This window comes from Gossypium hirsutum, chromosome D13, assembly GCF_007990345.1.
Source record: "Gossypium hirsutum isolate 1008001.06 chromosome D13, Gossypium_hirsutum_v2.1, whole genome shotgun sequence".
NCBI lineage: Eukaryota > Viridiplantae > Streptophyta > Magnoliopsida > Malvales > Malvaceae > Gossypium > Gossypium hirsutum.
The window spans coordinates 1,576,163-1,717,117 of record NC_053449.1 but is presented as its reverse complement, the minus strand read 5'-3'; the positions used below and the strand labels follow the sequence as shown (position 1 = coordinate 1,717,117).

At 32.9% G+C, this 140,955-nt stretch overlaps 18 protein-coding genes, 2 long non-coding RNA genes, 1 other non-coding gene and 1 pseudogene across 31 annotated transcripts; 9 read left to right on the top strand and 13 right to left on the bottom strand.

Moving 5' to 3' along the window:
• The first annotated feature begins 5,197 nt into the window (after positions 1–5,197).
• On the top strand, positions 5,198–8,064 carry LOC107919718 (uncharacterized). The gene is made up of 2 exons (XR_001690436.2): positions 5,198–5,507; positions 7,450–8,064. It is a non-coding gene; the product is annotated as an uncharacterized lncRNA (long non-coding RNA).
• A 23,185-nt stretch (positions 8,065–31,249) lies between these two features.
• Positions 31,250–32,329, top strand: LOC107919800 (L-type lectin-domain containing receptor kinase VIII.1). The gene has a single exon (XM_041109781.1). The coding sequence runs from the start codon at positions 31,250–31,252 to the stop codon at positions 32,327–32,329; it is 1,080 nt and encodes a 359-aa protein (XP_040965715.1).
• A 1,448-nt stretch (positions 32,330–33,777) lies between these two features.
• Positions 33,778–35,668, bottom strand: LOC107919798 (immediate early response 3-interacting protein 1). Of its 9 annotated transcripts, none has more exons than XR_005923413.1 (3): positions 35,513–35,667; positions 34,312–35,188; positions 33,778–34,165 (listed from the first exon to the last, which is right to left on the bottom strand). XR_005923413.1 is itself a non-coding variant. In XM_041109886.1 (3 exons), exons 1-2 carry the CDS (start codon positions 35,564–35,566, stop codon positions 34,952–34,954), a joined length of 291 nt encoding a protein of 96 aa, XP_040965820.1. In that variant the 5' UTR covers positions 35,567–35,668; the 3' UTR covers positions 33,778–34,165; positions 34,931–34,951. The 9 variants fall into 9 exon arrangements, 5 of the variants coding, with proteins under 5 accessions (XP_040965820.1, XP_040965821.1, XP_016704654.1 ...); XR_005923412.1 differs by having other exon boundaries at positions 33,778–34,122; XM_041109886.1 differs by having other exon boundaries at positions 34,931–35,188; positions 35,513–35,668.
• Positions 35,669–39,352: 3,684 nt separating this feature from the next.
• On the bottom strand, positions 39,353–42,605 carry LOC107919476 (O-fucosyltransferase 19). The gene is made up of 8 exons (XM_016848928.2): positions 42,071–42,605; positions 41,893–41,965; positions 41,714–41,784; positions 41,545–41,633; positions 41,337–41,469; positions 41,030–41,262; positions 39,987–40,463; positions 39,353–39,894 (listed from the first exon to the last, which is right to left on the bottom strand). The coding sequence occupies exons 1-8, from the start codon at positions 42,491–42,493 to the stop codon at positions 39,705–39,707; spliced, it is 1,689 nt and encodes a 562-aa protein (XP_016704417.1). The 5' UTR covers positions 42,494–42,605; the 3' UTR covers positions 39,353–39,704.
• A 1,933-nt stretch (positions 42,606–44,538) lies between these two features.
• On the top strand, positions 44,539–45,937 carry LOC107919797 (60S ribosomal protein L35a-1). Its single transcript, XM_016849162.2, has 5 exons — positions 44,539–44,692; positions 44,841–44,876; positions 45,320–45,548; positions 45,634–45,676; positions 45,762–45,937. The coding sequence occupies exons 1-4, from the start codon at positions 44,661–44,663 to the stop codon at positions 45,673–45,675; spliced, it is 339 nt and encodes a 112-aa protein (XP_016704651.1). The 5' UTR covers positions 44,539–44,660; the 3' UTR covers position 45,676; positions 45,762–45,937.
• A 2,396-nt stretch (positions 45,938–48,333) lies between these two features.
• On the top strand, positions 48,334–50,989 carry LOC107919795 (probable sugar phosphate/phosphate translocator At3g11320). The gene is made up of 4 exons (XM_016849160.2): positions 48,334–49,149; positions 49,820–49,923; positions 50,007–50,235; positions 50,522–50,989. Exons 1-4 carry the CDS (start codon positions 48,709–48,711, stop codon positions 50,666–50,668), a joined length of 921 nt encoding a protein of 306 aa, XP_016704649.1. The 5' UTR covers positions 48,334–48,708; the 3' UTR covers positions 50,669–50,989.
• Positions 50,990–51,090: 101 nt separating this feature from the next.
• On the bottom strand, positions 51,091–53,945 carry LOC107919796 (LIM domain-containing protein WLIM2b). The gene is made up of 6 exons (XM_016849161.2): positions 53,712–53,945; positions 52,966–53,155; positions 52,606–52,705; positions 52,465–52,499; positions 52,261–52,350; positions 51,091–51,562 (listed from the first exon to the last, which is right to left on the bottom strand). Exons 2-6 carry the CDS (start codon positions 53,098–53,100, stop codon positions 51,353–51,355), a joined length of 570 nt encoding a protein of 189 aa, XP_016704650.1. The 5' UTR covers positions 53,101–53,155; positions 53,712–53,945; the 3' UTR covers positions 51,091–51,352.
• Positions 53,946–55,884: 1,939 nt separating this feature from the next.
• On the top strand, positions 55,885–58,002 carry LOC107919696 (glucan endo-1,3-beta-glucosidase 12). Its single transcript, XM_016849091.2, has one exon. The coding sequence runs from the start codon at positions 56,178–56,180 to the stop codon at positions 57,174–57,176; it is 999 nt and encodes a 332-aa protein (XP_016704580.2). The 5' UTR covers positions 55,885–56,177; the 3' UTR covers positions 57,177–58,002.
• A 15-nt stretch (positions 58,003–58,017) lies between these two features.
• On the bottom strand, positions 58,018–60,658 carry LOC107918515 (probable signal peptidase complex subunit 2). The gene is made up of 5 exons (XM_016848086.2): positions 60,441–60,658; positions 60,170–60,321; positions 59,336–59,417; positions 58,504–58,646; positions 58,018–58,248 (listed from the first exon to the last, which is right to left on the bottom strand). Exons 1-5 carry the CDS (start codon positions 60,540–60,542, stop codon positions 58,152–58,154), a joined length of 576 nt encoding a protein of 191 aa, XP_016703575.1. The 5' UTR covers positions 60,543–60,658; the 3' UTR covers positions 58,018–58,151.
• Positions 60,659–62,517: 1,859 nt separating this feature from the next.
• On the top strand, positions 62,518–64,152 carry LOC107919985 (leucine-rich repeat extensin-like protein 2). The gene has a single exon (XM_016849451.2). It carries the CDS (start codon positions 62,668–62,670, stop codon positions 63,550–63,552), a length of 885 nt encoding a protein of 294 aa, XP_016704940.2. The 5' UTR covers positions 62,518–62,667; the 3' UTR covers positions 63,553–64,152.
• Positions 64,153–64,440: 288 nt separating this feature from the next.
• On the bottom strand, positions 64,441–66,828 carry LOC107919986 (eukaryotic translation initiation factor 3 subunit F). The gene is made up of 6 exons (XM_016849452.2): positions 66,415–66,828; positions 65,852–65,931; positions 65,395–65,624; positions 65,047–65,168; positions 64,849–64,962; positions 64,441–64,743 (listed from the first exon to the last, which is right to left on the bottom strand). Exons 1-6 carry the CDS (start codon positions 66,637–66,639, stop codon positions 64,654–64,656), a joined length of 861 nt encoding a protein of 286 aa, XP_016704941.1. The 5' UTR covers positions 66,640–66,828; the 3' UTR covers positions 64,441–64,653.
• Positions 66,829–72,299: 5,471 nt separating this feature from the next.
• Positions 72,300–74,073, bottom strand: LOC107918697 (probable aquaporin PIP-type 7a). Of its 2 annotated transcripts, none has more exons than XM_016848284.2 (4): positions 73,612–74,073; positions 72,949–73,247; positions 72,719–72,859; positions 72,300–72,532 (listed from the first exon to the last, which is right to left on the bottom strand). In XM_016848284.2, the coding sequence occupies exons 1-4, from the start codon at positions 73,946–73,948 to the stop codon at positions 72,440–72,442; spliced, it is 870 nt and encodes a 289-aa protein (XP_016703773.1). In that variant the 5' UTR covers positions 73,949–74,073; the 3' UTR covers positions 72,300–72,439.
• Positions 74,074–80,742: 6,669 nt separating this feature from the next.
• Positions 80,743–82,444, bottom strand: LOC107920236 (nematode resistance protein-like HSPRO2). The gene has a single exon (XM_016849837.2). It carries the CDS (start codon positions 82,328–82,330, stop codon positions 80,930–80,932), a length of 1,401 nt encoding a protein of 466 aa, XP_016705326.1. The 5' UTR covers positions 82,331–82,444; the 3' UTR covers positions 80,743–80,929.
• A 10,123-nt stretch (positions 82,445–92,567) lies between these two features.
• Positions 92,568–95,644, bottom strand: LOC107918708 (NAD(P)H-quinone oxidoreductase subunit N, chloroplastic). Its single transcript, XM_016848292.2, has 4 exons — positions 95,035–95,644; positions 94,833–94,949; positions 93,780–93,865; positions 92,568–92,786 (listed from the first exon to the last, which is right to left on the bottom strand). The coding sequence occupies exons 1-4, from the start codon at positions 95,446–95,448 to the stop codon at positions 92,723–92,725; spliced, it is 681 nt and encodes a 226-aa protein (XP_016703781.1). The 5' UTR covers positions 95,449–95,644; the 3' UTR covers positions 92,568–92,722.
• A 4,852-nt stretch (positions 95,645–100,496) lies between these two features.
• Positions 100,497–103,735, bottom strand: LOC107920373 (60S acidic ribosomal protein P0). Its single transcript, XM_016850063.2, has 5 exons — positions 102,371–103,735; positions 102,202–102,270; positions 101,360–101,458; positions 100,882–101,274; positions 100,497–100,795 (listed from the first exon to the last, which is right to left on the bottom strand). Exons 1-5 carry the CDS (start codon positions 102,626–102,628, stop codon positions 100,649–100,651), a joined length of 966 nt encoding a protein of 321 aa, XP_016705552.1. The 5' UTR covers positions 102,629–103,735; the 3' UTR covers positions 100,497–100,648.
• Positions 103,736–105,764: 2,029 nt separating this feature from the next.
• TRNAE-CUC (transfer RNA glutamic acid (anticodon CUC)) lies at positions 105,765–105,837 on the top strand. Its single transcript has one exon. It is a non-coding gene; the product is annotated as a tRNA-Glu (tRNA).
• Positions 105,838–108,590: 2,753 nt separating this feature from the next.
• On the bottom strand, positions 108,591–110,649 carry LOC121225543 (uncharacterized). Its single transcript, XR_005923407.1, has 3 exons — positions 110,599–110,649; positions 110,087–110,161; positions 108,591–108,784 (listed from the first exon to the last, which is right to left on the bottom strand). It is a non-coding gene; the product is annotated as an uncharacterized lncRNA (long non-coding RNA).
• A 3,982-nt stretch (positions 110,650–114,631) lies between these two features.
• Positions 114,632–117,869, top strand: LOC107918785 (auxin transporter-like protein 2). Its single transcript, XM_016848372.2, has 8 exons — positions 114,632–115,548; positions 115,627–115,812; positions 115,889–116,001; positions 116,081–116,264; positions 116,357–116,454; positions 116,708–116,915; positions 117,006–117,263; positions 117,391–117,869. The coding sequence occupies exons 1-8, from the start codon at positions 115,384–115,386 to the stop codon at positions 117,595–117,597; spliced, it is 1,419 nt and encodes a 472-aa protein (XP_016703861.2). The 5' UTR covers positions 114,632–115,383; the 3' UTR covers positions 117,598–117,869.
• A 3,287-nt stretch (positions 117,870–121,156) lies between these two features.
• LOC107920417 (protein yippee-like) lies at positions 121,157–123,785 on the bottom strand. The gene is made up of 6 exons (XM_016850126.2): positions 123,693–123,785; positions 123,217–123,332; positions 122,201–122,244; positions 121,681–121,789; positions 121,539–121,594; positions 121,157–121,448 (listed from the first exon to the last, which is right to left on the bottom strand). Exons 2-6 carry the CDS (start codon positions 123,310–123,312, stop codon positions 121,364–121,366), a joined length of 390 nt encoding a protein of 129 aa, XP_016705615.1. The 5' UTR covers positions 123,313–123,332; positions 123,693–123,785; the 3' UTR covers positions 121,157–121,363.
• A 5,691-nt stretch (positions 123,786–129,476) lies between these two features.
• Positions 129,477–131,409, top strand: LOC107920412 (high mobility group B protein 1). Of its 2 annotated transcripts, XM_041109884.1 has the most exons (7): positions 129,477–129,734; positions 130,073–130,163; positions 130,242–130,373; positions 130,454–130,511; positions 130,595–130,639; positions 130,999–131,079; positions 131,165–131,409. In XM_041109884.1, exons 2-7 carry the CDS (start codon positions 130,090–130,092, stop codon positions 131,237–131,239), a joined length of 465 nt encoding a protein of 154 aa, XP_040965818.1. In that variant the 5' UTR covers positions 129,477–129,734; positions 130,073–130,089; the 3' UTR covers positions 131,240–131,409. The 2 variants fall into 2 exon arrangements, with proteins under 2 accessions (XP_040965818.1, XP_040965819.1); XM_041109885.1 differs by lacking the exons at positions 130,999–131,079; positions 131,165–131,409 and adding an exon at positions 130,740–130,872.
• LOC107919475 (pyruvate decarboxylase 3-like) lies at positions 131,382–132,769 on the bottom strand (annotated as a pseudogene).
• A 1,962-nt stretch (positions 132,770–134,731) lies between these two features.
• LOC107918958 (uncharacterized) lies at positions 134,732–137,552 on the bottom strand. Its single transcript, XM_016848519.2, has 4 exons — positions 137,101–137,552; positions 136,736–137,010; positions 135,140–135,300; positions 134,732–134,965 (listed from the first exon to the last, which is right to left on the bottom strand). Exons 1-3 carry the CDS (start codon positions 137,333–137,335, stop codon positions 135,217–135,219), a joined length of 594 nt encoding a protein of 197 aa, XP_016704008.2. The 5' UTR covers positions 137,336–137,552; the 3' UTR covers positions 134,732–134,965; positions 135,140–135,216.
• Between the last annotated feature and the right edge of the window lie 3,403 nt (positions 137,553–140,955).

The following is a 140,955-nucleotide window of genomic DNA, read 5'->3' as shown; positions in this document are numbered from 1 at the left end:
GGTCCCGTCGTCCCATTGATCCCATATTTCCTTCATTTCTCGAAGATCATTTTGGATTACGCTGATACGAGTGAAGTCCCATAACTCTGATACGTACCCTTCTGCAAGACTATCGCCTTTCTCTCTCCACATCGTCTCAGCCCATAATCGTACAGCTGCATTGTCTTCTACTTTATCAAGAAACCTCTTTTCCATGATAAGCTTTCTATCTATACTGAACGTGAATCGACACCTCTTTTGAAATGAAAATGCCATGCAATCACAAACAAAGCAAATTAGATCTAGGATTTAAAGTAAACAATAACAAATAAAGCATCTATTCGGTAAGCCCTAGGGTCTGGAATAGCTCTATCTCGGTGGGTTCTTATGGTTCGCTATGTGTGGTTTGGTTCTAAAGTAAGGGTACCTGAACCAGCAGATTCCTCGATCCTCACCCATTATAGGCTCATATGGACCGAGTTCAGTTCAGGGGAATACATTTCCCTATGGCCATGCGGAGATGAAAATCTCACGAAGACATAGGTACGGATGTATCCCGGAAGCGATTCACTATCCCATGCGGAGGTGAAAACCTCACGAAGGCGTAGCTTCTCACTCCCACTTAAAAGGGTATGACCAGCGGTCATGCAATGCAATGTGCGGAGGTATAAAATAAAATACAGAACACGATAAAAAATATAACTCAAAACAAAAGAGATGCAATGAGAGGATCGTAAATTTAAATCGAATTTTCAACTTTCGACAAAAAGACAAGAAATAATCAACACGTGGCTTGACTCTCTTATTGTCCCCAGTGGAGTCGCCAAGCTGTTGACACCATTTTTTGATGAAACGGGGTCGACTTGGATTTAAAAAAAAAGAATGAAAACGGAGTCGCCACCAATCCTTTTTTGACGAGGTGTGATCGGGTCACCTCAAAAAGTGGTTGTTTTTAATAAATGATTTAATTTTATTAAAACAACAATTTTGGTCTACGAAATTCAGAAAAATGAGTTCGGGAGCCGGTTACGCACGAGGAAGGATTAGCACCCTCGATACGCCCAAAATTGGTACCTAGTTGATTAATTAGTGTTTTAGTGTCGAAAATTGAAAATTTGAAGAGTTTTAAAAAATGCGATCCTTAAAAGAAAATCTGATATCGTGAATTGAAACATAAGATTCTCTTGTTCCGAAGGAATATCACATCCAGCACGTTAGGACACGATACTCTAAACCATCGAAACCAAGATCACCTTATAGTTTAATGAAACCATAATTTGAAGCTTTAAGAGGATATTTGGCTATTTAGTCAAACGAGAAATCGAAACCCAGCACGTTAGGGCACGTTTTCTCGAGTTTCCAAACGCGAAATATTGCCTTATTTAGAAAAATTTTCCTTTTGGTGTTTAGTGTCAATGCTTGACAAAACAATAACGAATGCGACAAGGTGAGCAAAGTAAAGTGAGTAACAACAATGCAATAGGCAAAATGAAATGACGAGGCGATTACATAAACAAAGCATACAAATAAATAAATAAAACTAACATTTAAAAAAAAGCACAAGCGTACACGAATAAATAAACAAACACCAAATAACAATGATGACAAATAAATACAATTATGTAAAAATGTATATGCATATATAATTTTAAGCCATAAAATAAGAAATGCATATAAATTATAGAATACGAAAACATAGGTAAATATATACATAAGATGGTATAAAAATATGTACATGGAAATGTATAAGAACTATATATAAATACTATATGTAAAATATATTAAAATAGAGACATAATATACGTAGATAAATATATATATAAAACAAATATGTGTAATATAATTTTAGGATATATGCGTAAATGTATATATATTTAAAGAATGCATAGGTGATATACAAATATACTAACAAAATAATGATATTAAACCCTTAATAATACTACATAACATATACAGGTTAGTATTAAGTAGAATAACAACAATAAAATACTAAAAATATAATAATAGTAACGTTAATAGAATATATTAGTATAAATAATATTGAAATTAAAATAAAATAATGATGAGAAGTAAAAAAGGGATGAAAATCGAAATAAAAAAGGTTAGGGGCAATTTTAAAAAGAAATATATAAAAGAGAAGGACCAATTGGAACACGCTAAAACACGGGAAGGATTAAAAGTGAAAATATCCTGTCCTCTCGAAACGCAGCGTTTAGTGGGGGATCAAAATAAAAAACGCGCTTGAATTTTAAGCCAATTTAAAAGGAATGAAAATCTAATCGCAAAAGTTTAGAAAAGCGGAAGGGTCATTCGCGCAATTAGACCCTTCCGCAAAAACACGCGGATCCTCCTCGTGGGTCGGGTCGGGTCGGTCCGACCCAGGGCAAAACGACGTCGTTTTATCCCCTGGGTCATTTTCGCAAAACGTCGCCGTTTTATTAACAGTATAAAAGTTAAATTTCCTTTCTTATTTTCATTTCAGCTGAGTCTTAGGAAAAAAAAAAGAGAAAGGGATTTTTCTCTCTGGGGAAGCCCAGAAACCGGCCAGGAGAGCCACTGCACGCCGTCACAGCTCCACCGCGCCGGCCACCGTACACGGTGGCCGGAAATCGCCTTAGGTAAAAATTTCTCTCTTTCTTTTGTATTTTATTATATGCATATATAGGTGAGTGTAAATCTGAAAATAAAAAGAAATGAGAAAATATTAGAAACCTTGACTTGTCTTTGCCGTTGGTCTCTTCTTCTTTCTCTTTTTTGCTAGTAGCGTTTCCGATTTTAGGGCGTTTAAATCTCCCCTTTTTGATGTTTGATCTATGCTACTTATGATGTTTTAGCTTTTGTATATTTGTTGTTGAAATCCTTTTTTTGAGATTTTTCGAATTTTACACTGCTCAGTAAAGAGAAAGAAAGGCCCCCCTCCCCTCTACATTCGGATCTGGCCTTTATAGCCATTTCTATACAACATTTTTTAAAATTCTGGCCATTGCTCCTTGTCGTCTGCTCTGTCTTGGTGTTTGTTTCATTTTGCAGGGTATGGAGGGCCAGACGCGTGCGTGGAGAGTGGTGGTGGTAGTGCGCAAGGTGGCCAATGGTTGGCCGTTGGTGGGAAGCGGCGGCTGACAAGATGGGAGCTAGGGTTTGCTGCTGAAATCTTTTAAGCAAATGGGCTATTAGGGTTTTAAAATTTGGGCTCAGGTAGTTTTAGGATTGGGCTAGGTTGGTTTAGGGTATTGGGCTAGGTTGGTTTAGGCTTGGTTTAGGATGAGATGGGTATGGGGTTTAAGTAGCTTTGGTTATTGGGTTTTTGGGGGTGGCCTAAAATTGGCCTGTACAGTGTTGATCCAGGCGAATGCTCCAACAAATCAATGATGATCAAGACTGATAAAAAGGCAACCACTAATCATAAAGTGATTTGTTATTATTGCTATCAATTAAACAAATTAAGCTAAACTTTTTTTCCTATTGTTTTAAACACTACAAATAATATAATGATGGTGAATTGATTAATCGATTTGGTTAAATTAATAACTTATCCTGATTATATTGTTTGCCGCTCCTAAGTCCTAACTAAGAATCTTCTCTCGATCTAATCCTAATTTGGAATTACCAACTAAGTTCTTCTCTCGATCTCACTACCCGGTACAAGTATATCTAACTATAGAGGACAAACTCTACTCTCTATCTCGTTTATCTAGATTTTTCACTAAAGGCATCAATTCTAGCGTATTAAGTATTTTGATATAATTGAACAATTAATTAATCAAGAAAACACATTAACTTAAACTAACAAATAACTAATCAACCAACCATCACCAAATTTAGCACATAATCAAACTTAAATTTCAAACAAACATTTTATCAAATACATGGTAGGCATAAAATAAAAGTTAGAAAGAAATCAAAAAATTGAATATAATAAATCACAAAATTGAAAAATCTAAGAAAATATAATGAGTTAAAATTACAAGTAGGAATTAAAATTAAACAAAAAAATAAAGCTAATATCAAAATTGAAACCAGAATCAAACTAAAACTAAAAATTAAATGAAAATAATCTAAATATAAAATAATAAAAGAAGATGGGATTAAAAATGCAATTAAATCCCATGTTAAAATAATAGCTTATTATGGACTAAATTAAAATAAAATATGAAGACAATTTGTTAGTCTTGTGTGCCTCAAAATCCTGTTCAATAAAATAAGATATTGCTTGCAAGTCAAGTTAAACATAATATATTTTATTTCCTAAAAGATTTAGTATTTATTAGTTTAATATATTTAGCATTTATTAGCATAATTTATTTAACGTACGAATTTAGCCTATAAATAGGATTTTTTACAAAATTAGAAAACACACCCATTAAAACACTTGTATTTACGTTTTGAGGGTTTTTTATTTTTGGGTTTCAGAGTTTAGTTTTTATCTTCATCTTTTGTACTTTTCGTTCTTTTGTCATTATAGTAAAATTATCTTTATCCATGAGTTTTTATCCTCTTTAGAGATGTTTTTCCACGTTAAATTTGTGTGTTTAATTTCTCAAATTCTTCCGTTATTTTTTACTTGTTTGTTACTTAATCGGGTCGATCTCCAACACAAAGGACTTAAAACAAATAACCCACAATACTTTTTGCACAACCCATATAATTATACAAAATAATAAATTGTTTACATTTTTAATAAAATTAAAAATATTCCTAATAATTAATTTGTTATATATCTAATACTTAGTATTTTACTGAGTTAGCATCATCCTTAATCGGGTTACCAACTCTGTTATGAAATTATAAAAGTGTTCATTCTTTTAAATTATAATTAATATTATTATGATTTAACACATGTTCAATAGCATTAAAATATAAGTTCATTACTTTTGTCGACTATTTCTTAGTTTAGTTGGTGTCAACATTCTTACTAGTGCAGGAGGACATTGATTTAATATTACAATGTTTAATAAATTCTTAAATAATTTGGTAATTATATTACAATATTTTAATAATAAAATAGTAAAATAATTTGATATTTAATATAATTACTCAGCACTAATTGATTAAAGAATATAAATAATTATTAGATAAAAAAGGGTTTTCATTAACATTATGAGTATTACTTATTAAATACAATTAATTGAGATTAGTTAAGAAAAACCAATATTTAATACAAGACTGATTTATTTAGAGGGTTTGAGCCTCTTTTATATTGGAGTCTTCCTCAAACCACTTTCCTCTATAAAAAAGAAAGAGAAGAGAGAGGTGTTTGAGAGAGAAAAGAGTAGCTCTATGGCTAACACCGCAGGTACTAGAGGAGGGATCCAAAGGGATCGCATTGATCCTTTATTTTTATTTTTAAAAAAATTTTACCCTAATTTTGGATCATGCTATCCCTTTGGATTCCTCCTTTGGTTGCTTCAAATATATATATGAAAAATGATTCTCTCTTTCCCTTGGATCAAGATATCACTCCACCGCAAAAACTCATCGGAAAATATCCAGCCGGCTGCCGCCGATGACCTTAACATCCTCCAAATCAAGTAAGTGTTGGTTTCATAGTGTTTAAAATCTTTTGCATGTGTTTGTTTTTTTCCTCACTTGGGTCTGGTAGGGTTTCTTTTCTGGTTTCTTCCTTTGTTTTGTAATGAAACCCAATGAACACATGGGATCTTGTTTCATGAAAATTTTGTAGCTCAGCCCTAGATAATGGAGATCGGTCCCCCAAGAAAATTATACAAGTTATAAAAGTTTTTTTTTTAATTATTCTTTTTAGAAAATATGAAATTGATATTTTTTTATAAAAAAAAGGAAAGTTTGATGTATTTTTTCTATTATTTTTAAGCAAACCATATTTTTATTGTACTAATTTTTTTTTTTGAGATTTTTAGAGGAATAAATGTTTCTATAATTTATTGAATGAAAATATTGTCTCTAGGAATAAGTGATGGTCCTGTCCTTGAATTAATGATTTCATAACCATTATGAATAAAACAGTGCCTGAAATTAAAAGTCAAATAGTTGTTTTTTCTTACATGCCTTGCACTAAATTTTTTACCTCATTTTAAGATAAATTATGTTAGAAACAGAGTAGCATGGCTACACCACACCCAGTGGCCCTAAGTTAATACCCCAAATCACATGTTTAAAGGACTTGAATTAGAATCCAAGGCAGTGGAAGTTTGGTTTTTTAAGGACTTCTTTTTTCCCCTTTCCACTTTGGGGCCTCACAGTGAGTGTCCTAAAGGCAAAGGAATCACACACATGTGATGAGAGACCTTAAAAATAAAATAAAATTTTGCTCTAATTTTAAAGGGAAAAAAAGGTCTTTAATTTTCTTTTATTTATGCTCTTTATCCCTCCAAGCACATGACCCCCAGCATCCCTTTTGTCACATGGTGTTAAATAAAATTAAATTTTCGTATGTGGAATGAAATTAAAAATGGGGTGTTTGGGTTCATAGAGAAGAAATGACTCATGACATTTAGAGTGTACAAATTGTCCTTGTGAATGTGAAATGTGTCTCCTCCTTTGACTACACAATCTTTATCAAACGACACATAAACTGCCAAAATCAAACCATTTTTATTTAATTTTTTTATATAAAAACAAAATTCCATACAATCAAGAAGAGAAAAAGCTTGGATGCTCCTTGCCAAGTGACCCCATCACCTTGACTTGCCTTCATTTTCTGAGAAATGCCGACAACCCAAAATTTCTTTCTTATTCTCCCTTTAGTTTATCTGCTAATTTGCCAAAACACACATTCCTCTTTTTTCTTCTTTTTTAAAAGTTATACAATAAATGAGTTTTTATATTCTTAGTATGAATAGACAGTTGAAGAGAGAAGATAAGATTTTAAGAATATAAAAGATATGTGGCTTGATTATGCATTGTTTAGTTTGGTGATTCGTTTTATTATTCATATATCTATAAAATATTAGAAAATATATTTCTATTTTTTTAAATTTATAATTGAACGACTAGCGCAACTTGAATTCAAGTCACACCTGAAGCGGTGAACACCCTTGATCATAAGGCCATCACAAATTTTTTTTCACCTTAAGACTCTATTATTGTAGAGAGAAAATTTAATTATTCCATAAATCTGTGGACCTTTAAGAGATGTGTAAGTCTTTGAGGTGTTGTTGTTAAAGTCTTAAGGGGACAATTGCATCAAATCTTATGCACCAATTGACGAGCAATTTTACCTTAAAGATAAAAGGTTTAACTCTTGGCAACAATGTTAAATACCGATTTTTCAATTTTATTTTGAACAAGTGTGTGGTTCACAATAAGTTGTTGTTGTTGCTTCTAGTTTTAACAAAGTTTACAAATAAATGAATTATATATTTTTTCCTAACATTTTTAAGTTAAAAACTTTAATTATTTTTTGTTTATTTTGTTTACTTTGTTGGATTGCCATAAGTTCGATACTAGTGTTTATTTTTTTAATCAAAAATAATTTTTTATATTGATTTTTAGATAACATGACATCTACTCAAAATTATGAAACCAATGAGGTAAGACTTTTCCGAAAGGGAAGATTCCACTATCACCCTTACTTGTGCATGGTGAGAAACCTAAAAAATTTGATGGAACAAACTTTAAGTGGTGGCAACTGTGAAGTGTGTCTAGCATTTTTGGACACTTCTAGGCCCTTATCATAGCTCGTATTGCGACATGAGGACTTCAGTATCGCGACATCTCCAACAGACGACAACGTCACGACAAGAAGCATACGACGTTGCGATGACGCCAGGAATTCTAACTTAAAGCAGTTACGTAATTACACTTTCAGTAGGGTTACTTTTCCCAGTTAAACTATGATTATACAATACATATTTTAGTATAATTAGAACTCTAATCTTAGCCTATGAAAAGGGCCTTAGTAACTTTAGAATAGACATCTCCATACGATCTTCATAACATCAAATTTTGGGAGAAGATCAAGAGAGTTTCGAGAGAGCTTTAAGGGAATTTTGTGTTTTAGCTAGAAAGTTTTGTTTTTCAGGGTTTAGGGTTTGTTTTGAATTTCTACATCTTGTACTCTTCGTTTTTTTGCTCATTAATGAAGTCTCCTTTGCCTGTGGTTTTTTATCCCCTTGATTGTTTCCACGTAAATTTGTGTGCCCAACTTTCTCTATTCTTTCTTTCTCGTTGCTTATATGGGTCGATCCCCAATGATGTTTTATTTGACCTCCTTGAATTTGGCTAGGTTCTCAACTAAGGATGAGCAAAACTCTCAAAAATAGAATTTGATTCCAGAACAGTTGTTATTGTGGATGTATGCAAGCATAATGGCTTCGTATGAAAAATTACATCCTCAATGGCTTGGACAATAAACTTTATGATGTTTATAGTTTCATTAATAGTTCAAACACACTATGGGAAGCTTTGGATTGAAAGTGCAAAGTCAAAGATGTGAGCTTGAAAAAATTTCATAGTAAAAATAAATTCTTGGTTTCAAGATGTTTGATTCAAAGTATGTGATAAACCAAGTTGAAGAATTTCAACTAATCTTGCATGAAATTCTTGTTGAAGGTATGGTTTCATGTGAATTTTTCCAAGTGGCTACAATTATTGAAAATTTTTCTTCTTGGAATGATTTCAAAAACTACCTTAAGCACAAGCACAAGGAAATAAGAGTTAGAGATCTCATTCTAGTTTGAGGATAGAGGAGGACAATAAATTGTCCATGAAGAATGAAAGTTATTCTTCAATGGCTTCAAAGGGAATTTCGATTGAATATGTGACTGTTAAGAAATGGCTTAAAATTGGTAGTGGATTGTTGTTGTTGGTAGTGGGTTGTTGGTGGTAGTGGATTAGTGGATGGTTGTTGGTGTCCATTTTCAACCACAAATCTTTGCCAAAGTTTTGGACAATTATGTCCTTGAACTCTCTTATAAATAGAGAGGTTCATTAGCCATATTGATCATCCCAAACCAAGAGAGAGCAAAGCTTGTTCTTTGAAAGCTAGGATTTTAGCTTTCGGGTTTTCTATAGGGGTTGAGAGTTGTGAGGTTCTCGGGTTGTGTCTTGAGTGTAAAACACTTGTAATCTTCATCTTGTTATAGTGAAATTTCTTTTCGCCTCTGCCCGTGGACGTAGGCATTAAAGCCGAACCACGTAAATCCTTGTGTTCACTTTATTTTTTCGTTCCGGTCAATTTACTTGTAGTCATATCGGAGTTCTCGAATCGATCCTTTCCGCAACAAATTGGTACCAGAGCGTAGTTGAAGGAGTGATAATATTTTCTGAATTGCCCTGTGACTGCAGCTTTGTCTGATCTTTCACATCAGGAAGAAAATATTATCATTCATTCAAAGGTTCCAAATTATGGCTACAAGTGTTTCATCGACTAAGTATGATGTCGAGAAATTTACCGGGAAAAATAGTTTCAGTTTATGGCGCATCAAGATGCGGGCAGTGCTGGTTCAACAAGGATTGCTAAAAGCATTGTCTGGTAAAGATAAATTACCAAGCACGCTTTCGGAAGAGCAAAAGGATGACATGCTAGAAAGAGCACATAGTGCTATTCTGCTATGTCTAGGAGATGAAGTGCTACGAGAAGTAGCGGATGAGAAAACCGCGTCCGGTTTGTGGCTCCGGTTAGAGAGCAAGTACATGACGAAGTCATTGACGAACCGGCTCTACCTCAAGCAAAGACTCTATGCCCTGAAGATGGAGGAAGGTACACCTGTTTCCCAGCACCTGGATAAATTCAATTCCATTATCATGGATTTGAATAATATCGATAACAAAATCGATGATGAGGACCAAGCAATAATTGTTTTGTGTTCTTTGCCTCCCTCGTATGAGAATTTTGTTGATACAATGATGTACGGTCGTGATGACCTGACTCTAGAGGAGGTGAAAAATGCCTTAAGTTCCAGTGAGTTGAGGAAGAAAATCACTGGTAAGGTGGTCGAAAACAATGAAGGCGAAGGCTTGGTTGCTCGAGGAAGATCCAAGGCAAAGGGTGGAAGTTCAAGTAAAAGCCATCCTAGATCGCAGTCCAAGAAGAGAATACAGTGCTACTACTGTAAGAAGTACGGGCACATGAAGGTAGATTGTCCGAAAAGGAAGGAGAAATCAGAATCACAGGAGCAACAAAATGATCGTGCGAATGTAGCTGATGCAGATTCTTCAAGTGATGCCGAGATCGTTCTTGCAGTATCCGACTCTTACGCTGGTGGGAGATGGATTCTTGATACGGGAGCTACATTTCATATAAGTACTTCGAAAGATGCATTCTCAACATACGAGAAGCATTCTGGTTCAGTACTAATGGGAAATGACCACGCATGTCAAGTCATGGGGATTGGCACAGTTCGTATAAAGATGTTTGACGGTATTGTTAGAACTCTAACTGATGTTCGGCACATTCCAGAAATGAAGAAAAATTTGATCTCTTTGAGTACGTTGGACAAGAAAGGCTTTCGGTACTCTGCTGAAGGTGGAGTTCTCAAGGTATTCTCGGGTGCTTTGACTGTGATACGTGGTAATTTGGAGCGGGGCCTTTACTTCCTCGATGGTTCCTCGGTTACAGGTGTTGCGGGAGTGTCATCATCAGATGATCTAGATTCTGACACCACGAAGTTATGGCATATGCGGCTCGGGCATATGAGCGAGAGAGGCTTATCGGTGCTAAGCAAACGAGGATTATTGTCTGGGCAGTGTACAGGAAAGTTGAATTTCTGTGAGCACTGCGTCTTCGGTAAGCAGACTCGGGTAAAGTTCAGCACTGGGATTCACAAGACAAAAGGCACAGTGGATTACTTCCATTCTGACCTTTGGGGGCCTTCTCCGACAATTTCTAAAGGTGGTTACAGATATCTGCTTACCTTTATCGATGATTACTCGAGAAAGGTTTGGGTGTATTTTCTGAAGAGCAAGTATGAGGTTCTCATCAACTTCAAGCAATTTAAAGCTTTGATCGAAAATCAAACAGGAAAGAAGATCAAGCGATTCCGGACGGATAATGGCTTGGAGTTTTGCTCAGGTGAATTCAATGAGTTCTGCAAAAATGAAGGAATAGTGAGACACCGCACTGTTCGTCGAACACCACAACAAAATGGAGTTGCAGAACGCATGAATAGAACTCTCTTGGAGCGAGCTCGTTGCATGCGATCAAATGCTGGGCTCGGTGAAGAATTTTGGGCTGAAGCTGTTAATACTGCTTGTTATTTGGTTAACAGATCTCCGTCAACAGCTATTGAGCTGAAGACTCCTGAGGAAGTATGGTCTGGTTCTCCTGCTGATTACTCTGGTTTAAGAGTGTTTGGCTGCCCTGCGTATGCTCATGTAAATGAGGGAAAACTCAAACCGAGGGCGAAGAAATGCATATTTCTTGGATACGGCCAAGGGGTGAAAGGATACAGGTTGTGGTGTCCTGATCCGGTTTCGTCCAAGTTCATCATCAGCAGAGATGTGACTTTTGATGAGTCATCCATGCTTCGATCCACCACAAATTCCCGGGAAAAGGAGGAGTCAGATAGAATGGGAGATCACGGTGTTGAGAAGCAGGTGGAGTGTCAGGTGGACGCTCCAATTCCTACGGAAGGTACTTCAGTCCAGGATGATCAAGTTGAGGTGCAAGATTCCGATGAAGATGAGTCACCTCAAGAAAAACCATATAGCATTGCCACTGGAAGAACGAAGAGACAAATCAAACCAAATCCGCGTTACGCTAATCTGGTGTCTTTCGCGCTCAGTGTGGCGGAGTCCATTAGTATAGAACCTTCCAGTTATAATGAGGCTGTCACGTGTGATGAGTCGGCACAGTGGGCAATTGCTATGAGTGAGAAGATAGAATCTCTTCACAAGAACCATACTTGGGAGTTGGTTAAGCCGCCAAGTAACCAGAAGATAGTTGGTTGCAAATGGGTCTTCAAGAAAAAGGAAGGCATCCTAGGGGTTGAAGCAACTAGATTCAAGGCACGATTGGTTGCTAAAGGCTTCACTCAGAAAGAGGGGATTGACTACAATGAAGTTTTCTCCCCAGTCGTAAAGCATTCTTCCATTCGTGTATTACTTGCCATGGTGGCCAAGTCTGATCTAGAACTTGAGCAGCTTGACGTAAAAACGGCGTTCTTGCATGGTGAGCTCGAGGAAACAATCTACATGCGTCAACCAGAGGGTTTTACAGTTCCTGGTAAAGAAGACCATGTCTGTCTATTAAAGAAGTCTTTATATGGATTGAAACAATCCCCAAGGCAGTGGTACAAGCGGTTTGATAGCTTCATGATTCAGCATGGTTACACAAGATGTGACTATGATGCTTGTGTCTATCATCGGAAGCTCTCAGATGGTTCGCACATTTATTTGTTGCTGTATGTTGATGACATGTTAATTGCTTCCAAAAACATGTCGGAAATCAACAAGTTAAAGTCGCAGTTGAGTGGTGAGTTCGAGATGAAGGATCTGGGTGCTGCCAAGAAAATTTTGGGCATGGATATTCACAGAGATCGCAAGGCGGGCAAGCTTCGTGTGTCGCAGAAGAACTACATTGAAAAGGTTCTTCAACGCTTCGGCATGGATAAAGCGAAAACTGTGAGTACTCCGTTGGCACCACATTTCAAACTCTCTGCAGAGTTGTCACCACAATCTGATGAAGAAAAGCAGCAAATGTCTCACATTCCATACTCGAGTGCAGTTGGAAGCGTGATGTATGCAATGGTTTGCACTCGTCCAGACATTTCACATGCAGTTAGTGTGGTCAGCAGATACATGAGTTGTCCTGGCAAGGAACACTGGCAGGCCGTGAAATGGATTCTCAGGTACTTGAGAGGTTCTGCAGATTTATGCTTGGTATATGATCAGAGTGACTGCACTAGCAGTGTCACGGGCTATGTGGACTCTGATTATGCTGGAGATCTGGACAAAAGAAGATCTCTGACGGGTTATGTTTTCACTTATTCTGGAGGAGCCATTAGTTGGAAAGCTGTGTTACAGTCTACCGTAGCCTTATCTACGACTGAGGCGGAATATATGGCGTTAGCAGAAGCAGTGAAAGAAGCATTGTGGATGAAAGGTCTAGTAAGCAGTTTGGGTTTACAACAGGATTTCACTGTTGTATTTTGCGATAGCCAGAGTGCCATACATCTGACTAAAAATCAGATGTTTCATGAACGGACCAAACACATTGATGTCAGATATCATTTTTTTCGGGAACATGTTACGCAAGGTGACATTGTTATCAGCAAGGTTGCTACCGAGAAGAATCCTGCAGATATGTTAACTAAGGTGATCCCTGCATATAAGTTCAAGCATTGCTTGGACTTGATAGGTATTCGGGATTGATTAGCGCCAGAGAGGCGTTTGGAAGAGGTGATCCAGTTCGAGGAATTCACTATGATGTTCAGCTTGGTAAATTTCAAGCCAAGGTGGAGATTTGTTAAGAAATGGCTTAAAATTGGTAGTGGATTGTTGTTGTTGGTAGTGGGTTGTTGGTGGTAGTGGATTAGTGGATGGTTGTTGGTGTCCATTTTCAACCACAAATCTTTGCCAAAGTTTTGGACAATTATGTCCTTGAACTCTCTTATAAATAGAGAGGTTCATTAGCCATATTGATCATCCCAAACCAAGAGAGAGCAAAGCTTGTTCTTTGAAAGCTAGGATTTTAGCTTTCGGGTTTTCTATAGGGGTTGAGAGTTGTGAGGTTCTCGGGTTGTGTCTTGAGTGTAAAACACTTGTAATCTTCATCTTGTTATAGTGAAATTTCTTTTCGCCTCTGCCCGTGGACGTAGGCATTAAAGCCGAACCACGTAAATCCTTGTGTTCACTTTATTTTTTCGTTCCGGTCAATTTACTTGTAGTCATATCGGAGTTCTCGAATCGATCCTTTCCGCAACAGTGACTAAAACCCTTAATAAGAACCAATAGAAAAGGCTTTCCGTGAAAGGAAAAATGCATTGTTAAGAAATTTCATGGCAAATGCTTTGTATGCAACAAAATTAATCATCAAGTCAAAGATTGCAAAAATAAGGCTCCTTTTAGAAAAGGAAATATTCCTCAAGCCCATGTCATAGAGGTGAATGAACTTTCAAAGGAAGTTTCATAAATGAATTTGTCAACAATTCTCTTCGAGGTCAACTTGGTCAATAACCTTGGGCAATGATGGATTGACACTAGTTCCCCAAGACATTCTTGTGCTGAAAAGAAGATGTTCTCCACTTATAAAGAAGTGGATGGAGAACAACTTTACATGGGGAATGCATCTACTTTAAAAGTACGTGGCATTGGAAAAGTCATTTTAAAAATGACCTTAGTGAAACTTCTTACCCTTAACAATATACTTTATGCAGAAGATATTAGCAATATACTCCATGTAGAAGATATTAGGAAGAATCTAGTGCCTGACTCATTGTTTATAAAAAATGGTTTTAAAATGGTCTTTGAAAATGGAAATTTTGTACTTAATAAGAGTGGTATTGTTACACCTATTTGCTTAGAAGTAAAGTTGAGGCATTTGAAGCGTTTAAACATTACAAGATTGAAGTTGAAAGCCAACTAATGCACCTTATTCATCTAAATAGAATGGCATTGCTAAGCCAAAAAAAAAACCAAACTTTAAAACAAGTGGTGAATACCATGTTTAAGTTTGGAAGCACATCAAGACTTGGGGTGAGGGGAGAGACTACTAATCACATACCTAACAAAGTATGACATAAAAAGTTAGAGAAAATTTCATATTACCCCGTGGAAAGAATGCTAGAACTAAGAAATCCGCCATGCTAAAATCTGTAATTAACTTAAAACCTAACATACTTAAAACAAAGAAGAACAATATTGTAGCACCCTATACTTGACCTAAAGACGATCGGACATAGCGCACCACATTCGTCATCAAAGTGACTCAAACAAACAAATTTTTTTTTAAGATTATACAATAATAAAATTTCAATATTTATATTATGTTTAGTTTGTGATTTAATCTCTATACTTTAATCTCTACGCTCTATAAAAGGAATGTTTGACATTCCTTATGTGACGTGTCACAAATTTTTTTCCTGAGATTATACAATGATAATAATTTTTTAGACATTATATCATGCTCAAATTTGTGATTTAATCTGTACTTTAATTTTTGACGTAACTATACTCTCTTTATATAAAAAATTTCAGGCATTCCTTATGTGGCACATGCCACAACATTTTGTTTTTTTTAGATTATATTATAATGGTGAAATTTTAGTTTTGATCCTTGGACTATTCAAATTTGTGATGTAGTCATTTTTTATGTGACACATGTTACAACCTTTCAGTCTTTTTCTAAATTATATAATAATGGTGAAATTGCAATTTAATCTTTATACTATAGTTAAATTTATCATTTAATTTATATACTTTAATTTTGATAAGTTGATACATTAGCTTTTATAATATCATTGGTTAGACTAAATATTTTATTTTGATTAAAATATTGATGTGGTTTTTTAAAAAAAATGTTAACACCTTTAAATTTTCTACTAAATTAAAATCATTACAATGTTATCTTTTTGTTACATAGTTATCAAGATATTTTTTAATTTCATAATATAAAACCCATGAATTTAATAAAAGAATTTAATGGTATTAACAATTGGATATGAATTTTTAAATTCCAAAAATAAAGGGCTAATTATTGAAAATAAAAATGTGAAAATTAAATTTCAAATGTATGAAATGTACATAGACTAACGGAGAATTTGAAGATATTTTTTTCATATTTTTTTAGGTGTTGGGTAGGATTTGAAGAAAGGTGTAATCAAAATTTCAATATTGGTCCATCAAGGTCATTTTTGTTGGAAAAATAAAACATGTGTTTCTGGCTGTAATTTCAAGATATCACAGTCAAACCAGGCAAGCATGCACCCACCACTTGACAACATTGGCAAAACTGGCAATGCCTGTTGTCTATGGCTATATTATGGGTTTCGCCTGCTAAATTAACCACTTCCCAAAATATAGTTTTTACTATCATCTTATGGTTGCTGTTTTATAGGATTTTACAAAGTCAGTTTCAACAAGACTAGTCTTTTTCTTGCTGCAGCAACTCAATTGCCTGTTTTTGTACCACTGCATTATACCTTAAATTGTATTTTTATTTTTCTACTTTGAAAAAATTGAATAAATTTATACCTGAATACTATAATAGGAGCAAAATGAACTCTCATCAATTATTTCCAGTGCCAAAGAGGAAAGGAAATCACTACCATTGTTGATATTATCAATTGCTTCTTTACTATCACTCTCTAGAATTATTTTCCTGAAACCTCGATCCCAAGCAAGATTCAACCCATCAAGAATGGCCCAGAGCTCAGAATGAAGAACAGTAGCGACCCCAAGGCTTCGTGAGAAACCCGAAATCCAATCTCCTTTGTCATCGCGTACAACTTCCCCTGCGGAAGCCATGGCACTCGATTTAATCGGTGCTCCGTCGGTATTAATCTTCAGCACTCCATGGGGAGGTCTCGACCAAGTAACAGTCTGATAGGAAGGCCGATAGGAAATATCCGGGTCATTAGCGACGTTGTTGTACCATTTAGCCCTGCATGTACTTCTCTGAACCACCCCTCAATAGTCCAAAGATTTACCCTGAAAAATAAACCCATTCCTTTGGTTTCCCACACACACTCGGTCGACTGAATGTTCCAGCAATTGTTAATTCCGCCTAATAACCAAGCATCAAAATCAACACCAAAGAAGATGTTTCTTACTGTGTTGGGAACAAGATAACCCCAAACCTCACTACCACTAATACAATCCCGAAAAACATGAAGAGAGGTTTTAAAAAACAAGAGCAAACTAGGCATATATCTGAATTTGTAAGCCCTGGTCGCAATCGTTCACACTTAGTCAACAGTCGGCCTTTCAAAACCAACCAAATAAGCTGTCGTACTCTCTGAGGACCCCGAATTTTCCAAACATTCTTCCACTTCTTGTCCTTTGGTTCCCAAGATCCGCCCGTGATTCTGTCATAAGCTAAAGCCGCCGAGCAAATGCCATTCGCCTTGTCACGCCATAAGCAGATATCCGGGTTGGAACCCGCAGAAGGAGGAGAAGCGGACGCTATATTGATCATCGTTTGGTGATCGATGTAAGGCACAATCCGACCCCACTCCCAATCACCTTTGCAATTCACATAATCAGTCACATAAGTAGAACAGCAATCCCCTCCTGGAATCGCAAACTTATGCGTTGACGGTCCCATACCCGGTATCCAACCGTCTTCCCAAAACTTTACTGTTCGACTATCTCCAACCGCCCAATGTATGCTTTCTCGTAAAACATCCCAAAACTTGTACAAAGATCTCCAAAGGAACAGCAGGGTCTAGCGATAGACATAGGACATCCCCCATCGAGTTTATACTTGCTTCTTAAACCCGCAGAGCATCAATCTTAGTAATAAGATGGAAGCCAAGTTTTAGGAGAAAAGCTTTATTCTGATCCGCTAGTTTCCGTAAGCTGAGACCGCCATTACTTAACTGTTGACAGCATGAATCCCAACTTCCAAGTGGCACCTTCCATGTCCCTCTAGTAGTGTTGATAAGTTAAATTAAAAAGGGGTTGAAAAGTCAAAAATGGTGGGAGGTGCAATTGGCACCGAAAGAAAAAAAAATAGTTGGCAAGTTGTTTAAAGTTGAAAGGGATAATTTCAATTTTGGTCCCTAATTTTTTAGGCCATTTGCAAGTTAGTCCCTGAACTTCAACTATAAATAGGCCTAACCATTTCTCATTTCAACCATCCCAACCAATCTTTCTCTCTTAGTTTTCTCTCTTCTCCCATTTGAGAATTCTTAAGGAATTCTATTTGTTTGTAATACTTTGAAGATAGTAAAGTTATCATCTGGTGTTAGTGCCCGAGGACGTAGGTATAATTTACCGAACCTCGTTAAAACTCTTGTGTTCTTTCTTGTCCTATTTTTCTTTCAATATTTGAGGGTATAATAGTAGTATTTAATTGTGCTATTAAATTACTATAGAAGGGATATTCTGTCTAAGGAAAGACTTGGTATTTAAGAGATCCATGTGATCCACCTCTCTTTCCTGGGAATTGAACTTTGTGTGATTTTTTAGTACAATAATTTACACGCTTCCGACCCTATTGGAACAACAAGTGGTATCAGAGCCGAAGGTTATTCGTAGTATGCTCTGTGGTTGCAGTTTAAACTGATCTTCCACATCAGAAAAGATTTCCTTAGGTATATTGAAAGATTATGGAGAAAACGGTCGGTGTAGGAGCTTCAACATCGTCCATGTGGACAAGACCGACAATTGCAAATGCAAGATTGGCCGTGGAGATCTTTGATGGCACAGGCCATTTTGGTATGTGGCAAAGTGAGGTTCTAGATGCCCTTTTTCAGCAGGGTCTAGACATTGCCATTGATGAAGAGAAACCAGATGATGTACAGGAGAAAGATTGGAAGGTGATCAATCGGTTGGCATGTGGCACAATTCGATCATGCCTTTCTCGAGAGCAGAGGTATGCTTTTTCAAAGGAGACTTCTACAAATAAGTTGTGGGTGGCACTTGAAGAAAATTTTTTGAAGAAAAACAGTCAAAATAAGCTCCACTTAAAGAAAAGACTGTTTCACTTCACATACGTCCCAAGTACCACAATGAATGATCACATCACCAAATTTAATCAGTTAGTCACTGATTTGCTGAATATGGATGAGACATTCAAAGATGAAGATTTGGCTTTGATGCTGTTGGGGTCACTTCCTGAGGAGTTTGAGTTCCTAGAAACTACTCTACTTCATGGCAGGAGTGATATATCTCTGAGCGAAGTCTGTGCGGCCTTATACAGTTATGAACAGAGAAAGAAGGACAAACAGAAAAACTCAATCAGAGATACAGAAGCTTTAGTAGTCCGAGGTCGTTCATACACTCGGAAGAAAACTCAAAAGGGGAGATCAAAGTCAAAGTCCAGACTCGGGAAAGATGAATGTGCTTTTTGTCATGAGAAAGGCCACTGGAAGAAAAATTGTCCAAAGCTGAAGAATAAGGGAAAAGCTGCTGTAGATGCTTGTGTTGCAAAGCATGATACTAGTGACTCTGAACTATCACTAGTTGCATCATCATCGTCGTTCCATTCAGATGAGTGGATATTGGATTCGGGTTGTACCTATCATATGTCCCCTAACCGGGAGTGGTTCTCTGATTTAGTAGAACTAAATGGAGGAGTTGTTTATATGGGCAATGGCAATGCCTGTAAAACTGTTGGGATAGGTTCAATCCAATTAAAGAATCAAGATGGATCAACCAGAGTTCTGACTGATGTTCGGTACGTGCCCAGTTTGAAGAAAAATCTCATCTCATTGGGAGCCTTGGAATCCAATGGTTCAGTTGTTACTATGAGAGATGGGATTTTGAAAGTGACATCTGGCGCACTTGTGATATTGAAGGGCATCAGGAAAAATAACTTGTATTACTACCAAGGTAGTACAGTTATTGGAGCAGTCGCTGCAGCTTCCGGTAACAAAGACTTGGACTCAATGCAGTTGTGGCATATGAAGTTGGGACATGCCAGCGAAAAATCCTTGCAAATTCTGGCAAAGCAAGGATTGTTGAAAGGTGCAAAGGCTTGTAAATTAAAATTTTGTGAGCACTGTGTTCTGGGAAAGCAAAAGAGAGTGAAATTCGGCACTGCTATCCATAATACAAAAGGTATTTTGAAATATATTCACTCAGATGTGTGGGGGCCTTCCAAAACCCTTCGTTGGGAGGAAAACACTACTTTGTTACTTTTGTTGATGACTTTTCCAGAAGAGTTTGGGTGTATACCATGAAAACTAAAGATGAAGTGCTTGGAGTTTTTCTTAAATGGAAAACTATGATAGAAAACCAGACTGGCAAGAAAATCAAGCGGCTTAGGACGGACAATGGAGGGGAATATAAAAGTGATCCGTTCTTCGATGTGTGCCAAGAGTATGGTATTGTTCGACACTTCACAGTTAGGGATACACCACAACAGAATGGAGTGGCAGAGCGTATGAATCGAACATTGCTGGAGAAAGTTCGATGTATGTTGTCCAATGCTGGGTTGGGCAAGTAATTTTGGGCTGAGGCTGTGACATACGCTGGCCATCTTGTTAATCGTTTGCCATCATCTGCATTAGAAAGAAAAACTCCTATGGAGGTATGGTCTGGAAAACCGGCTACAGATTATGATTCTTTACATGTGTTTGGATCCACTGCATATTACCATGTGAAGGAGTCAAAGTTAGATCCGAGGGCAAAGAAAGCTCTCTTTATGGGAATCACTTCTGGAGTGAAGGGATTTCGTCTTTGGTGCTTAAGCACAAAGAAAATGATCTGTAGCAGAGATGTTACCTTTGATGAATCTGCCACATTGAAAAAGATAGCAGATAAAGATATTCAGATGAGCAATACTCCACAGCAGGTGGAGTGTACTCCAAAACAGGTGGAGTTTGAGCAGATGGGGATTTGCCCAGTTAATAAGTCTAATTCTCCAGCCATAATGGAGGAATTAGAGGTTGAAGAGGTTCTGACCCAAGAACCACTAAGTACACCAGAACCAGTTGCAGTTGCAAGGCCACGGAGAGAAATTCGTAAACCTGCTCGATTTACTGATATGGTGGCCTACGCCCTTCCCGTTGTTGATGATATTCCTATCACTTATCAAGAAGCAATGCAAAGCTTAGAAAGTGATAAATGGAAAAGTGCCTTGGATGAAGAAATGCAGTCTCTCCGGAAGAACAATACTTGGGAGTTGGCGCAATTACCGAAAGGTAAAAGGGCAATCGGATGCAAGTGGGTATTCGCAAAGAAAGATGGATCTCCTAGCAAGAAGGATATTCGCTACAAGGCAAGATTGGTAGCTAAAGGCTACGCTCAGAAGGAGGGAATTGACTACAATGATGTATTTTCCCCTGTTGTGAAGCATTCCTCCATTAGAATTTTGTTGGCCTTGGTAGCACAGTTGAATTTGGAGCTAGCTCAACTTGATGTTAAGACGGCTTTCTTGCATGGTGAGTTAGAAGAGGAGATCTATATGACTCAGCCAGAAGGATACACAGATGCTGGTGGTAGAAATTGGGTTTGTAAGCTTAACAAATCGCTATATGGATTGAAGCAATCCCCGAGGCAGTGGTACAAGCGATTTGATAGCTTTATGAGAAGGCAGAAGTACACAAGAAGCAAATATGACAATTGTGTGTATTTACAGAAGCTGCATGACGGATCTTTCATTTATCTACTCTTGTATGTTGATGATATGTTAATCGCTTCGAAGAGCCAAAATGAGATAGATAAGCTGAAGGCTCAGTTGAATCAAGAGTTCGAGATGAAAGATCTAGGTGAGGCCAAGAAGATTCTCGGCATGGAGATAAGTAGAGATAGACAGAGAGGCAAGCTTTGTTTGAATCAGAAGCAATATCTGAAAAAGGTATTACAATGTTTTGGTGTAAATGAAAACACAAAACATGTAAGTACCCCACTTGCTTCTCATTTGAAACTTAGTGCTCAATTATCTCCGAAAACTGAAGAAGAAAGAGAATATATGGCGAAAGTCCCATATGCTAATGCAGTTGGGAGTTTGATGTATGCGATGGTGTGTACGAGGCCTGACATTTCACAAGCTGTTGGAGTTGTGAGCAGGTATATGCATGATCCTGGAAAAGGACATTGGCAAGCTGTGAAATGGATTCTACGGTATCTTCGAAAAACCGTAGATGTTGGTTTAATTTTTGAACAGGATGAAGCACTTGGTCAGTTTGTAGTTGGATATGTTGATTCTGACTTTGCTGGTGATTTAGATAAACGTCGTTCAACTACGGGGTATCTGTTTACTCTTGCGAAAGCCCCAGTGAGTTGGAAGTCTACCTTACAGTCTACAGTAGCTGTGTCTACTACAGAGGCAGAATATATGGCAGTTACAGAAGCTGTTAAGGAGGCTATTTGGCTTAATGGATTATTGAAAGACTTGGGAGTTGTTCAAAGTCACATTAGTCTATATTGTGACAGTCAAAGCGCTATTCATTTAGCGAAAAATAAAGTATATCATTCAAGAACCAAGCATATCGACGTAAGATATCACTTTGTGCGGGAAGTCTTTGAAAAAGGAAAAATTCTACTTGAGAAGATTCCGACAACAGATAATCCCGCAGATATGATGACCAAGGTGGTAACAACAATCAAGTTTAATCATTGTTTGAACTTGATTAACATCCTGAGAATTTGAGCACCTTTAGGTGTATGGCGCTCGAGAGCGCATTTGGAGGCACTACAAAAGATAGCTTTATCGAATTTGGGGAGTTGAAGGAAGTGTGTGAAGATGTGATTATCCTAATCAAATCTTCAAGGTGGAGATTGTTGATAAGTTAAATTAAAAAGGGGTTGAAAAGTCAAAAATGGTGGGAGGTGCAATTGGCACCGAAAGAAAAAAAATAGTTGGCAAGTTGTTTAAAGTTGAAAGGGATAATTTCAATTTTGGTCCCTAATTTTTTAGGCCATTTGCAAGTTAGTCCCTGAACTTCAACTATAAATAGGCCTAACCATTTCTCATTTCAACCATCCCAACCAATCTTTCTCTCTTAGTTTTCTCTCTTCTCCCATTTGAGAATTCTTAAGGAATTCTATTTGTTTGTAATACTTTAAAGATAGTAAAGTTATCATCTGGTGTTAGTGCCCGAGGACGTAGGTATAATTTACCGAACCTCGTTAAAACTCTTGTGTTCTTTCTTGTCCTATTTATCTTTCAATATTTGAGGGTATAATAGTAGTATTTAATTGTGCTATTAAATTACTATAGAAGGGATATTCTGTCTAAGGAAAGACTTGGTATTTAAGAGATCCATGTGATCCACCTCTCTTTCCTGGGAATTGAACTTTGTGTGATTTTTTAGTACAATAATTTACACGCTTCCGACCCAATTGGAACAACAAGTAGAACCCCAAATGAAACTCCAAACTAACTTCTCAATGGCATTACACACCCAATCGGGATCATAGTAGTTTACATAAAATAATTCGGAATGGCCATTAGTTCCGATTTAGCTAAAGTAATTCTACCTGTCAAAGAAAATGTCTTAGCCTCCCAACCGGAAAGCTTGCTTCGACCCCTATCAACAAGAAATTGAAAAGTAGCATTTTTCACCTTCTGATGAAAAATCGACATCCCTAAATAAAACCAGCTGGAACCCCAATTAATTAGAGACAAGGAAAGCAACTGATTCAATCGTATTAGCTGAAAAGAAAATCTTCGATTTCCTTGCATTCATTTTATGACCAGAAGGTGACGAAATTGGTTCAATAGTGTGCTCAAAATCGTAGCCTGTTCCAACGAAGCCTCGTAGAACACAGAACAAGTGAGAAAGCAAAGGACCACCTCTAGATAGCCGAATAGGTTTCCAAATCTCATTATCAATCGATTCATAAATGCTTTGTCAACGAAAAGATTTGGAGACAAAAGATCACCTTGTCTAATTCCCTCATTGGAACAAAATTTTCTGTTAAAGCCCCATTCCATAATAGTTGAATAGAGGAAGATGAAATACGGTGCATTAACACATACCAGATTACTTGGCAACTTCGTATAGACCAAAGAGTCTTGCATAAAATCCCAACCAACTTTATCATAAGCTTTTCAAGGTGGATTTTAATAATAACCCATCATGTATTTCCTTTATGAATGTGAAAAGAATGGATTACTTCCTACATAATTAAAATATTATTGGTATATCCACTTGATTTGGCCAAATCAATTGAGGCATTGCTTTCTTGATCCTATTCACAACAATTTCGTTAAAATTGTTGCGGAAGCGACGATAATATTAATAACAATATTATCAGAAATATTTAGATAATTATTATGTCAACAATTATACTAAGAAAATTCCCAGTTAAATTGGAGGGGTCACAAATGGTCCCACTTAAAACCCAACAACTAGACAGAACTCACTTAGATATTTATAGCAATAATAACTAAATAAATATAATCAACATAAAGCTATTAAATATAAGCAAACAAATAAGAAATAAAATACCAGAGTTTTAACGACGTTCGGCCAATTTAGCTTACGTCCTCGGACACTACCAAATTAATATTTCTGCTAGAAATATTATAAAAGAGAATTTTGGGATGATAAAACCTAAGGGGGAAGGGTTCTAAATATAACAAACCAAACCCCCTCCCTTTCTATTTTTTCCTAGTGTGGGATATTGCCAATATTCAACAAATCTCCACCTTGGCGATATTCCACATCTTCGAACATCTTCTCATAACACAAACTTCAATAGTGTCTTCAAATTTGCGCCGATGACGCCATATCAAATGTGTCGGACATTGATCAAGTCTAAACAATGTTCAAACTTGGCCCTTGTAACCACCTTAGTCAGCATATCTGCAGGATTCTCCGTAGTGTGAATCTTTTGGAGAAGTATCTCCTCTTCTTCGAGAATTTCCCGCACAAAGTGATAGCGAACGTCTATATGCTTCGTTCGTGCATGAAAGACTTGATTCTTTGCTAAATGAATAGCACTCTAACTATCAGAATATACCTTAAGTTGTTTCTGAGCAACTTCCAAGTCTTTAAGCAATCCGTGAAGCCAAATTGCTTCCTTCACAGCCTCTGTAATTGCCATATACTCTGCCTTTGTTGTAGACAAAGCCACCATGGACTGTAAGGTAGATTTCCAACTAACTGGTGCTTTTGCTAAAGTAAACAAATAGCCAGTTGTAGACCGTCGCTTATCCAAATCACCTGCATAATTAGAATCACAATATCCAACTATGCATTGACCAAATGATTCATCCCGCTCGAATGCCAATCCGACATCTATGGTATTTTGGAGATACTGCAGAATCCATTTCACAGCTTGCCAATGACCCCTGCCCGGGTCATGCATGTACCTGCTAACAGCACTAACAGCTTGTGAAATATCTGGTCTTGTACATACCATTGCATACATCAAGCTTCCAACTGCATTTGCATATGGGACTTTTGCTATGTACTCTCGTTCTTCCTTAGTCGTTGGAGATAACTGGTTACTCAGTTTAAAATGAGGAGCAAGTGGGGTACTTACAGGTTTTGTACCTTCAGACATACCGAAACGTTGTAGTTCCTTTTCCAAATACTGTTTTTGTGACAGCCAAAGTTTGCCCCTCTTTCTATCCCGAATTATTTCCATGCCGAGAATCTTCTTAGCTTCCCCTAAATCCTTTATTTCAAACTCTTTACTCAACTGAGCCTTCAGTCTATCAATCTCCATTTGGCTCTTTGCTGCAATCAGCATATCATCAACATACAAGAGTAAGTAGATGTAGGAACTATCTTGAAGCTTGCGCAAATACACACAATGATCATATTTGCTTCTTTTGTACTTCTGGTCCTTCATGAACCTGTCAAATCGTTTGTACCATTATCTCGGAGATTGTTTCAATCCGTATAACGATTTGCTAAGTTTACAAACCCAATTTTCTTTACCAACAACCCTGTATCCATCTGGCTGAGTCATATAGATTTCCTCCTTCAAATCACCGTGTAGAAACGCGATCTTCACATCAAGTTGAGCTAGCTCCAAATTCAACTGCGCTACCAAGGCCAACAAAATTCTAATGGAGGAATGTTTAACAACTGGAGAAAATACCTCATTATAGTCAATTCCCTCCTTCTGAGCATAGCCTTTAGCGACCAACCTTGCCTTGTAATGAACATCTTATTTGTCAGGAAATCCTTCTTTCTTTGCAAATACTCATTTGCAACCAATCGCCTTCTTCCCTTTTGGTAGTTGTGCCAGCTTCCACGTCTTGTTTTTCTCTAGAGATTGCATTTCCTCTTCCATTGCACCTAACCATCTATTATTCTCTAAACCTTGAATGGCTTCGGTGTAAGTGGATGGAATATTATCAACAACTGGAAGTGCATAAGCTACCATGTCAGTGAAACGAGCAGGTTTCTGAATTTCTCGTCTCTGCCTTCTGACTGCAATTGGCTCTGATTGCTGTTGAGGTTCTTGGGTAGAAACCTCTTCCTCATCTAACTCTGCATCTGCCAATGAAGAATCACTAGTGGTACCTTCTACTGGAATTACCACACTCTGCTCAAACTCCACCTGCTGCGGAGTACACTCCACCTGCTGCGAAGTACTACTCACTCCTTTTAGATTTACCTTATTCAACATGGCAGATTCATCAAAGGTAACATCCCTACTAATTATCGTATTCTTTGCCTCTAGACACCACAAACGATATCCCTTAACACCAGCATTGAAGCCCATGAATAGAGCCTTCTTTGCTCTTGGATCTAACTTTGATTCTTTCACATGATAATATGCAATAGAACCAAAAATACGCAAGGTGTCATAATCAGTAGCAGGTTTTCCATACCATTTCTCCAAAGGAGTCTTGCCATTTATAGCAGATGATGGCAAATGATTGATGAGATGTTGAGCGTACGTCATAGCCTCAGCCCAAAACTTTCTATCTAATCCAGCATTAGATAACATACATCGAACTTTCTCCACAAGCGTTCGATTCATACGGTCTGCCACCCCATTCTGTTGCGGTGTTCCACCTACGGTGAAGTGCCTTACTATGCCACAATCTTGGCATATCTTCAGGAATGGATCGCTTTTATATTCTCCACCGTTGTCTGATCGGAGAACCTTAATCTTCCTTCCTGTCTGATTTTCAACTTTAGTTTTCCACTTAAGGAAAACTTCAAGCACCTCATCTTTGTTCTTCATAGGAAACACCCAAACTCTTCTGGAAAAATCATCAATAAAGGTGACAAAATAACGTCTTCCTCCAAGTGATGGAGTCTTGGACGGTCCCCATACATCAGAATGCACATAATCTAGAATACCTTTGGTATTGTGAATCTCAGTGCCAAATTTCACCCTTCGTTGTTTTCCCATAACACAATGCTCGCAAAATTCAAGTTTGCAAGTCTTTGTACCTTTCAATAATCCTTGCTTGGCTAGAGTTTACAAGGATTTTTCACCAGCATGGCCCAAACGCATATGCCACAGCTGTGTTGCCTCAGCGTCCTTCTTGGTACTCGAAATTGCTGCTGCTGTTGTCCCGACCACTGTACTACCTTGGTAGTAATACAGATTGTTCTTTCTTATGCCTTTCAACATCACCAATGCTCCTGAAGTTGCTTTAAGAACTCCATCACGTATTGTCACAACTAGGCCTTTAGATTCTAACGACCCCAAAGAGATGAGATTCTTCTTCAACTTTGGGACATATCGTACATCCCGCAAAATTCTAGTAGATCCATCATGACTCCTCAGTTTAATTGAACCTATCCCGGCTATTTTACATGTGTTATCATTACCCATGTAAACAACCCCTCCATCTAGTTTTTGAAATTCAAAGAACCATTCCCAAATGGGACACATATGATAGGAACAACCAGAATCCATGATCCACTCATCTGCATGTAATGTTGAAGATGTCATACTAAGAGAAAAGTCTGACTCTGCTTCACTATTGCATTCTGCAACATTTGCATCTTGCAGAGTCTTCCCTTTTTTCTTCAATTTTGGACAATATTTCTTCCAATGTCCTTTTTCTTTGCAAAAGGAACATTCATCTTTGGCAACAGCTCGACCTTTGGACTTTCTTCTCTTCCCCTTAGACTGACTTTCCTGACGATCTCTTGTTACCAATGCTTCCACTGCTGCTTCACTTGAACCTTTCAACTTATCCTTTCAGCGTAGTTCATAGCTATACAATACAGCAGTTACTTCATTGAAAGTTACTTCCGACTTTCCATGAAGTAAAGTAGTTTCAAGGTACTCAAACTCCTCAGGAAGCGATCCCAACAACATTAACGTCAAGTCTTCGTCTTCAAAAGTCACATCCAAATTCAACAAATCAGCCACCAGCTGATTAAAATTGGTAATGTGCTCATTCATTGTGGTACCAGGAACATAACTGAAACGAAACAGTCTTTTCTTCATATGAAACTTATTTTGACTGTTCTTCTTCAGGAATTTCTCCTCCAATGCTTTCCACAATTTACTTGCAGAAGTCTCTTTACTGAATATATACTTCTGCTCTCTGGAAAGACATGATCGAATTGTACCACATGCCAATCGGTTGATGGTCTTCCATTCTTTATCATCAACCCCTTCTGGTTTTTTCTTCCTCAATGGCAATATCTAGACCTTGTTGAAAGAGGGCATCTAGAAGCTCACTTTGCCACATGCCGAAATGACCTGTTCCATCAAAAATTTCCACTGCAAATCTCGTATTTGCAGTTCCAACCCTCGACAAAATGTACGAGGTGGAGGTTGTTGATGTGGATGGTTTTTCTTCTGTCATTTTTGCCATAGCTTCTATTTAATAGCCACCAAATGCGGAATACCCACAAGCTTTAGGAAATGATTCTGATGTGTAAGATCAGACTAAGCTGCAAACACAGAGCATACTACAAAACCTTGGCTCGGATACCAATTGTTGCGGAAGCGACGATAATATTAATAACAATATTATCAGAAATATTTAGATAATTATTATGCCAACAATTATACTAAGAAAATTCCCAGTTAAATTGGAGGGGTCACAAATGGTCCCACTTAAAACCCAACAACTAGACAGAACTCACTTAGATATTTATAGCAATAATAACTAAATAAATATAACCAACATAAAGCTATTAAATATAAGCAAACAAATAAGAAATAAAATACCAGAGTTTTAACGAGGTTCGGCCAATTTAGCTTACGTCCTCGGACACTACCAAATTAATATTTCTGCTAGAAATATTATAAAAGAGAATTTTGGGATGATAAAACCTAAGGGGGAAGGGTTCTAAATATAACAAATCAAACCCCCTCCCTTTCTATCTTTTCCTAATGTGGGATATTGCCAATATTCAACAAAAATCTTATAGATAATTGAACAAAGGCTAATTAAACGAAATTGAGAAATTTCCTCCAGATGAGCTATCTTCGAGATAATCACCAAAAGTGTTCTACTAAAAAAGGATCGATGCCCCCCCACAAAGATTGCTTTCACCCATCTAATTCGGTTAATCGGCCGGTGGTCGATTTTAGTTCGGTAAGAAATTATAGTTTAATTCGGTTTGAAATTGAGTAATTAACCGAATTAACCAATTCTTAAAAATCCACATCAATCAAAATAAAGTATTTAGATTAACTAATGATATTATAAAAGTTGAGATACCAAATTATGTCAAAATTAAAGAATATAGATTAAATCTCAAATTTGAGTAAAATATAAGAATCAAAACTAAAATTTACTCATTCTTATATAATCTCAAAAAAGTAGAGAGATTAAAACTAAAATTTACCCATTATATTATCAGAGAAGTAGATGGATGGGTGTTATGTAAGGAAGGCCTTAAGATATTTATAAATGGTTAGAAGGAGTAATAAGGGAGTGGACATTTCTTTGGCACCAAATTAAAAAATAGTAAGCAAAATCAAACACATAGGAATTATTTACGTAGTTCAGTTTTTCTACGTTTATAGAGCCTAGCTCAATGAGAAATATCCACTCTCTTCAACAATTACAAGTGATTTTAACCTATTACATACCTACTGACAATTCTCCTCACTTTTGAACCTTGAATATCAATATTTTCACCACTAAGTTCACCATTGTAAACTTAACAAGTAAAAATACAACACCAAAGGTTTTACTTTCAATTTGCACTCTAAGCAAGTTCCTCAGTTAAACAGGATAAGTGCTTAAACCATCAGTACAATAATCTATACAAGTCTCTCCTTTAAATAAATTTTGTTCAATATGCTTACATAGAAGATCTATCACAATCTCATTAAAATAGTAATAAGATAAAATTGATTACAACATAATAATAGCAAGTAATACTAATATGGACTCTTAACAACTAAACAATTAGAGTCTCAATCCAATCCAAATGTCCACGATCCAAAGGATTACTTAAGTGATTCAGTTCGATCCAATCTTTACAAAATGTTTCCCTAAATAGAATGATCTTCATTTATGGGCTAGATATCAACCTAATACTCAACATAGTCCATTTATATTTTTCAATAAATTGCTAATCCTTTAAATATGGAAACTATCTTTGAACAGATCTAGTGGACACTTCCCTAGCACTCAACGTCTAATTTCGTATTTACCCAACTATAATCAAAATAACTAAAATAAGAGTTCAAATATAATGACTCCCAATCAAATAAAACTCCCCATCATCAGCAAGTTCCAACTTCCCTCCTCAAATTTCTTCTCCCCTTTTTGTTTAAGAGAATTGCCAATCAATCCTCGTCATCCTGAGCACTAAAAACTCTCCCTTAGTGATACCATCAACACATTCCTCCTTAATTGTAGCATCAACACACTCCCTGAAATACGATATTTTAACAAGGAGTGCAATAATTGTTAACTCATCAACAATTCTATATGAGAGATTAATTCGTGAAACAACAATAATTTTTACCAGAAAATCTTGAAGGGGTAGAAATATTTTCATATTGATTTTCAAAAAATGTTACATCAATTGAAATTTTAAATTACATTCGTTCCAATTTAAATTATACTTAAATCATTAAATTTTCAAACATTTCCTTGATCGACTTGAACAATTCTAATCATATCATAATAATTATTTTAGGCATGAAAAATTTAGTGCCTATTTTTACTATAGGAAACTTGACAATTGGCATCCCAAAAAAAATATATTGGGTACGTAAACTACACCTAATGTCACTAAATTATCACTAAATTATTAGTAAGTTTACATTTTGGTCACTCAACTTTAAAAAGTTATAAAATAATCATTGAATTATTCAAAATTTTTTATTTAAGTCACTAAGCTGTTAAGTTTTTTTTTTTTAAGTTTGGTTAGCAAGCTCCAAACAACGATTCGACGACCGGTACGATAGATTAGTACTCATCAACGAATAAAAGAATATAACTTAGATCCGAATTGATTTGACAATCAGCGTTGGAGATCAAAAAAGAAAACTAATAAAAGCTTTTGAATAGTTTAATCGTTTTATAATTTTTTTGAAATATTTAATTTTTGGAGAAATATTTTTCTCACACATTTCAATAAATAATAAGTTCTTTAATATTAATGTAGAAAAACCGAAGAAACTACTGATAATTGTTTTTTTATAATAATTTTATTTTGATAAAGAAACAAAAAGAAAATGGCTAATTACAGTCCCCATCACCCAAAAATGGAATCTTTGCCAACTGCTAAACACGAAAGTTGAAATTGAGCCCCTTTTGATTTGATTAGGAAGCCCCTTATATATCACCCTTAATATCACCCTTCCTTCCTCGAAAACCTCCAAAACTAGTACAACAATGGCTCTGATTTCCAGTAACAGCTATATTCCCTCTTTCAATCTCCAAATCTTCATCTTCCTGTTCCTTACAGCAAAACCCATTTCCTCTTTTGCCCATTCAGCCCTTGACAACAACCCCAGCTTTGATCCCCACATTTCCCTCTTTGGTGATGCAAGGGTTGAAGATGGAAGCTCCGATGTGCAGCTCACGCGTCCTCACGCGCCTAGTTCCGGGCTTCTATTGCTAGACAAGCCATTGAAGCTCACAATGGAAAACAATGTGGGTCAACCGGTGTCGTTTTCAACTGAGTTTTCCTTTTCTATAGCTCCCGGTAATTGTGATGGATTAGCTTTTGTGCTTATTCCTAATGGTTTCCACACAAGATTTCAGGGCCAAGGGTCTTTTGGTCTTTCTGGTGAAAATATATTCCTTGGTATTGAATTTGATACAAAGAAAGATGATGATAAAGCTGGAAACTTTAATGCAAATCATGTAAGCATTGATATTCATGGTGTTGAATCTGTTAAACTTAGCAATTTGTCATCTCTGAATTTAGTGTTGAACAGTGGGAATGTCTTGAAATCTTGGGTTGATTATGATTCGAGTTCCAAACTTTTACAAGTTAGATTAAGCAAATTAGATGAAAATAGGCCTTTGAATCCAATTCTAGCATACCATATTGATTTGGTAGAAATGTGGGGTAATTATGATGTTTTTCTTGGTATAATATCAACAACTAGTGATGAATCTTCACAAATTAGTAGCAATGTTAATGTTCATTCATGGAGATTCAGGGTAAATGTTGTTCCAAGTTGGATGCATTCATTGCCTGCTGATCCAAGAAGTTACATGGATAACAAGGATAGTGAGGAAACTAGGGAAGAAAAGGGGAAGTTTTGTGCTTTGCCAATTCTCGCTAGGTTGATTTTCGCTACTGGATGTGGTGCCTTGTTTGCGTTCATGATGCTGTTTATGTGGGTGATTTTCGTTAGTAGGCACACAGTATTCCCCGTCAAGTATCAACCCAGTCATGAAGATTTCAGGTATGAGAAAGTCAATGTGGTTGTAGAGAAGGAAGATCAATGCAATAAGGTTTAGCAATGGAGTCTTATAAAGGTTATGATTTGAATTTCGTATTGTTGTTTTTCTTTGTTGTTTACTAATGTAGCTATTCGACAAAACTTTGTACGCCATCTTCATGCATTGCTGTGTGTAGCTTGTAATGCAATGTAGTCATGTTTTTTGCTGTAAGCATATGCTGAACATTACTGTGATTTATATTCTTTGAAATTCTAGATCTGTTGCTTAGACCCCAAGTTGAATCTTTTATATGCTTCAAGAAATGTCTTGTATTTTAGCTTTTAATCCATTCAATAGGCCATTGGCAATGTTCTTTAGACTCACTAATAACACAGTGATCTTTGTTATTTGTACAAGAAAGTTCAATGCCTCATTTTGACGTACATGAACCAATTTTTAACAGAATGACTAATTTGCTCTTTGATCAAATGTATAAGGACTAATTTGTCCATTTTTTTAGTAGAGGGGATAAAATGCAATCTAACTCTTAGTACAAGAGTCTCCATAGGACGTTTACCTTTCAACTCTAGAGTAAGGGTCTAGAGTTGTCTCCATAACCTATCTCTTCTTCTTTCTCGTCTCCGATCTTTTCGGGGTTGCGGTAATGATTAAATGGAAGATGGTTCTCTTTCTAATCCTCATAGGAAACCTCATCAACCGTATAACTCGATATTGGTATCTCTTCTCCAATCTTCTTAGAGTTGCAGTTACGATTAAAGGGAGGATAGTTTCTTGTTCTAATTCGAATCCACTGTGTAGTTCATCTTTGGTGTAGGAATATTGATACTATTAAACTGGAATTTGATTCCAAGGAATATTGATCCTATTAGATTGGAATTTGATTCCAAGACCGAATGATTAATGGATATTATATGTTTAATGTTTTCTTTTTCCTTTTCACTTGCTTCACATGCACCCTTAGCATTTTCTTTTGCTTGCTGCTTTGGATAACAAGCGAATCTATTTGCTCCCTTTCTACTTTTTCCTAATCTTTTTCACTGTCCTTGTATTGTTAACTACACTCAACGATTTGACAATTGAGACAGTAAATTAGTACCCATCTTCAAGTAATAAAACATGTCTTAGATCCCAATTGATATAACGGTTAGTGTCAGATATTAGAGAAGAAAACTGTTTGGATTTTAGTTTACAGATTCATGACATTTGAAGCTGTTTTGTGAAAAAATTAAACTATAGAAAAGGAAGAGGAGAGCTTTCAATTGGTGTAAGCAGTGCGAATGAAGAATGCCATATAACAATAAATTTTAAAGCCGAATGACTTAAATAAAAACTTTCGAATAGTTCAATAATAAAAATGTAAACTTACTAAGAGTTCGGTGACCTTGAGAATAATTTACCCTTTCAATAATGCCATTGTTTATTGATACAGGCTGAATTAATCTAAATGAACACCAAGTTTGAAGGAATGTTCTTTAAAAAAAATTATAGTTGTGTGTACATGTTCATTCATTTAAATTAAATGAATTTATTTGAGAATATTAAATGTACATGTCCCGGTGCCAGCTGACCAAAAACCTCTGTTAGGCTTAACAAAAGAACAGATACATGAAGTGATGCCAAATAATAGCAAATTTCAGCCATAATAAAACTGTGTACTTCAAAATGACAGTGCAGAAGCTGTCCCAAATGATACAAATGCTCAAGCCATGCATTTCCCGGTTCAATATGATCCCATCACGAAACCTAAAATTCAATTTTAAGAACTTATCCGCTGATTTTTTGAACTGAACACTCCCATCTTTCACAACCTCTTGCAAGTTTCCGATTTTCCTGGTTCAACTTCATGAATTCTGCAAATTATGAACAGATAAGGAAATCACATTCTAGGAATACCTGCAAACAGTATAGCAAAATGAGCATCTCCTGTATTCTTTAACGAGAGTGAAAAATCTATGGCAAGCTTCTAAAGTACCTGAAACAAATAATTTGAAAACAAAACAAACGAATGCAAAATAACGAAAAAGTACAACTCTTACGACCTGCCAAAAAGCCATCTTCTCTCTTTGACAGGTAGCCGATTCGATCCACCAGTCTTGTTTACGTAATTTTATACGTTTCAATAAAAGGAATTGATCCAGTTCTGCATTTCCTACTCTGTCCTATTCAACATTTGCATCAATGCAACACAATAGAAACTTGCAGTATTAAATGAACTGCTCTAACTTCAAATCCATGCCAAATTGTTCAAATCACAAACCAAAACCAACTAAAACAGAATGCCTAATACCCGCCCTGTTTAATCGACCAAGTGTAGAGAGTCGAAACTGCAAAATAACAACCACGGAATAGTGTTGCCAGTCCCCCAACAACCGAAGGTACTGTCCTGAGAAAGGATTTTGTCTCCCGTGCTCTGTCGAGAGCCAACGTGCCATGAGCAGCTGCCCTGAGAACCTGGTTCACAGAGCTGGGAGCACTTCGACTATACGTGGGCATACAGTCGCCCACTAAGAGGCAACTTGAGTGGCTCACCCTTGGTGGAGTTTGTACCCGACTTATGGCATATAGGTCACTTATAGGGGTATATGATACTACTTGAGCTAGCTACCGCTATTTAAATCCCTATCACGTAATAGTAAGTCATAAACAAGAACATCTGACCTTGAAAGAGCAATGCAATCATCAACCAGAAATCAACATTACAACAATGCAGATAGCATTGAGTAGAATAAGAGGAAGTCTCATGTATTGGGTAGCATAAATAAGACCAATAAGCTGGCCTTTAAATGATTTGGTCTGCCCTGTAGAAAATTCCGAGAAACTCCAACCTCTGGGTGCAAGGAATCGATCCTCGTTTAATATTGCCATTGCATTTGCAAGCAGCAAAAACCCTTCCAGTATTGTCCATAACCCCATTTTCTGCATTACAAAAACACAAATAAAAACGTTAATGGCAGATATAAGCAAAAACCCATTACAGTGCAACCCTAACATCAATAAAAACAGATCAATGGAATTCGAATTTAGACTTAAAATTAAAAACCCAATGTTTTTAAAGCAAAAAAGATCGAAATTATCATGCATTAATCATTAAAAGGGGAAAAAAGCATCCAAAATAAATAAAGAATCAGAAAAAAAAAACTTAGAAACATTATTAGACAACAAAAAGACACAAAGAAAACAAAAAACAAAGTGAAAATAAGGAAAAAGAAAATCAAAAGAGAAAATGTAATAAATGTTTACCAGCAGAAAGTGATTATTTGTTAATGCAGATCGAGCGAGAGAGCCCTTTAGCATATGCAACTGTAGAAATTTATCTAAATGAAATGGGTCGGTTAGGGTCCAACAGCGCAATGACTTGAAAGAATTTATCTAAAACCCTTTTTCTTAGAGATGAAATTCAATTTCGTCCTTAAACGTGAATGTGGTATTAATGATTTTTTTTTCAATTTGATACATGAATTATCAACTATTTTAATATTTTTTTGTAACATCGTTATTTCTTTTCTATTACATGGAATCAATCAAACGATGTAATATCTATTACATTCTTTCTTTATTTTATTCTCACTGAATAGATATTATATTTTTTTCTTTATTCAATTACAATGGACTAAACATACCGTAAGTGTAGGACGTGTGTCACTTTGAGATTATGACATGCAAAAATCATGATGTCGTCATTTGAAAATTTTAAAATATATATTTACAAATCTAAAAACAAAACTTAAAAAATTTAAGAGAATCCAGATTTTGGTTTTTTTTTTATGTTATTAAATTCTTTTAACAATATAATTAAATTAAGCAAAATACCTTTTTTTTTATGAATATCTCAAACCAATAGATTTTAAGTTTAGGATTTTATCAAATTACCATAAGGTTTCTCTTTTTTTCCACCCTAAATCCTCTTTTTATTGTGTAAATTTTGTGAAAATGTTTTTAAGATATTATAAAAAAATTTTGAACAATGGATGATTGTGTTCTTCAAATCTAACATAATCTAAAATCCTTAGAGGTCAATGCACGTATTTAAGGGCATTATATTTAACATCTATGATGATGAAGATCACTCTGATATCAAAGTTGCTTGTCACCTTGTTGGAAAGACGGAGGCCAGAAAAGGGACTATAATGCTAAAAGATGTCATTTTAATAATCGACCTTTCAATCAACGAGCATGCGATAATTGGAGCCAATAACATTGATGCAACATATAAGTGCCATCAATTGTTGGTTGTCGCCCCATCTAAGGATAAGTCAAAGAATGAATTAGATGAAAATAGAGTGAAGTGCACTTGGTTGGAGAGGTTTGAACAACCGGCCCCTCTACCACATGCAACTATGGAGGAGATGGATTGATATGTCAGAGCTTAGATGCTTTGGATGATAGAGGGGATGTTGTTGCAAGACAAGTCAAGGAGCAATGTTTCATTGCATGTATCTTCCTTTATTGGAGTATTTTAAGGCAACTGATAGATTTAGTTAGGGTTTTGTGGCTCTAGCATGGATATACAAGGCGCTATGCAGGGCAACACAAGAATCAATCTACAAATTAAATGATTGTTGCCTACTTTTTTCAAACACTGGCTTAAATACGAATGTAATGGTTAACATACATCCCTTCGTAACCATGAAAGTTTCCTCTTAATAGAAGGTAAAACTAGAATCGTGCATAATATCTTGAAATGTCTTCAACTATCAGTATTTATAATTCCTTATCACATTAAATATTTAAACATATTTAGGAGTCGTTTGGATCATACGTGTTATATAAGGTACTTGACTTGGATGCAATGAGAAATTAGTCGACAAGTCAATGAAGAGGTATGCTGATGTTGTTTTATCATTTAATTAAATTTAATGTTTTTGTTAATGAATATAATTGTGTTTGTACATATTTAAAGTTTCAATGGATGTTGTACTGGACAACTCGATGTTTTCCATCATACCCAAAATAACTTTCCAACAGTATGCGATATTCAAAGCAAAGGTGCCCATCCATCTATTTTCACATTGTAGAGTGGCAACACTCTAATCGGTTGAAACAAAAAGTTGGGTTTGTTAAATACTCCAATGGGTTCAAAGAACATCAAACGGATTTATGGAATAGATCTAAGGGGGTAGAATAAGCATTGGTAGACAAAGCATGCACTGTAGGTTGAGCTCTAGGACCAGAGAACTCAATAGTGCATATATGGGAAAATTATCCAAAATGGTAATTTACAACTCTTTGAGGCATATATGCAATGGTTCATTCAGGTAGGCCACAAGCATTTTTATACGGTAGAGGAGTATCCAGTAGTAACGGAATAATACGTACCATCTAGCCGTCAAAAGCACATCAACAAGGTTATGCCTGAGCATCCAAACCTCTCCAGTAGAATCCAGAGTCATCAGTGCAACAATTCAACCTATTTGCTTCTTCAATGTACTATCCTTGCGAGCCCTTGTACCATTTTGGCGAGGGATCCAATCATTCCAACACCCCTACGTCGCCATTTATGACTTCAATGATGGAAATGACAATCACAAATCCAGAGTTTACATAAATTTTCGATCAAATAAGCTGGAACACACCTTAGTCCCTCTGCCCAATGCATCATTATTCTTTGATGAGATAGTTGAGTGCACAATTTGATTTCTCCTTACTAGCTCGTGAAACAAATGACATGGGGAATGATGATGTACTAATCTAGGGTCCACTGTGGTGAAATCCGATACAGAGTCGCCATCCACTGGGTTATAGAACTCACTCATGGCTTTCACATCATTAATCTTAAAGCTTCTTTTTGTTAAGGTTTATGCCTAGATACTATATGTAAATTTTAATATTTTCATATGTAATTATTTTTTTTTAATTTTTAGTCAGGAGTGAAACTAGAACTTTTTATCAAATAGCTTTAAATAAAATTAATTTTTTTTAGGGGCCAAAGCATGAATTTGTATTAAAAAACCTTAAACAGAATTCTAAAAGTTTTAGAATAACTAAAAGAACAATTAACCTAACTAAACCAAGTAGAGCCAAGGCTATTGCCTACCCCTCTAGATTCACCCATGTTTCTAGTTGTGTTTACTAAATGACTTAAAAAAATATCAGATAAGATATTCGAAATTCAAATAAGAATGTTACTTTAAAGGTTTAGGGTATCGATGTAACAATAATAGGTAAAAATACAAATAAAAACTTAACGTACCAATGTTTGTGCTTGACTACAATATAAACATCACAATGTGTACATCAAGCATAAAAAATTTTAGCATATTGTTCACAATTATAGATCACAATTATAGATGAATCTCACATACTATAGTATATTAATAACACTACAACCAAATTATGTTTTATGGTGAAATCGAAGGGTTTGATAGTGGTTGGACATCTTCCACCTGGATGAAGGTGAATGGTAGAAATGGATTAACTTTGATGAAGTAACACTTGAAGGAAATTGCAAACAAAATAATAATCTATTATGACTTACCATATACTGTTTTTCTTTATGTTACCAAGACCATAATGTCGAGAGGATTCAGCACTGATGATTATACATTGTGCATATTATCTGTTGTGAAATTTATTTAGGCTTCAATACCAAAGAGATCTACCAAGCAAATAGATGTTCAATTTATAACACCAAATACAAATTCTTGATAAAGCAATAACTCATTTCCCTAAACGAGATGCAAAGATTCCAACAATAAATTCTAAACCATAAAAGTTGAAATGGATTCAAGGTTGGATATGATTGCTAAATATGGAAGGAGAAATTAGTCTGGGTTGTATTTATAGTCGCTTGAATAGAAGTTAACTACTATGGGTAACAATTACTAAAATAAAGAAGTCTACAACCATAGATGTCGAATTCTTCAAGAAATCAAATTTTGATATTCACAGGTCTCGAGTTCATCATGTTGTCTTTTCAATAATCTAAATAATATTCGATGGGTCATCAAGAATCTCTTACAACATTAGATATTTGTGGATGCCGAGTTCAGATAACTTTTTAGATGTGGTGATTCATTCAGCTAAAGTTGTAGACTTCTTTAATTTGGACATTTTTGAAGAAATATTGAAATGCAAATTCTATTTTTGGAAGCAAAGTTGGTACAAGTTTCATTTGTATAACAGTAAGTTCTACAAAACTTGTGTTTAACTTATTTTACAACAAAGGGTATTTCCCTTTTGTTATTCGGACTTCTCCTGCTTTTTAGTCCGAATAATGATTTTCTTCTTTCTGATCTAACCTTTAAATGCTTAGCTCATCTATTCCTTCCATTAATCGAAGCACGAGAGGCTTACAGCGCCTATCGACTGAACTACAGGTTCGATAGAGAAAAAATAAGAAAAGGGTTCTTATGCAATGGCGGATCAATCTCGATTCCCATTGCTCGAAAACCCTAATCTGAATTCTAAAAAGAACACTATCCCTTTTTAGGGTTTACTTTTCGCAAATGCAGCCTGGGTATGGATTGGCATAGAAACTTTCCTCTGATTTCACTACTTTTCCAGGCTTTCTTAAAACTGCTCCCCCTGTTCTGTTTGCATGTAGGATCTTAACCTTCATTGAAAACTCCTCCCACGATATTAATCCCTTATCCATTCGATCAATCAATTTCACAAAGTTTTTCCTGGGGTAAAGAAAGAAATTAAGAACATGGTCTCAGTAACCATTTGATAAAAGGACCATAATTTATTAATTTGAACTAATGGTTTAACATACTTGTCTGGTATGATAGTTTTTCGGAAACCTTCGTATTTCCGATGACCTTGGACGGCTTTGGCCATGTTTCCGTCGTAAGTGAAAACGAAAACATCGCTTTCAAGCGCTACGGTGTAATCCACAGCTGCGAGCTTATTTTGGCGATTATTGAAAGGCGATAATTCATCCTCCGTTGCTAAATTTGAATGAGTGTATATATTTGGGTACTTGTCTTGGAGTGCTTTAACACCATCTTGACCGTAAATATTTCCGGCGACGATGTAGATTTTGGTATCGGAAGGGAACCCGATCGCCTCGAGGAACACAGCCACTTCTCGCGGTGTCATCGGACATACCCCTTGTCGTCGCCTTTCTTCACCGTCGATGTGTTTTTCCTTCCAATGTCGGACACTGCGTCGTAGTTGTCGAAGCTCTTCGTCTTCGGCTTTGCTTAGGTTGTGACTGCAACCCGTAAAAGCAAGCATGTCCTTCTCGTATCTACACACAAAAGCAAATCATTCACATTCAAGAAACCATTGCAAACAATTAATCAACATGTTACCAAGGGCGAAACTAGAAATTTTGGAGGGTAAGAATTGAATTATTTTTTTTTCTAAAAAATAAAATATAATTTATTTTTTTAAAATTTTTAAAAGTTAAAATGTAATTTTGTCGTATATTTTATAATTTTCAAAAGGTGGGGTAAACCTCTATAAGTTTCACTATCGCTACCATGTGTTTAGGTATTAGTATTCAACATGTTCAATATTATCTCGAGCAAAATTTTATTCTAAGAATTATGAATTCTAACGAATTCATAGACTAATAGTGTTTTATAGTACATGAATAGATAAAATCATGATAAATTGAAGAGTTTGTATCAAGTCTAACTCAACCCGTGACTTATAGCATATAGTCCATTTTTGAAGAATGCTATCGAGATGAAGCACCCCCAAGTTAGGAAAGTTAGTAAACTAGCCAAGATTTTCGATAAAGTACTTAGGAAGCAAAATTCTATTCGAGAAAAATACCGAACTTGTTGAAAATCCGACCCTTTTAAGTACCTTAAATGAAGAGCAATAAAAGGCTTGTCATCGTCCCTAAGCCTAGTAATCAACTTGTCGGCAAGTTCTAGTATTTCGTCGGTGAATTTAAGGGCTTCATACATTGCACGGCAGCGGAGCCTTTGAATAGGGTTAGGAAGGCCATTGTTAGCCAACCGGCTATCGGTGTGGGTGAAGTTAATCACCTTATGTTTCTTCAGCAAAGAAGACATTTGATTACTGTAATAACTTGCCTGCATATTAAAAACAAAATTAACCAAAAAAATTATCTACTATCAATATATCAAATATTAACCCGCATTAATACCTTGGAATAAGAAACCGGAGCTCGTTGGTGAGGCTTAATTGATGCATAAGCTGGTGGGAGATGATCCACAACACTTATATCCTCTTCCAAATATTCAACGAAATGTTTCCAATCAAATATGTCTTTAAAATCACTGTGCAAATCACTTGAATTAAAAAGATATCTATGTTATACATAAAAATTGTAAATAAATAAATAAAATTTGAACCTTGGATCAGTCCAAAAGGAATTGTGATCTAAAGATGGGAGAACCAAAGTGGCATTCATCACTTTTGCAATGGCAACCATATCACTTATCTGCAAAGTTAGATTTTATATCATTTGTAATGGTTCGTAATTGTCATTTCAAATAATATTATTTTGAAGTGCGAACTTACCCCAGTTTTCATTTGATTCAATCCTCCATTGGAATGAACAAGAATATAACCATTTGTAGGGTCTCCTGAAACTGAAGTGAAATGATTGCACTAAAAAACAGCCCAATAATATAAATATATGAATGATTAGAACGAAACTTTTTTAAAAAAAAATCAAAACATTAATTAATTTAACTTACTTATATCTTTACTTGATCTTTGAACACATTTATAGTACAAATCTGTATTTGGCTTGGTCCAAATATCAGGTAGCTTATTATGCAACAAATAAATAAATATAGTTTAAGTAAACTTACTTAAAGAGTTATTAATCAATTTTGAAATGAATTTATTAAATTCGAATTAAGATTTTCTGACCGTGAGTTTGGGAAGTAACGGAATTTTCTTGAATTCGGAAATAATAATATCGTCACCTTCGGTGATCAATTTGTTTGTCCTAATCGAAATCTCAACCGACCTCGCGGTAATGAATTCACTCTGGTCGAGCTTCAAGTCATGGAGAGTGTTCAACAAAGCAAACTTGGCGAGCAACATCATGAAAAGAAGTGTCATCAAACCCCAAAACATCAAAATACACATGTACCTCCCCGGCCTAAAAATGTCCGGCCAGAACCGCCCTTTCCGGCGGAACAATATCGCATTCCTCATCGGCAAGACATTGCCGTCGACCGACTCGATAACTCTTCTCCTCGCCATTAACCTTACAATCCTTGGAGATACGTCGGCTGTACTTGAGGGATCTTCTGTTGCTGCTATACTCGTCACCGAAATGATTAACATTTTTATACGATCATAGAGGAAAACAAACGTATAACGAATTAAAAAAATTGAAACTTATCTATTTTTTGTTTTTGATTTGTGAGAGATGAAAGGTCCAATGCTTTGATTTTTGTGTAAACTTGATTTGGCATTGTTAAGAAATTTTGGTTTTTTTTTTTTTAAGAACAGCGAAATAAAAGGCGAAGCCAACTCTTTGGTTCTTATGTTAGCTGTTTTTGGATATTGATTTTATGTTATTATAAAAATTTAACAGAAGATTTTTTATTTTTTGTCACGTTATTACCAAAAATATAATTGTATTGAAGCTTTAATTATCAAGTAAAAAACTTTTTTCCTTCTAAATGAATTAGGATTATGGATAACTTCTTTAATTAGCAATGATTTTCTCAATATATTTCCACAAAATTAACTATTTGTTATTCGGTTAACTTCTTTATTTTATTCAATTTAAATTTAGAGATGCTAATAAATAGGAACGAGTTTGAGCCGGGAACATGCAAGGGTGACTTTTACTAACTGTACTTCTTTCACCGCTCTCATTATATCATGTGTCGATCTTCATGACTTCTATTATTTATAAGATTGACAAGATTCGAGAGGGCTCGTATGTCAACCTAAAAAATTGGGAGGGTTGGTATTGCTAATATGTCCAACAAAAACAAAGCCTTATTGGCTAAATGGTGGTGGCGTGCTTTGGAGGAAAGTCATCTCGGCCAAGTATGGTTGTTGGGTACCAAAGACTTCCCGTAGGAATAATGTCTCTGGTAATGCCGAAGTGGGCAAATTCATTGTCACAATCACTCATTTAGATGGATTGTGGGTAATGGTAACGACGTGTTGCTTTGGCTTGATACGTGGTGTGCCGATAAACCTTTGGAAGAGTTGATACCCTGAACTTATGCACTTGCTTCGGATAAATGGGCCGAAGTATCTGATTATGCTGTAAATAATTGTTTCACTAAGGTGGATTAGCAGTCCCTTGTCTCTATAATTGTTCATGCCGAGTTTGGGTTGGACCTGTGTATGATATTAACATGTTTTACGTCTGTTCAAGCTTGGCCTAGCCTGAATTATAAGCTTAAAATTTTGCCTAAATCCGTCGATATTTATAAGAGATTAACTAAAACCCATTTTAGGACCGCTCATATTATTTTTATTTTTTTAAAATATTGATATTATATTATTTTAATATTTAATAATTTTATACATTTATTATTTATTGTAATTTTTTATATAGTAATCTTAACATTATCTTAATGTTTACATTAGAGTAATATTATATATTTTGTACAGGTTTATTTTTTTAATGTGTTCAAAATTACATAATATATAAAAATAACATAATATAAAGTATTATAAACTTAAAAACGGGTCGGGCTGAGCTCGGGCCTTGAATGTTCAAGCCCGAGCCCGGCCCATATTTTAAACTGGCCTAATTTTTTTGCCCAAACCTATTTTCAAACCTAATATTTTCACCTGAACCCTCTCAAAATTCTAGCAGACCTTCAAATATAAACGAATAACCCGACCTATGAACATTACTTGTCTCTAGTCAACTAAGAAACATATGAATATAAGGTAACATTTTTATTAATTTCTCTTAAGTACAAATAATCAAGGCATTGGAAAATAATTCTATAGATTTAAGAGTATAATAGAAAATTTTATGTAATTAATAAGATTATGGCATATGTAAAAATAAATTAAAAATATATTTTTTAAAATTACCTAAATTAAAATCAAGTTCTTTAATAGGTAAAAATAAATATCATGGACTTATTTAACTACAAAATAAGTATAATGACTTGTTTAATATAATATACTAAATAAATAAATATTTTAAGTGGATATGTGTATGGGCTCGGCCGGGTTGACTCAATTTCATTATTCATAATAAATAAATATTTATTATTTTAGTAAAAAATAATTAATTAATAAATAGTAATTCAAAACGGGCTAAATTGGCCCACAATCTAATAGCCTGGCCCTGATTGTTGAACAATAACAAGGCCCAAGCACTTATACATGGATTTTACTATCTATAATCTGTAGCCACTATATATAAATTCCCCAAACCCTTAGCCAAATTAGGGTTAAGGTCTGTCTCTCTTGCAGTCGCCTTTATCAGAAGCAAAAACACTAAGCTTTAGCTTCTACATCGGAGAAAATGGTGAAGGGACGCCAAGGAGAGCGAGTCAGGTACCTTTTGATCTCTTCATTTTCATCTTTTAAAACCCTATTTTTTTTTTCTGAATCTGTCATTTTAATGTATGGAATATAGTTTTTTTTTAGATTTTACTCACTCTTGCCCTTTTCAAATTTTCTTTGAATTTTTTTTCTAATGTAGGCTCTATGTAAGAGGAACCATCTTGGGTTACAAGAGGTAAACATCACTTTGTCCTTTTTTATTATTTGTTGTTTTTAAGCTATTTTTGGAAATTGAATGGTTAATTGAATGTATGAGTTAAGCTAGCTGATTTACTGTATTAAGAAAAGGGAAAAAAAAAGAAGATAAAGTTTTCATTTTTATTGATTTAGATGTTAGGAAAATAAGTAGAGGAAATGAGAATTAAGTTTCATTTATTTGCAGATTTTGGGGGTTTTCATTGGCTATGGGGTTTAGTGGATCCCAATTTTCTTTATTGGATGAATAATTGTTTTTTTAAACGACAATAGAGGTTAATGAACCCAGAGCTTATCTCTTGGCCATGGCTTCCTTTATACCAAACCAAAAATAATAAGGGTTTATGCTTGTCTTGTAAGGTCTTTTAAACTTTGAATTGGGTGTAAGAATTGAACATTGATTTTGTCGGTGGTGGGTATTAGATCAAAGTCGAACCAGTACCCAAACACTTCGTTGATCCAGATTGAGGGAGTTAACACCAAGGAGGAAGTAGCTTGGTATGCTGGCAAGCGTATGGCTTATATCTACAAGGCCAAAGTGAAGAAGAATGGCTCACACTATCGCTGCATTTGGGGAAAAGTTACTAGACCTCATGGTAACAGTGGGGTTGTTCGTGCTAAGTTCAAGTCTAACCTTCCCCCGAAATCAATGGTACGTATGTATTAATGATGTTATTTAACAGGTTTTTAGACATATTTGCTTTTGATTTTACATGTGCATTTTTATTCCTTTGCAGGGAGATAGAGTCAGAGTCTTCATGTACCCCAGCAATATATGAGGTAATCTACACTTCCCCGTATGTGATATTTCCTTTCTGTTCCATGTTTATGGCTACTAATGCTTGTGTTTATTCTTTGCTTGCAGTAGTGTAGATCGACGACCCGAGTGGCACTCTACCTTCTCACTTTTGTTTTTATGAACTTAGTCAAGATTTTGTGTGCTTTGAATCAGTCATTTTGTTTCTTTAGGATGGTGAAATATAAGACTTATTTATCTTTACATATTTCTATCAAGGGTTTTCCACCTATTTTCTCCTTGAATTCGAGTTTCGAGTAATCAATCATTAATGGAACTGAATAGCAAGGTTGATCTTCTGCATGCACTGCTTAGTTCACAACTTTTATGGCATTATAATATATAGAGCATACAAGGAATTAAGTTTTCTAGTCCATGACTTGGATTTGATTTATGTTTTTGAGTTGCTAAACGAAAAGAATCAGTGCATCATCGGTCTCTTGGACTTGAACATTTTGTGCCCATTTCCTATTTTTAGAACAATCTCATTTCGTCACATATCAAAGCATCGATTCTAGTCGGTCCAATTGTTAGACCAACTCGTTTTTTATTTTTATTAATTTTAAGTAGGTTTAAAGTCATATGATCAAATCTTGATAAAAGTCATTAAATTAAATCTTTATATCTAATCTTTGGTTTCAAATTTTAGTAAAATTAATTTTATTTTTAAGTAAAATAAAATTTATAAATTTCAAGTAATATATTATTTCAATGAAATATTTCAATTAATTATTATTGTTGATATATTATAATTTTTAATATAATTGTTTAAAAAGAAATAAATATAATCTAAATCTTAAATTCAATTATAAGTACTATAAATGTCTATAATATTCCTTTCCACACTAACCGCAATCAATGGAATTTGGAGAAGGGACCAAATTGATTAATGATGGAAAAGAAATGTAAAATGATGGATGATTCATGAAGACTTGAAGAGTCAACAAAATATGCACAATCGTCCAAAATGAAGAACAAAGACATACACGTCAACTAGGAGACCCAATTCCATTATATATATATATATATTTGATTTTTGTTGGTTTTACGATTCGTAACTGTACTCCTAATAATACTGTTTTCAATGTTTAAATATGTGTTTCCTCTTGAAAATAAAATGTAACTTATCAATGCACCCAACATTTATTTAAATAACAGATTATATTTTAAAAACACATTATTTTATCATAAGAAAAAAATCGAAAAAAAAATATTATGTGCTATTAGGGGTGAAAATGAAATGCGACTTATCAATCACTCAACACTTAAATTTTATAAAATATATTATTCTAATTTTTTTTAACTTTAGTCCCAAATTATTATAAGAGTTCTTTTAGTTTAGCAATGTATCATGTTTTAAATGTTTTAAAAATAAATTAAATTTTTGGGGTTTTTCTTATTTTTTTAATTTTATGTAATTTTTAAAAGTATACTTTTATTTTTTTATTTTTTTAAATGCCTATTTAGATGTCCCATGTGGTACTCTAAATTAAATTTATTTAATTAAAAATATATTTTCATCCCAGCAGCTAGACATCCAAGTTGGTATTTAAAACTTATTTGAATTGTCATTAGGGAGGTAACGAAGTTTAACAGTAGAGTGACCACTTCGTAACAAAACGATAATGTAAGTGATTAAAACATAACATTTCAAACATAAGTGATAATATATTATCTGAGACAAATAAATTTGAATATTTTTATAGTTTACCCTTTAAATTATGTATGAATATTATATTTTAGGTTTAAGATGTTGCTTCGGATTGGTCATACAAAATGGGGTGTATCTTTGGCACGACCCCAATTTATAGCAATTTGGAATTTAGACGTTCACATGGGGCAAATTGCCATAATTTTAGAAATTTAGATATTAGTTTGAATTTTATTACACGTGTATGCGTGTAGAAATTATAGATTTAAAATATAGATATATGTGTAAAAGTTAGTTTTATATCATTTTTTATATAATATTTTGAATGTCTTGAACAATAAATTGACCGATTGAATTGGTTCATCCTAGAATCTCAAGTTGAGAGCTCAAAAGCAAAGGTCTTATTGTTGATATCTTCATCTCTTTTGATGATAAGGCAAGATCCTATTGAAACAATGTCGCGAGGAGAAGATCGGTGGCTAACAGACGTCGAATCCTTGAACCATAATAGTTTGCCTTGTTTCAAGATAAACCAACGACATCGTAAAATCTTGTTGTAATATGAGTTTGAGTCTATTTAAGCCCATAATATCCTCTAATTTAGATCGTTTAATTTCTAGGACTTGATTAGCATTTTAAATAAGTACGTTCAAACTTATATCTTGTAACAGTAACAATGCAAATCGAATTGAAAGTTAATCAATTGCATCACTTAATACTAGATTATAACACATGCAAAATACAAATAAATCAATTATGTATAAAATCTATTTTAAAAATTTTAAAAAATAAAGTTTTTATTGAAATTACCTGTTAAAAAATCTTATTATTTATACTTTTTTAATTATTTAAAACATAAAAAAATCACAAAAAAATACATTTTTGATAAAATTTAAACTGAATTTAAATAAATATATCAAATAATTTAAAGCAACCCTACTCCACTCCATTAAAAACCAAAATAAAAATTCTCCAAAAAAGAAATATAATAAAGGAAAACCAAAATAAAAAATAACATTAAAAAATAAAACACAAAATGCTTTTGTCAATCACCCTTCTTCTTCTCCTGAGAGAAATATGCAGAGAGGCAGCCACGTTGTTTTCATTGGTCTTCCTCAAAAACCGAACTTTTTTTCTTTTTCAAAGTCAAATTTCTCATTTCTCTTCTCTTTGGGGTTCCTTGATTTCCCTATTGAAAAGCTTTCATTCAGATCCATGGAAGCTAATTCCACCATTTCATCCCTAAACCGTCCTCCTTTTTCACCAAAATAACCCAATTCCCTTCCTTCCATTCAAAACCCAATTTTTTCCCCTAAAAATAAGCAACACCCAGATCTTGAAATCCCATTCCCAAAAAAACCAGTCATGAAAACCAATTCCAAACTATTCACCTTTGGGCTAGTAACATCTTGGTACTCCTCCAACATTGGTGTCTTGTTATTGAACAAATATTTACTCAGCAATTATGGTTTCAAATACCCAATCTTCTTAACCATGTGTCACATGACGGCTTGTTCTTTGCTTAGCTACATCGCGATTGCATGGATGAAGATGGTCCCCATGCAAACCATTCGATCTAAGGTTCAGTTCCTTAAGATCTCGGCTTTGAGTTTGGTCTTTTGCGTGTCGGTGGTGTTTGGGAATATTTCTCTTAGGTACCTGCCGGTCAGTTTCAATCAAGCCGTTGGGGCCACGACGCCGTTCTTCACAGCGGTTTTCGCTTACTTGATGACATTGAAGAGGGAGGCTTGGCTTACGTATATTACCCTTATTCCCGTTGTTACTGGGGTTATCATTGCCAGTGGGGTATGCATTTTTGGCTTTAATTTTTTTAATTAGTTAATGAATTTCTTATCTTTTTTTTTCTTTGTTAATTTGAAATGGGTTTAGCTTTGTTTTCTTGAAATTTGTGTTGCTTTGTCTGCTAAATTTTGTCTGTTTTTTTTTATTGGTTAATAATGGAGATGGTAATGTGGGAATTCGTTTGAATGAAAATTTTTGAAGGATTTGCTTTATTTTATTGAATTATGTTGGTTTTATATGATTTTTAAGTGATAATTTAGAGGGAATTCTCCTCTGATTATTTTGATGTGATTAGTTGTAGAGAAATGGATTCTTATCATGAGCTTCATGGTAGCCTAAAGAATCCATTATTAGTCGAAGGAAGGATTACGGTGCGTCGTAGTTAGAATTATGAATCGAAGTATTTGCTTTAAGCTCAATTCGGTTGCTGAAAAACATTGAATCGAAGTATTAGTTGAACGATTGCATTCATCGATTATCTTCTCTTTTTTGGTTTCAAATGGATGATTAACACATTGAATTGTTGATGTTTTGGTTGTGGCATTTAGAAGTGTTCTGTCCGGTGTTTTGCCCCTATGTTTGATTCAAAACCTTTGAATTTGTTCTTTGTATCTTTATATATTTAAAACTTTTTCTATGCTTTTTTCACATTACTTGTTTTTTTCGATGACAGGGTGAACCGAGTTTCCATCTATTCGGTTTTATCATGTGCATTTCAGCTACAGCTGCAAGAGCTCTCAAATCGGTTTTACAAGGAATTTTGCTTTCTTCTGAAGGGTGAGAATTCTTTACTTCTTTGCTTTTGTACCATGGTCGGACTTAGAAACGGTTACTAACAAATTCTCCTGACTTTATTTTAGAGAGAAACTGAATTCCATGAACCTCCTCCTTTACATGGCTCCAATAGCCGTTGTATTTCTACTTCCTGCAACGCTCTTTATGGAAGAAAACGTGGTTGGTATTACCCTCGCCCTTGCTCGAGATGACGTCAAGATCATTTGGTATCTCTTATTCAATTCAGCACTAGCATATTTTGTGAACCTGACCAACTTTTTGGTCACGAAACACACCAGCGCCCTCACTTTGCAGGTATGATATGCGTGATCCTTGTTTCCGGATTTTCCCTACGTCTTTTTCCCCCGGTTTTTAGGCTTTTAGGAATATGCTACACATTTATCTTGTTTCCTTTTGTGAGAAAACATGTGAAGAGAGTATGTGGTATGTGACATTAAAGTCATGAGTACTTCTACCTGTCTTTTGGTAGTATATGGAAACCTGCACGGTTGCGATAATTGTTGGTTCATTATAAACTTAGCAAAGGGAACGATCACATTAGTCTAAGCCTTTGGAGATACTGAGATATTTGCACTTGCAGGTTCTAGGAAACGCAAAAGGAGCCGTAGCTGTGGTGGTTTCAATTTTAATTTTTAGAAACCCGGTGTCTGTTACCGGTATGCTTGGTTATACACTCACAGTCTTTGGAGTTATACTTTACAGTGAAGCCAAGAAACGAAGCAAATGAGACGTCATCTTGTGGACACGATACGTGTGATCATTGTATCATCGGTCGTATATTTTGTTTCCTTTATTGCAAGGACAGTGACAACATCGAAATAGTCAAAGTTCGGGCCATTTTAGATTCAATTTTTTTTATCCCCCTGAAAGCCTGGGAAACTGGTTTTTTTCTTCTGTATCGGAATTGGCTGCAGTATTAGTAAAAAAAAAAAAAACTAGAAAGTTTCAATAAGTTAGCCATTTTTATGTTTTTTATTCTTTCGGACAAAGTTTGTAGGTTTGGTCTTATATTGATTTAATGGGGAAAAAAAGGTCACTAAGTTTAACATTTTGTTTAATGCCTTACCATAGTGTTTTTCTATGCTGGTAGTTATGTATGCATGCATGATGCGATCACTACAACACAGTAATGACTTATTGTTCAGCAAATTTCATGAATATAGATTCATTCAACATTGTGGAATGGTCGTTTTTACAACTTGGGGGATGCAGAATGATCCCAATCCCATACATCAATCAAACATCATAACATACATATACGCTGATGAACCAGCAAACCCGAAATATATGTCTGAACCCAGTTCTTTGTTTTGTCTTTGTTTCGGTTCTCACATAAACATAAATCAAACACACCGGCAATCACGAGGAAAGAAGGAAAAACTCGAAATGATATGGATATTAACACACGGATTTAAGCTTCTGGAACGGAGGCAGCTGCGCGCTTAATCGATGCAGACTTGATAAGGTGGTTGTAGCTTCCTTTCTCCTTAAAAAGTTGGGAGAAGTGATGTTTACAATACAAAATGCCTTCAAGTGCTGCATAATTTGATGGAGTTATAGGGCAGCCACCATGAGAGCATTTGAAACATGACTTGTGGTACGACTGTCCTTCCACTGTTACCTGTCAAATTTTCGAACAAAAGAAAACATCGCATTTTACTACAAGCTCGAGGGCATTTACACTGTTACAAAGATATATATGTATGCATGTGCCTTGAAGCATTGCAAAACGATGTATGTGTCTCCACAACTGTTTCTGGAAATGTGCCGGACATGGATATGTCAGGAAAAATAAAGCATCGGAGCAACGAACTTCAACAAGGAATGTACTCCTTTGTCAAGCTCAAAATTCTTTCGAGTTCCAAGAATGTTAGAATATTTAGAGAAGCAAAGGATCACTTCTAACTTGAAGACGATGCTCATTTTGCTCATTTTACACGAGCAATTGTTATTTCAAATGGAACTTGGACAACTCTAAATCTAATTATAACTCTCCTTCGTGAAGAGTTTCCCTTTACGACCCTAAACCTAGCAGCAATGAGATAAAGCATACGGTAGAAGGAAAACTGAGCCGAGCCACTCTTGCATCTTTGAACTATTATAGGATTTACACTACACCTTATTTTATCAAAAAGAAAGAGCAAACCAAGAAGTAAAGATCGTAAAGGGTCAGATGAATGTGGCAGGGCCACACGGACCAATTAGGAGTAAGAGTTGGGTTTAGAAGAGGGCATATAGATAACCAGAAAATTGGAGTCCGGCAATTGCAGAAAATATATAGATTTCTCATATAATGATTTAATGGATCTCAAAAGCTACCTTCTCGAGTGGATAAGCAGTTTTGCCACAAGTAGCACATTTTTCTTGTGTCCCGGAAAACATGCTGGCGGCTTTGCTAGGTGATCTTGTCTGAAATTAACACGAGCTATTAGGAGTTAGCAAAAACATTATGACAACTATAACGAAATTTTCCCAATTAATCAAAACATCAAACACATCCGGTGTTTGCAAGGGAGATTTTACCAGCTCGGGAGTTAACTTCTCAGCTGACCTTGCAGCTGCCGAAAACAAAACCGAAGGCAAATTAAAAACCAACGAAACACGAAAACTATCAAGAAACCAAATAAAGGATTCCATCCACCGAGAGGAAAAAAAAATACATACGTGACTGGAAATTCTTGTTGAAATTCCCCGACTCCTTGAACAGTTGCTCGAAATGAGGCTTGCAATAAACGACACCTTCCATCGAGGAGTAATTACCCAACTGGAAATTCAGAACAGAAATGCTGCTAAGTAAAATCAAAAAAGTTGGTAAACAGAATCTATCACGCGCTACATTTGATTACACATTGCAACCGAGATCAACTAAATTAACCGATGAACAAAGAAAAAAAGGTTGAAACTTCAACACAAATGCAATAAATGGCAATAGATAATTTCATATCCCACTTTCTTACAACCTAATCAATGTACAAAACAAGACAAATGAGCAGAAAATGATTGAAAGAAATTACAAGACATTACCTTTAGTGTCCCTTTGCAATGACTGCATTTGAAGCAAGACTTATGGTAAGGGATCCCATCAGCCGACAAAAGTTCGACCGGATAAACGGTCTTCTCACAAGCCTTGCATTTCTGCTGAGTACCGGTAAACGACATTGCTAGAATACGGTTTAGATCTGACCGTACAGTCCTTTATCTATGTCAATGTGAACTGCTCAAAGATGATCAATCAAACAACCAAAAACACACAATTTAGAACTCAAATTATGTTGAGTTCAACCAAATTAGATCTGAAATTAGGGACATCGAAACAATACTGTTCTTTATCTAGTTTAATGGATCGGCTTGAATTCAATTTCCTTTCTTATATTTTGCAAATATAACTGTCCAAAGAGGTTCAAACAAACAACTAAAAGCACACAATTCAGAATCAAATCAAGTCAAATTCAAAGAAACTAGCTCTAAAAGTTGGAGCTTTGAAACAGTTTATTCAAACATTAGTTATGATCTAAAGAAAAACATAAATGCAATCAACAGTAATTAAAGCTAGCAAAATATAATCTCAGAAACTTTATGAACTTGCATCCTCAAAAAACCCAGAATCCGGGATTTCAATAAAAATCATAAATAAAGCAAAAATCCCAGTTAGATGATCTAATCTGAAAAACATACAACCAAAAAAAAAACCCAAAACACAATAAGATAATAACAACTGAAAACAAAACCGGGTCAAAATTTTGAAGTTAAATGGGAAATTAAAAATGTACCTAAGAAGAAGAGCACCCTGGATCTATGAAATAAGAAGGTAAAAAAGAAAAAGAAATTGAGAGCTAGAAGACTGAAAGGGTTTTCTGGGTATTTATCAAACAAAATAGAGAGAGAGAGAGAGAGAGAGAGAGAGAGAGAGAGAGAGAGGAGATTGGTGTTGAAGAAGGGTACTTTTTGCAGCGAGCAGATGCTGCTGAAGTGGATGACGATGGATTATAAATGAGAAAATATTCGTGTTTTAATTTAAATAAATAAGAAAAAATAGGTATAATGATAAATTAGCTCTTAAAATTTACATTTTTTTTATCAATTTTGTCTTTATTTTTTTAATTAAATTTGATCATTAGTCTTTCAAAAAAATCATATTTGATTATTAATCTTTTAAAAGTGTCGAATTACTTTTTTATTCATGAAAAACTTACTAAAATATAAAAAAAATTAATCTTTTTGTTAAGAAAAAATAATTTAACCCTTTTTAAAATGTTAATAATTAAATTTAACTAAAAATAAATAAAAATTTAAATTATAAAAAATATAAACATTAAGGACTAAATTTAGAATTATACCAAAAATATTATTTAAAAAGAAAAGTGAGGTGGCGGCTTTATCTTGTCTTTATTTCAACCAACTCCAACAGGGCTGGCTTTTGCTGTTTGAAAATTGAAACCAATTTGACAACGTTGACCCTTGTTTCTTTTCAGACACTTTGTCTTTTTGGTAATTTTGGTCGATTTTAAATATTATAATTTAATTATATAAAAACAAACAATTGTGTGATTTAAAATTCTAAATTAAGTTTGGATTATTATTTTAAGTGATATTTTCCACTTCTTATTTTATTATATCAAAAAATTTAGAATTTTATTATATGTAAATACTTTTTAGATAATTCAAAATATTTTTAAATTAAGAAACTCGTATATTGATTTAATAATCAGGATGTCTATTACCTTCAGTGTAAATTGAGTTCAAGTCGCACTAATTGTATTATTATTAAAATTTTATTTTTCTCGTGTGATACATCAAAAAAATATTTTTAAATAAAATGAAATAAACAAAAGAAAACCCAATTAAATAAAATAAGGAAATGGCGATCCACGGTGATTGATTGAATGTTGTTGGTGCAAAAGTAAAAACAAATGCCCTTTTTCTCATGCCGAAAAGTGGGGTTGGGACAATTTCACATGCCGTTTCCCACGCTGTTGCGTTCTCTTATCATTTCCTTTCCTTTCTTCATTTCACGATACCCTTTTTCTCTTTTTTTCACAGCAGTCACTCTTAGGGTCGAATAGCTCGCCTGACTCGATAAGTTCGATCTAATTTAGTTTGAATAAAGATTTTTGTATTTCAAAATGACTCGAATTCAATTTAAATAATACAATAAGTTTTTTGGATGAGATTGACTAATCCAAAAATGAACTTGTACTTGAAGTTTTTTTATAACTAGACTTCAACCCGACCCATAAACATCTTTACCGCTCATCATCATTTAATTTAAAACAAAAAAAACCCGGCTGTTTTTTTGTCCCTCCATATCTATATGTTTTTTCTTTAATAAAAATGGTAACAAATGGTTGAATAAAATCTTTTAGAATTTTTATTATTACACTTAACATTTGTTAGTATTTTTAAATTGTTGATTATATATTTATATTTATAATTATATTTCAATTAAAATGTTATTATCAAAATTATAAAACAAAAGAAACGAACGAAATTTAATTAATTAAGGATTGGGTTCAGTCCGATGAATTATCAGTTCAATCAATCACATTTACGTTTCTATGTTCTAGAAATCATCCGCTTCAATGCCTAAGACAAAGCATCCTCCCAATTGGACTTGATAGACGGTATATTAGTCTTTCAATCGGTTTGCTTATTTTCAATTAGACTAAGGATATATTTAGGTTCGTCTATTAATATAAGTTGTCTTTTCGTATTACGATCCGACCACGTAATGCCGCTTAGTATTAGTTTAAACATCAGACAACCAGTGAACAACATTTGCTTCTATTTTGTTTTGCATGCAAAAATCACAGGAGGACAATTATACAAAGTATATTAATGTAATCAATGAATTTGTTTTATTAATCACTTGATAGCAGTGAGATTAAATACTGTAGTGTGAGACAATAAATAAGTTAAACGCGCCGCACTGTAGCCTACCGCCCATCCAAACACCGTTGTTAATGAAATTAATTAGGAACTAGGCCCAGAATCCGATTCATATTAGATTCAACCCAATGGGCCTCATCCAAAATCAAAATACATCAATCAATCATGCCCTTACATCACAGATCGTTTTCCAAAGAACGGTACAGATGAATGTTAAATGTGCACCATTCCGCAGAGAATCACACACAACCATAACTGAACTTTCCCGCCCAAAATAACAGCCTCTAACCGCCGTTACTTAACTAACTGAACTGACGCTCCCTTCATCATTATTTCACGAACAGTGAAAAATGGCTTCCTTTCTCTTCCTTTCTGTCCTCTTCTCCTTCCTCCGCTTCACCTCTTCCATCCCTTCCATCGGAATCGCCTATTCCTCCACCGTCTCTCCTCCACCGCCGCCTTTGCCGGCCAAGGTTTCATCCCTCATCTCCACCCTCAAGATCACCAGTGTCCGCCTGCCCGACCCCGACCCTTCTCTCATTAAAGCCTTTGCACCCACCAACACTTCCCTTTTCCTCTCCATCTCAAACTCTCACCTCCCGGCTCTCGCCTCCAACGGCTCCGTCGCACTCAGCTGGCTCCGCCGTCACGTCCTCCCTTTTTACCCTCGTTCCAAAATCTCCCTCATCTCCGTAGGCAACACCGTGCTCGATTCCACCACCATACAAGATTTCTCCCCTTTCCTTCTTCCGGCAACGAGAAACCTCCACCATGCACTTCAAGAGCTAGGCATCAATAAAATCCAAATCTCCGCCACATTCTCTTTCTTCTCCACAATCACCACCGCTTTCCCACCTTCCTCCGCCGTGTTCCAACAACCAGCCGGTGACCTCATCATAAAACCCTTGCTCCAATTCTTGGAACAAACGAATTCCTCTTTCCTCATCAACATTTATCCCTACAACCTTTTTCGCCTCAACAGCGAAATCCCAATCGGGTTTGCTTTATTCCAAGACAACCTTTTCAACTTCCGAGACGATCCCGTCACTGGGATAAGGTACTTTAACCTGTTTGCAATGATGGCAGATGCCGTGTTGACAGCTATGGCAGCGATGGGGTACCAGAATATCCCGGTGGTCGTGGCGGAAACGGGGTGGCCGAGCGGGGGAAGCCAAGCGGAGGAGGTTGAAGCAAATGGGGTTTATGCAGAGATGTATTTGAAGGGTTTGGTCAGGCATTTGAAGTCAGGAGCTGCAACACCATTTGAAGTCAGGAGCTGCAACACCATTGAAGAAAGATGGATCATGGTGGAGGGAACAATGAAAGAGGGAGGAAATGGGGTATTTTAACAGAGAATATGACAATGAAATATAATGTGGAGTTCTCAAGTGGGGCTAAGAATTCTGGGATTTGCTTGGTGGCCATTTGGCTTACAAATTGGCTGCTTATCACTTCAATGAATCTGATTTTAGGGTTCATTGGGGTTCAAGGATGATTTGCATATTGACAATGGCATCCCCTGGATGATTTTATGATGGCCTCATTTAGCTTATAGGGTTGAAGTCTATGGTTTTCTCTGGGGTGCCTTTGATGCATGGTTTTGAGGCTAATTAAATCTTGTAGCAATTCAGTGGATATGAGTGATATGATCTGTTAGGGATTTAGATCATCAACTTGATGATGACATATACTTCAACCTAAACTAAAGTTCAGACTAATGAGATTTTCCAGTGAGAGAGTAGATTTGCATGTTAATATACTTCCCGAGGCTATGTTTTTGGCGTTATAGTCCACTAAGATACGTAATTTGATTCGTTAGGCATGTTTATGTGCCTGATTGAAAGTATCATGCAGGAATCAACTAAACTCTTAATAAATTCATTTTCGTTTATTTAAAATATGTAAATATTAATAATTATATTATAAATAAATATATTCAACACAAAAAAATAATTTTATGAAAATATAATATTAGAACAAAAAAACGAGTTTCTTGTTTATGAACATAAATAATTGAACAAACTTTATTCGTATTCGAGTCAAAATCTTGTTCATGGTAAACCAAACTGCTCTGTTCATTTACATGTACATGCAAATATTTATAATTTGATTGGCCAAATTTTGGGTGGGGATTGACTATTGAGGAATGTTTGATGGGTTTTTTTTTTTGGTTAATGAACAAATGATCCATGTTGTAAGCTGGGCGAAATGGATTCAGAATCTAGGTCCCATAATCATCAATTAACATGTTTTATATCGGAAAGCCACACCAGGGCTTCACAGTTTTAACAAGTAGCCTATCAAAGTAAACCTTACTTCTTACATCACTTCTTTTTCTTAGGTACTGCTGCATAATCATCAATTAGTGCTCCAACATCTTTCCAGAATAGGCCCTCCACCAATACTCCATCCTTCGTGAACCTGCAATATTTCAACAGCTGTGAAAAGGGTTGCATTTGTAATGCAGACTCGAATGTTGGATACGGGTATGTTCAATTATTTTCGTATATTTTTTTAATGTATTTGGAAGATCCTTGTAGAGTCGTATGACTTGTATACCCATGTCTGTACATATGTTGGACACTGAAACTTCAAAAAGAATGAGAAGCTGGAATAACATAGCTAAAAACTGGATAGTAAAGAGCAAAAGAAAGGAGAAGGAAATGGGAGACATACCACTGGGTAACACTTTTGGTAAACTCTACTGGTCTGCCTGCAGATATTGATTTGGGATCTGCACTCGCTATGCTAAGCGTATAAAGATCAGAGAATCTTGGCAACTTTGAAGAGACCACCAATCCGGTGCTGGTGACGGATCCCTGCAAATACGAGATAAGCACTTTGATGTAGAAAATAACGCATGCAGAGCTTTTTAAACAAGCACACTCCATGGGCATCCTAGGGACCTCAAGAACTAGATCCATTGGCACATTTACTTTTCAATCTTAGTAAATTGGAAAGTTCCTTTCAGCCCAAGGCACACAGAAAGCATATGCACATACTTTGTAAGAATGGGTGTTTGTTTATTTTTAGCTAGTACAAGAAATATGATTACCTCGAGCAGTACTCAAGAATCTATATACCTATTGGATGCCATTATTCCACACAATAACTCTAAAAGCATTGGCAGTACATTAGAAAAAAGGTTGTAAACTGAGCTAATTATAGACACAAAGCAATCCTTCAATTTCATTTATGATGCAAATAGTTTACAACTTTCTATTAGAAATTTGAACCAGAGTTAGATCACATTGTATTCGCATTAAAAAGTTGTAAACTCAAGAATATAATGTCATGCCATTAAAATATATTAGTATTAGATGGTAATCTCAAGAGTTGTTAACCATGCAAATATCGAGGAAACCCAACATCGCAGCTTAAGCACATCAAGACCAAAGTCCTACCTAATCATATACATGAGATAACATCAGCTTAAAGATAAGAAAATCATTCCATAGCACAATATATAAAATGAAGACATGTTCAATTAGAAAGCCAAGGAACTTACAGGAGGAGGGTAAGTAAACATAATTGCGTTCTTTTCCTTTCTGTAGCTGAACAGCTGGAGTATTACATTGAAAACTATATACTTGCCAGAGTCAAGGATCAAACAAACATGATTACACTCATTGGCTGCCAAGAAAAGCAAGAAAATAAATACGGAAATCAACACAAAATCTTTAACACCATCTTGTCTTAGCCGTAAATACTCTCTGGCCAAATAGTTTCACTTGTGAAGCATAACAAAAAGGGAAAAGAGGGGGGGGGGGTTCACAAAGAAGCCAAATGTTGAACCTATGTCAGGCTAATGGAAGGTTTTTTCTTTTTTTTAATGCTCTTAATAACTAAGTATAATACTAAAAATGGGGATTTTTTTTTTTGGAACAAATTAAAAAATATGAATTTCAATAGAAAATTTAACATAAGATCAGACCAAAAAAAATGTATTAGGTAACCTTAGACTCAGTCTAGTTCAGTTGCTTTTGCTTCTCTGTTTCAAATCTAGAAATAAGAAATAAAAAGTTCATTCGGTTATCCAAGCTAATCTAGTTTTACACAATTAAATTACTTTTTTAATAAGAATATACCTAATTTTACTTTCATACGGATCAATTTATGCATAGATATGAACTGCATTTTAAATACTACTATTATCCTTCTATTATATAACAACATAAACAACCAAATGAAACCTATAATAGATTCTCATCACAAATTTTTAATTAAAAATTATTCCAAAAATAAAGAAATTCAATTCAAATTCATCCTAAACATTCTTGAACAACTATTTATCTAGCAATTACGATAAACCAAAACAAACAAATTCTGAAAAAAAGGATATAATACAATGCAACCAATGAGGAAATCACGGTTTCCAGGGAACTTCTTTTTGTAAAACTGAGCAAATAGAGCGATTACAATGATAATCGTTCCAATGAATAATCTGACATTGCTCATCCTCACGTCTTCCGCATACCCACGACTCGTAACGATCTATTCAAATACAAAAAAAAAATTACTCGAAAAATTCGAGCAGTAAATCGTGAAGATGAATGGATCTAGGGTTATTTCAATTGATATTTTTTAAATTTTTTTCAAAATTTTTATTATACCTCAGGGACGGATTCGTCGAGGATGTGTTTGAGGGAATTGTGATCTAATAGATTTGCCTTCTTTGAATTTTTGGTTGCAATCTCAGCCTTCATTTCTTGCATTTTGTCTGTGGAGATTTTAGGGGAAATGTACGGAAACGGCGCTACTGGTAATTAGAGAGTGAGGAGAGGAGTTGGCAGTGTTGCTCGAAGTCAAGATTATAAGTTGTCGTTTACCAAAGCCTAAAACGTCTTCGTTTTATTGGTAATAAAAGATACGTGAACATATGATTATTAATGTAAAAATATCTTTTTATTCACTACCATTTCGATATTAAGTAAATTGATTTCACTTAAAAATTTATATTAATTTAATCGTTTTCAAGTTTAAAAGTGAACAACTAAAAATAATTAATTATGACGTTAATATTTTTCGTCAATTCAATATAATTTTAATTGATATAATAATAAATTTAGCCTTTAATGTTTATATATTTTACGTAAATGTTGACCGGATGTTTAAATGTTACATGCTAAATCTTTTAAATTAGGATCAAATTGACAGAATGTGTAATGTTACGGCCTAACTTTGTTAAATCAAAGATTAAATAGACAAAACGTGTATATTTTAAAGGTTAAATTTGTTATTATACTAATAAAAATAAAAACAATTGATAAAAATATTAATATTGTGATTAATTATCTTTAGTTACCAACTTTCAATATTAATAAGAATTACCAATGCGGATAAATTTTTTTGAAAAATGTTTTTCAATCGAAACCCAAATTTTAAGGTTTAAGTGCCCTTATTTTTGTGTTTGGGAGTTCAAATTATTAATATATCTTTATTTGTATTAATAGTTTAAAATGTATTTAAAATTTTATATATTGACTATTTAAAATATATTTAAAATTTTAGGCTAATTTATATTTTATCAATCATTATATTAAATTATTTAAATATATGTAAGTATTATTATAGTAAATTAATTTAATATAATTTATTATTATATTTTAATTTTTTAAAATATTTCATGTATTATTAAATTTACAAATAATTTATTAATTTTACTTAAAAATATTTAAATGTATATTTTATATATAATTATATTAAATTATTTAAATATTATCTAAATTAATTTATTTTTCATTTCTAACATGATGTCTAAAATTGATATTTTAACTTTCAATGATAATTTTGTATAACAATACTACACACTCAAAATTAACAAGCCATACCTTTTTATACCATTTTCCAAGAGAAAAAATATTTGGTGTATCGCTAGAGTTTTTAGACTTCACAAGTAAAGTTAGTAGGTTAACAATTGTCCTATTTAATAAAATAAATATTTTAAAAAAAAGAGACACGTGATAATTTTTTAAGATTACTTGTGGAATAAGAAAGTACATTGCCAGTGTACCAAAGACTAACCCTTTCCAAAAATATTTTCTTTTTGAAATTAACCTTATAGCAATATCAATTAGGGGTGTAAATGAAACATTGGTACTCACAAGCTACTCGTGTTCAATTAAAAACAAAGAATCAAACTCGATTTGATAATTATTGAGCCAACCTTGAGTTTGAACAATTTAAGTTATTGATTAAACCGAATTTGAGCAAAGTAAAACTTGATTCAAATGGCTTACGAGCCTTATCATGCTTTTTATATTTTTATATTAATAAATTAGGTCATTGTCCTTAATATATATTATCAATCTTAAAGTCAGTTATTGAGTTTGAATTTGAGTTTGAGTAACTTGAATATATTTCGAATCGAACTTAGAAATAGGTGTTGAATCGAACTCGAATTCAATCTTAACAGGATTACACCCATTGTGGATCAGATAGATAGGCTTGAGCTCTTAGGATACCTTAGAGGTTGGATTCTTCTAATAAATACACTATTCCCTTGCTGTAGAGAATATATGCTGCTGCTTTCTTCTTTTTCTGCCAAAATAAATAAATAAATAAATAATGATATCCAAAAAGTATTTGACTTTTGACTCCTCTAAACCAATAAGGATTTGCCACGTTTACAAATCCTAGACTCCACACGTCACGAAGGTTAAAACTGTCATTTTGCTTTCCTTCCGCCCTTTTCTCCCCTTCCCAAGCTAAGCAAATCATCTCCTCCCCTCACTCCCCCCATTCACAAAAATCTCCTTTCATTTAAAAAAAAAAAACACCATCCTTTTTATACGGCGCACGTTAGCATCTTCCAGCAGCGAACCATCGCAAGCCTTCTCTATGGCCGCTTCCTATCGACCGCCGCCACCGTCATCTATTGATCTCGACCTCACCGTCGTCTCAGCCAAGCATCTAAAGAACGTCAACTGGCGAAACGGCGATCTCAAACCCTACGCTGTCTTCTGGGTCGATCCAGACCGCCGTCTCTCGACCCGTTCGGACGATGCCGGATCAACCCGACCGGTATGGAACGAGCGTTTCACCCTTCCCCTTCCCTCCCCTCTACACGACGTCGTTTTAACCCTCGAGATTTTTCACTCCAAGCCATCGGAAACACCTAAGCCGTTAGTCGCCACTCTCCGTGTCGAACTCAAAGAATTACCCGACCCGGATGACCGTTCCAAGATCCGAACCTTCCCTCTCCTCCGACCCTCGGGTCGTCCCCAGGGCAAGATTCGGGTGAAACTCGGGATTCGCGAACGTCCCCTTCCTCCACCGCCTGATTACCATTTTGCCCCTCCTAACTATTATTACACAAATGTCCCTCCCCATCCGCCAAGATACTCCGGTTTGCCCTACGTTTCTCACCCTCCGCCGCCTCAATCGCCTACGTACTCCGTCCCCGATTCGTATTCTCCCCATTTCTCCAATCACTACTATCCTACTCCTCCGCCGCCCATGCCTCCTCGTCCTTTCTTGGAGCGGCCTTACAGCTACACTGGTCCATCAGCACCGTTAGATTACTCTCCCTACGATCAGAGACCTAGAGGAGGCCCTAAATTTGGGACCGGATTAACTGTTGGAGCGGCTGCGGGGGCTTTAGGTGGATTATCATTAGAAGAAGGATTGAGATACGAAGAAGAAAGGAATCGTGGAAGAGTGGAGGACGACGTCGCATCAAGGGACAGGGATGATTATAGTGATTACCGTCATCCGGATTATTGATTGGTTTTAGCTACAACGATGATGGTGGGGTATATTTTTATAAATATGTATGTAAATAATCTGTGATCAGCTGATGATGAGTTTTGTGTTCTTAATGCCTGGGGATTAAAAACGATCCGAGAAAAGAGTGAGCTAAGAATAACTCTTTTGATGCCTGTTACGTGTTCTGCTATTTTCTTCTGCTACAACAATAAATTGTTAGTTTTTAATTGTTGAATCTTTCCCATTTCTTGGAGTTAATCTTTCAATGTCTTTTTTCTGTGTTGCTGAATATGATGGTAGGTAGTTGAACTTGTGGGTAATAAAGGGTCAAAATCATATTCAGCTATGGCGGTTCAGAAATGCTTTGGATTATCATTTCTTACCTGCCGGTGATGCTGGAAAGGCATTTTCATGTCATTTGTCTGTACCAAGCTTCAGTCTTGAAGGTTTAATGGAGTAAAACTGAGCTGAACCAATTTACTGCCCGTGGGTCCTCATTAGGGTAAGTCAAGTTATGTTTTCTATGAGATAGAAGGGGTTACCGACCTCATTAAGGCATTTTTCATGTTGTTATTCTGTAAGATGATTCCTCTGGATGATATACTTGTTTGTGGTTAATTAGAGTTGCCTGATACCGTGAATGCTTTGTTCGATTAGTTTGTGTGCACTTATGGTATCTCACATTCCTTGCATTAGGGAAAGACACCCATAAAAGCCTTTCTAGTTTGACTCTTGAGCCACGTAATGCCTAATCCATATTTGCTTTGCCATGTTTCAGAGTCCGAACTAACACCGTTTTTTATTTTTGATTTAATGATAATCCATCACTCCCAAAATAATTTTATTAGAAGAAAACTAAAGAGTTTGTAGCAAAATTAAACAAAATTAAATGTTGAAATAAGAATATTGAAGAAAAAGAGAAGGAATTAAAAGCGAAATTTAATTCAACCTCACAGCTGGAGGACATGTAGTTTAGGAGAAAAGGACAACTTACAGCAACTACAGAGGTCATTTTGAACCGCCAATAATAATAACATATAATCTTTCTCCAGCTAAAGTTTCCCACAATCAAAGCACGTGATTCGCCTAAGAACAAAAATTTATCACTTTGGACCCAAATCACAGGATCTGTGCAGCTGTGTTCAACTTCTCAGCTAATCCAAGTTGTGTCCTAGTGATGCTCGACAAGTATAATAACAGTAACTGATCCTGCACCACTCAAAATCCACATAAATTAGTGTCAAAACATTATTTTGGGAGATTTCACCACCAAAGCACAACTGTTATGATATTCGAAAATTAATCAAATCGTACCTGCAGACTATCATTCACAAGCTTATCAAATACGGATGGCGATAGTTTAGGCAAGGAGGCTACTGTGTCTGATATAAATCTGCCGATGCTATTATCAGCCGCAACACGCCCCTCCTGAGAAAGGGAACAGACGTTATAACAGAAAGCAATTGTGACAAATAAAAAAAAGATGGATGGAGATGGAGCCAATTTACGTACCACAACATCATCTACGTATTTGTAGACATCATCTATTAAAGCCAACAGTCTTTGCATTGTGACTTCCATTCCTTCCAAATCATTCGGCAGTTTGTCAACCGCTGTTGTCTTCAGGATGTCAACTGGGTTTTCAACAAATTCCTTTAGTTAGATTGTATCAAGATTCTTTACTTTGCAGTAACAGATGAAGATATTAAAAAGATGCAGGGCATTCCACTTTCTTAGACAAGTATAGAGACGGGTGAGACTGTGTTCAAGCAATACACGCATGATCATACTCACACAGAGTGAGAAAGAGAATAGGCATTACTATAAGATAGCGTCTAAGATTGTTAAAGTGATACATACACCCGAGTCGCTCAGCTTCAACCATACGTAGATCAAGAGGAATTTCTTGGAATTGAGCAGCAAGCTGTCGGTCTCCAAGAGCTAAATTGACAGAAACGTAGGCCTTTATCGTGCCCTCTCCATTCCTAAATCCAGTATCCACTGTCAAATGAACAGGGTTTGGGACTTCCCTAGAATAAAAATCATGGATCAATGCACTACCACCAGTGACTCCAAGGCCAGTAGAATACCTGGAAAAGTTGCAAATAACAAAGAGCTAAGTTGGAAGTACAACAAAAAAAACACAAACTCGCATTAGGTGGGTAATCAATTCAACCATGACAGTGGGAAGAGAGAACTTTTATACAAATAGTCTTACATTTGCATAACACCTAAAGGGGACTAAAGAGCTTTCAACAATTTTTTTTTTCTTTTTTATGAGAAAGAAAATATAACTTGGTAGGGAGCTGATAATTACCATCCAACAATTACTTCCTTTGGATTCACTTTTTGGTGGGAGACTACCATATTATGATGGTATTCAATATCCAAAGCAACCTGCAGAAGTACTAGAGAGAATTACAAAAGCAATTAAAAGAAAAAAAACCTAAATATCTGTAAGCCATCATCATTAGTATTACTTAGAAAGTAGTGACTGCAAAATATTTCATATCAGTCACATAATGTTAAGACTTAATAACCTATTCACAATGTACAATTGTGCTCTTATTTATGAAATTATTTCAATCTAACCTTAATTAATGCCTATCCTCAAATCATTATTTACAGCACTATCAAGTGTTAAGAAACAAATTCAATTTACAAAGAACAATAATCATAAAAAAAGCATCTCATTCAATTCCTTTAGAAAACCCTAAAATCAGTATCATAGATCTCTTCTATTTATTTCAGCATAATGCTCTACCTAAAAATCAGATAAAGAATTCAACTTTAATTATAAGCTAAGCAGATCTCAATCCAAAAGAGAAATCTGTTAAAAAATTTAAAAATACAATAGTCTGAAGATAAAAATTAGGGCACCTGTTCGGCGGATTCGGTGTGAGGAACGGCATAGGAGTTACGGATATCAACGGTGCCATCAGGAAGGACGGAGCCGAGGAGCGTGCCGATTACGCGCTCGGCTTGGTCGGGGCGTCTGACGTAGCAATCGCAGATGTTAAAGATGACGAGAGGATGAACCTTGGCCGACAGGTTCGCCGTTGAAGGCGTACTGAGCTGCAAAACGGTGTGATCGTCGGCCGCCATCTTGTCTCCCCGATCTTCTAGTTTTGGTTTCGAACTTTTATAGTTAATTTATATGGTCAGAAGTATTATCAATATTTGGACCCAATTTCGGCCTGTTTTTACTGGGCCGAGTATTATCCATTTATTCTTTCTCTCTCGTGATAATGTTGGTGGAACCAGATCAAACTTGTCAATTGGACTAATTGGATCGGAAACCAACTGCTATGTTAGTCCGAACAAATATATTGAACCAATCTTTAAAGTTAAACAGAGAACCAATGACCAGTTTAATCATTGGTTTGATTTTTAAAACATTGCTTGTAACTGAAAGTTTTATTATCTAAAATATTTCTGCATTCAGTAATCACATTGACTCTAAATACATTTGGAGTTAAGTCGAATTAGATCCCTAAAAGAAGGGAAGATTTTCCACCCATGTATTTTTTATCTACAAAACTTAAATCTGAGACCTTACACATTGACATCAAGCTTTTTAACACTTGATTGAACAAGTGGCAGTCTCTTATAGAGGTGCTCATGGGCCGGGCCGGGCTTGGGACGGGCCCATAAAAAATTTTGGCTCGGGTCCTAGGCTCGGGCCCGGCCCGAAATATGGGCCTGAATTTTTGCCTAGGCCCGGCCCGGGCAAAAAATCATAAGCCCGGGCCCGACCTGGCTCGGCCTATTTTTTAATAAATACCAAAAATTTATTTTAAAAAGTAAAAAATATTTTAAAATTAAAAAAATTTTAAAATTTTAAAATCATTTTAAAATTAAAAAATAAGAAAAAAGTATTTAAAAATATTTTAAAATTAAAAAAATTTTAAAATAAATATATTTATTATATCGGGCCGGGCCGGGCCAGGCCGGGCTCGGGCCAAAAAAGTGGTGCTCGAGGCCCGGACCATTTTCTAAACGGGCCTCATTTTTTTGACCAAGCCCATATTTCGGGCCTATATTTTTACCCAAACCCTCCCATATTTCGGGCGGGTCGTTGGGCCAGATCGGGGCGCCCGGCCCATGAGCACCTCTAGTCTCTTATGATCGAAAGTTAAAAATTTAAGGCAGCTTTTCCACCCTTGTATTTTTTATCTACAAAACTTAAATATGAGTACATCAAGCTTTTTAACACTTGATTGAACAAGTGGCAGTTTCTTATTATCGAAAGTTAAAAATTTAAGGGTAAAATTGTATTTAGAAGTAACTTAGATATTAAGCATGTGTATAAACTTTGATTTATTGCATAGTTTGATACATAAAGTTTGAATTTACGTAATTATGTGCATAAACTTTTAGTTTTGATTAAATTTTTAAAAATTAATAATATGGTTATTCACATTAATACTACTTAGAGGTGTTCATGGGTCGGACTGAGCTTAGGCATGATATTAATACACTTTATACTTGTTCAAGCATAGCCCAATCTGAAATATGGGCTTATATTTGTAAATAGCTAATCCAAACTTATTTTAAGCATGTCCATATTTAAAAATATATTTATATTAATTTAATTTAATTATTAATAAGTTTATATATGGTCGTAGTTTGTATGCTACTATAGATATAATTTTTATATATTATAAATTACATAATATGTAAATATAAGTTCATATAAAACATTACAAATTTACACAACAGGCTGAGTCAAGCTCAGGCATTGAACATTCAAGGTTGGAGCTCAATCCATATTTTAGACAGGCTTAATTTTTTTCTCAAGTTCATTTTTTGAGCTTAATATATTTGCCCAAACCCTCCCAAATTTCGAGTAAACCTTCAAGCTTGGGTAGTTATAATACTACCTTACGTTTATTTTTTTATACATAATTAATTATTTTTATTTAGTATGGAAATAATTAAAAATTTTATTTTTAAAATATGTGCAATTGAATTAAATCGAATAAATTTTAATTGTGATATAAAAAAAAAACTAAAAATATGATAAAATACATGGTGCTAGTAAAAAAATATAAATGTTTAATTTATAATTTTTTAAATTAATATTTAAAATAAACTTGAGTTAATTAATATTTGTAATAATACATTCAAAGTTAAATGATGATGATATATTATTTAAAAAATTTTAGAGAGAAAACAAAAGTTCATTATTTAAAAAATTATATAAAATTATAGTGTTAATTTAAAATCAATAAACTTTTATAGAAATTTTTTAGATATTTATAGTAAAAACCAGGGGTGTAGCCAGTGCTAGCAGGGTCCGAAGAAAATTTCTATTTAGGCCCCTTTGAAGTTTATAAAATTTAAATTAGTAAAGGTAAAATTGTATTTTGCCCCCTAAAATTGATAAAAAAATTAATTTAATCCTTTAAAAATTATAAAGATATATATATTAAAATGGTGAAATTGTATTTTTACTATTATAAAAATATATAATTTAATTTCGGCCTTCTAAAAAATATTTCTAAATTCGCCTCTAATAAAAACAAAAATTTTTACTCTTCCTTTTACTTTAGAGGCTTGAAATTCTCATAAGTCGACTTTCTGCCCATTCTCGTTCCAAGAAGACATTTTGTACTTAAAATCATTAAAATGTTAATAAAAAACAATAGAAATGATAGAAAATCATAAAAAAAGTATAATAGATGTACAAAATTTTAAAATATATATAAAATTTCAAAAAATATTAAAATAACAAAAACATTTTTTAAAAATATGTAAATTACACAAAAAAATGTAAAAGAATTATTAAAATATGAATTAAAAACACAACAACTTATTTGAAATATTATAAAAATAGAAAAGTGAAAAAAATATATATATCAAAATTATATGAAGTTTAAAAAATATAAATGAATACCTACAATTTTATATATAGTGTCGGTTGGCACTTGTTTTCTCAATCTATTTCTTCACATTAGTTTGCATCTCAAAACACTCCCCTATCATTGACGACTGATAAAGGGCTGCAAGCTTTGGGGAGGTCCGTGACGAACGAGCACAACAAATAGCTTCAATGATCAAATGATGGTTAGTGGACAAGTGAAAATATATATATATATATATAATTTTTTTCATATATTTTTAATTTGTTTTACAATTTTTATTCTTATTGTGCTTTTTTATAATATATTGTAAATTTTATTAATACATTTAATAATTTTCTATTTTTTTAAATATTTTCATAATTTTTAAATTTTTATTTCTTTCATAATTCATATAATTTTTTTATGATTTATATAATTCTTTAATTTGTTATAATTTTTTGCACTTTTCTATATTTTATGATATTTTAAATAATTTTCATAATTTTCACAATTTTTTAATTTATGTATTTGTTATTTTAATAATTTTTGCAGTTTTTAATAATTTTAAATATAATATACCAGATTTTGCCACATGACACAATCTTGATGTGCCACATGGTGAAAACAACCCCCAAAACGACTATTGTTACCCTTTAACGATTGATTGTTAACTTTAATGGTCAAATGATTTAATTGATTGAAATTTAACATTCAAGGGTTAATTGAGTGTAAAAAGAGTATAAGGACTTAATTGATTTTTTTGGAAAAATCTAAGTACTTTAAAGACCTGTTAGCCTTATAATAAATGTGACCTAAGCTTGTCTACATCTTCTTGTTTCGCCAAAGTTACGACATTGGTATCTTTCTCTCAAGTTATGTTTATTTAGAGAATTTTTAAAATTAGACCAGTAGTTGAATCGGTCAATTATTGATTCTCAATCTGATTAGCTTATTTGGTCTAATTAATTAAATAATTTAAAAAAATCATAAATATTAAAAAATATATAGAAAACGATTCAATTGGTGGTTCAATTGATTTACAAATCAACTGACCCAATCCTTTATTCTAAACCGATACTTCAATTGTTTTTCGATCTAAACTATTCCGAAAACAATGGTGTTTTGAAAGGATACCATAATCATCCTCATCATCGTTGAAAATAACTTTTAAGACTTTGCAAGGAAAATGCAATCTAGTCTCAAGCAAGTGGAAAGTGTTGAGACTATGGACAAACTGGTTTGGTCAGGTAGCACCTACTATCTATAACCCAACTTTTTCTTTTAGATTGTTAGTTTTTTTCTTTTTGAGTTTTCTCATTGAAAAAATAGATCTTGTAATAAAAGTTTTATGTTATATATAATAAAATTATTAAATTGAACTCGACATTAATTGGAGTTGGAATCTAAATTCGAATTTAAATAAATAAAACATAACTCGATACTTATCTGTGTCAAAATTCTAAATCAACTTTATCAGCTGACATTCTCTTTCCTTATCTTTTCTCTTATCATGAAGAAAATAAGTAATTAACAACTTATATTAAACTCGACATCCATAAGTGTTGAAAATATTTCCGTAAAAAAAGTATTCTTATTATGATTAATTTAATACATCAAGAATTATCCAGTTAACTATTATTATTAAATCTAAACTTAATCTATTTTTATGTAAAATTTCGAAATCTTAAATTTTAAGCTGTAAAACCTTAAACCCTAACTCTTAAATCTTATTCTATTCGATTAAAAAAAGTTTAACTTAAATTAACATGATTTAGAAAAATAAAAAGACAGCTGATCCAAAAGCCAAGTGGAGATGTTGAGACTTGGGACAAACCATGGTTTGGTTAGGTAGCACCTACCATATAAAACCAAACTTTGGTATAGGGATTAAAAATTTGGGACATGTTTTTAATTGTATTTTTATTAAATAAATGTATTATGGGGAGAAATTATTTTATGAATTTTTCTCATCACATTATACATTGTCTCTTTCAAATTATTTAATAATATTTTATCAATTTTTCAAGTCATTGATACATAATCTTTGATAAAAAATTTACCCCAAACTCGAAACCTTGAATATTAAATCTTGAACCTCAAACCCTAAATTAGGATACTTTAGGGTATGGGTTGGGGTTTGGTTCAGATTTAAAGTTTGGGGTTTAAGACTCGGAATTCGAGGTTTAGGATTCCGAGTAAAAAAATTACCAAAAGTGTATGTCAATTACATGAAAAAAATTACTGAAATATCATTAAATAATTAGAAAGTGACCCTATATGATGTGATGAGAAAAATCCATAAAATAAATTTTTAAAGGAAGTGACTATTATATATATGATTTTTCGGCTTTAAACTTGATTAGTAGGTCCATTTTGGCATTTGTATTTTTTTGGTCCAATTTGACTCTTGAATTTGGTTATCAGATCTATTTTGGTATCTAAACTTGGATTTTGTCAAGATTTGATGATTTGACCAGTATTACTAGTTACTAGAACATGACCGAATTGGATAAACTAAGAACAGGTCTATATAATATTTTGAACAAAATGGTTGAACTGATTGACTTGAAAACAACTTGAATTTGGTAAAAACCGAAAGTCGAGGTAAAAATTGGTATTTGAATGGGTTGAATTAGTTTAATAATTTTTTTACATTTTAATTGTTTTAGATTTTTATGAAATTTAATTAATTAATTTTTGTTGGTCTGACAGTCGAATCGATTGAACTGGTTAGATCAAGAACTGATAGTCTGACTTGTTTAACCATTAATCTATTTATTAAAACACCGAATATAACATTTTAAGATTGTACCACATCGTCAAGAAATTTATATAAAATTGTTATATTTTCAAGTTGAGAGACTAATATTATAATATGTAGCTAATGATTGCTTATATGGCATGGAAGGAGAAAACGAATGAGGTCAAAGACAATATCATAATTTAGACATGGATATAAATGCCCACTTTGCAAACAAGCAAACAAGGCTTCCATTGAAATTGAAGCATATTACACTTTGAGTTTATCTTTTAAGATCACAATCATCACTTTGATCTCGTCACTTTGATTTGAAAGGAATGGCTCTGATTACAACTTGGTGGTAAAGTGCTGCCAGTAGTGCCCCAATGAATGGACCCACCCAGAATATCCACTGCACCCAAAATTAGAAAAAATATCGATTAGATTCGAGTTAGTATTTAATGCCTAAAATGATAACTTGATTGACCGAAACAACTTAAATGATATTAATACTTTGAAAAACTGAAATTGGGGACCAATCTGAATTTTGGCTCATAATTTAGAGAGTGATAGTGCTGAGAAAATTTTATAGGCTTACGTGGTCATCCCAACCCTTGTCCTTGTTGAAGATGATGGCTGCACCAAGACTACGAGCTGGGTTAATACCGGTTCCAGTGACTGGGATAGTGGCTAAGTGCACCAAGAACACTGCGAACCCTATTGGTAATGGTGCCAAAATCTACCACCACAATTCAAAAGTTAGCACCATTCAATAAGCTTTCTTTAAATTGTTTAAAAGAAGGAAGCCATTGATGAAAAGGAGCTTACAGGGACATGGGAGTCTCGAGCACTACGTTTGGCATCAGTGGCTGAGAAGACAGTATAAACAAGCACGAAAGTACCAACGATCTCAGCACCAAGCCCAGCTCCTTTAGTATAGCCAGGGTTCACAGCGTTGGCTCCACCACCCAAAAGACCGTACCTTGTCTTCCCCATGAACCCTTTAACCACACCCGCACCACATATGGCTCCCAAGCACTGCATCGCCATGTAGAAAACCGCCCTAGCAAACGACAGTTTCCTCGCCAAAAACAACCCAAATGTCACCGCCGGGTTTATATGACCACCTATATCACATCATTTCATCAATCATCCAAATCATTCTTGGCTTCAAAAGAGGGTGGGGGTAAAAGTACCATGAAAGTATCGGACTCGAATTGTATTTTGATTTCTTTATACGAAAAATAGATAAATCAATCATTATACGTTAGATTAAAAAATAAGTTAATTTTTTGTAAAATTTTATCGATTTTTATTATAAGTAATTCATGTATGTCAGCTTAATATACACATAAAATAAATTATTTTACTCTTTAAATTAATGTATAGAGATTAATTCATTATTTTTTTTAATAAAGAAAATAAAATGCAGTGGGATTTACATTGTAAATGATCATCCACAGTAGTTTTACCAAGAGAGATACCACTTACCAGAGATTCCAGCAGTGCAATAAACAAGAGCAAAGATCATGCCACCAAAAGCCCAAGCTATGCCTTGAATCCCAACAGTACGGCACTTGGTGTTTTCCTTGACAACACCCATAACAGTCAAAATGGTGATATATAAGAAAAGGAAAGTGGCCATGAACTCAGCAATCCCAGCTCTATAAAAGGACCAAGAGCACAACTCGCGTAGCTCGAAAAATGGAGCCGGTGGTGGCTCAGTATAGTCCTTCCCTTCATCTTGGCTTTGAGCTGCTGTTCCAATAGGTTGCCTCTCTGAAAACCTGTTGGCTCCCAATCTAACATCTTCTTCCCTGCCTTCCATTTTAGAACAAAACTTTAAAAAAACTCTTGTGATTTGTTTTTTTTTTTTTTCCCTTTTTTGGGTTAATGGGGTGTTAGAGCTTGGTGTGGTGTGTTTTTTATAGGCCAGGGGTTTAATCTAAGTATAATTATTTCAACTTTTTAGTTGTTTATGAATTATGACCGACCAATCAGGGCGGCAGCAAAGGGCTGGCAGGGCCAGGCCCTAAAATGGAAAATTTATCTCATTAGCCTTTTATATTTTATAAAATTATAAATTAGTAAATGGTCAAATTGCACATTAAACTTTTAAACATAATAAAATTTTAATTTAATTTTTTAAATTTTATGAAAAATATAAACTAATACAATGATAAAATCATATTTTAACTATTAAAAAATATATTATCTAAAAAAATTTCTAACTTCAACCCTTTTAATGCAATTTTGTCTGTGGATTTAATTTAATGGGAAATGAAGTGAAAACCCATTGGAATGTTTTTGTTATAAACGACAAAGAGGGGGTGGCTGAGACACCTTTGTTGGCTCAATTTTGGCCACAAATATGTAAGCTGAGGATGAATAGAAGCACCACCGCCCATTGCCAACCATGCACTAATATTGTCAAAGTGAAGACTTGAAGGGAGTGAATGGTACTATTATTTTACATTATTTCATAAATTTAGAATTTAATTTTCACACTTTTAACTTTAAAAATTTAGTCCTTTTATTTTTTAATTTTTAAAATTCAAGTCCAATTATTAATACTGATAACATTTTTTGCTAAATTTATTGATATGACTTTGAAATAAAAAAGAAAAATTCACTTAAAAATCATGTACCTAGAAAAATAAAGTTATAATAAATCTAAATTTAACAAAATAATTTTAACTGTAATTAAATTTTGAATTTAAATAGTAAAATTAAAATTTTAAAAATAAAAATATTAAGGCTACATTTTAAATTTACAAAGGGATTTATGAAAAAAAATATTAACCTAAAATGAATTGCCTTGGAGGAAGCGTTACGTTTACTCAAAAGAGTTTTAAGTGATTATTATTGCTCCGTTAGGTTCGTATCCAACATCTTAGTCTACATATAGAATCACCAAAATTCAAAGTTAAAAGATATGCTTCTTTTAAGTCTTTGTAAATTGGTCGATTGATTGAGTCTTAGCTCGATTAGTATTGGCATTGTTGTCAATGTAGGAGGACGTGAGTTTGAGTGCGACGAAGCACATTATTCTCCTATTTATGGGTTAGGAAGGGGCTATGGGTAGTTCTAGTATTGTGTCAAAAAGAACATATACAATTAGAACTTATAATGAGATTTTTAAATAAAAAAAGTCTTTGTATATTGATTAAAGTTTACTATAAGTCTCTATACCACTGTACCACGTCAAGAAGTCCATTTTAGTTCCTCTACCATTGAAAGGAAATTGAAAAATCGATATTTTAGTCCCTTTATGTTAATTTTATCGTTAATGGAATGACGTTGCTTAATGGTGGTTGATGTGGCATTAAATAAAATATTACAACAAATTAAAAGTTTACTAGTCTTGAAAACAAATGGAATTATGCGGCTTAATGGTGACTAATGTGGATCAAACTACATATAATTTAAACATAACAATTATGTATAGAAAACTAATAGAACTGAAAACACTTTGGGTAAAAGAAAAATCAATTTCTTACCTTTACTCATTCTTTAAAACTGTTTTTTAGCTTTTTAAGTCGATTTATTTTTTTAATGTCACGCCAACTACCATTAAGTCATGCCGTTCCATTAATGGTAAAGTTAACGTGTGGGGACTAATATATTAACTTTTTAAATGTATAGGGACTAAAATGTTTGTTTTAATAGTATAAGAACTAAAATGAATTTTATGATATAGTATAGGGACTTATAGTAGGCTTTAACATTGTATATTTTCAATTGAATTGATGGTGTAATTTAATTATAATGACAGTATTTTTGAAAATATTTTAAATTATTCAAAATCAATGTTAAATTAAGTAAATTTAACTAGTGTAAAATTAGGTATAAAGACTTATTTGGTTCTCCAACTTTATAAAAAAAGTCATTTTAGTCCTCTATTTAAATTTTCGTCTCTTTTAGCTCTTAAACTTGCTTTGTTTGCCAAATTACCCTAACATAGATGAAAAAGTTAACATTTGTTAAATTTGTTGACATGACATACACGTGGATTGACATATAAGTAATTAATTAATTTTTTAAATTTAAAAATTTATTAAAAACATTTTTAATATTGTAATTCTAATAAAAATAGATAATTGCTGATGTGTCATATATGTAGATTGCCATGTGTATATCATGTCAGCAAAGTTAACATATGTTAGATTTTCCATGTATTTTAGAGTAATTTAAATGAAGGACTAAAATGATTTTTTTTTGTAGAATTAAAAAGCCAAATAAACCATTATACCTAAAAAAAGCTGTGAAAATGTATAAAAACTTATATACTAACAATCCATTTTGAGAAGGGATGGTATGAAATTAGGATGCCACATCATTTGTATATCTTTCTAATAGTTTAATGCTACATCAACTTTTTTCTCTTGAATTTCAGCATTTTCTTCCTGAAAAAAATTAAATTCAACTGAAAATACTAAAATTCAAGAGAAAAAAAACTGATGTAACATTAAATTATTTGAAATGGATACAGATGACGTGACATCCCAGTTTTATACCATCTTTACTCTTTTATTTTGGAAGAATAATGATAAAATCATGGAATTTGATTATATGAAATTCAGAGAATCATTGCGCTATTTATAATTAATTAGGAAAATAATTAATTTTGGGAAATGAAAATGCAAATTGGACCCACCTTTAAGCTACTTATGTGTTCGCCCACCACAACTAGGCCTTCATTCAATTTCTTTCCCAATGACCAACGTTAAATAACAAGAGAATGACAATTATAAAAATGAGAGTTTTATCAGGAGGCGCTCATGGATAGATCGGGTCGAATATATGTGAAGTATTTATATTAATTTTTTAAATTTGAACTTGGACAAATAATCTAACCCATGAACAGGTTTAATTTCAACATAAGAGAGAAGATAGTTGAGTTTTTCACATTTTCAACGGATTTCAACCTCATCTAATGTTTCTCATAATTAAGATAAAGCTTTTGGAAGGTTTTTAAGAAAAAAAATGAAAAATATAAAAAGAGGAAATCAAGACAAGCTCTCGGTAAATTTTGGCAAATTCTATGTTGGTGGCTGACAGTGGTTAATTGACATAAGTGGCTGAAAGCAATAGCAACAAAAGTGATGAATTGAGAGAGAGAGAGCATGAATGTTTTAATTTTTTAAATATAAAATATCATTTATAGATTTCAAAAGATATAAAAAGAAATTAATAGAATTTGATTTGAAAATTTAATATAAAAATATTTGAAAAATTAATTTAGATAATATTATATATATTATTTTTTATATTAAATTGATTTGGAAAATACACTTATAGGTGAACCTTTTGGCCAAGTCGATACGAAAACTTTGCCATGAACGACTCGCAACTTCCTCTCATGCCTAGCTATGAACGTCCTGGTGTCACGGGGCTAGAACTTTAGTTTGGAAAATCGCACGATCTTAGGCGATTTCTTTGCTTTAAACTTACCTAAGCTAGCATAACTCTTAAAGAATGAGAATTGTCATGGAAATTCTCTAAAGCGCTAAAAAATACAGCGGAAGCAACTCGAAACGAAAGAGTAACAAGAGAAACCAAATTGCGTAACCAAACTTTGGTGTTATTTTTGTTTTGTTTGCATAATGTTTCACAATACCAAACCGTAATGGCCACTCTAGTCTACCACTTCCATTACATTTGTTATTTTAAGCAAACAAAAAAATTTAAGGTAGCAACAATTTTTATTTAACAAATATTTTGGGGAATGCCCATATTTTGGTGAAAGAGTGAAGGTAAAATTTGATAGCATATGAGTGAGGAGTATCTTGAGCTCCATCATGGCAAAGTGCTGTCCCAAACATGTATGAGGCCCTGCACCAAATGGCATGTATGTTACTTTCATTTTGTAATATATTCATATAATTTGTCATAATTATTCAATTTCGAAAAATTATTGTTTTTATTCTTATTATGTATCAATTTATATCAATTAAGATAAATTTTAATTGGTTATACTTATCATATATTAATATAAATATTGTATTTAAAACTTTAATTTACTTTCCCGAGACAGAATATATATATTCTAGTATAATTAATTGAAACTAGAAAACATTCTTATGTATTGTTAGAGTTGTATGACCCAAATTCTTGTTAAAGAACTAATACAGTGGTAAAGCTAGGGGATCTGTGGCGGGCTTAAGGCCGAAGGCACTAGTAGAATCCGTATAGAACTACGCTTCTTCTATTTGACTTTAATTAGAAAAAGATTTTTCAACCTTTAAATAGATATAGTCGCAACTTGTCTTATATCATTCGATTTTCAACACTAGTGAATTTTCTTCTCCTCCACCCGTGGTTTTTTTTCCGAAAGGGTTTTTGCGTAAAATCTGTATTTTTTTCTTATTATTTTGAGATTGTTCTATATTATCATTATCGACATTAATTTTAACATGTACATCTTAAAAAATGTATCAAAAATTAAATAAAGAATATTCATATATATTATTATTTAAAATTTTAATTGAGTTTGTGTCACCCTCAATTGGTTCTCAACTCCATTGTTAAATTACTCGATTTAAAAGCTTATTCTTTTCATATCAATTTCTCATATTCCAAGACACCATTAACACAAACCCCAACCTCAAAACCAAGTCCAAAGTCGTGGTTCAATCCTCTTGAGTTCAGTAATGTAACTACCTTTAATGCAACAACGTTATCCCCTCTTAAACTAACTCTCTTGGCATATCAATGGGAACTCATACTCGGCTATCAACTTGAGGAGTATGTTCCCAACCTATAACCCACAAAACCCACCACCATTTGGAAATGAAAGACCATCTTCTTCATAGTGGTCTTGTTTTGTTGCTTCCTTTTCTTCTGAGACTGTACCCTATGTCATAACAATCTTAGTGCCACCTATGGGTGCAAATCCTGTGTTTGATTCAATGAATAAAACACACCGAAGTGGATTGATATTTTGTGTGTTCCAAGATCGCCGCAAATAAACTTCATGTGACTTATAATCAAATGGTCGACGTACTCAATAAAGAGACTGAAATCAAATATGATATTCATTTTAATTTATTCTTTGATTATATCAAATTTTCTTTGTGTTATTTCTTAGTTTTTACTATTCTTGTCGTGTATATGAACACGATTTGATTAATGAAACAAATGCAAGCTTTTCAACTTTACATAATATGTTTTAGCCCTTGCCAAGGTTGTCGACTTAGAGCAATGAAAATAAGCCAATCTTCGTATGATATTGGAATACAAGCCAAGCTCTCTAAATTAGGTATAAGTTCAGATATTTTATCTTATCATGTTATTCTTCATCTCCTTTTACCTTCAACGAGTCTTCCTGTAAATCTACCTTCAAGTTGAATAACCATCACTAGAATGAAGCAGATTATCAAAAGCTTGCAAGCAACTCCATTGTCTGAGGTTGAAATTTCTGTGTATGATTCGACATGTTTTGTACTCCGGCGTTCTGATCAGGAGAACCAGACTAATTAAATATTATAGGAGTTGGCAGGCATACATCTTGGTGGGTCTCGTACTTCACTATATTCTCGTGACATAGATAGTTTCCAAATTGACTATGCCATCCTAGTGTTGTTTATCATCTCAGAAGCTACTCTAATAACAACAATAGGATTTGCAGTTGCACCTTCGAAACATACTTTGTTCCTATGGATCCAAATGCTTCGCAAGGTGACAGCGAAAGTTACATCAAGTCTTTTGCCATGATTTCCGTTTTAGTCTTGACATGTTCCATGACTTTCGTAATCCAAATACATCAAGGTTGTATTTTCGAACTCCAAGGGGTGATCCAAACCAAACTGCCTCCATAAAGTTGCATTTACAGAAGAGATGATCCATGGTCTTTGTTTCAACTTGGCGGAGAGTGCAGTCTGTTCCCTACAAATCCATTTCTTTTCTGAATTTCGGTTTTGCAAGGCAACGCATTGTTAAGAATCTACCACACGAAGATGACAGCCTTAAAAGGCATTTTGACCAACCATAGCATCTTCTAAACGTCTTTGGGTATGTGCAAAGTGTTTAGATTCAACCTTCTGTCATCATAATTATTAAGTTGCCACTAGGGTTTTTCATTGCCTTTTAAGTAGAGATCTTGTTTGCTACCTCCTAATTTGTTGGATCGGTTCTAAGCCCAAGATGATAGGAAGAGAATGGCACCTTTTCTAACTCAATCCTTATGATCATCCGACTCAATTATTGGCAAATTTGTTAAGTGAGCTCTTGGATGATTTTTCTAAGGAACGCCCGATCGAATAAATTGCAGGTCAAATAGTCCGTTTTTTTAAGATCTAAAAAAGTAAGTCAATTTGGAGACAGAATATAAAAAGCACGTTCAACTGGACGCGATTTTTGTTTAATTAACAAAAAAACCTCGTCTAACTGGAAGTGTTTTTTGCTTTAGAATTTTCAGAAAAATTTTCAGCTAGGCACACATATCAGCAAAAGATCGTCCAAAATAATGCGATTTCACACTCTCTTCAAAATCGTTCTATTTCCCAATCTTGAAAAAAAATTGACCTATTTAACCAATTAAGAAACGACATATATGCACAAATTAGCCTACAAATGACTACTAAATCATATGTCATGCTAATGCATCGCAAAAGAGAAACATTTTTGAAGAAATTGGTAACAATTTTATAATAAATCATAATTCCAATTTTACAAAAATATGTGCTCAAAAAATTTTACAGTATAAAAGCAGTAATTGACCCAACATCAATTCAATACTTAAAAGAATAATTAAACCTTTTCTTTTTTTTCTTTTTATGATTAACCAAACGACGGGTCCGAGTCATCATCACTTCTTGAACCGAGACTCACCCTGTTCACGACTCCAAAACTCGCCCAAAAACGTCTTAGCAGCATCCAAACTGGGGAAATAAGTAGGCTCCAAGAATATCTGACTCAACGAGTCACCCGAGTCGGAACACGCCACGACTCTGTTTCCTTTCCCTTCCAAACTCCCCATAACGATCATCAACACTTGCTTGTACCCAAAAAAGAACCGTTTCAAGGCCGCTTCGATGGCTTGCAATGCTTGTACCAGAGATACCTTATTGCCCTCCTTTTGCTCCGAGTACAACCTCATAGCAGCTTCATGAATCCTTGGCCCACCGTTAGGGTCCACCTCGACACCCAGAATGAACGGGACCTTATGTTTCAACTCCTTGGATAATTTCGTAATTTCAACCAACCCTTTCGATCTGAAACAAAACGCCTCCGTTTCGTTAACCGATTTTATCTGCAACTGGCTTTTCAGGTGAAGGAAATCGTTGGGATCCATTAGGAGATGGAGATCTTCGATTTCTTCCAGAAGCTTCCAGATCTTTTCCAATATGTAACAGTCGCCGGCGGCGGCTTCGAAGCTACCGGCGTCGATCCCCGAAGCGATGCGTTTCAACAACTGTTTCGCCGTCTGGATCCATGATTCGAGGATCTGATTGGTGGTGTAAAGCGTCGAGTTCTCGTGGTTCTCGATGTGATCGTAAGGGCTGGACTTGAGCGCGTGGAGTTCGTTTGGCTTGCAAACGGCGTCGTAGTCGAGGTTTGGTTTGCCGGAGAGGTTCGGCTCTCCCAAGCCTAACGTGAAAGGGCACCGCCTCATTTCGCACTCGATGGAGTAGAGAATTTTCTGCGCTACGTCCTCGGATTTCTGCCACGTCACCAGCCGAGGCAATAAGCTGCCTTCGCTGGTCCTGTTCACCACCGTCGTTTCTCCGTGAATCTTCCACACCTCGGCGGAGCTGCTCTCTCGTGTTAATACACCGTTGGACGACGTAAGATCAAGGATCGGAGCTTCGTTTTCGTCTTCGCATAACATAGCGATGAGTTCGATCTGACTCGTGGTAAGCGACTGGAGTCGACGCGTCCACTCCCGACGGTTCAAATACGGTCTAGGATCGGACAAAACGATCGAAATGAACCGGAACGTAATCTCCAAAGCGTGCAAAGCCGGCTTCAAAACGACCTCGTTTTTCCAAGCGGGAAACTCTTCTGTCTCCCATAACTTCCTCAGCTCCGGTAACCGGAGATAATAATCATAAGCTTTGGACGCCGAAGGTGAAGTCGAGAGCGGAGAAGACATATTGGAGAAACGAAACGGCGTCGGAATGGAAACTTGGAGTTTGTTAGAGAGCTTTGGAGATTTCTTTGGAATATCGGAAGAAACCATCTTTGCTTTCCAATCAAGTTCAACCATTTTCTACAGAAAAAGAAAAAAATATGAATTTTCTTTTTGCCGTTTGGGATTTTCTTGACCGAAGAGAAAGAAGAGATTGGGTATTTATAAGGCGGGCGCTTAAGAAAGAAGAAATTTCCAAAATTTTAATTTCTTTTTAAAAAATTTTAAGGAAGCTTATCCGAAATGGATATTCAGACCAAGACGTTTGAGTGGGGAAAGGGTTTTATTTGGGTTTATTTGTGCTTTCAGTCCCGCAACTTTCTTAATTTTTAAAATTTATTTTTCCACCTTAATTTTGAGAAATTTAATTTAAAAATGTTTCATTTCAATATTAAAATATCTGATTCAAAAATTAAAAATGAGTAAATAGATTAAAAGTAGAGGGATTAGGAGTTAAATTAGACTTTGAATTCATGTTTTTCTTTAGGTATAATGATTTATTTAGCTTTCAATTTTTTTTTAAAAAAAAGAAAGTCATTTTTAACCCGTTATTTAATTTTTCAGCCTTTTTAGTCTTTAAATTTAGGTTTTTTTATCAAATCACCTCAAAATCAATGTTGTATACACGTGAATTGCAATATGAATGACACATAAGCATTTAATTAACTTTTTAAAAATTAAAAATTAAAAAAATATATAATATTTTTAAAATTTAAAATTTAAAAATAAAAAATTAATTAAATATTGATGTGTCATCTATGTGACAATCCATGTGTTAGAAAAGTTAACAAATGTTAAGTTTTCCATCTATTTAGGGTGATTTAATAAAAAAATATAGGTTTAGGGTTAAAAGAGATAAAAAGATAAATAGAGCGCTAAAATGATTTTTTTTTAAAGTTAAAGGGCAAAAATGAAATTATGCCTTTGCTTTATTGGTAGGTAAGAAGGAAGTAGGAAACTATGGTTGGTCGTTATGGAGTCTCATCGTATGAGGTGTTGTTCACCGTACCAAGGTTTACTTGTTACTTACGACTAAATTATACGCTTTTTTACAGTCATGTGTTTTCTGGAACCAGCTTTTACTTTTATTTTTTTTATTCTAAGTCCTGTCCTTTTTTTATTAAATTAAAATTGTGAACATTAATTATTACTTATTGATTTTTAAAAAAAATATATTCGTGAACCGAACCGGCTTTAGTACCAATTCAGTGAGAAGAATAAATTCGATTAACCCATGAATTGGTACAGATCGATCAAACTGAATTAAAAAATAAAAAGAAATTATTTTAATAATTTATTTATTTTGAATCGGTCGAATTAGTCAAATCAATTAGATTAAGATTTTATAATTTGATCGGTTTTATCATTAGTTTAATTTTGAAAACATTAATTTTTTAATTAAACGAAAAATGGTAACTGTTTAAATATGCAATTATAATTTTTTAAAGGGTGAATAATGGTTTAAAAATATGTCTTTCCACTAATTTAAAGGTATAAATATTCTTCCTTTTATATTTTTTGGGGAGGGGAAATTTTCATTCAAAATCATAGTTATTTGAATCAGGATCGGTCAATTAGATCAGTCGAATAAAAAATCTATTGAGATATCATTCTAGAGAGAAATATTAGATTGATTGATCTGAGAATTAATATAGATTGATTGAACCGATAATTGAACTAATGATAAAAAAAACTCGACAATAAAATTGATTTTTTATTCTTAATATTTTTTATAAACTTTTTAGTTACTTATTTAATAAAATGGATGGCTTGATCGATTTAACTACTGGTTTTAAAAAGCATAATTACTTATAATAAATTAAAATTTCATTATTTTTTAAAATAAACTTGCAATTAAAAAAAAAGAAGCTTGTAATAAATCAAAATAAATTTTTAATTATAAAGGGTAAACTACCAAAATTGTCACTTTTATATCCCTCAGGTTACATTTTAGTCACATATGTTTGAAATGTTAAGTTTTAGTCACTTACGTTAACATGTTGCAGCATTTTAGTCACTGAACCGTTAATTATCGCTAACGGTGTAACAGTAAGCTGACATGGCACGTTAAATCATCATTTCAAACTAATTTTTTAGTTTAAATTATACAATTGGTCCCCATATTTTTTTCGTTTTAAGCAAATTCTTTTTTTTTTATGTTCTTTTAACTTCTTCTTTTTTCCCATTCTCTTCTGCTCCTCCCTCTATTGTCATCCTTTCTCCATCTCTTTTAACATAAAAGAAAAAAAATTAAATTGCTCAAAACGAAAAAATATATACAGACCAATTTAGAATTTAACCTAAAAATTTTGTTTAAAATAATAATTTAACATGTCACGTCAGCTTACCGTTACACTGTTAATAACAATTAACACACAGTGGCTAAAAATGTAATATGAGGAAAATAAAAGTGACTATTTAGGAATTTACCCAATTATAAATTAATATATAATATTTTCAAAGCATAATTACTTATCATGGAACATATGTTATTAATTAAATAAAGGATTTTCTTTTTTAATAGAATAAAAATATAATTATTTGGAATATGTGCAATTCGTGGGATGTTTCCTAATAATCCTCACATGGCACAAACAGAGAGGTCTAATTTAGACTGACTAGTCCAACATTTAGGCCTGTGGTTATAGCAATTTACGATTGTGCCATTGTCGGTTCACCGCCTTCAAGGGACATAATTTTCAAATCGACCCGCTTATTGTGCCTTGTTTGGTTGCACCGTAAAAGCCTTACCTATTGGATTGATTTGAAAGCTGCCCACAATTTCTTGTTTTCTTGCAAGTTAACCAATTTTACCAAACAAGTCATAAGAATGTCAAATCCATAACGCCTTGAAAGCCTTAATTGATGCCAATCACAGCACAGTTCGATCAGTATTGGATTTATCAAAATATTCTTTTATTTTTACAATTTCTGAAAAATTAAATAAAAATTTTGAAACGAGAAAAATAAATAGAACGGTAAAAATGACTAATAGAAGTCGATTTATCCTCCTATTTATGATTTGAGGTAGGGGTGAGTATTAGATCAAGTCGAATCGAAAAATTTTGAGTCAAGATGACGAATCCTATTATTTATACTCAATGTTGCGTTTACATTGACTGATTATTTAACTACATGAGTAAGGTTGATGGGTAAACATTTATCAGAACTATGAGTCTTCTATTATTCGAATTTTCGGGTAATTCATATTAGAGTTAAATTGAAAATTTTGATTTTTTTTATTCGAGCTGATCTGAAAAACTCGAACTATTCAATTCAAAATTTAAAATTTTTATCGAGTTTTTCGAATCGGATTCTGCTCACTCCTAGTTCGAGGAAGAGTTATGGATAGTTTGTGTTAAAAAAGAACAGATATGATTAAAACCTTATAATCCCAATATTGAGTAATATGCTAGTTGTAAGAAACATTAAGAAGATGCTCATACGCCCCCTTGGTCAAGTCAAAACATAATATTAGTAATCTCTGTCGAGTATTAATCATTCAATTTGAGCTTTTAATCATTTAAATAAATGAAAATTTTCTGAATTCGACTCCTTTTAAAAATTTTATTAGTTTTTTTTTAAATAAACAAAAGTTGAAATAAGGCATTTGAAAAAGAATATGCAAGGATAGAGCTTTGGGAAATTGGGAAAGTGATGTAAGATTTTGCCCTTTGTTTTTTTCCTTTTGATAACTTTTTAGTAATGGGATATACTCAAATTCACAAAACAATGGCATAATTCTCCAAAGTCATTAAATTATTGGTTTTTGGTATGGTGTTTGAAGCATCATCATCCAATTCTATATATATATATATATATATATATGTAACATCTTTGGTCACATCCATTAACATTGAAAGAGATCCAAGTTCATTAAATCCAAACTCTCCATTGTGGATAAGTTTTATATGGTTTTTGAGTTTATCAATTACTTTTACATATTATATATATATAAAAAGATAGTATTGATTCCTACTCGAAATTTTTTTGGAGGATCGAAATTATATTGTATATTTTTACGATAGTAAAAATAAAATTTTCACCATTATAATAACTTATATCTTTATACTTTTAGGGGTTAAAATTATAAAAGTGTTTGAATGAAAATTTTCCTGTTTCAAGGGGTGCCCGAGACCCCTATCAGCCTCCTCCCAGCTCCGCCCTTGATGTTTTGAACGACTCCCCGGAGTCGTTATACGTTTTCTTTATTCGATTTTATTAATAAAATATAATTTTTTTATTTAATATATAACTTAATTTCGATTTTTGAAACTTTTTTACTCAGTGTTTGAGTAGCTGTATATGTATGTATAACCTTATTATTTTAATTTCGATTTTTGAAACTTAATTATTTTAATTTAATTTTGTAAAAGGAAAATTTCTATTGACGAATAAAGATAAAAGTCACACAATTTAAACCCGAATTAAACAAATAGGGGTGGATGCAAAGGTTAGGTAGGAGCTCAAATCCCTAAATTTGAAAAAAAATTTAGGGATCAAAATTTAATAATTTTTAGTCATATTCTTGTTTTTTTATAAATTGAAATTAAAACATTAGACTTACCCTTTTGCCACTAACTTCAATTATTTATTTATTTAAAAATAGGAAAAAAAAATAAAGTCTTTGCAAATTCATATTAAAGTGCATGCATAATCCTCAAAATAAAAAGGAAATTACGTTCATGCATGTAAATGAACCCAACCCCAATAAAGACACAATGATTATATTTTTGCTTTATTGACTAGTAATAAGTAATTAAAATTAAAATTTGCCTATTTATTTATTAACATTTGGGTCCCCAATAAGTTTTTAATTTTTTATTTTTGGACACCATTTCTGGATAAATGCCTATCCACTACTTGTTGAAACTTGAAACAGAGAACCAGACCGGTCGTACCAAGTTGTATTTTCCTATTTTATATATATATTTAAAAAATTAATTTGTTGAGGACACTTTTTATTAATTTATTATTAATACTAGCAGTTAACAATAGAGATAATCCATGCCGGACTCTCTTTTTTTTTAATTATTGATTTTTTATTTTATACATAATTTTTGAAAAATTTAAAATTTAAAATGTTTTAGATAAAATACCCAAAGATATTTTTTTTAAAAAATTACATTTATTCTAATATCTTTATTATTTAATTATTTTATAAACAAATTCATCAACTATATTAAAATATTGGACTCACTTGTTAAAACTTTAATTTTTTTTAAAAAAGGAAAACTTTAATCATTGAAGTTTTTCACTAATATGTATGATGTAAGATTAGTGAACGTAATGCTTATGACCTAAACTCTTTAATTAAGGTAAAGATTAACTTTAGTAGATACATTAAAAATTAAATTTAATAAGTCTATTTTTATGTTCTAAAATTTTAATAAAATTATGGGTGGGTTTGAATGGGCGGTGCGTTTACTTACAATTAGTAGATATTGTACCGTGAGACAAAAATTAAGCTAAATGCACAATACCGCATCCAATCACCCATCCAAGCCCACCCTATACATAATATTTTTTAATGTGGATCGACTTTGAATTGATTTAAAATCCAATTATTAATGTGGAATAAAATAATAATAAAATCACATAATATTTATCAAAACTTACATTTTGGTTCACCATTTTGACCTAATTGAGTGTATAGAAAGAGATTACAACAAAACAAGAATTAAAGTGTTCTTTAATCGTATTATCTAAAAATATTGCTTGTGGATAAGTATTTTCATTCACATACATAAGGTAAGCTTTTTGACATTTTGTTATTTAATATTTAGGATAAAATATGTTTTAAATATTTGTATTTTTTTTTGTATATTTATAAATTTTTTATAACTTTTATTTCGAGAAATTAGTCGCTTTATTTATCAGATTTAAAAATATTTTTATATTATGCATATCTATTTTAGTCCATGTTCAGGGTTCGTAGTTGTCCCTCCCAACAATGTTGTCTTCAAGATTCGAATTTACATTCTTTCTTTTAGAGTGTAGTATATCTTACTATTACATCCAACTACTTGTTAGTCCTATAAACATCTCTTTAACCGATATTGTTATACGCTTATCGACATTTATACATATTTTGCTTCTTTTTTGAAGAGTTATATTATATTTTTTTATTTGCAAAATGTGTAAATTAATTCTTTACATTAGTTTAAAGAGTAAATTGATCTTTTCCGCTAAAATTTCATCCATTTGTACTATTAAAATTAACAAGGTTGACGAATTAATTAGACAATGATACATTACGTGTCATGTGTACATTATGCGAATGTACAAAGATCAATTTTTAATAATAGAAAAAACAGAATATAACTCGATACAAAATACAAGAGTTTATATACTTTTTATCGTTTCAACGAAAAATCTTTCCTTTTCTCAAAGAAAGCCGATTTTGAAGGCTCAAAGTCACACCATTTTTCAAGATACAGATGGATAAAGTTTGAACTTTAAAGGAAAAAAAAGGGTAAAATTTTAGATGAAGGAGACAAAGAAGACAGATTAGCAAAAATGACAACTAAATCAGATACCAATGATAGCAAAAATCGACAGAACAAGCAACAACATATCTCAAATGTCTAAAAGTTCAACAAAATTATTGTTTTAAATCAGATTTTGGTTATCTGTCAACCAAGTCACTAACATTGTTTCACATTGTTTTTCAGCTTTGATCCACATCAAGTCTTATGAAAAATTATAAATATAAAATATAAATTTGTATTTAAAAATTGGTTGAGTTTTAGCTCGACCGGCATGAACATTATTATCAATACAGGAAGACGTGAGTTTGAGTATGCTGAAATGCATTATTCTCCTATTTATGGGTTGGAGAGGGGTTATGGGTTGTTCTAGACATTGTGTCAGAAAGAGCAGATATGATCAGAACCTACAATGAGATTAATATGTATGATATTAAAATTTTTAAAAAAATTAAATAAAATCGTTTATCTTTGTGCTGTCATTGATAAATAGACTAAACCACTTTCAAATATTTAACTTATTTTAATTACAAAATAGAATTGGATATATTAAATTAATTATATTTGGGAGGGGTATGATGAAAAAAAAATAACTTTTTCAAAATTTGTAGTAAATTGGATATTGTTACTTTGGGAAAAGGGCATCTATGTACCATATCCAGCTCATCCTTCCTACCTATTAGCCTTATCCTTACAGCAAAGCATTTGCAGTTAACTCCTGTTTTTTTTTTCTTTTTCCACTTTGACTTATCTAGGCGATGCGTTTACTTGCAGTTAGTGTAAAAATAGCGGTAGCGATAAGATTAGATACTGTAGTAATACTGTAGCGTGAGACAAAAAGTAAACTAAACGCACCGCACCCAATCGCCTATCCAAACCCACCGCTAAATTTGGAAAGGTTGAAACAACAACAACAATAATAATAATGTAAAAATATTATTATTTTATTCACTATCAGTAAAAAAATAAATGAATTTTAAAATGTCATTAAAATGTTTTTATAAGAATTTTTACACAATTAATTATTATAAAGATAAATTCTTGTATTATGAGTTGAATTATATTTTATCCTTTTTACTAAAAAAATAGATAAATTAGTCTATGTACGTTAGATCAAATAGCAAATTGACTATTTCGTTAAAAAAATCAATTTGTGTTGTTAAAAAGTGATCATTATATAGATATCCCTTTAATTCCTATTGATATTAGTAATAATGGTGAAATAGAGAAGAGAATTGATAGGATTGGGTGTATGAAATAAACTTATTTAGATGATTCCTCTTTATTTCTTTAGCTTGGGTTTGACTATTTTTGCTATTTTTTTAATTGGTAGTCCCTTCAAAAAACAAAGTGAATAAATGTAGGAAATGGGATGATGCATGTTTGTGTGACACATGGCCCTTTAAAATCAGCCTAAACAAATGCACCCTTTGTAGGAAACCTCTTCATCTCCCACTTCTAAAAGTCAACATCTAAACATGTCATTGTCCCATACTCTTAAATTGCCCTTTTCCCTTTTAATTTTTCACACCACACAATGCACCCACCTTATCCTTTTTAAATGACAAAAATAATTAACAGATAATATTTTTTAAATAATATTTAAAGATATTCATAATTCCTCATTAATTTATAAAAGGGAAGATAATACATTTCGGTATACTCAAACAATTAAGACTTAATCGACTAATATTATCGATTTTTAAATATATCAAACCATGTAGGAAGTTGTTTACATAAATTTCATAACTTAAAGATTACAATAAATTATAATAAAAAATTCAATTGTTCTAGAAGAAAACTGCAAAAAGGAAAAATCTTTCATCATCTGACAGCAGCCCACAGATCACAGACGTACAAGGCAAAGAGATGACACGTGGCGAAATCAGGAGCGGCTACGAGGGCACCGCCTGAGGAACCTGATCGGCACGCATAAAAGCCGACAGGTGGGAATGGGGGTGGAGAAGCACGTGATAAGCACGACCCGCTTGAAATGGACAGTCGTCGAGTCGACCGATGCCACGTTCTTTGATGTTGTGGGGGTCGCGCGTGATGAAGGTTTGCCGGATGACGCGTTGGAGAAAATCATGGCAGACTAGGAATAAAACCAATAGAGGGGAGACACGTGTTTTGACATCTAAATGCGGTGGTAGGCGTTGACCGTTGAGGCAGTAAACGCGGAGATCGAGTCCAATTTAACAAACCCAAGCTTAAGATTGGAACATTTCAATTCAAGTTTGGCAAATGGGCAACGTGACAAAAAGGATCACTTATCCACAAATATTTAAACCAATTTGATGTCACCAATAAATGCTCAATTTTAAAAAGTTATAAAATGATGATTAAATTATTCGAAAATTTTTATTTAAGCTGTTAAATTATTAAAATCATTGTTATATAGATTTCCTTGTTTTCCTTTTAAAGTTCAATTTTTATTTTCGTAAAATAGTTTTGAATATTACAAATCTGCAAATCAAAATCCAAATAATTTTCTTCTCTGATTTTGGACATTGACTGTACAATTGACATGAATCTAAAGTATATTATTCTAATCGTCAATATGTACTGATCCACCATATCAATCATCGAACGTCGCTTGAAATTTGCTAATTAGACTTTTAAAAAGAAATTTAATAACCCAGTGACATAAATAAAAATTTTCAAATAATTTAGTGACAATTTTATAACTTTTGGAATTGAGTAACCAAAACGTTAATTTATTAATAGTTTAGTGACTTTGGGTGTAGTTTACCCAAATGATAATAATGTGTTTTTCAACTTTCAAATTAATTAAATATGTAAAAACAATTATATTTTAACAATTTATATTTAAAGTTCACAAAACAAATGAATTAATTATTTTTTTAATAATCCCATTATAGGTTCTGATTATATCGGTTCTTTTTTGATACAATGCCTAGAATCACCCATAGTAATCAAATCTTTCTGCATTGACAACAATGCTCATGCTAATCGAGTTAAGACTCAATCGGTATGAATTAATATGCTTCAGCGTACTCGAACCCACGTCCTCCTATATTGATAACAATGTCCATGCCAGTCAGGCTAATACTAAATCGACAATTAATTATTTAATTTTAATAAACTATAAAGTAGACACAAATTTGGCAATGGGCAACAAGAGAAAAAGGGAGCCTTATCCACAAAAATTCAAACCAAATTGATGTAACTACTAACTAGCGGAATGCAAATAGCTTTGTTTCAAGGGAAAAAAATTATTAGATAAATAGTGTATTAAGTGTTAAGAAATTTTATCATGCGTATACATATAAAAATTATTTATTTAAAATATAAATATATATTTAAAAATAATAAATAATAAAATATAGTATTTAAAATTAATAATAACACGCGTAATATGTATAAAAATATTAAAATCAAACTTTAATTGAAGTGGTAAAGAATAAATTTTATAAATATTGGTGGCATGGGTTTAAATCAAATAGGTAATTTTTATACGAGTTTTACTAAAAATGTAAAAAAGCTAAAAGTACCATTGTAAGAATATAATTTATTTCAAATATGTAATGATAGTTTAGTCATTTTCAAATCGAGTTGGTGTCTAGTTAATTTATGATGCCAATTCAGTAAAGAGTTTAAATAATATATATATATAACCAATGGCCACAGCCTGACTCGTAATACCAACTCATTCAAGAATTTAAATAACAATATAAATAAGTAGTGAACACAACCTCGAATTTTTAAAATGGAAATTTGCATGTTTAGCCTTTTAAATTTTTAAAATTATAAATTAATACATTTTGACTTCCAATAGTGATAACTTTAATTTAATGTTTTAAAAATTATAAAATTATAATCTAATAAAACGATAAAATTACATTTTAATTCTTATAAAAACATGTAATTTAAATTCACCTAAATAAAATTTCTAATTAGAACTAAAAAGAAGTAAATTACACAATTTAAATAAAAAAATTATATTGTATAATTTCCTCATTCATGCTCCATCCTCAGCAGTTAGGCCTGCAATTTCCTTGAGTGGTTTCCACATGAACTTTCTCCTGTGTTCACCAAACCAAATCATCACTCATTCAGTTGGAAAATAGGAATATACATAGTAGAGGTGATCTTCATGGTAAAGCAGAGTTTAAGCATAATATTAACATAGTTTACATTTGTCTAAGATCGGTTCGACTTGAAATATTGGCTTAAAATACTGTTCAAGTCCGCTCATATTTATAAATGACTAACCAATCCTAATTTAGGCCCGCCTATATTTTTTAAAATTTTTAAAAATATTTATATATGACATCTTAACATTTTTGTTAATGTTTCCGTTATAAGGGTATATATTACAATAGATTTAATTTTTATGTGTAATAAATTATATAATATAAAAACATAATACAATATATATTACAAATTAGAAAAATAGGTCAAGTCGGGTTGGGTTTGGCTTGGGCTTAAACATACAAAGTCTAAACTCGACCCATATTTTAAACAAGCATAATTCATTTATCTGAGCTTAGTTTTTTGAGTCTAATATTTTTATTAAAATCCTCCTAAACTTCAGGTGAGTCTTCGGGTTTAGTTAGAGTAGATAGCTAGGCCATGAACAAGTCTAACATATAGGAAGTGTGATTTTATAGTGGTGAATGTGCCAAGATAAAAAAGAGGATAAATATCAAAATTATATATGACTTTGATCTAATGTGCAATATTATACAAATTTCATGTAATTTTAAACATGAAATTTTTATTTAATTCAATTTTCATAAATCATTGACAACATTATCGAATTAGTACCATTTTACATTGATATATTGCATAGACAAGCAATTATATTAATCTAATATGAAAATAAATGTACATATCCATTTCTTTAAATGTGTGCAGTTGAATCATAATCAAAATTTCGTGTATACAAATTAACCATAATTCAAGTTTCAAGTGTATAATTATACTAAATCAAAATTAATGTATCAAACTGCGCGTTAGACCAAAATTTATGAATAAATTTAATTTTTATCAAAAAAAAAATCAACAGCCCTTACCAGTTTCCACACTCGGCAATGACCCTCACTTTAGGCCGGAGGGTGGGTAGCAAAGCAAGAAATTGTAGCTCCGACTTGGACAAAACCTATACGGAGACCACTGTTACTAAATTCATGGCGGCAGAAAAAGTTAAATTTTGTTATTATTCTCTACACTTTGTGTAAGTCTTAGGGTGGGTTTGGATGGACGATGCGGTATGGTGCGGTGCGTTTAGTTTACTTTTTGTCTCACGCTACAGTATCACTACAGTGTCTAATCTCACCGCCACCGCTATTTTTACACTAACCGCAGGAAAACGTACCGCTCATCTAAACTCACCCTTATATTTTAATTTGGTTATTTTTAGTATCTGTAGTTTGTAAATTTTAAAATTTCAATTCACACCAAATGATAATTATTAAATTCATTCAGTTAAGTTCTACTATTTCCAAAATCTGATACGGCAAACATATTATCATATGTATAATGTTGTGCCAATTTGTTATTTCCACGTACTACTCACTACAAATTCAGTAGATAATTAATGACTGTCATTTGCGTCAAGACTGAAATTTCTAAATTCGAAAAGTATAGAAACTTAGGATGATCTAATTATATAATATGAACTAAATCTACAACTGTACACATAATACATGAGTCATGACTAGTAATTACATTTAACCAAAATAAATTTAATTGTTATTGTTTGGGTTAATTAAGACTAAAATTTCAAAGGGCAAACTACATTAGTAGTCACCCATCTATGTTTTTTCTTTCTTTTTTGGTCATCCAATTATGAAAAGTTACAAAATAGACACCCAATTATCATGAATTTTTGGATGTTTCCATTTTTTTATGTTAGCCAACCGATGACAGAAAGATAAAATTGAATAATTTAGTGACCATTTTGTAACTTTTTATAATTGAAGGATAAAAGGAAAAACCTATAATTAGGTTACTTACTAATGTTGCTTACCTAATTTCAAAATTCCAAAAGTAGGGGACTAAATCTTACCAATTTGAAAAGTAGAGCAGAATTTAACCCAAAAAAGATGCTAATTCAATATATATACCTTGGCTTCGATTACCCAGACGATAAGTCCTTTAGCATTAGGAGGCAAAGCTTGGAGCCTATAATCAACTTCCGGTGGGAAATACCACCTTGCTATTGGTTGCTTCCCAACATGAGGCTATAAATTTAATTAAAAAAACTTGTAGTAAATAGAGAAAGCACCAAAGTTAAAATAATAGAGAGGATTGAAAGCATATGCATACAGGGCAAACAGGATGGATCTTAGTGAGTGTAGTTTCGGGATCACCAAGGCCACGAGCAGTAAGGTCGAGGAAATAGTAACCCTGGTGTCGAAGCCGTGTAAAGTAACGACCCTCGTAGCCACCTTCGTGAGGGGTGTAAATAGCAAGGGCTTTGTGTTGTTCTACATCCGATAGCCATTGCCCTAAATCGAATTTTAATAGATCTCCACCGATGAAATCGGCTATGCCTATCTCATTTCCGCTACTACTACTACTACTACATTTCACGGGTTTAATGAATGTTTGGGTTCGGGGGTTTGAAGCTCTTAATGATCCATCCATGGCTTTGTATGTTGTTATTCTGCTGGTGTTGTTCACCCATGGTGATGATGGTATGTTTTGTAAGTGAAAACAGGTGGCTGTAGTAGTGGCCATTGCCTTATGTTTTGCTGATGTTTGTTTGTAATAGGAGGAAATCCATTCACAATTGCAGATAGAGATTGTGGGAGCAAAGTGTTGTAGGGTGTGTGGATAAGAAAAACAAGATAAGGAAGTAAAAGGTACCCACTCATACAAGAGCTTAACTCAACCACCCACCCCATGGAGAGTAGACGTTTCCATGTGCCAGGCCGGTTCAACCAAAATCTTAGATTCCTTTATTAGGTCTGGGTTTGGCTCGACCCGAAAAATGGGTCTAAAATTGTCTAAGCCTAATTCGGATAAAAATGTTAAAAGTCGGGTCTAGTTGGTTGGCCCATGTTAATTTTTATATAATTTTTAAATATATATATAATACATCAAAAATACTAAAAACATTAAAATAAATATTTCTCAACAAACTAAAAATAAATTAAAAAAATTATGTATACTTAAATAATACTAAAATAGGTGCAACTTAACAAGCAAATGCCTCTAAAATAGTAACAAAATTACTAATAAAACAAGAGTTATACAATATCCAAACAATAACAATAAAATAGTAGCAACATATTAATGAAATGGTGACAAAATAGTGAGCAAACAACAAGAAAATAATAACAAAATAGTAAAAAAAAACAACAAAAAAAGTAATTTTTTTAAATTTTACAAATTTAGGTCGGGTTTAGGCCAAAAAAGTCTTACTCGAGGCTCGGTCCGTTTCTTAAACGGGCCTTGTTTTTTGCTGAAGCCCATTTTTGGATCTATATTTTTACCCAAATCCTCTCACTTTTCGAGCGGGCCCTCCGGTTGGGCCGGGTGGCCTACCCTAAAGACAGGTCTAATGGAGAGGACCTGAGATTAAATTATATGTTTTTATAAAAGTTAAAATGTAATTTTATCTTTGTATTGGTTTATATTTTTTTTTATGGTTTTCAAAATGACTAAATTAAAATTCTAGCATTTTTGTAGGGGCCAAACTATAATCCTTTTATTTTTATTTTTTATGTTAGGTTAAAGTATGCCATAAATCCCTTAGTTCTTGTAAATTTGGAATTTAGCCCGTGTACTTTTATTTTTCTAGAAATTTAATTTTTTCTATTTTCCATATTTTAAAATTTAAGTTCTACTGTTAACATTATTAAAATTATTTTATTAAGTTCAAGTTCATTACAATATTATTTTTTTAGTTATAGTGCTACCAAGTGAGTATTTTTTTATATTTCAAAATAACACCAAAATAATTTAACAAAAAAAAAACAATTGTATTAACAATTGAACCTAAATTTTGAAATATGAAAAATAAGAAAACTAAAATAAAATATAGGGACCTATGTTATATTTTAACCTATTAGAATCGATATCACTCATAAACATTACGTTAACAAATCTCACATCATACAAACCACACTTTTTAAAAATATCTTTCTTTTTCCTTTTAAATTAAGCTTTTCAAAAGTATTTTTCAACCGCAATAATAATACCGGACTAACCCGTAATAGTTTTCTTCTAATTTCTTTAGAAAATACGATAGGTCAAATCAGTGAATAATTTATATAATCTTCAATTGTTATACAATAATCATATTTAAAATATTTTATATTTACATAGCTTTTAATATATTAATATTTGTATTATATAAAATTTAATATATTTATATAAAATCGAAAAGCATAGCCTACCAACAATTTAAAAGAATAAATATAATTTAAAAAGAAAAAAGAAAAATAGTAGTATTAATAATAAATTAATAAAAAAGTGTCCTCAACAAATTAATTTTTTTAAATATATATATAATAGGAAAAGACAACTTGGTACGACCGGTCTGGTTCTTTGTTTCAAGTTTCAACAAGTAGTGGATAGGCATTTATTCAGAAATGGTGTCCAAAAATAAACATTTAAACAAATTAAAACTTCTTGGGGACCCAAATATTTTCTTTTTAGTAATAATAGAGAATTGATTACAAAAAAATGGAGACTACATTATAAATAGACCATAAGTAACTATTATCCAATTGGATCTGGTCTGAAAAATACGGGGCTCAAGCAGAAACTCTTGGAATCTACTTAATGACCACTTGTCATTCATGTCTGTACAGTTTTTGGATTTGTAAGATCAGATCTCCATTCGCTTGTCCTTTAAGGTCGCCATGAATACCTTTAATAATTTGAGCGTAATCAATCTCAAAGATAACCTCCTTTCACTTGAAATCCCATGCTAGAGTTCAACTTGTTCGACACTACAACTTCTAATTTTTTTTCCAATCCCCCAAAGTCATCTACCATACACACCTCTTGCCACTGTTATCAAATATGCAAGACCCAAAGATAGATTATGGGCACCGTCAACATTTATTTTAAAAGAACCGGTAGATGATGAACTCCGCCTACAATTCCTACATTGACTACTCTTAGGTCCACAGGGCCTACCAGGCCTCGACTTAATGTAACTCGCCCGACGTCATAAAGACTGTAATATATTAGCAAAATAAATAAATAAATAACTCTTGGAAAACCGTAAGATTCCTTTGCTTCCAAAGCTTCCTACAGACAATACCAAAAAAAAAATATTTTAATTACTCAAAAAGTAATTAAAATTTATACTTCATGTATTTTAACTTTTCACTATCATATAAAAAAGGACATTCTAACTTTCAACCACAACTTTTTGTAGCAATAGTAAATACTAAAAATTAACAAATCGCACTTTTTTCACAACACTTTTCTACTACATTTTCAAAATGTGTTTTTTTTTCTTTCTAAAATCAGTTTTAAACCGCAACAACAATAAAATTATAGGTATTAAAATAGTGTTTAATATTGGATAAATATGTTGACGTGTCATATTATTACTGAATCCATGTCAATGATAAAGTCAGAAATTTTCTTGGGCTTAGAATTGAATTATAAAATTTTAAGAGATTAGAATATAATTTTACCATGTATAAATTCTATTATTTTTAAAAGGACTAAATATTTTTTTTTTCATATTTAGGGGTCAAAGTGAAATTCTCTTTTTCTATATATTACAAAATGTAAAACATAGTTGATAAACTCAAAAAAAACATATAAAATTTATCCATAGTAGAGGGTTTGAATTTAGTGAACTTGGAATTTGGATCCTAAGGAAGATTATTCTTCAATGTTAATGGATGTGACTAAAGATGTTATTTTATATATATATATATACACAATTGGATGATGATGCTTCAAACACCAAACCAAAAACCAATAATTTAATGATTTTGGAGAATCATGCTATTGATTTTATAAAGTTGAGTATATCCCAATTTCCCAAGGCTCTATCCTTGCATGTTCTTTTTCAAATGCCTTATTCCAACCCACTATCAAATGTATTAGACCCTGTATTAGTACTTTATTTTAATCTGGTCTTGATATTTTTTGAATTTTAAAATTTTAATCCAGACCCAATGATAATAGTTGAATCTGTTTGATTATATTACGTTATTAGTCCTACATTATGTGTAAAGTTATAGATTTAATCCACGTTCACCAATTAGACCATTCTTAATGGTTACATTTTTTGAATTACAAGATTTTAGTCTTAATGCAAATAACAATCGTTAAATCCATTAACTGATTTTTTTGTGAGTAATATGTGAAAATAACAAACAGGCATAGCATTTCACATGTGATCATATGTTTGACACATCAAGTTTTAAAAATAACAAAACTTAAATTAATGAATTTAATAGTAATCATTCGTCAGGATTAAGATTTTCAAATTCTAAAAAGTACAAGCACTGAAAATAATCAGATTAAAGTACACGTACTGAATTCTCAACATACACAAAGTACAGGGTCTGATAGCAGAATTTGACTGCAATGAAACGAAAAAAACCTTTATTATAACAAAGATAATCATAGTTTGAGATTAAGAAAGAAATTATAAACACTAGATCATGGCACATCATGACTTGATAAAATTATTCATATAAAAAGATTATTAAAAATCTAAAATTAGGTCAAGAGATGCTAAGATTTATATTCTAGTCCTTAATTTCACTCGTGTGAGTTTTGTCCAAATTGAAAGGTCAAACAAATATATTTTAATAAATTTTTGGTGCACCCCATTTTAATGTCAAACCACCTTCCTAAAAATAACCATAAAAACAAAAGGCATAAAAATCATTGGATGTATCCCACAAAAGAATATTTGAGAGATGATTAGCAACAAAGTAATTGAGTTGTTGGGGTCACTTTTTTTTAATACAATCATGTAACATATGGCCAGACTTTTGGGACCAAATCGAATAAAAATTAGGTACGTGCTTCCTTCTTCCAACTTTCTTCTTTAATTTACCTTTCATCCCATAATTTTATAAAGATAACACTTCTATTTCAAGGCATAAAGATCAAAAAGGCCCTTGATGTTTGTATCTTTCAACAAATTGGTCCTTATTCTTTTTTTTTTCTTTTGAGCACTTTAGCTCTCATTGTTTCATTTTTGAATCAATTTGATTGTTCGGGACTAAAACTGCTCATGGATCATACTATTTGTCCAGGCCCGAAGACCTGTTAAAAATTTAAAAGAATATAGCATATGACACATTTATATTATGAGCCAGGCTCGAGTTTGAACATTGAAGACCTAAACCCAATCCGTTTTTAAGTTAATAGTATTTTATGTATGCTATTAATTATAAAAATTAAATCTTTAATTAATAATACCACCACCATGATGTAGACATTAAAAATTATTAAGATGATTATATATAAAATTTAAATAAATAAAAAATTATTAAATTTACTAAATATTGAATTAAAAATAATATATATTCAACTTTTTTTAAATATGAATAAATATAAAATAAATTTGAATTAGCTAGACTAGCTTGAACAAAATTCTAAACTCATATTTTGAGCCAGACTAAGCTTTAATAAATATAAAATGTGCTAATATTATACATAGAACCAACCTGGCTATGAAGAACTCTAGTAGGACTTCTTATATATCTTGATGAGAATTATAATGTTATTTTATTTTATATTAGTTCGTATTTTTATGGATTTTAAAAAAAATTAAAATTAAAATTCAAACCATGTAAACCGAAATCAAATTTAACACTTTATAAACTTAAAAATTCTCCAAACTTAAAAAGCAATCAAAGTACACAAGAGAGAAACTAGAGAAAATAATCTAACCACACCATTGTAACTGATATGTCTTGCAACCCAAACAAATAATAATACAACCTTAGTCAAAGAGACTGAATCCCATATCATCATCCGACTCTTCTTCGGGTTCTGGTTTCTTCTCCTCGGCTGCCGCAGCAGCAGCAGCTGGGGCTGCACCCGCATCAGTAGCAACAGCGGGAACAGCAACCGCAAACTTACTTGGATCCTGGATTGGCATGCAGCAACAAATATTTAGCTCAAACTAATATGAGAATTCTGATATAAAAACGAGATAGAAAGACAATTCCATACCGCCAAGTACTCCTTCACTTTATCAGCCTGAGGGAAAGAATACTCTGTTGCAACTGCGACAGACAAGACGTTCTTGTATGCATTGATGAACATGTGTGGTGCAGCAGCAAGAGTTGGGTATGAGATGGCAAGAGACAATGCGGTGACCATGGAGACACCGGTAGCAAATTTCTCAATCAGATCTTCCTCAGTGAGATCCAGGACCTCAGGGCTAAAGACTGAGCCATTGTCGTAAACAGATAGGACGACAAGACCGTATGAGAAGGGCCTGATTCCAAGCTTGGCAAGAAGTGCAGCCTCAGAAGAACCAACCTTTTCGCCTTTCTTGATAAGCTCGACAGGGGTGATAATTTCGACAGTACCCTTGTTAATCTTGGTTGGAATATTCAGCACCTAAAACGTAATAAGAAATTTACAATCAGAATTGAGTTTTGACTCAGACAAGTAGAACACGCAAAAATCAGAACAGTGACAGTACCTGGAAGAAAGAGGTCTGTGATGGGTCAAGCCCAGTGTTGCCTGGTGGAACAACCACATCAATTGGTGCAACTAGACCAACACGAGCAGGAGCTCCAACCTGTTTGTGCAAAAATACGATATCAAACCCAACAGAATTCTTTTAAAGTGCAAAAACAAATAGAATGAAGCAATTTAAAATATTGAACTCCAAATCGTCGATCAAACACTGGAACATGAATGTTCAAACCAAGACCAAATGAACAACAAATATGGACCGAAGCCCAGAGATGGGTTGAAGTAAACAAGCAAAATATATTAAGAAGTGAACTGGCAGCTTGAGACCAAAAAATTTCTAAATGCAACAGTAGACCTATGGAGCTTTCATTCAGCTCCTAATTCTACTAAATTATGTTGTTTTATCAATGAGATATAACATAAACTTGTATTTACTAATTTTTCACTAACCATGCAAAATTTCTAAAGGTTAAAATGTAAGGTTAGACCCAATACTTGGTATAGAATTTGAGATTTGATCAATGTAGTTTAAAAGTTAAAAATGCACTACATTTTGATTTAAAAACCCTAGTCCAATCATTTCAGTCATTAGTAGTTTCTGTCAAAATTTGTTAATTGAACATATTTAATATTCCTCATCATACCAGGACAACCTAATCAAATTTCCAAATTCAGGGACCAAATCTCAAATTACATAACAATAGCCTCAACTTGCTGCCACTGAACATATTAATCAAGTACATATGTTCTTAAATTACAGTAAGAGCAGTTCTTTTAATTTTCCATTAAAAGTACCATAAGTGAAAAGAACTGAAATCTAAATCCAATATATATAAAGATACATACCTTGTACTTGGCAACTTCCTCACTTACTTCCTTCAAGTCACCCTTAGTAAAGATCAAACCCACATTACCCTAATTCAAAAAATTCCCACAAAAACAGTTCATTTATTTATCAAATACTATTAAAAACCCAATATTATGCAAAAAAATAAAGATTTAAACTTTAAAGCACCTGAAGCAAGGGGATAAGGTTAAGAAAAGCTTGGTTCCCGGTCTTCTCAGCATGCATCCTAACCGACCTTTTCATCATAGTATTCTTCCCCATAAGAACAACTGAGTCACCTCGGAGACCTTTACGAATGTTCTGGAGCTGGTTAGAACCCACGTTGTCGGCGGCGGCAATTAAAATTTGGGTGTACTCGTCTAAAAGCTGGCATAGTTTCGCGTCGTAGGCGATTTTCTTATCGGCCTTGGATGGTTTCACTGCCATTTCTAAAAACAAAAAACGTTTAGTGGTAAAAAAAAAGGTTTTAAAGTGCAAAATCGAGGGCCAAGACGATGCCGGAAGCTCAGTCAAGGCGGACAGCCAATTGGCGCCGTCACTTTAACCTCTGTTCGATTTTGTGAAAGAAAAAAAAAAGTGTTGAAGGATTGGAGGCCGGTAAAAATGAAAATTAGGGTTGAAGTTCGTTTATATAGGTGGCGGATATACGAAAAGGGGAATTAGGGTTTTGGGGGTTTGATCCGACGTTCTTTGAAGGATAAGGTGGGCTTCGGTTCGGGTTTTTTGGAAGGCTTATTTTAGATTTATGGGTTATTTTAGTGTTTGGGCTTCATTTGGATCCGTATTGCATGAATTGGGGACTAAATACTAAAATATTAATTACTTTTTAAAAGGTTTAATCTACTAAATGGTACTTAAAATGATACCCAATTTTTCATGTTGGTACTTAAGTTATACTCTGTTACTCAAAACGGTACTTAAATTATGCCTCGTTACCCAAACTACCCCAATCATTAAAAATATTTTAATTAATCATTTCATGACACGTGGCAATTTTTAATTAGAAAATTCAAAACAAAAAGTTAAAAACACTTATAGATATATTAATCTCTTGTGTTGATGACGAAAAATTTAAGAATCCCTCGAAAACTCATCCAAATCCAGTTTTTGGTGACAAAACCCAGATTTCAATGAGCTTCTTTTCTTTTTTAAACATTGATTTCGAAGGGTGACTTGGAGAACTTCTACTAGGCTCCAAAAAAATTGATTCATTGTTGTTGTCCTGGCAACAGTGCTGCTGGTGCTTCCTTTGGCACCTCAGCTCGCTCTCAGCCTACCAGCAACCTCCTTAGCCTCTCGTCAGTAGGTGAAGTGTATAATTTCAAAAGCTCAAGGATCAAGCTTGGATTTTTTTTCAACTTCAAAGAGATTTTCTTGGAAATACAAGGTAACATTTGAGAAGAAGAGAAAGAGAGAAGTGTTTCGATGGTAGGACCAGTCAGAGAAGGCCATGGATGGCGGCAACTCATGATGGTAGCGGCTAAGGTTAGAAGAAGAAGAATAAAGGATAGAAAGAAGAATAAGAAACGAAATAAAAAAAAATGAAAAGAGGAATGGAATCGTGATTTGTTCAGGATGAAAGAGAATTTTTTTATACATTTTTGTAGTTTTTTAAATTTTGTAATATATTTTTTATTTATTCGTTATTTTATATATATTTAAACTTATTAATAATTTTTTTTAAATTTGAGATGATGACATCATTTTGACGTTATTAATGTCACGTGTCGTTGTCTAATATTGCCATATGTCCCAAATTTAATGGTGCTAAAAAAAATATCAAACTAGTTGACGGAAAAAAAGTTTGGGTACTAATATGGTACAAAAAAAACCCTTAGTACTAATTTGATAAAAGTGTACAAGTTCAACTATCAAATTTATAAGGGTGACTTGGAGAACTTCTACTAGGCTCCAAAAAATTTGATTCATTGTTGTTGCCCTGGCAACGGTGTTGCTGTTGCTTCCTTTGGCTCCTCAGCTCGCTCTCAGCCTACCAGCAACCTTCTTAGCCTCTCGTCAGTAGATGAAGTGTGTAATTTCAAAAGCTCAAGGATCAAGCTTGGATTTTTTCGACTTCAAAGAGATTTTCTTGGAAATACAAGGCAATATTTGAGAAGAAGAGAAAGAGAGATGATGGTAGGACCAGTTGGAGAAGGCCATGGATGGCGGCAACTCATGATGGTAGCGGCTAAGATTAGAAGAATAGGAAGAGGGAGAAGAAGAAGAATAAAGGATAGAAAGAAGAATAAGAAAAAAAAATGAAAAGAGGAATGGAATCGTGTTGTTCCGGATGAAAGAGAAATTTTTTATACATTTTTGTAGTTTTTTTAAATTTTGTAATATATTTATTTATTTATTTGTTATTATATATATATTTAAATTTATTAATAATTTTTTATTTAATTTTGAGATGATGACATCATTTTGATGTTATTAATGACACGTGTCGTTGTCTAATATTGCCATATGTCTCAAAATTAATGATGCTAAAAAAAGTATCAAATTAGTTGACGGGAAAAAAGTTTAGGTACTAATATGGGCCCGAAATATGGGCTTGGGCAAAAAAACGAGGCCCGTTTAAAAAACAGGCCGGGCATCGGGCACAACTTTTTTGCCCGGGCCCAGCCCGGCCCGGCCCGAATATAATAAATATATATTTTTTATTTTTATTTTTTAATTTTTAAATACTTTTAATTTTAATTTTTTATTTTTAAAATATTTTTAATGTTTATTAAAAAATGCGCCGGGCCGGGCCGAAAATTTTTTCCGGGCCCGGCCCATGGACAGGTCTAGGAGAAAGTGTAAAAAAAATTAAAAAGCTTAAATTTAATTACAGTAAAATTATCTCGTACATGTCTGTGGAATTTTTTATATTTCCGCAAGTGAGTTGAATGTGTTACATGTGTTGCGTAGGATATATTAAAAAATTAAAAAAGAAAAAAAACTCGCAATATTTTGATTTTTGTTGTCAAAAATTAGGTTTGAATGAGTTTTTCGACAGGTTCTTCAATTTTCTATCACTGGAGTTCCTTGGTGAAGAACAAAAGAGATGAATATGTTTATTTTAAAAAGACTTAAGGAAATAATATTTAACATTTGCTAAGTGTCGCAAATTGATTGGCTAATATATATTTTTTAATGGCCAAGGTAATTTAGGTACCACCTATAATAAAAAATAATATTTAAGTGCCATTTTGTGATTTAAGCCAACAACAATTAACCATTCCCAAAATTGCACTCAATTATCACTTTGGTACCTAAATTTTTTTACCTGTTTGGTACCTGAAGGTTTTAACTTTTTATCACTTTACCCCATCCTTTAATGGCATTAAAAAAAATCACTTTACCTCAGTGCGCCACGTTACCCAAATTTTTTAACTCCGTTAACGGTTGGGGTAAACTGATAAAAAGTTAAAAACTTCAGGCACCAAACTGATACAAAATATTCTTTAGGTACCAAAGTGATATTTGGGTGCAACTTTGAGGGGCAAATAGTGCATTAACCCAATGAATTATGTTGATTTATAAACCATAACGATTAACGTGTCTAGAGCACTGAAAATCCGTTGTAGTCTAGGTGGTTAGGATACTCGGCTCTCACCCGAGAGACCCGGGTTCAAGTCCCGGCAACGGAAGTAATTTTTGAAATTTTATTTTGGGCTTCTGTGTTTTTTTTGTATACAATGCCATTTCAAATAGAATTCGTTTGATGCATCCATTTACATGGTTTCCTTTTGAACCTACTAAATCATATACATTTGGTTACATTAGACTATTACCAATTATAAAAAAGTAAAATGTTTAAGATATAAAAATATAAAAGCTAGATATAAAATAATAAAATATTATGGTATTGATCGAAATGAGTTGAAACACACTGGAACAACCGACTTCTTCACCAAAACAGAACCTAAACTATTTGGTACTATTGAGGACCAAAATAGTGCGTACCAACAAGTATGAGTCGTACTAGTATGATACCAACTACCATAGTCCAGAAACACAAACTTTTCTATCTTTGATTCTCATTTGCTTCACCTAACACTACCAAGGTAAAAGCTAAATTTTTATTTATTTATTAGAATTAATGTATTATTTTTATTTTTATTTTGAAGGGATTTAAATTCAAATTTTTAAAAAATATTTTTGAAGTGATTTAAGTCTATTAATTATATATATTATAAATTATATAATATGTAATATGTAAAAATAATTTAATATGATATATTATAAAAATTAAAAAACGGGTTGAGCCGAGCTCGACCTTTGAATGTTTAAGCATGAGCATAACCTATATTTAAATAGGTCAAATGTTTTTTTGCCCAAACCCTCACAAATTTTAAACGGGCCTTTGGGCTTCAATGGGTAACTCCACTCTTTAACAAGTCTAGTTAGTGTTTTTTTTTTATTCTTTGTTTACGTGAGTCTTTCTATTTGATTGGTTTCTTATTTTCGTTTTATGTTTATTTAATTCAATTTTTTTGTTTGGGATTTGGATTTTATCTGTTTCCTTTGTATGATTTTGGGTTTTTTCTTTGAAAGATTAATTATTTCATGTAGGTAACTTTGTGAGTTTTTAAAAAACTAAGTTATGAATAATCGTCATATATAGGCGACAAATCCGTCAACAACGATAATTTCTTAAAAGAATCTTTATTGGACTTGAAAAAGTTGGTTTCATGCCTCAAATTTACTTGGGTTAGTTGGCCGGCAAGCCTCCTAGCTATTTCAATAAATTTGAAACATTAATGCCGTGAATTTTATAATAAGTTGAATTATGTAACTTTTGAAAGTTAAGGTGTAACGTGACTTCTCAATGGAAGTTAACAGTCGAATGACAAAAATGTAACAATTTGATAACATTAATGTCAATTATGTAACTTTTAAAAGTTAAATAACCGAAATGTAATTTTAAATGGAGTTTAAGGAGAGTTGGTGTAGTTTACTTTTTAAATTTTGCTTTAAGGACATTTTTCTTTTGTGAATTACAAGAGAGGGTAAAAGCCCAAACAACAACACAACTTAAACTCAAGCCATATTTGAGACAGTGAACACCTTTACATTCGAACTAACACGGTTTTAGGTGCATTAATGTAGACACTAGGAAACAAAAAAAAAAGCAGGTTTTTGTGGGGACATTTTCTTCTCCTTTCATAAGCATGCCTTCGTATGCTTTATTTGACCCTTTATCAAATAGATTCTTTAGCCGTAAAAGCAAAAGGCTTTCATTTTCAATTTCTGTTTTTATTTTAATATCAATATTTTATTATTTTGATGATTATCCATATTCCACCAATCATTTTTTTGTCCAAATATTAATGCCATAAGCTTAATTAAAAGATGGTTAAAATATGCTCTAATCCCTATACTTTTTGCATATTTAAAATTTAGACCCCTACTTTTAGTTCAAGAAATTTAGTCTCATGTTTTAGATTAAAAATCCAAATCCAATTGTTGACATGGTTAGAATTCTTTTGACAAATCCAAGTTTATTACATGGCGATCAAGTGGATTGATTTTTAATTTCAAAACATCACACCAATAACTTTAATAGAAAAAATTTAATAATGTTAACAATTGTATCTGAATTTTAAAATATAAAAAATAGAGGGACTAAATTCCAAATTTTATAAAGAGTACAAGGACTTATAACATAATTGTAACACCCTTTACCCGAGACCGTTTCCGGAGTCGAGCATGAGGCATTACCTAACTTATCTTACTAATTCGGGGCATAAAAATTTGGTTTGAAAATTGATTTCACTGTTTACAGTAATCTGCCTAATCGCGCAGCAGTTACTAAATTGATTATAACTCGAGCTACGGGACTCGAAATTTAATTCCGTAAAATTTCCATGAAACTAGATTCACATATATTTCTACCATAAAATTTTCAGAATTTTTTGTTTGGCCAATTAGTACAGTTTATTAGTTAAAGTCTCCCCTGTTTCTTCACTCGACTGTCCTGACCTCTTGCCACTAAAAATAATTTTTCCCATTATAGAATTTTCATATGATATTACCACTTGTTTCTACAGAAAATAGACTCAACAAGGATTCTATACATATAAACTACAACTCATAACTATTTTTATACCATTTTTAGTGATTTTCTAAGCTCGGAACAGGGGACTCCAGAAACAGTTCTGACCCTGTCTCACTAAAATTCATATATCTTAAAATATAAATTTATTTTTGGTAAACCGTTATTTTTCTATAAAAATAGACTCAATAATATTTCATTTCATATATCATTCACCCTCTAATTCATTTTATACTATCCTAGGTGATTTTTCAAAGTTACGTCACTGTTGCTGCCTGAATTCTGTTTCTTTGCAAAATTTACTCTTTCTTGATTTTCATACTTAACCATTTTAAAAGCCAAACATTATCACATACTCACACCTCTTTCTTTAGCAATATCATAGATACAACATTCAAAATGACTAATCCCTATACATCACTTAGGTATATACATTACCTAGGTACATGCCACATTATCAATAGAAAGGTACATCACTAAAATGTCTCTGAGGTCGGGATTACTTCGGATGCTGGATCGAACACTGGTTTTCTATAATCCTGCGCACGGAAACAACCGTACGCTGAGTATGGGTATACTCAGTGGTATTACCATAATTCAAATTAATAATATTAATTGATAAATTATATACATTTAATTTATGTCTACAATTATTCATTAATTATCTCATACTTTAACTCAACTTGATCATTAATAACAATAAGCAATATTTCAATTCTTGTATTTAATTGTATTCATACCTTATTTCACTATCTCAATTCTATTGGATTTTTCGACATCTCATTCTAATAATTCATTCCAATTCATACAAATTCAATCAATTTATCAACTCATTCATTATCATTTCTATTTATAATCAATATGTACTTTAAATCTTTTAACACTCAATTTATTCATTAAATCCATAACTAAATTTCAATAACTTGTATTCAGTTAAATTCACATATTATTTCACTCTTTCAAATTATTTTATTTTCACTTCTCACTTCTTAACAATAGCTATTTCAATTCATATTCAAGATCATTCAATAAAAATTTATATTATCAAAATTATTCATTTACCCCTATTAACTTGACTCAGATCTTGGCGGATACACGGATCCAACCAAAACACACCAATACGGCACATTATGCCTAAAACGGTACATATAAACTTTATAAGACTTACCTTAACACATTAATGATTCACTTTTGTCCACAGCTTATAATCTTAGCCCAAAGTAGATTTTACAGAACACCCCGGATATACGGAACAAATACAGAGAGCACAAATGTGCTAAACAGAGAGTACTGCCGTGCTAAATATCAGTGAGCACCAACGTGCTAATAATCAGAGAGCACCAACGTGCTAATATCAGAGAGCACCAACGTACTAATATCAGAGAGCGCGCTAAAGTTCCTTAATGGCATGCCACTAATATCCCGGTAGTTCTAAATTCCATCTACTTGGGCATTAAATCTGAATCTCATTTATTTAAATACTTTATAGAATTATTTCAAAAAGGACTTATCATTTCTTCGTCATTACAATTTACTACTTATTCCGCAATTCACATATATCACACTTATTCACAATTTAATTCACTTTTATTCCATTCATATATATATATTTTTTTAATTCTTTTTCCAATCAAATTCATGTACAATTCAACATCAATATTCATCTTATTTTTATTTACTAAACATATTATTCAAAATTCAACAATTACTATTAATAAATTCAATACCAATACGTATTTATCATTCAATTCAGTCGTGATGCTTACCTCAATTTGCTTATCATGTATATTAATTTAAATTTTAACAATTAATAATTAAATTCGAATTATAGTAATACTAACCGAAATTTCTCCCAAGTCAATCCTTGTCCACCTTCTCCTTTCCTTTCTCGGGCAATGACTCGTACACGACATTAGCTACGTAATTAAACAATTAAAAATCATTAATACACAATTTCATTAAAATATTTCTTTTTATACCTAAACTTTGCCCAAATTCTAATTTAATCCATTATCAATAATAATTTTATTTTCCCAATCTAACTCTATATTCTCTCTTAATTCTTACTATAAACTCAGTTTAATTTTTCAATTTCCCCATAAATCCCTAATTTCGGGATTCTTTCAATTTAATCCCTATTAATTCAAAACTTATATTTTATTTTACAAATCAACCTTTTACTAACTTTTAACTTAAAATTCAATCATTTTAACCTCTAATTCATCAATTAATTCAACATGAACAACATCTGATAATCTACTAACTTCCAAAATTTCCACTTAAATCAAGTAGTATTTTGCTCTAGGATTCCAAAAACTCAAAAATTATAAGAAAAGGACTTAATTTAACTTACCAATTGAGCTTGGAACCTTGAAACCTTAAATTTCCCTTTTTCTTTTTCTTTCTTTCCTTCCTTCCTTCTCTGCCCGTTTTGCTCTCTGTTTCTATTCTCTTTTTCTATTCTTTCTTTGTTATATACATATAATAATATAATAATATAATAATATTTTTTTAACACATAAAAATCTCAGATTTTTATACTTATGCCGCCTCAACTTTGACAATTGGCATAATTGCCTATTTGGTCCTTTTAACTTTTCTTTAATCTATAATTAAACTTTTATCTCTATTGCAATTTAATCCTTTTTCATAATTAACCACAATTTAGACAAATTCACTTAATTAAAACTTAACCAACTACACAACTAACTTCGTAAATATTTATAAAAATATTTACAACTCAGTTTATAATATCGAGGTCTCGATACCTCGTTTTCGACTCAATTTACCTAATAATTTCTTTTAAATCACAAAATTCACTAATTCAAAAATATTTCTAAAATCAAACTTAACTTATAATTATTAATTAATAAATTTTTCTAACTTTTTCATCGATTTTAGTGATCTCAAATCACTATTATGAAACTACTGAAAATTGGGCTGTTACAATAATTGTTCTATGTTTCACTTTTTCTTCCTTGGCCATAGCCATAAATGAGTAGATTTCTTTTTAATCAATAAGTGGTCAGAATAAATGGAAGTAAAATTCTTTCTTAGGAATTTGAATACATGTGTTATCACAGTCCAAAGGGCTTTACCTACATCCACATTGACCTGAACATGATTAATCTCAGACCATGAAATGAACGAGAATACTTGTGGTTACAAAAATAGATCATTAGTTTATGATAACATGACATATAAAATTTTTTTTGATGTAACCATCAAAGTATTAGCAATGTGAACTCAGAGCATTCAAATTCGAGTCTCTCTATACATATTTATGCATCCGTGAATTCTCTTATTGTAATCATATGTATGTATTACTTGTAATTACGGATTATAATTGTACCTTCATAGTTAAATTTTTTATGTTAGCGTGCTAGCCTAATGATCACTATTAATTGATTAAATACGAATGAACTTGAGAACAAATTATAGTAAGCTAACAAGAAAAAGAAAGGCATATCAAATAAGACTGTGTAAGTCCGTTCTTGATATTTTTGGGGCCCTAGGTGAAACAATAAATTGGGTCCCTTTAAAAAAATAAAAAAGTAATACAAAAATTGAAAGCCCTAGACATTTAATTAATTTTCCCACATTAAAAGTTGAAAATTTTCTTTTTGACCCCTTCCAATCTTGAGCCCTGGATGGCTACACTTTCAAACAACCCCAGGCCGGGATTGAGATTGTGCTATCATAACCTTGGTTCCAACCAAATTTTCATGCTTAAAAAACACATTAATCTTGCTCTATTGGATAATGATCACCTATGAAGGAAGGACAATAATTTTAAGTCAATAGCAAGAGATAAAAAGATTTGAAGGAAAGTTAAAATATAAAATTAAAAGGGGAAATAGGAAAAAGGTCCCTCCACCCGCTAGCAAAAGTTGATGCATATAACCAATGATAGGGCGAAAGTTATACGTTATGCATTAGAAGCTTTGGGAAACTTTTGACTCACAAAAAAACAGAGCGTCACCATTTTCGTAAAGTGATGAGAGCTCCGTCGTTTTCAGTCACCTGTTTTGCTTTTTGCAGCTTCGTTTCATACTTCCTTTTTCTCTTTTAAATGCTCATAATGTACTAAGTTATAGAATCTTGATTCAATTATTTAAAAATTAAATGTTATAAATTATTAAAACTGTAAAATTATATTTTAATTCTTGTAAAAATATATAGTTTAATTTCGGATTCTTAAAAAAAAAATTTAGCGTCGCCATTTTCAAGAGTAAACCTAGAAAAAGAATATACAATATATTGAGTCCAATTATATGACTGTAGTAGCGAGTCCAATATTCTCATAAACTTTTTTAGTCATGAAGTCATTCCACCATATTATTGTGATTGAGCTCTCCCTAATTACATATCATTACGAAAGCTACTTAATAAGTGCTTGTTAATGACCTTGTTATAAGTGTGTTACACTCGTAGGATATCCTTAATTTCTTTAGGATAAATTCAATTTCACAATATTATCTTATTTTATCTCATGATAACCATTACATCTTCCTTCATGAAAAGTCAGTTACTATCAAATAATAATGAAGTCATTTATCACAAAGACAATTAAATTGTGGATTTTGTCATTATACTTTAATTAATCAATTTTAGTCTATGTATTTTCTAAATTGATCAATTTAGTCCCTATACTTTTTGAAGTTTGAAATTTTAGTTTTGACCCAAACTATAATAGTTAAATTTAATTGATTAAATTCAATTGCTAGTCATGTATTATTTGTGCAGTTGTAGGTTTAGTCCATATTCTCTAATTTGATCATTCCAAGTCCCTATACTTTTCAAAATTTGAAATTTCAATCTTAACGCAAATGGCACTCATTAATTTATTAACTGCATTTTTAGTGAGTAATACATTGAAATAATAAATTGACATGGCATTGCACACATGACAATGTGTTTGCCACATTATATTTTGGAAACATCATAACTTAATGAATTTAACAATTATAATTTGGTGAGGACTGGAATTTGAAAATTTAAAAAGTAAAAGAACTAAAAATAACCAAATTAAACTACATGTATTAACTCACAATTTTCATAAAGTACATGGACTGATAGTAGATTTTAACCTTTATAATGTTTGTTAAAAACAATAGTATATAATGTTAATGCAAATAGATCTTCATAGGTCAGGTCAGGTTTAGGCATTATATTAACACACTTTATACTTACCCAAGCTCGGTACAACTCAAAATATGGACATAAAATTTGGCCAAACCCACCATATTTGTAAATAGCTAATCCAAGCCCATTTTAGACCTGGTTATAGTATTTTTTTAAAAATATAAATATTTTTATATTATTTTAATTTTTAATAATGTTATATATTTTTTATTTATTAAAATTTTATATATAGTAATTTTTAACATTTTTTAATGTTTACACTATAGTAATATTATATACTACTATTGATTTATTTATTTTTATATATATTATAAGTTACATAATATAAAATAATACAAACTTAAAAAAATGAATTGAATCTAATTCAAACTTTAAATTTCAATTTCAACCCTATCTCATATATATATATTTTATTAAGAAGAGAAAACATAAAATAGTTACTAACCAACCACCCATTTGCATCCGGTGGATAGTAAAAGACAAAAGGCGGTTACAGGGGGACAAACAGCCCCCTAAAATTATAAAAATTAGATTTAATTATTTAAAAATTATAAAGATATAGACTATAAAAAATTGAAATTTTATTCTCCCCTTAAAAATTTGTTCAGGTTTCACTCCTGGTAAAAGACAAAACATTATAAATATGTTGAAAATTATAATGTGGAGTTAAAAACATTATAACGATTTTTAACTCAAAATATGTTGCTTGTGGAATAAAAAAATTATACTGTGTTTATACAAAACATTACAACGATTGATCCCAAACCATTGAAGCTAAGCCATCAACGAGGTGTTACCATCTCTATAGATATGTTAAATAATCACCTTCTATTCATTATTCATGTACTTGCGAACCTCCCTACACATTCGATATTCACCAAGCTTAGTAATACTAAACAACGTATTAACAACCTTTATATTATCTATTTCTAAATTTGGAATAAATTTAATATTTTTATTTAAATCCTACCAAATTTCAAACCTAGGCCGGGATGAGGAGCATATCTATAAGCAACTATTCACCACACGCTTGATTTACTTGTGTAATCATGGCTGTAGAGGTATGAAATCGCCAGTGATTTACAACTTAATTGTTGACTATATCAGCACATCTACCCATGACAATTCCTTTGATTCTCTCTTCCCTATCCTTTAGTAGTGTGTGCTATATTATCGTAATTCTTTCACAGCAAATAAACGAGAATATTTAGTATTATTCTTTTGTTTGTTGTCTTCTCAAGAAAAGTTTCCCAAGCTATTCAATTAACACGATTTGGTACAGCTACTTCAAAGATTTGGATCGATACCAAATAAATAATCCAATTTAAAAAGGGCTTAATCCCTTCATATTTCAGAGGATCTTTTATAATTACAGAGATAACATGATTGAAATCAATGAGTTGATTGAGGAAAATTTAATGAGATTTTATTTCTTTCTTTTTTTAGGATGAAGTGTTCTTTTTTTAGGATGAAGTGATTATAGAGATTCTTCAACTCTTTCCTTGTAAAGCTTCATGGGTTGTAGATTATATATTCCACACTCAAAGACAATGAAACAGTATGTTAAAAGATCTTCCTGCCACTTTTCTCGGTCATACAACAATGAAATCGACTAAACATATGTTCTAAACACTGGAAGAAAGAAAGCTAAGCCTTCTCTTTTTTTTTTCTGGTTTCCTAGTAAGTAGCTGTGGCACCCATTTATTTTCACTTTTCTCAGGTGCTGTTTTTCTCTGACAGATATCATTTCTCATTTCTCAAAGCAAAAAAAGAAAAAAAGAAAAAAAAGAGAAACCCTTTTTTCAATGGTGGGAAAGTTTGGTTTTTTAAGTGTGAAAAAGAGATTATATTTGATACTGCAGCTTTAAAGTTCAACCCTTTGAGGTTAAAAAGAAAGAGTCCTTTTTTGTGAATTACAAGTTTCTTAACCTATAAACTTGTAAAACCCTCCTTTGAAACAAAAGTGAAGATTTTTTTTTATCTTTAGAGAAAAATGTCAGAAGAGAAACAGGTAGAGGAAGCCATTGTTGGGAGCTTCAATGAACCAACTGATCAACACGAGGAGAAAGATGGAAGCCGTTCCGTTTTCAGTGTTAAGAACCTCCTTTGGCATGGTGGTTCAGTTTATGATGCTTGGTTTAGTTGTGCTTCAAATCAGGTATACTAAAAAATCCCATATCAAATTTGTGAATCAAAGTTGTGATAATTGATGAAAAGAAAACATTCATTTTTGCAGGTGGCTCAAGTTCTACTAACATTACCATATTCATTCTCTCAAATGGGAATGCTTTCAGGGATTATTCTGCAAATTTTTTATGGTGTTCTTGGAAGTTGGACTGCTTACCTCGTTAGTGTTCTTTATATTGAATACAGAAGCAGAAAAGAGAAAGAGAATGTCAGCTTCAAGAACCATGTCATACAGGTAAGCTTTTCAAGATCAACTGTAAATGTGTGTGAATATATATATATTAATCTTGTTCTTTTTCATCAACTTGCAGTGGTTTGAAGTGTTGGATGGTCTATTAGGACCTTATTGGAAAGCTGTAGGATTAGCTTTTAACTGCACTTTTCTTCTCTTTGGAACTGTCATTCAACTTATAGCCTGTGCCAGGTCCCATGTTTTTTTCTTTAATCAAAATCCCTCATTTTTTGATAGTTTAGTCAACTGATTTCTGTGTTTTTTTATACAGTAACATATATTACATAAATGACAAATTAGACAAGAGGACATGGACATATATCTTTGGAGCTTGTTGTGCCACTACAGTGTTCATCCCTTCCTTTCATAACTATAGAATCTGGTCTTTTCTTGGTCTTGGAATGACCACTTACACTGCTTGGTATTTAACCATTGCATCACTTATCCATGGCCAGGTACACCTACAAAACAACATTTTTTTATAGATCTCCATCTTTCCTTACAAGTTTTGAATGAACCCTTCGTGTTCTTTTTCTTGGTCTTGTAGGTAGAAGGTGTAACTCACCAAGGACCAACAAAATTGGTATTGTATTTCACTGGTGCCACCAATATACTTTATACTTTCGGTGGACATGCTGTCACTGTGTAAGTTTTGACATTATTGTTACTATGATATTGTTTAGCAGCTTTTGCTTGCCATTTTTGGGATTTGAGAGAAAAAGGTTAAAGTTTTAAGAAACAAATTGATCGGAATATCCCTTTCTTCACTTGGTAAAAATATCATTGAATCAATGTTTTTGGATAAAAGTATGAAGTCCCGAATTAGAAGTCGGATTACATTCTGCTACTTTTTAAGGGTTTTAAAGAGGCAATTTGTAAGAAATCTTTATGTTTACAGGGAAATTATGCATGCTATGTGGAAGCCTCAAAAATTCAAGTACATATATCTATTGGCAACCCTATATGTGTTTACCTTAACGATCCCATCTGCTACTGTTGTCTACTGGGCTTTCGGTGATCAACTACTTGATCATTCCAATGCCTTCTCGCTCCTTCCACGCTCTATGTGGCGTGATGCTGCGGTTGTCCTAATGTTAATTCACCAGGTTTGTGTATATCATAGAGAGAACAATGTTTATTGCCATCATAGCCTACCGGACCGATGAAATTGACGGGATTGGCTTTGAATTTTGCAGTTTATTACATTCGGGTTTGCATGTACGCCATTGTACTTTGTCTGGGAGAAAGTGGTGGGGATTCATGACACGAAGAGCATATGTTTGAGGGCGGCATGCCGGTTACCTGTGGTGATACCAATATGGTTCTTGGCTATCATATTTCCTTTCTTCGGTCCCATCAACTCGGCTGTAGGATCTCTTTTGGTTAGCTTCACTGTCTACATCATCCCTGCTTTGGCTCATATGCTCACTTATAAATCGGCCTCCGCTCGACAGGTAAATTCGTAACCCAATCCCGCAGACAAGTTTGATAGATATGCTGAAATATCAAGATGTACAGAATCATTGTTCTGTGAAATCTATTGAACTACTTTTGATTCTTCGGTAATTTTTGTGTGTGCAGAATGCAGCCGAGAAGCCTCCTTTCTTCCTCCCAAGCTGGACAGCGGTTTATGTGGTGAACGCTTTTATTGTGATTTGGGTCTTCATAGTTGGCTTCGGATTAGGAGGTTGGGCTAGCATGACAAATTTCATCAAGCAAGTCGATACATTCGGACTCTTCGCCAAGTGCTACCAGTGCCCACCTACACCCTCCTCGAAACATCACTGAACTAAAACTCGGATTCAGACCTAAAACATCTTCCCTTTTCATTTTAATTCCAACCATAGATCGTTATAACATCGTGGGGTTTGCTCTACTTTCTGCTCTCTTGTTCTGCCTGTCATTACAAATAATTAGTGATTATGAATGGTTGTAATTACAAGTAAGATTTTCTTGGCTGATATCTGTTCAAACATTGGCTTAGCTTTTTTTTCACTCTTGAAACCCAATTTGCATGTGAGTTCAAATCAATCCAAATCATATAATTACAATTTATAATATTTTCTTCTTTTTATTGTAATTCCTATGTGACCAATTCAGCTGTGCACCTCTTGTTTTTTTCTTCTTCTTATTACCATGAACCCACCATTAAAATGTCTTCATTTGATCTTTTTGTTGCAAGGTTTTGACCGGTCAAGTTTGGATCTAATTGGCTAAGGGCCCCTGACTTGTGGCTACTAACAACGGTTGTTTTCAAGTGTTATGTTATTCTTATCCAAATCATTTTAAATATCAAATAGAATTTCGGACTTAGACAGATAGTGGTCTCTTGGAAATTTCTAACTTATAATGAATCTTGGCTTTAGCATTTATTATATCGAAAGAAGAATGAAATAACATATAATATTGTTAGAATTGGACTGAATCAACCAATTGAATCGGATACCAATTCTTCAACTAATGTCATAAACATTATAATTTTCAATATCTTTTACCATTCTAATTAAAGCTTTATTTGATTCTTATATTGTTTTTTTTATAATTTTATTTATTACATAAAATTTTCACTCATATAAAAAAATTATATTTTTCATCTACAGTTCAACTCGAGACAAAATATTTTATCAGTAAAATAAAAGAAACTTTTGAAATAGAATTATGTTGAATAGTAAATATTAACTAGGTTGAAATTTGTAAACACCCATAATATACCACATATATGTATTCTAATTTGGGGTGGTTGGACCAAACTTTTATTGTTCTTTATAAGCCATGTATATATTCTAATTTTGTGTTGAAATCAATCCATGGGCAATAAGTGATTGAATTTTAACTCAGTTGGCATTGATATTATTGTGTATGTAGGAGGATATAGGTTCGAGCGCGTTGAAACACATTTATCTTCCTATTGAAGGGTTGAGGAGGGACAAAGAGTAGTTCTAAGCATTTGTATAAAAAAATAATATATGTTATAGAGTATTTGTGGGTTATTTGCTGCTAAAGGCCTTACTTAATTTTGCATTATACTATTGTTATTATTGATGGATTAGGCATTTGAGAAAGCTACCCCTAAATTGCTTGTAGCATCCCATTTCCATTTATAAAAAGCCAAAGTAAGATAATAAAGAAAGTGGATTGTCTTATCATATACACCTATTTTATTTGATTCAGAAAGATGGGCAAGTCCTTTTATTTAATTCTACATTCCAATCATGAATCCTCAAGGAATTTCAAGAATTCTTGTTATACATTCGTTTCAACCTTCAATTCTCTTTTTTAAGTTCATCAATATTGAATTAATCGAACGCGCTTCTAACACTTGTTCCACTTTTAGAAGACCCTGCCTTATATCATCAGATCTCGATTTTTCATATATAAATGTAACTAACGTATTTCCTTCGTAAAGGATTTCTCCATAATGCCCATGGACAGTTTCTCTTGTAGTTGCCAAATAAGGCTTAGCCGATCTTATTACTATAGAATCAACTTGAACAATAAAAACTTGACACGATTTTAAGAGTGGTCCGCTTTTGGCTATACATACATTTTCACAAATAAACTGCCCAATAAGGCAAGACTAATTATTGTGGACGTTTCTTCACAATAATTACATTGATAACGATGATGGGGAAATTACCAATTCAAACTGACTGCATTCAAAATGATGTTACGACATGGATCGAAATTATAAATTCTCTCATTTTTAGCTATTAAATAATAGTTAAGTACTTGAAAAGCCTGTTTTAAATTGTCAAGCTCCAAACATTTCGCTACCGAGGTTTGATTATGAGTTATTAAAGGGTAAAATGATAAAAAAAAAATTCGCAATTTTGGGGGTTGTTCCTAAAGGACCCAATAAATTCTTAATTGGAATTAGAGGATCTTTTTTAATTGATTGTTTTATCACATTGTGATATTTTACATCGTTGAATGAGCTTATGCAAAAACAATTAGATGATGACAAAATTATCAAAGATTGGGATTCCTTATTTCTGTTCAAGAGCGTATGAATAGTTTCGTGATTTTGGCTAAACGATTGTTGAATCATTGCGTTGGAATAAATGGAATAAAACAGATTTTTATTGGTACGATCTGACCTATTATTAGAAATCAATTTTGAACCTAACGGATCATTTCTTTTTCTGATATAAAAAATATGAGATTTCACTAAGTCGATTCTTAGGAAATCTCGAATCAGAACATTAAGTTTTAAGTCCCATAATATTTATTATTATTTAAAAAATAATTTTTTTTATTTTTCTGAACAATCTTATTATAGATTATGATCATATTTGACACAATGCTAGAATTATCTATAGCCTCTCTCCAACCCATAAATAGGAGGATAATGCGCTTCAGCGCACTTAAACCCATATCCTCCTGCATTGGCAGTAATGCTCATACCAATTGAACTAAAACTCAATTGACAATCTTTTTCTTTAAATTAATGTCCAATTAATTTGAGACACCAACTATAATAATATAAGTAGATATAAGCATTACCACTTGCTCCTTAAATTATTAGCATTATTAAGTGATATAACTTTATTAAAGAAAAATATTCATGACTATTACCTATAGTCTCTCTCTAACCCATAAATAAGAGGATAATACGTTTCAGCCCACTAAAATTCACATTCTTTTATAATGATAATAATGGCCATGCCATTTAAACTAAGGTTCAATCGAAAAGATAAAAAAAAATTTTAAAATATCTAAAACATTTTAAGGGTTTGTTTTGGGATAATCTGAATTCTTTTTCCTTTTTCTAACATTTTACCATTATAATTTAAACTTTAACAGTTTACTCCCTTAAATTGTAGGTAATAAATTTATGGATAGGTCAAATATCAATCAATCATACATCTCAAATATGTTGGTGCCTAATTATTGGGGCAATAGTGTCTAATGGGGCCCTTTGTTACGACGTAACATAATGAATAAATACTTTAATAATGGTGGCAAAAATCCAACCATCCAAAAACTAATAAAATAATAAAATAATTACATTATCGCTCAATTGTAATATTTATTTATTTTATTTAACTATAGAAAAATTATAAAAATAATTAGTAAATTTCTTTTTAATCATTCAATTATAAAAAATTACAAAATAATCACTTAACTATTCAATTTTATCTTTTTTTTTGTTACTTTATAACTAAAAAGACAATGAATAGTTGAATGACCAAAAGTGAAATTTACTAATAATCATTTTATAACTTTTCATAATTAGATGATAAAAAGAAAACCATGATTGAATGACCTCTACCGTATGATATCTTAAGTTCGAGTTCGAGGATCATGAATTAGATAAAAGTAATCTATAGGATAAATTTTAGCTATATGTTTAAACACCTTGAAACTTCAATTTATAAAACATAATTAACAATTCAATGTTTCAAATCATTTTTTCTTACAGCAAGTTGGACATGTTGCTTAAATTAGGAATGTCTAGTTTTTTTTTTAGGATTGACATGAACTGAATGAGAATTTTAAGGGGTTTAAAGAATTTACAATTTGGAAATTAGACCATTTTTTTTTATTGTTTTGATCAAACATCATCTGCATCACTCCCACCCACATGTCTTCCATGGCTGATCCAGTAATTGCTTCCGTCCGGACCGGACACCTTAAACCTGTTCAACAACATGATCCAGTAACCTCGGTTAAAAACATCCATTCCTTAACCCAAACCCAAGTTTCTCTCCATGTTTCCGATTAGTTACCGTTCGAGGACCAATTTTCCTTCCTTGTACTTCTGACTCTTCTCATGAGCCATTTCCTGGAAGAAACCATCGAGATAACTAACAGCAACAAATAAAGATATGTTAAACTACGAATTCGAAAAATGTAATACCAAAAGCTTACATATTTCCACCCCACTATTGATCCGCATCCGACACAGAAGACGTCCGCCACGGTGTGCAACCCTGTCATCATCAGTCTATCTTCCTTTTCTCCGGTAGTAACATTCACTCTGAGAAACAATGAGAGATGAAAAGTACATATGAAAGCGAGCATTAATTTACAGTTAACTCGGAATCTCATGCAAGTGGGATGTCCATAAAGTCCATCCTGGAAATAAAATCCATGTTAGTTCACCGTTTAGCCCATTAAAATAAAATACCTGCAATCCCCTTCCTATCATTCGTTTCTCCTACTCTATTAAAGGCTATTGCCTTGCTCTAAGTGAACAAAATAACTTACTAGAACTGACATTGAATTCAACAAACAAAATTTTTCCTCAACCGTAAAGCAAGAGTTTGACAATCAAGCCGGCACCATATAGCATAGGCATGTATTAGAGTTGTTGTCCTGTTCGGAGTAATTCTAGACAGATTTGGGGCTAACACATGCTAACAAAGTGCCTAAAATCGAGAAAACTTACACCTTACTGAAGAGATATGCTTTCCCATGGCGGCAATGGAAGGACTGAATAAAAGAACCAAAGCCAAAACACATAGTTAGAAACCGTGCTTATAAGAGAACCTGAACCAATTCAAACACCATGAAAAATCTTTAACACCAATGTGAAAGCAGTAGAGAAAATAACACCTATATGAATATGACCTAACATTCATACTCGGTGATATCGTAAATGCAAACGAAGGGCATACCGACACAAAAAGTATAACATTTCCATCCAACAGGTTTAATCACTAGCACAAGCTATGTTATTGCGACTCTTCATTTTCATTGAAGCATTGTGTCCAACACAGGGCGTAGCTAAGGGGCAAGATGGTTAATGGGATATTATCAATTCCAGTCCATTCTATTTGTCAAGCATCCAAATTTTTAAAATTTTGTTTTGGCCCAAATACCGAATTCCTAGCTTTGCCTCCGGTCTTACACTCGTGTCCTACACAAGGACTCCAAAGATCCTCCAAATACATGAAAAAGCTTAGAAAATTTTGACCATACCAGTGTTGGACACATATCCAACACTCACACCCGAATCCAAATAACATAGAGCACAAGTCCTTTTAAAAGCAAAAGAAAATACATTTAACATCATGTTTGTCTTAAAAACCAACAATTTGCCATCATCATAAAGTGTCAAGCTCTTGCAAAAGACACACAATTATCATCTATGCCTAAAAAGAGATGATCATAACATAATTGAAATCCTCCCAGCACAGTTTCAATCATCATAGAACCAGAATGATCAACATGGATTATACCCAAATTTCCTAGCTTAATAATAGAAGAAACCTCAATCTAATCAATTATGGAACCCATCGATTATATATAAGTTCACCCAAAATGAAAATGACACCTAATAAGTAGTAATAAATGCTAAAAAATGATAACTAAAACAAATCAAAAACACCCAGATGAAGATTTCACAAGATTATCATACAAAAAAGTCGAAAGGAATCAAATTTAAAGGAAAAAAAAAACAACCTTGGAAACAATATCTTCGGAAAGAGCAAGATGGGTTTTGCAGTGTTTGCAGCTATAAACCTTCCCTTCAAGATTCACCACAAATAATCTCCCCATGTATCCACCACCAACCAGATCTTCACAAAAAAAAGTACAAAGAGAGCTTTCTTTTTTATATATCAAAAGAAAAAAAAGATGAAGACTTTGAATAGCAAGATATGATTTTTAATCACAGAAATGATTGATGATTGATGAAAAAAAATGAATGGATTGCATGTGAAATGTTACAAAAAAGGGAAAGTTATAAGTGAAGGGAAGGGAAAGGGATATAAGTTAGGAGTTTGGGGAGGGTTGAATTTGAATGACTTGCTGGGTTGGCTTTCTTCTTCTTCTCTGTTGTTTAGTATAAGCATGGTATTGATGTGTTCTCAATTTATTGAATTTAAGCAGAAATGTGGACCAAATTGACACTATCAAATTTTCACCATTTATTTTACCTTTTTCTCTGTAAAGTGAGAGAGAACCCACCAAGACGTGTATTCTACGGATGAATAAGGTTTGTTTTTTCTTTTAAAGAGTTGGTGTTTGTATTACAAATGAAGCATTGATGACATTTTTTAAAATATTTTTAAATAATTTTATTTAATTTTAATAAATAAAAAATTGTTTTAATAAGACCAAACCCATTTCGTAAGAGCTTATCATGGATAAGGAGGATGGAAAATGATTACAAGGTAAGATAGACCTTATTTAAGCGAAAAATCACCTAAATCAAAGACCATTAGACAATCTCACCAAATCTTGAAAAAATCTTCTAGAGGGAAAGTATCCATTGTGCCATCGCTTCTTAGCACCAACTTCTCATAAATAAGCTTAACTATAGCTAGCCGCACCAGGGCCATTTAGACATACATACCTTAAAGCTGACCATCCACCACTTATCCTTAAAGATTTGTGATAGAGTACTCATGACTCGCGATCAAGCTTCTCCTCCTCTATATAAACTCTTCTTAACACTAAAAGGAGGTCAAAAGCTCTGGTATTATACATAAACTCTACCCAACTTCCTCATAGTCTCAAAAATCTTGTCTTAATCTTCTAAACACCATTAGTGACTCTAGACACCATCATGGTGTAACCATCCGTAACCTCTTTCATAAAATTTTAAGGTTAAATGTTTAAGTTAGAGTCTAATTAGGGGTGAAGTCAAGGAGGAGGGCAATGACCTTGGTCCCCCTAAAAATGGTAAAATGTTCAATTAGACCGTTTAAATTTTAAGAAATTTCAATTTAGTATGATGGTAAAATTATACTTCAGCCCAAAAAAATTTATGATTTATCTCTGCCCCTAAAGTAATTTTTTGGCTTTGCCCTTGGTCCTAACTTTTTAGGAATTGCTCATATAAAAGTTAAATGTTAACATTTCAAAATGGTCATATAAAAACCTAACTTTACAAAAGTGCTCAAATAAAGAATTTTTACGCACTTTAGTCCACTTTTTGGTCAAAATTAGTGAATGCTAACACATTTAGAATAAAATATATGAAAGCCCAATCAGATATTGCTTGAAAACGAAATAATAAAAACATAATTTGAAACTAAAAACATTTGAGAAGCCTTTATTTGAGCACTTTTACATTTATTTGATCATTTAAAAAGTTTTAACCTTTATTTAATTTGAGCACTTTTATAAAAATTAAGCCTTGATTTAATAAATGTCTAAACGAATTTGAACATTGATCCTAAAATCTTATATCATTAATAATAAACATATATTTATATAAATGATAGAGACATTAATTCAATAAAAAATTTTATATAAAATAAATTCTTCATTAATGTTTTCAAGAATAAGGAGTGGTTTTGTATTATCGAGTAAAATTTGAAAGGACCTTCTGTGATTGTCAATGTGTTTATCGTCCCGGATGTAACCTAAATTCGAGTTGTGTTAGCTATATTTGTTGTTCGAACTTCTCTTTACTCTTGTAATTCACCGAAAAAATGAAAGATCTAACTCATAGTAGTTTTATAAATGATGAATTTTGCTTAAAAGAGTCGGCTGACAATAAAAAGACAATGTTGTAAAGTTGATTGCACACATTTCACCTCTCCAACCTCATTATCTTTTTTTTTTCTCACCAAACTAAATGAAACTAGAATTTCACCTTTTTTTCAATTTAATCCATAACCGAAGTATATAATAATTAATAAAAAAATTTAAACTTATAAAAATAACTAGAGTATAATAAAAAAAGAAAAAAAAAATATAAATACAATATAAATAATGTGTCAAAATTAAACATGTCAAAATAATTCGAACTAAGAATTAAATTAAAATTTTGTGCAATCAAGATGATTAATCACTACTTAGATTTCGATAAAAAAATTTGTGAAACCATGTCAATTTAGCTTGAATTATTATTTAATAATATATTTTTAAAAAAATTATTACTTCTTTAAATGGTGAACAAGGCCATCAAGTTGAGATTAAGGGTGGGTTTGGATGGCCAAGTGGGTGTGGTGCGGTGCATTTACTTACTTTTTGTCTCACGCTACAGTATCACTACAATATCTAATCTCACCGCCACCGCTGTTTTTACATTAACCGCATGTAAACGTATCGCCCATTCAAACTCACCCTAAATAAAACAACTATGATGTGACACATAGAAGCTAAGAATTAGGTCAATAACTCGTGTTACACAAATGCAACCTGAAATTTCATTATACTTAGCAAGAAATTTAAGATTAGATGCATGTATTTGGTATTAACGCATGTACAAGCATGAATTTTGTAATTATGCATGTACATAGGATTGGATGCATGTATTTAGTTAACCCTTTAAGGTAATTAAGTATATTAACACTTTAAACATTGGCAAATTCAAAGGGCCATGTAAGGGCTTTGGTCCCCTCAAATGAAAAAATCGTTTCTAGTCTATTTATAAATGATAAAATTAAAAGTTAAATGTATAGTAAAATTACACTTTAGTCCCTCAAAATAAAAATATTTCTATGTAGTCCCTTTAAAAATGATGAAATCATAAGTCAATACATGATAAAATTACACTTTGACCTCATAAAAAAATTATAATTCAATTTCGACCATCTTAAAAAAATTTCTAGCACCTTTGACCTTTTTTGAAGGAAAGATTAATTCATTAAGAAAAGGAATATGAATAATTAAGGATAAAGCAATGAGAGAAACTAAACCCAAGCCATCAGACTTACGCAATACACCCAAACCTAACTCACCTCATTTACATCCAAATTAGTCATTTTCTCAGCATTAACAATATCAACAATAGAAGTAGGATAAGCAATACAATCTATGTAACCTGCTCTAAATAAAGCCCCCATGCCAAAACATGTGAAGCCTTATTAGCATCCTTACGAACCCAATGAAAGACAAAAGATTGAAAATATGAGACATAATCTTTAAGTAATAATCTTGAAACGGAAGCATTCAGATAACCATAAGTAAGCGTTTGCTAGAGACACTGACTATCGATTTCTAAAATAACACCATCCAAATGCAACGAATAAAGTCAGGAAAAAACCTTAGTTATAAATGGATTGCTTATCATAAAACTAGATATACTCTTAACACAACCACCTACACCATTACGCACCACAACAACCCATCCCATTCCCATATACCCACTATCAACAAAAATTGCTCCGCCAACATTATATTTAACCATCTCGCTAGTCGGTTTACACCAACAAGCATCTCCTTTCACAATAACTGGATGACGAATCGACTGAGAGGTATGAACCATGCGTTCATCCACATAGTGCACAAGCCGATCAGCTGACATAAAATTTTGCTTCCAAACCATCATATTTCTGCTAAACCAAATATCCCATAACATTCCCAAAACACGCCTCCTCTTATCATTGTGTTGTTCAACCAGCATTTGAGCAACAAAATCATTAACAGAACCATGCAATGGCGCTATACCCATCTATTGCCAAACAACTGTAGCAAAGGGGAAGCGAAAATAAATATGCCTGAATCCTCATTATCTTGTTAATCTTCAGGGGCAACAGTTGATTCCAGAGAGAATTCCAAAGACCATCCACCTGGAAATCATTAATATCAGAGAGCAAACAAAGAGCAACTCGATAACCCGATTTAATAGAATAATGTTCATTTGTAGTGTAATGCGACATGAGGCTATCATTATTAGGAAACAAACTCAATGCATAGCTAAAATCTTCTAAACATCAAACGATGCAAACAGTCCCTCCATCATATCCGAGTCCCAAGAACCCCTATTAGAATGCATTAAATCATAAACTCTCATATGTTGACATCCATCAAGATGAGTAGTGTCAACAAAAAACATTACTACCATCATTAATCCATGGATCATTGAAAATGCTTATCAAACTTCATCTACCAATTCGCCATCTAGTACATTTCAAAAGCACCGCTTTAGCCTTACGAATACTCTTCCAAATAAAATAGGGAGTTGAACCCTCCGAAGAGTCAAGAAAATAGCTCTTCGAAAAATATCTAGCTTTGAAAATCTTCCACGAAACAGACTTAGGCGAAGTAAGGAATCTCCATCCTTGGTTCCCAAGTTGTGCCAAATTAAAGCAATAGAGCTTACGAAACCCCATATCACCATACTTCTTTAGGACATAGAGCCGTTCCCAAGAAGCCCAATGAGTCCTTCGACGGCCACGTTCCGAACCCCACCAGAAGGAGTTCGTCATTTTCTGCGTATCATCGGAAGAATTATGAGGAAGCAAAAACACACTCATACTATAAACAAGAATAGCTTGTCTCATTGTTTTAATCACCACTTCCTTTCCACCCCTTGGGGGCAATCTATTCTTCCAACTAAAGATACGTTTAGATAACCATTCATTAATTAAAAGAGAAGACCTGCTTTTTGTTGCGACCTATAAGTGACGACAAACCTAAATACCTCCCATGATTAAGAGGTTCTGTTACACCAAGAATAGATGAGACATTAATGGCTTGTCCAGACTTAGAGAAATCAATGGCTTGTCCAGAAGCTAAATAAAATCTCATGTTACTAGAAAATGAACCTTTAATTTTTTTTTTGAAGTTTTTTAGTTTTGAATTTTTAATAATTATGACTAAATTGACAGAATTTATAAATATTAGAGGGCTAATTTATTATTATGCCAATGAAAAAGAGGCCACGCTTAATGATTTAATAAAGGGGTGACTGTTTGTTCAAAAAAAAATTAAAGGGGTGACTGAAATGCTAAATTTCAATAACATTAGTGACAAAAAAAAATTAAACTGGATGAACAAAACAAAGATAGACAAATATTTGAGTGATTATTTTTATAGTTTACCTTAAATAAAATAATAATATCATGTAATGAAATAAACGAGTTGGGAAACCAATTACCATAATTAAAATTAAATACGAGCTAAACAATATAAAAATTGAGTCAATTTAGAATGAGAAAATAAAATCTCACCTTTTTCTGTTGTCATCCTTATCCGAACATCAAAATTAATGTTGTTTAAACTGATCTGGGTCAGAAATTAGTTAACTTATCAACAACTGATATAGACTGATTGAATTAAGTTAAATGACTGATTGAACGGGAAATTGAATCGGCTTTTATAATTTTTTTATAACTTTTATAATTTATTTAATTTAAATCACTTGAATTTATCAAACCAAAAATTGATAATTTAGCAAATTCAATCATTGATCCATTTCTAAAAACATTGATCTAAACCATGCAACACAATTTACTTACGATAAACATGAAGCGGTCGGTATTTATTTATTTTTGCTTAAGATTAAATCACCATTTCGGGTTTGAAGTCGATAATTTTTTTCATATTGGAGTCTGAGCATTATTTTCATCAAAGTTAGATTTTGAATTTGACAATTGTTCCCACACTGGGGTTTGAACTTTTTTTATCCAAGTTAATCCCTGAACTTGACAATTGTTCTCACATTGAGGCCTGAACTTAATGATTGTTTCCACATTGGGGCTTGAGCTTGATAATTGTTCCCACATTAAGGCCTAAACTTTATGGTTTTTAAGGACTAACTTGGACAAAAAAAAATTCAAACTCCAATATGAGAACAATTTTCAAGTTTAGAGCTTAATTTGGACTAAATAAAAGTTTAAGATCCAATGTGGGAACAATTACTAATTTCAGTGCCTAATCTGAAAAAAAGAAAGTTGAGGCCCAAAAAGTGATTTAATGCTTTTGCTTAATTCCACAGCAAGTAAAGTAAAGAAGGAATAAATACGCCTAGGGGGCGGGCAACTGTTAATATGCACCATGAAAACAACAGAATCACAAAAAGACAGCTTCAGCAATGAACAGTAGTTTCCAAAAAGACTTGACTTTTGTATTGCTTCCAACCAATCTGTCATTTATGTTAGAAACCCACAATCAAACTGCCTCATGTCTGTCACTCTAATCTCCTAAGGACCCCCTCACAAATATCTTCTTTGCTTTGCTTTAGTTAGTGTTCTCTTTTCTGCAATTCTCTGTTTTTTCTACATTTCTTTTCCATTGAAGAGGTTCGTTATTACAAATTTATGCATATCATCTGATCTAATAATTACTTTTTTCTTTATTGATGTTTTATTGCAACAGATCTGTCTTGTTATGATCCCGAATGATCTAGTTTTTGTTTTTCTGGTTTTTCTTGATAAAAAGAAACTATGGGTTGTTTCACTTTCATGTTCCATGATAAAAGCTTGGTTTTCCTTTTGTTGTTAAAAATAAGCAGTCTTTGTTGAAAAGAACATGCTTTCTGGAACTTCAGTATGTTGACTGTAATAAATTAATTAAACCATGATTTATGATGTTAATTTGTTGCATTTGACACGATTTAGTTTAAATTATGTCGTTACAGGAAGCTGTCTTGTAAGAATGAAGGCAACAAGGGGCAGAGAAGATGCAACAATGAAGGACAAGAAGGAAGCAAAAAAGCCTGCTGAGAACAAGTTTGTAACATTCTGGTTATTTCATGTTGTATGTTTCAAACAAGATATGAATCATGTATGAAATTTGTTCGCTTTTAGGGTCGTCGGTAAGCGAAAAGCGGCGAGCCGGGCCGATAAGAGTGACCGAAAACGCGCAAAGAACATAGCATCATCGACCAACAAGGACCCGAATAAACCGAAGAGACCCGCCACTGCTTTCTTTGTGTTTATGTAAGATGCTGAAAAAAGGTTCGAAACCGAATTCGATTCATATGCAAAGATGACATTCAAGCTATGATTTTTTATTGCAGGGAAGAGTTTAGGACAAGTTACAAACAAGAACATCCTAAAGTGAAGGCTATCTCAGCTGTAAGTTAATAAATCTGTTGTCATTTGTTTATATGTCTGCTCATTCGGAGTGTTTCGAATTGATTTCCTTACCGCGAATGAAGGTGGGCAAAGCGGGCGGAGAGAAATGGAAGTCGATGTCGAATGCAGTAAGTTACTCAATTATTGCTTAAATTTGGTTGTGTTGGTTGCGATGTGCATGGACGATGGATTATGTCGAACACTCTTCCGATGGTTCTGTTTGAAAAGGTGATGCATAAAACTTCCAATGCGGCTCCTCCGGACTTGGCTATGTACCGATCAAATGTTCACCGACTCGGGAAACTGTTATGGCATGGTTAAGCCAATGCTATTCTGGTATAAACTGCAGGGAACATAGATGTATGGTATATAAATTAGTCGAAAATAGACTTGTCCGTAAGCTCTGTTCTCTATCCGTTGTTTCATACTTAGCTTTTCTCGATTCCATCTCGAAGACATAATCTTTGTATGGATTTGCAATCATTAGGAAAAAGCTCCGTACAAAGTGAAAGCAACGGAAAGGAAATCAGAATACGAGAAGCTCATGGCAGCCTACAACAAGAAACAAGTAAATTTCGGTCATTCTGTACTCGAAATATCAAATTCGTTCTCTTTTTTCGGTTTCTCTCCTGACTTTATTATGTCTAATGCAGGAAAGTTCAGATGATGAGGAGGAAGCTGAGTCCGAATCATCAAAGGATGATGAAGAAAGTGAGGACGATGATTGAATCCAGGATGGTTTTGGATTAGGTTCTGTAAATGAAACCATGTTTAAAAATACTGTCTTTAGCAGCATGGTATGATGGTATGTTTGCTTGATGTGTCGTGTGCTTGGTTTTTCGATGTGAAAGAAACGCATCTCCTATATTTCTATATATGCAGATATATGTTTGTGTTACCATGTTGAAGGCACTGCAACTGCAAAAGAGAGTACTGAGGATATGGCGGACGGCCATTAATGGCAGCGACTCGACAGCCACATTCCAACAGCTCTTTGCTTGTATCATCCGTGTGAACTATCACTTCAATGAAACATAAGCAGTCTTTCATGGCTCCTGTTGCCCTCTCGATCGCTTTAATTAGCTCTTCCTCGCAACAGACCTGAAACAAGAACCGATATTTATTGAAAATCAGCATTCATCTATGTCTGAAAATTTGATGCATTCGAATGTATCGACACACCTTGGCAGTCCAACACTTGCCCTTATTATGAATTGCTTCCACCAAGCCAGTGTAGTTCCAATTCTTGATCACGTGGTATGGCCTGTCATGAATCTCGACTTCAATGGTGTAACCACCGTTGTTTATCAGAAAGATTATACTCTTCTGTCCACATCGTAGCATCGCCGGCACATCTTGTGCAGTCACCTGGAAATTACCATCACTGATACAAGCAATCTCACGTTTCTCTGGAACAGCCTGTGCGTCCCCAAGAGTAGCGCCAACTGACCACCCGATCGATCCATGCTGCATATGGAATTCATACCTGCAAAAGGATTCGGATATCAAATTTTGATTCATAGACTAATACACATAGGCTCGATGTCACTCACCCACATCCCGTAGGCAATTTCATTTCTGGCAGTTAAACCAAGAATCCCCGGCTTCGGCCAAGATGGTAGTTTCACTAGAGAGCATGTTCTGTATGTATTGAAGCAGGACATCAACCCTCAAAGGTTGTTTAGGTTCTACTGTCTTCAAAGGATGTCCTACAGGAACAAATATCCTATGGTAATTCTCATAGGCAGTGTTATTGTGTTTGAGCCTAGTAACAAGCTCTGTAAGGAAATCTTTCATCAAGACAACCAAATGCCAACCCATTCTCGATACCCGATCCGGCTGCACGATAATGGTCTTGTCTTTGTTCAAGAACTCAGCCGCTGCCTCCACCGCCGCTTCTAATCCCATCTTGTTACTCAATCTACACAGATTTGTCCAAAAATTACTACACAATCACCCAAAAAAGCTAGCATTTGAAAAGAACAAAAAAAAAAAAGACAACTACTTTGGAGAGAGTGTGAAGCGAACAGGGTCAGAGACAAAAGTGGGATGAGGAATTGCAGGCAAGTTGCAGCTGATGCTAATATTAACAGGCTTGCTTGCTTTCAAAGCAGTTGTACATTATTGGTCATGGTTTAAGCTTATGTGTGAAAATAAAGTTTCATAGTACGTGTGTAAGGTATATTCGGTATATGATTTGGCATGAAATAATGTCATGAATGGTTTATGAATTAACACATGTTGATAAGCGTGATACATGAATAAATGTTGTGCTCATCCATTCTTATAATATTTATGCTATATGTGTATTTGGCTAACATATTTGGTGTACATGCTTAGGCTTTGCCAAGTAGTGGCTAGATTATGCCACGTTAAATTTATAAGTTATGCATTGAAATAGTAAGTTCATATGGCTGAAATTTAATGATTAAATGTTAATTTCATGAATTATATAATGTATGATGAAATATATATTTATTGTTGAAACGAGAATAAAATAAAAATGCGAAAATTGAATAAATGATCAAATTGAGCGGAACGCCGAATTTGAGTACTTCTGATCAGGGACAAGTGATAAGTGGTAGCTTTAGCTACACTTATCTAATCAGTGACAAGTGACAAGTGATAAGTGATAGTTTCAGCTACACTTATCTGATCAGCGGCAAGTGATAAGTGGTAGCATTAGCTACACTTATCTGATCAGTGACAAGCGGCAAGTGATAAGTGGTAGCTTAGCTACACTTATCTGATCAAGGACAAGTGATAAGTGATCATACGTAAGACTATAGTTATACTATGGCAAAGTGGAAGTGAAGTACTCAATTTTCTGTAACCGTTCCCTAATTTGATTAAGGATGGTAAGTGACAAATGGGCCTAAAAGAATTAAAGTAAATGGATAAGTGGTAGTGTATTTAAATCAGGATGATGTTGTTATTTAAGCTAAAGTGATATTTCCATTACAAAATTGAGAATTTCATAAATGTGTTAATGGATAGTATAATCGATAAACGTTAAGTTAAATGATAAATACGTATTAGTGTTAAACTTAATGAGATTGAATTGTATGTGAATTAAATGGAAATTGCTAGTGATATGATCTAAATTGTGAGCATGAGAAATTGCGAATTGAGTGAAATGAAAATGAAGCATTGAATTGCATGAGTATGTATCGGGTCTCGTAGGCCTTATTTATTAAGATTAAAATATTTTGAGGATATATTGTGAAGGGTTACAAAAGCATGTTAATAATTTTGAGAGTTTTAATTTAGATGAAATTTTACAACTCAGTTAAATACGTTTACAAGTGTATGTGTTTTGGTGTGTTAGATACGGTAAGGGGTGTTACAACATCAACATAACTTTAATGAAAATTTTTCATGGTTCTGAGTTGCTGAAGATCAGCCAACAACAATGTTCGAACACTTGTTGGAGGCTCTTTAAAAGTGCAAACTATATTTAAATCTCTAATAGCCATCTTCGTCAAGTAATTCACAACCTTATTTTATTTCTTTGAAATATGTCGGAGCCTAACTTGTCAGTTCTTCACAAGTAGAAGGTAGATAAATTGTAATTTTAAAAGGCTATCATACACTGCATAACCGTTGTTAATAATATCAACACTATTTCTTACGCTATTTATTAAAGCTTTAACGTTAAAAAAATTAAATTAGAGAAGTTACAATATTATTGTATTATTGAAATAGGAAAAAAAAAAACTCTCTAGCCACAAGACTTAAACTATACTCTACTTTTGCTATGTAACCCATATCAATAGGACTCCCCTACTTACCATAGGTGTGGGTAGCCCATTATCTTCCTCCATTGTGCAACTCTTAAGCAACTCAAGAGTATAACTTCTTCTTCTTCTTTTTTTTGTTAAATTTTATTATTTTGTGAAAGTTGTGGAATTAATTTTTGTGTTTTTTGAATTGAATAATTTTATTCTCTGTACTTTTCAAATTAATTTTGAAATTTTAGTCATGACTCAAACAGTAACGGTTAAATTCGTTTGGTTCAATTCAATTACTAATTCTGTATTTTGTATACAATTGTAGATTTGGTTCATAGTCTCTAATGAGATCATTCTAAGTCTATTTTTTGAATTTTGAAATTTTAATCTCAACACAAATGACAGTCTGTAATTTATTTGACTTGGAAACAAGCCATCAACAAATTACATAAAAAAATGCTTTCTAAAATTCAACAATATGAAATGTCATTGAAATTTCAAATATTGAATATATATTCTCACCCAATAAAAAGGGTCGTAGAAGGGCTTTTGGCCGTTTCTATTTTGAACATTAATTTCATTATAAAACTGTACACTCAAAATTATGAAAGAATGCCTCAATATATCTATATATATACACACCAATTTTGGTGTATTTGTATATATGGGTTTTAAACTTCTATACTACTCATGATTTCCAGCTGGTACTTGTTTTGGATAAATCTGCAAAAAGAAGAAGAAAAAGCATGAAAAAGCTTGGCTTAATTAACAAATGAAAATATCCATAAAAATCTAGTTTTGCTTACCCAAGTGAGCACATGGGGTTTGCAAGAAAACAAAAATGGGGTTTTATTAATTTATTTAATATAATAAATGTATTTATAAATATATTCTTACCTCACTTTTGTATCTAGGCGGCATGTTTCACCATTGATTTAATTTTATTGTTATTTTTAAGCCTGTTGAAGTTAATATCATCGTAAATTCAAATGAAGCTTCACTCTTTCGTCTTGTAGAATCTTCTCGTATCTTGAAAACCCACTCTTACAAGCTGAAATCTGCGGTAACATCAATTACAGACAAATATTGAATCAATTTACTTTTATATTGACTTGCACATCTTTAATAGGAGCAAATCAATATCAACTCATACATCATCAATGGAATTGTCCCTAACGTAAGCTTTTGGGATCATCACCAAACGTTGCTAATTAGGAGCGAAGATAGAGAGGTTTGTAAGGACCTTATCCCTCCCTCCCCAAAAAAGAAGAGATTTATTTATATAATCCCTTCAACTTTTATAAAATCACAAATTAATATAATGATAAATTTGGGTTTTACCTTTATTAAAGATTTATTAATATTTTTTACCTTAAAATAAATTTCCAACTTTACCCCTACAACTAGAGGTTAGGTTTTGGTAAAATAATGAAAATCATGAAAGCTAAGGCCTATATAGGGGGGCAAATTTAGTGAGGAAAACCATGTGAAGGAATTAAGTAAAGAATGAAAACATTTCCATTTCTACATCACTGAATCACCTACAAAGTAAACATGGGAAGAATGTGGGCACAATTCTCAATGGCATATCATATGCCATGTGAAATGGATCATCAAATTTATAGCATAAATTTAGGCACACCCATCTGGCATGGGTGGCTGCCCATCACCTATTCCATGTCCTAGATTCCATATATATATATATAGGATTAGTAGGCAACTTAAATAAGATAGCCCTAGCCCCTTTGGTTCATCAACAACCACAAGTGGGGGTTTGGCATTAATCCCAGGTAACAACTTTTTTAGGCCACTCTAAGTTTTTAGCTTTCTTATGCAATTTATCCTAAATTTAGGCAATAAAAGAATTATTTATATATAAATCCTGCGTATGTTACAGATTTAATCTTTATACTTTAATTTAATCATTTTTAACTTTTATATTTTTTGAATTTTAAAATTTTAATTATCACACAAACAAACAATAGTGATTAAATTCATTAAATTAAAATCTTTAATTTTTCAAAATTTAAGTTTGACTTTCCACAGGCACCAAATTTCAAACTTTCTACATTCTTTTGGCCTAAATGAGTGGACCAATTCCTTGCCCTTTCATTCTCCTATGCATCTAAGAGCTATAAATTTATAAATGAACTCATGACTTTGCTTCTAATTTATAAAATAGTTAACCATTATCAGTAATTTCTTTTTTCACTTTAACTATTTAAATTTATTTTAGTCACCAGCTAGCTAAGGTAAAAATAGAAGAATCCAAAAATTCAAGATAACTAAGTGATAAAAAAAAGAAAAAATTGAATAATTAGATGACTATTTTATAAGATTTTCATAATTTGGTGATAAAAAAATTTACTAATAATTGAGTGATTATTTTGTAACTTTTCATAGTTGGATGAATATCAGTATAATTTGCCCTAAAATTAATTGAATCTAAAACTCATAAATGTTGGTGAAATATAGCAAAATTTAAAAACTTACAGCTTCAATGTCAATCTTGTAAACCAATAGTTTCCTTCTTTCTCTACAACTTGTTCTATATGCCACAATTATATGAGCAACCCCCATCACCATTGAACAAACAAAAAGGGCAGTTTCCACGGATGTAATAACATGTCCTTTTTGAGTAACACCCGAACCGAACACGAACGAAGCTTTCAACGAAACGAAAACCAAAGACGAAACCGAACAAATCGCTGTGATCCCAAGGTAAGGTCCCCTTGAAAGCCTTGGTCCATCACAAAAACCATAAACACCTACAACAAAACATGATCATTACAAAACATAACTTAAAGTATACATCATAGTATTTGGTCTGGGGTTTGTTTTTTTCCTTTTGTACTTACAGATTATGATAGCCGATCTGATTATAGATATGATGGGAATATCTATAAGTGAATATTGAAAACTATAGTTATTAAAATGGGTAGATAGGGTTTTGAGTGATAAAGAAGATGACAATAAAGCAGAAAGCAAAAGTGTATCAGCAATAACAAGAAAAACTGGTGCTGAAAATAAAATAAAAGAAATCGCCATTGCTATCAAGAAAAACACTGTTTTAACACCTCTTAATAACCCCATTTTTCTTTCTCTTCAACTTTCTGTTTGGGAGGAGAGAAAACGAAAAAGAAGAAGAAAACCCAGGGTTTTTATGTACAAAGGCTAGAAAGCTTAAATTGAAAAAAAAAAAGAGGAGAATTATATATACAACCCTTATAGCTAATCGGCCAATAGATTATATTATGAATATAATACAAATATATATGAGGAGGAAATATGTGAATATATAATTGGGGGTCTACTTTGGAAAGAGGTGCCTTTGTTAACGGAAATACCTATATATCGATCTTTTAAAGGCAATTGGGAAATTTTTTAATATGATCATCACTTGAGTTTTACCCTTTATTGATTTCATCAATTTAGTCCTTTTATTGTTAAATTAATTAATTTAATTTGCGTATTTCTAAAAAGAGTTAAATAAGATTACGGTTAAAAATAAAATTTTTTGCTCGAAATTAAACAATAAATAAATAATAAATGTTATCTCTGTTGCGATTGATTATCTTATTTGATTCTTTTTAATGATATAAGGACTAAATTAATTTGTTTAATAGTAGAGAAATACTATGATCCCGTCCCGCTAACACAAACAGATCAAATCTTGAATAAGCTAACATGTTGTGCTTAAATTTGATTCAAGTGCTTCAAGTATGCTTAATGACAGATTCAAACTAGCATTTAACGCCTCTGAAAGAAGGATATGATCGATATTTAAAATTTTAATATAATTAATATCATATATTAATAAGTAAAGGTAAATAGTTTGATAATATGCTTTAGATTCGTTTTACCTACGATACAAATTGACAAAGATACAAAGACATAAATCTTGTTTTTTGTTTCACTGTTGAAGATCTTCGTAACTGTCTACATTTATAAATGTTTTATTACACGATTTATTAATTAAGACATAAACTTACTATTATTTATTTTGCTTAGGACAAAAAAGGGATAAAATTAAAGGTTTAAACTGACAATTTTTTTTTAAAAAATTGTTCTTGGTGTTAACACATAACGATCAGTGCATGTGATCACATGCAACATTTTGTTTTCAAGAATCTCTTGACTTTTTCAAACTTTTTTTTTAATAATTATTTGAAAACTTGAGAAGTTATTTTATGAAACCTTTCTGTCATATCGGGTTTTTTAAAATTATTTAATGATATTTTAATAATTTTTTTCATGTCTTTAATATATAATTTTGGTGATCTTTTTATCTTTGAACTTCAATCTCAGAACTTTGAATCCTGAACACTAAACTCTGAGTTTGGGGTTTGGGTTTCAAGATTTAAGTTTGAATTTGAGGTTCATAATTTGAGGTTCGAGGCTCGGGATAAAAAAATTACCAAAATTATATATTAATGATATGGATGATATGTGAGAAGGATTTATAAAATAATTTATCATATTACTGAATCGAGTAACGAGGAAGTTGATATTTTAAATAAAATTTCGAATTTAAATTTTGTGAATAAAGAAAATATTACTATAATATAATTTTGTTTTCTATTTAAGAATTTAATTCGATTTAACTTAAAATTCAATTGAAGTTTAATGTGATTATTAGATATAAAAGTATATAAAACCAAAAAAAATAAATAACTTAAATAAGGAAGGAATAAGAATGAAAATTTAAAAATGGACCATATTTTTTTGGACCATATGTTGTATAAATGACTTACAAAAATGTGGGGGTTTGAAATTTTCAGCTTTGGTGAGCGTATTTCTTGACTGTGTAAAGCATTTTTAACACATGTATTTGGATTTTGGAATTGATGTTGCTAAAGTTATGCTCTCTTTTGTTTTTTTGTTTTTATTATTATAATTGTAAGTAGAAATAATATAAATTTCAACTCCAAATATTAAAAAAAGAGGTTAATATGTAGTTTATTCCGTCATCTAAATTAGTATACTTTCGCACTAATACCGTTAGTTTACGTTGACGTGGTATTGATAGTCAATCTGGTGATGACATGTGACAATTTTTTAAGATTCCATGTGACGAGCATAAATTAAAAAAAAAAGAGTATAATTTTTTGTTCATATTCATTCTTGATGTGAAAAAAATTATACTTTTTATTAATTGATATGTGTCGGTGTGTCATGCTGAAAAGTTGTCGTGTGCCACCGGCAAATTGATTATCAATGTCACGCTAGCATAAATTAATGGTGTTAGTACGAGGTACCGACCTATGTAACAGAATATAAATTCGAGTACCAACTAATCATTTTAAATAAATTCAAGGAACAAACTATATATTATCTCAAAAATTTTCAAATATCTACATCCATTTTACTTAAATATTCAATTATTGTTCACTTCAATGTTTTATTTAAGAATTCACATTTTTTTTTCCTCATTAGCCAAGCAGCCATTTGATATAATTGGCTTTGTTCTATGTTGAAGGGTATGTAGTGGTTATACGGAAAGTAGTAGGTGAAGCAAAATTGACAATGAAAGCCGCCATGGTCGGGTCACACTCAAATTTGTAGATAGTCAGTAGACCACACACTTTGACCATCTATACCACGATCATCTTAATCTGCCTCTGGGTCACTCCCTGAATAGTCTGAGCATGTAAGATAATGTTTAATAACCTGAATAAGAGTTGAAGATAGTTCCACTTCTTTCGGTGTATCTTATAAAAAAAATCTCAATCTTACTCGATCTTACGATTTTTCAAGATCTACTTTAATTGTCATCTATTCCTCTTTTCTCTTAAAAGTATCACATCGGATGGATTACCTCCTAAGCTATCAAGATATTATTCGTAATGTTTCTATTCGTAATAAAATTAATTTGTTTGAGCCTATTAACAATCACTTTTGTGATGATTTTATAGATTTTTATGTAAAGATTAATCGACCTAAATCGCTTTTGACATTCTTTTGACATGAGTAACAAAAGGGTTTTATCAAACTCGGTTTCAAACGACCGACCATGAAATACAGCTTATTTCATTTCACAAACAACATTCCCCACAACTTGCTATACTCTCACATCCCACTTGTTATACATAGATAAATATTATTAAGTCAGTACCCACTTGTTACATCCTTCATACTCTATGACCATTATATATGTATTAGGCAATCATTACACATGGCCAGAGATAGAACAAAATCCCCTATCTTTCTTCTTCCCCAATCTTCTCCTTAATAAAAGGCTTCTCTTTCCTCCTCCTATGGAAAAAACTTATCCATAATATATATCATTTTAGGTCTATAAGTGATAACGTGAAGCATTCTTCAAAGTTGCTCCAAAAAATACTATTAAAAACTATGGCCCTTTTGTTTAACATCTAAGGCTAAGCCATTAATGTATTATTGATATGGAACCACACGTCTTCCACTCGGAGAAAATAGGATATTTTGGTACTATATAAATATTTTTTTATTTACTCTTCCATTTTGCTTTCATAAGCAAGTTGGAATGGGTTGGATTATACTTGTTGTCTGATTAGAAGGTCCGTCAGAAAAGTAATAGGGTTAGAACAAAAATATAGACTTGAAAATGGGTTTGGGCAAAAAAAATAAAAATCTGTTTAAAAAATGGGTCGGACCTCAGGTAAGACATTTTGGCCCCAATCCCAGCCCAAATTCACAAAAGGGCAAAAAAATCTGATATTTTAATGTTATCT

Excerpts from the sequence above, each read along its gene's own strand:
- LOC107919798 (XM_016849164.2), bottom strand. The coding sequence starts at position 35,353 with ATGCATGATAATTTCGATCTTTTTTGCTTTAAAAACATTGGGTTTTTA.
- LOC107918697 (XM_016848284.2), bottom strand. The coding sequence starts at position 73,948 with ATGGAAGGCAGGGAAGAAGATGTTAGATTGGGAGCCAACAGGTTTTCA. Across the intron at positions 73,248-73,611 it reads TTGCACTGCTGGAATCTCTG|GTGGTCATATAAACCCGGCG; the intron begins GTAAGTGGTATC and ends GATGTGATATAG. Across the intron at positions 72,860-72,948 it reads CTCGAGACTCCCATGTCCCT|ATTTTGGCACCATTACCAAT; the intron begins GTAAGCTCCTTT and ends TTGTGGTGGTAG.
- LOC107918958 (XM_016848519.2), bottom strand. The coding sequence starts at position 137,335 with ATGGGGTTATTAAGAGGTGTTAAAACAGTGTTTTTCTTGATAGCAATG. Across the intron at positions 137,011-137,100 it reads CAGATCGGCTATCATAATCT|GTGTTTATGGTTTTTGTGAT; the intron begins GTAAGTACAAAA and ends GTTTTGTTGTAG. Across the intron at positions 135,301-136,735 it reads ACAAGATTGACATTGAAGCT|ATTTCAGCTTGTAAGAGTGG; the intron begins GTAAGTTTTTAA and ends ATGTTACCGCAG.
- LOC107919795 (XM_016849160.2), top strand. The coding sequence starts at position 48,709 with ATGAAAACCAATTCCAAACTATTCACCTTTGGGCTAGTAACATCTTGG. Across the intron at positions 49,150-49,819 it reads GGGTTATCATTGCCAGTGGG|GGTGAACCGAGTTTCCATCT; the intron begins GTATGCATTTTT and ends TTTCGATGACAG. Across the intron at positions 49,924-50,006 it reads ATTTTGCTTTCTTCTGAAGG|AGAGAAACTGAATTCCATGA; the intron begins GTGAGAATTCTT and ends ACTTTATTTTAG.
- LOC107920373 (XM_016850063.2), bottom strand. The coding sequence starts at position 102,628 with ATGGCAGTGAAACCATCCAAGGCCGATAAGAAAATCGCCTACGACGCG. Across the intron at positions 101,275-101,359 it reads CACAGACCTCTTTCTTCCAG|GTGCTGAATATTCCAACCAA; the intron begins GTACTGTCACTG and ends ATTACGTTTTAG. Across the intron at positions 100,796-100,881 it reads AAGTGAAGGAGTACTTGGCG|GATCCAAGTAAGTTTGCGGT; the intron begins GTATGGAATTGT and ends ATGCCAATCCAG.
- LOC107919985 (XM_016849451.2), top strand. The coding sequence starts at position 62,668 with ATGGCCGCTTCCTATCGACCGCCGCCACCGTCATCTATTGATCTCGAC.
- LOC107920236 (XM_016849837.2), bottom strand. The coding sequence starts at position 82,330 with ATGGTTGAACTTGATTGGAAAGCAAAGATGGTTTCTTCCGATATTCCA.
- LOC107918515 (XM_016848086.2), bottom strand. The coding sequence starts at position 60,542 with ATGCAAGAAATGAAGGCTGAGATTGCAACCAAAAATTCAAAGAAGGCA. Across the intron at positions 60,322-60,440 it reads TCGACGAATCCGTCCCTGAG|ATCGTTACGAGTCGTGGGTA; the intron begins GTATAATAAAAA and ends GTATTTGAATAG. Across the intron at positions 59,418-60,169 it reads CTCATTGGTTGCATTGTATT|GTATATAGTTTTCAATGTAA; the intron begins ATATCCTTTTTT and ends TGACTCTGGCAA.
- LOC107918785 (XM_016848372.2), top strand. The coding sequence starts at position 115,384 with ATGTCAGAAGAGAAACAGGTAGAGGAAGCCATTGTTGGGAGCTTCAAT. Across the intron at positions 116,916-117,005 it reads TCCTAATGTTAATTCACCAG|TTTATTACATTCGGGTTTGC; the intron begins GTTTGTGTATAT and ends TGAATTTTGCAG. Across the intron at positions 117,264-117,390 it reads AATCGGCCTCCGCTCGACAG|AATGCAGCCGAGAAGCCTCC; the intron begins GTAAATTCGTAA and ends TTGTGTGTGCAG.
- LOC107920412 (XM_041109884.1), top strand. The coding sequence starts at position 130,090 with ATGAAGGCAACAAGGGGCAGAGAAGATGCAACAATGAAGGACAAGAAG. Across the intron at positions 130,164-130,241 it reads AAAAAGCCTGCTGAGAACAA|GGTCGTCGGTAAGCGAAAAG; the intron begins GTTTGTAACATT and ends GTTCGCTTTTAG. Across the intron at positions 130,374-130,453 it reads ACTGCTTTCTTTGTGTTTAT|GGAAGAGTTTAGGACAAGTT; the intron begins GTAAGATGCTGA and ends TTTTTATTGCAG.
- LOC107919986 (XM_016849452.2), bottom strand. The coding sequence starts at position 66,639 with ATGGCGGCCGACGATCACACCGTTTTGCAGCTCAGTACGCCTTCAACG. Across the intron at positions 65,169-65,394 it reads TGAAGCTGAGCGACTCGGGT|TTGACATCCTGAAGACAACA; the intron begins GTATGTATCACT and ends TTGAAAACCCAG. Across the intron at positions 64,963-65,046 it reads AATACGTAGATGATGTTGTG|GAGGGGCGTGTTGCGGCTGA; the intron begins GTACGTAAATTG and ends TCCCTTTCTCAG.
- LOC107919800 (XM_041109781.1), top strand. The coding sequence starts at position 31,250 with ATGGCTCTGATTTCCAGTAACAGCTATATTCCCTCTTTCAATCTCCAA.
- LOC107920417 (XM_016850126.2), bottom strand. The coding sequence starts at position 123,312 with ATGGGGAGATTATTTGTGGTGAATCTTGAAGGGAAGGTTTATAGCTGC. Across the intron at positions 122,245-123,216 it reads CCGAAGATATTGTTTCCAAG|TCCTTCCATTGCCGCCATGG; the intron begins GTTGTTTTTTTT and ends TCTTTTATTCAG. Across the intron at positions 121,790-122,200 it reads GCATATCTCTTCAGTAAGGT|AGTGAATGTTACTACCGGAG; the intron begins GTAAGTTTTCTC and ends ATTGTTTCTCAG.
- LOC107918708 (XM_016848292.2), bottom strand. The coding sequence starts at position 95,448 with ATGGCCACTACTACAGCCACCTGTTTTCACTTACAAAACATACCATCA. Across the intron at positions 93,866-94,832 it reads TCTGGGTAATCGAAGCCAAG|GTTTTGTCCAAGTCGGAGCT; the intron begins GTATATATATTG and ends GTCTCCGTATAG. Across the intron at positions 92,787-93,779 it reads ATTGCCGAGTGTGGAAACTG|GAGAAAGTTCATGTGGAAAC; the intron begins GTAAGGGCTGTT and ends TGGTGAACACAG.
- LOC107919797 (XM_016849162.2), top strand. The coding sequence starts at position 44,661 with ATGGTGAAGGGACGCCAAGGAGAGCGAGTCAG. Across the intron at positions 44,693-44,840 it reads CGCCAAGGAGAGCGAGTCAG|GCTCTATGTAAGAGGAACCA; the intron begins GTACCTTTTGAT and ends TTTCTAATGTAG. Across the intron at positions 44,877-45,319 it reads ACCATCTTGGGTTACAAGAG|ATCAAAGTCGAACCAGTACC; the intron begins GTAAACATCACT and ends GGTGGGTATTAG.
- LOC107919796 (XM_016849161.2), bottom strand. The coding sequence starts at position 53,100 with ATGTCGTTTACCGGTACTCAGCAGAAATGCAAGGCTTGTGAGAAGACC. Across the intron at positions 52,351-52,464 it reads AGAAGTTAACTCCCGAGCTG|ACAAGATCACCTAGCAAAGC; the intron begins GTAAAATCTCCC and ends TGTTAATTTCAG. Across the intron at positions 51,563-52,260 it reads CTGCTTATCCACTCGAGAAG|GTAACAGTGGAAGGACAGTC; the intron begins GTAGCTTTTGAG and ends AAAATTTGACAG.
- LOC107919696 (XM_016849091.2), top strand. The coding sequence starts at position 56,178 with ATGGCTTCCTTTCTCTTCCTTTCTGTCCTCTTCTCCTTCCTCCGCTTC.
- LOC107919476 (XM_016848928.2), bottom strand. The coding sequence starts at position 42,493 with ATGTTAATCATTTCGGTGACGAGTATAGCAGCAACAGAAGATCCCTCA. Across the intron at positions 41,785-41,892 it reads AAGATCAAGTAAAGATATAA|TTTCAGGAGACCCTACAAAT; the intron begins GTAAGTTAAATT and ends ATTTCACTTCAG. Across the intron at positions 40,464-41,029 it reads TTTATTGCTCTTCATTTAAG|ATACGAGAAGGACATGCTTG; the intron begins GTACTTAAAAGG and ends TTTTGTGTGTAG.